This window comes from Podarcis bocagei, assembly GCF_964188305.1.
Source record: "Podarcis bocagei genome assembly, chromosome: 1".
Lineage (NCBI taxonomy): Eukaryota > Metazoa > Chordata > Lepidosauria > Squamata > Lacertidae > Podarcis > Podarcis bocagei.
Window position 1 is genome coordinate 49,544,028 of NC_138125.1, and position 106,076 is coordinate 49,650,103.

The 106,076-nt window shown below is 43.6% G+C and overlaps 1 protein-coding gene and 1 long non-coding RNA gene across 7 annotated transcripts; one reads left to right on the plus strand and one right to left on the minus strand.

Moving 5' to 3' along the window:
• Positions 1-7,457: 7,457 nt before the first annotated feature.
• ACTN1 (actinin alpha 1) lies at positions 7,458-102,115 on the plus strand. 5 transcript variants are annotated; one of them, XM_081186051.1, is made up of 22 exons: positions 7,460-7,733; positions 57,447-57,561; positions 59,611-59,730; positions 65,103-65,189; positions 66,378-66,465; positions 67,409-67,487; positions 69,171-69,252; positions 70,979-71,064; positions 78,950-79,042; positions 80,129-80,359; positions 81,881-82,028; positions 83,556-83,706; positions 84,362-84,470; positions 85,272-85,412; positions 86,934-87,116; positions 87,777-87,911; positions 89,376-89,555; positions 91,554-91,700; positions 95,362-95,442; positions 95,970-96,035; positions 98,372-98,530; positions 100,286-102,115. In XM_081186051.1, exons 1-22 carry the CDS (start codon positions 7,629-7,631, stop codon positions 100,442-100,444), a joined length of 2,745 nt encoding a protein of 914 aa, XP_081042177.1. In that variant the 5' UTR covers positions 7,460-7,628; the 3' UTR covers positions 100,445-102,115. The 5 variants fall into 5 exon arrangements, with proteins under 5 accessions (XP_081042176.1, XP_081042177.1, XP_081042175.1 ...); XM_081186050.1 differs by lacking the exons at positions 70,979-71,064; positions 95,362-95,442 and adding an exon at positions 72,899-72,984 and having other exon boundaries at positions 7,458-7,733; XM_081186049.1 differs by lacking the exon at positions 95,362-95,442.
• On the minus strand, positions 22,589-27,329 carry LOC308582969. Of its 2 annotated transcripts, none has more exons than XR_014005976.1 (3): positions 27,101-27,329; positions 24,833-25,401; positions 22,589-22,953 (listed from the first exon to the last, which is right to left on the minus strand). It is a non-coding gene; the product is annotated as an uncharacterized lncRNA (long non-coding RNA). The 2 variants fall into 2 exon arrangements; XR_014005977.1 differs by having other exon boundaries at positions 24,833-25,245; positions 27,097-27,329.
• Positions 102,116-106,076: the final 3,961 nt, after the last annotated feature.

The following is a 106,076-nucleotide window of genomic DNA, read 5'->3' on the forward strand; positions in this document are numbered from 1 at the left end:
GGGATGATCGCCATTCTCAGTAGTCCTCTGTCGCACTCTTCAGTGTCTTTGCCTCGCTGGGATGTCCCCTTAAAGTCTGATAATGCCTCCTTTGCCTGGATGGAGGACCCAAAGGCTGCATGTGTGGAAAGAAACTAGCCTATGGAACACCCACTTTTCCCTCTGGCCTTGCTCATACTAATATGTGGCCCCTGGGGGTTGTGGGCTGGGGAGAGGGTACAGCCTGGAGAGAGTCCTGAGGACTAGACAGAGATGCTTGGAGGGCCACATTTGGCCCCTGGGCCTGAGGAGCTCTGCCTGGTTTACACCTCTGGTTTAAAGCACTAAAAAGCTTGGATCCCTTTCCTGGCCAGGCCAGGTGGGACCTACTTGGAAATGCCAGGGATTGATTTTGGGACCTTCTGCATGCAAAGCAGATGCTCTCCAGTGAGCTATGGTCCTTCTCTAATTACTGGGAGCAGTGCCATCTTAAGCATATTCAACGCCGTGGCGGCAGACAGAGGCTCCGGGCACGGTGCTGCTTCATCACGGCATGGCAGAGGCGGGCAAGGGCGGCGAGCTGATGCCAGGAGGTGCAGTGTCCAGCCTCCGCCTCCTCCCTGGCACCCTCCAGAACTTGGCGCCCTGTGCCACTAGCCGCTATGGATAAGACATTGCTCTCTTGACCCCTTACATTGGGCATTCTGCTGGCCCAGCCCATGGGTGTACTTGCCTGGGTGTGGCTTTCCTTGTGCAGACAGCCCACAGCAATGCATAGATGTCAGGGTCAACTGCATTCCTGATTCCTGAAGGGGGCTTTTGTCTGTGTCCCTATTAACATGCAGAATGCTTTGCATTCCTTATCTAGTCTTCACGACACACATGCCTGCTGAATTGCTGGTATTTCCATTTTACAGAAGGGAAACTAAGGCTGAAAGAGAACTAGCCAGAGCTGGTGTATTGTACTAAAAAGATGAGGTGTGAACGGGGAAGTACACTGACCTGTTACCATAGGTAAGCAAGTAACTCCCCATTTGCGCAGGGGTTGCATTCCAAGGCACTGCATGCATCAGCAGGATGTGCATAGGCCCAACCTGCCCCATTCCACCCCTTGCGGTGCTGAAAATGATGTGCATGTGCCAGTCACATGCAAATTGGAGGCTGCCTGCCTTCCCTCAGATCGTTTCAAATCCCATATACAATATAATGACAATCATAAGGATTTATTTAGAGAACCATTGTAAGGATTAGTAAAAATAATTTATATTAAAATCTTTGTACACTAAATGTTATTATTACTCATTAAAAGTGAATGAGTTCATAGCAGAGTTGGGGATCTAAATTCAGTTTTCTCAAGTCTCTGCTGACTCCTGAGCTCAAATGTTCAAACACAGGAGAAAATTGCTTGTTTCCTCAAATATCAAAAACACACTTTTCACAAAGCATTTCATTTTTTAAAAAGTTATTTTACCTTGAGCTTTTGTGGAACACTGAGAGTAATTTACACTATTTTAAACACCTTTGGAATTGGCTTGTGATGTTTGTTATTACCGTAACTCCTCTCCAAACTCAACACATCATTGAGAGTAATAAGGAACAGTTCCCACATGTAATAACAGTTTTTGTCAGTTTCCTTCAAGCTTGAAATGATGAAGTGCATTGGTAATATCTGAAGTGCATTGGTAGCATTTGCTGCTTAGCTTTTACAGGTGGTTTGAATATATAGTTTGTTTACAAAATAAGTCCTTGAAATCTGATAGAAATTATCAAATTGAGATATAGTATGTTACTTTTTACTTGATATCTTATACTGCTGCCACTAATGCAGAAATATAGTTGCTGCAAATACACCTGATAGTGGTGGAGAACCCACAAGAACCAATACCGTCTCCAGGGAAATCAAGAGAACAGATATTCCCATTACTTTACCAGCCTACAGCTTTCTGTGTGCAGCAGCTGTAATTTACTTCCTCTTTTTTTTTCCTCCCAGAAGAGAGAAATTCCCGATCAGTAATAGTCGACATCATTCTATGCAAGTGGAATCATCTGGTAGCCAGAGAGCAGAAGAACTGGCCACTCTAGGAAACAGGCTGCAGATACAGAATTTCATGCCCTGGGCCACTTGATACAGTATGTAGCAATTTCGATCTTATCAGGATAAATGGCCTCAGCCTGCATTTGCTTGATCTCTGATGCCTTTCTGTAACAACTGAGGGGGACTGAGACCCCATGAGCACAGCTGAATGCAAAATTCCTGAGGCTGTTTCAACAGAAGAAATACCATGTTTTTCATCTCAAAGTTTAAAAACAAGACTGTCATCTCTACAGTATGTATTGCCTTACAGGAGTTGAGATGTATATGTTTTTGTATCTAACAAGTACTTCCTTAGTGAAATGTTCCTTTTTTATATGCAATTTAGCATGGTTCCCCCAGAGAGAGTGTGTGTTAAATTCTTCCCTACCTAATCCAGAACAAATTATCACTTTTGCCAACTAGTACAAACTCCAAGCAACTACTACACTCCTCACACATGCCTATGGTTGTGTTGTACTACTTCAATACAGTGGTACCTCTGGTTACGTACTTAATTCGTTCCGGAGGTCTATTCTTAACCTGAAACTGTTCTTAACCTGAAGCACCACTTTAGCTAATGGGACTGCCCACTGCTGCTGCGCCGCAGGAGCACAATTTCTGTTCTCATCCTGAAGCAAAGTTCTTAACCCGAGGTATTATTTCTGGGTTAGCGGAGTCTGTAACCTGAAGCATATGTAACCTAAAGCGTATGTAACCCGAAGTACCACTGTATATGGAGAAGAAAGTATTGCATAGGAAGGTAACAATGAGGTAGAACTGCACAAAATCCTAAACTGGGCCTGCTGTTTATGTGACCTCAGGGTGCTTCTATAGCTTTACTAGTGTTTCTATTTAAAGCCCCAAAAGATACTAGTGGAAACTAATGAAGACTTTGTCAGGTGAAATAATATCTACTGTGTAGAAATTAATTTGGGGCGAGGTGGGGGGGTGACGCTTGTTGGATTGGCTCAAGCCATATACCTCTCTTGTCAGCTGTCAGTGGCCATCTACCTGCTGCCTGAACGTCCTTCTTGGTTACATGTACATCTATCAGCTGCTGATGCACAGTTACTGGGACTTGATTCATCATTTAAACAATTTATGGTAGTGAAATATGAAGCTAAGACCACAAAGAGGAGGTTGCCACTCAACATCAAGAACAGAACACACAATGTAACGTTCAGGAAAATTACTACTCTGTTCCTGAGATGGATGCAGGATAAAACACTAAAATAAGTATACTGTCCAACACTTCAATGGATTTGTATCATTTTTGTAGCAGATGCATATAATTGCCACTTTCAGAATTTTCATGCTGGCCACATGACCCAGAAAAGCTGTCTGCAGACAAACTGGCTCCCTCGGCCTGAAAGCAGACATGAGCGCCGCACCCCACAGTTGACTTCAACAGGACTTAATTGTCCAGGGGTCTTTTACCTTACCTTACCTAGTTAGGGAACCTGCATCCATAAGCCATTATCCTTCAGTTTTACTTAATTTTCCATTATAAGTAGTGCAATTAGTCTAAGCTCCTGCTCTCAGGCACACTTACTAAAATCAAATTTAATTGAAATAAGCGCAAGCTCATATTCACGTACAAATATGCTTCTATTTCATAATACATGAATTATCCACACTCACTCGTAGTTTCCCCCCCAACAGCCTTAGGAAATAAATGCTAGGGGTCACTATTGAGGTATGTTTCACAAAGGCAACAAATATCCAATGCAGAAAGAACAACAATGTGATACTGTTGCTTTCAGACTCATTGTTAAGCTTCACCGTAGCACTCGGTTAAGCTCCTTCCAGCAAGTTCTAACAAGACGGTTGTGCCGAGGGACTGAATTCCCTGTTTATGGAGCATAAATCTGTCCTCCCCTTTGGTGTCCAAAGTAAGGGTGGGAAGTGAAGAAGCAGTGTTTCAAGACGATCAGTGTGGAAAACTCATCACATAGTCTCTCAAGCACAAACCCCAGCTTTACACCCACTCCTTTTCCCCCTCATGTTAGCCCCCGTTTGACTAGGAGCACCAAGGCTGCCATCTTATTTTAGTTTTCACCTTAAGCAGTTGCGACCCCAGGAATGTCTACTGCACTGCACTGCCAAATCTAGTTTAAAGGAATGCAGAGTTCTCTTGCAGAATTATGCACTCCCCCAGTGGTGTTGCCAGAGGGAAGCGGCCTGCAACCCACCAAGACAAAATAGGAGGCAAGGAAACTTCCTCCTCTGTGCTATACATGCAGCTGCTACATTGGAAGGGAGGGGACACAAACACACACACAGAAGGGCAGTCCATCCTATTTCACCGCCTGAGGCAAAACAGGAAGGTGCTGCTGCCCCGTGCATGTGCTGCCTGCCCACCAAAACATTGCTTACTGGGGTCACACAGCTTCCAGGTTCTGGTGAGATCATGTGAGATCTCACAGACACCTCTGCATGGTTTTGCTGAAATATTAGCACATAGAGATAGGTGAGCCAGCTGTATAGTGCAGCTGGATCACTTCCTGGAAATGTATTTTCAATTTATATCTTATGCAATTGTGGAAGGGACAGGTATTTATCCTCCAAGTTCACATTTCTCTTTCTGGAAGGCAGTGGTAGAGCTTCATGCTTATTCACTGGGGGGTGGGGGTGGAGAGCAGGCGGGAGCAGGGCTGGTGTGTGTCCTGGGGGCGTGGCGTGCCGCCTTCGGGGACGTGGTGCCCAGCGTAGGCGAGGGGGGCTGCGATGGCACCCCACTGGGATTGCACTGCCAAGGGCAGTGCACTCCCCCCGCACTCCTCTTCCTCCGCCAGTGCTGGAAGGATGACCTTGTTTAAGAGACGGGAGACTCAGGTTCAAATTGCCATGAAGTTCACTGAGTGACTTTGGATGAGTCATTAAATCTGAATCTGACATACCTCACAGGGCTGTGGGGGGGGGGGGTGAAGGCAGTAGGCCGAAAACCAGTTGTGATCTCTCAGCTCCTTTAAGGAAGGGTAGGATATATATATGTACTAATAAGTAAATTATAAAATCTGAAGTACATCTGCAGAAGTTGAAGTGCAGTCTTCCTGAGAGTAAGTACACAGGATCAATTGACTTGTATTTCACAGGCTTGGTTGTGCAAAGTAGATATGAACAAAACATGAAACTCTGTAATTTTTTATGTGATAAGTTCTCCTGATTATAAAGGTTTTGATTAAATTAATGTACCCAGTCTTAGTCATACTCAGAGTAGACAAACTGAAATTAATAGACATGACTTTGGTCCACTGATTTCAGTAATCCTGCTCTGAGTAAAACCTAGTTGGATATAATCCATCTTTTTAAGTTTCTACAATTTGTCAAGTTAAACAGCAGCAAAATAAAATATGCAATTTCCTATAGGGAATTCGTTACTTGCAGTAATTGATAATAAGCCATAGCATTGCATAAAATCAAAATATGACTAGGCATGTTTGGTGTAGAAAGCAACACTTCACCTCTTCATAGACTAGAACTAAATTGGGGTCACTCAGTGCAGTTGGTTAGCAGTGGATTCAGGAGAACAAACTCAAGGAAGTACATACGATATTGGCTGCCACACCATGTCATGATGGCACCTAGATGGCTTTTTAAAAGGAACTAGACAAATTCATGCCGGATATGTCTTTCTACTGCCACAAGGCATGAGAATGAGTAAGAACCTTCAGGGTTGGGTGCAGCAGATTTCACAGATCCAGATACTTGGGAACATACCACGAAGGAAGCCTCTAGCAATCCTCCTCATGCCTTGTTTGTGAGCTTCCAGAGTCATCTAAATTGGTTCCAGGGCATGGATAGGGAGCCTCTGGGCTCATAATTCCCACAGGACCACAACTCAAAAAGTTACTGCAGCTTCCATCACCTGGAGTTGTGGTCGGGTGCATGGGCATAGCCAGGATTTGGGGGGGCAGGGCTTTTGTTAGGGGAGGGGCAGAACCTACGTGATTGGTCAGTTAAGTATTTCTATTGTTTTGCTTGATCTAGGGGGGCAGCTGCCCCCCTGCCCCCATTGCTATGCCCGTGGGGGGCAGGGAGGAGCTGGGAGTCCTAGCAATATCTGCATGGCTGTAGGTTCCTCATCCCTGGCCTAGTCTTGATCCAACAATATTCAAAGTGTCTTGCCTTTTGGATTGAAAACTCTCACAAAGTATTTCTCACAAACCCTTTTACTATGTTGCTATCCTAAAATAAAGGGATGCGGGTGGTGCTGTGGGTTAAACCACAGAGCCCTAAGAATTGCCGATCAGAAGGTCAGCGGTTCGAATCCCCGTGGCGGGGTGAGCTCCCGTTCCTCGGTCCCTGCTCCTGCCAACCTAGCAGTTTGAAAGCACGTCAAAGTGCAAGCAGATAAATAGGTATCGTTCCGGCGGGAAGGTAAACGGTGTTTCCGTGCGCTGCTCTGGTTCGCCAGAAGCAGCTTAGTCATGCTGGCCACATGACCCAGAAGCTGTAAGCCGGCTCCCTCGGCCAATAAAGCGAGATGAGCGCCGCAACCCCAGAGTCAGTCACGACTGAACCTACTGGTCAGGGGTCACTTTACCTTTACCTATCCTAAAATAACAGTATTCTGAAAAGGATGAAATGCCCTTCAGAAATTCTGTCCTTGCAGAGATTGTGGTTTTCGTGGGTAAGCATTTAGTAAATTCAAATGTTCCGTGCGAAGTTTTGCTACTAGATTCAGTTCAAATCTGGCAATCTACTGTATATGCTGGGTTCCTTCCCCTCAAAAAATAAAACAAATTAATAAATATTAATAAATATTAATAAATATTTTTATTTTTTAAGAGCTGTAGGTCTGAAGTGTTTGTAGGCAACCAGACGCAAATCTCCTCTTAATCAAATTATGAGAGGGTGGGGAGAGCACTTAAAACAAAGGTGGAAACAAACCCCCACTTCATTTCAGCTTTGTTTCCCAGTGTCTTCTGCTGCAGGATCTTCTCATAGACACCGAACTTCTCCTAACGGTGACTAACTCTATGCTCCACTTAAGAGAAAGGAGGCGCTGAATCCTACCGAGTCCCCTCACATTCCTTGCATTGCTTTGCAACACATGACCACGGGCACCAGTAGGTTAAAACTGCATATTTGTCCTCTCAGCAGCTTCTGGGACTAGAACTGTAAAATCTCCCCCGAACTCAGGGGAGACGTCACCACGCCGCTCCCACGGAGCAGATGAAATTCAGACGTCACATGTGCAGAGGGAAGGAAACTGGAGCCGGGAGGGGGAGAGGAAAGCGCTCTTAAACCGACCTATAAGAGCTGCTGGAAGTTGCGATTGACACCGGAGAGACTCAATCGGGGTTAGGGTGGCCCTCGAAAATGAACTTTGGGCAACTCCGCTGAACCAATAAGGTCAATCGGGAGGCAGGGCCGCTTTGTCCCCCACCCCCCACCCCTTTCGGTGTGTGCGAAGATTAGGTTGCGATCTGGCAGGGGGAGCTGCCTTATTCTCTCGGCTCTCGCTGCAAGTGGAGCTGCGCCTTCAGCAGCAGCAGCAGGGAGCTGTCGAGCCCAGCAGCCCCGACGAGGCGAAGCAGCACCGAAGGACCCCCGGCAGCCTCTCGCAGGAATGGATCATTATGACTCTCAGCAAACCAACGACTACATGCAGCCCGAGGACGACTGGGACAGGGATCTACTTTTGGATCCGGCTTGGGAAAAGCAACAGAGGAAGGTAAACCTGGATCTCGCTCGCTCCCTCCGGCGGTGGGCGGTGGGGAGGGGAGCAGAAGCCCCATCAGTCTAGATGAGACCGAGGAGGAGGAGGCGGAATCCGGGAGCGTGGAGGGAGCGTGTGGGATCGGCATCCCGTGGGGCGCCGCCGAGGAGATTCGTGGGCGCCGCCAACCCGCACATGCTGCTGTGCAGTTTCCATTTGCCCCCTGATTTTTGCCCACGCTGTGTAGATCCGGAGCAGCTGCTGAGCCCAGGATACCAGGCGCTTCTGCTGCGCCCGTCTCCTGCGCCTCCGCCGCCCTCTCCTCGGGAACCTCGTGGAATAATTTCAGCGCCGCTCCATTCCTCTCTAGTGTCAGGGCGGGCGGCGGGGATGGGGTGGGCGCGACGCTCAGCCCAGCGCGGCTAAGGATTTGTATCCAAGGGAGATCTTCTCGCTTCCCTCCCTCACGCACGCTCGCTCACATCCTCCTCCGCCGTCCCCACCGTCGCCCATCTGACACGGAAATAATGTCTTGTGTGGACGGTGGCGTCTCGCTCACAGGGCGCAATAATTGGAGAGGGCTGATAATAACCAAGAACTCGCTTTAAAACACACGCGCAGTAGGGCGGGGGTTAAAGTTGTTCCATAGGCTTGGCTAGGGATCTATTTCGTTCGGAATAGACCAGCTTTGCCTGATCTTGCTTAGTCCGTATGTAGCCTTTTTTTCTAAAATAAAAAGCTTTTTTGTTTTTTTAAAAAAACACCGTCAGAGGCAAGCATGAGGTTGCTAGCGAAAGGCAGCGGAGGTGACGTGCAGAAGAGGGAGGTGGGTCGGGGTGAGGGGGAGACGCTGCTGAAATAAGGCGGTCGGCCGCGGAAAGTGTGGCGGAAGGTAAAGGGACGGAGCCGTTTGCGTTGCTCAATGCCTCGGCGCCGAAGTTGCCTGCCTTCCTCCACCTCCTCCTCCTCCAGCAACAGATGTTTTCCTCGCCTGCGGGCGGGAGACAGGCTGGCTCGGCTGGCCTCTCCGGCGTTTCGCAACGCCACCTTCCCGGAGGGGCTCTTCGAGCAGGGAAGTAAGTGGCTGGGCAGCACGCGCGCCTTGTTGCTGCCGCCGCCTTGCTAGGTGGAAGCTGGGCTCCCTCTCCTTCGCCCCGAGGGGAGGGCGGCGCGTAGGTAGCGCGTGTTCCCTGCCACACAGTGTCATTATGAACGGCAACACTTCCTCTCCCGAAGCAGTTACCCGCCAAGGAAAGTTGCTTTTAAGGAGGGGTCCCCGCCCTCGCCCCCCGCTTCCAGCCGCCAGAAATCTAAAGGTGGCTTTGGGAAGGTCGAGCAACCCGGGGGGAAATCCAGATCTCTTTGGCCAGCGGCCTGCAAATTCTTTCTTGTAGGGCGAGAATCCGGAGCGGGGAAGTGGGGGTCCAGGTTATCTTAAGCGGGGGCTATGTCAGGCCGATGGGTTGGCTTGGTTGGTGTTCCTGAACCGCCTGCGCGCAGAGCCACGCTCTCCCTCGCTCTCTGCCCTTCGCTAGCGGGATGGTGGCTCACTTCAAGTTTTGAATGGTGCGGTTTAGGGCTGGGCTTGTGCAAAACTCATGTCCAAAAATGGTAACATTCATCCCATTTTTAAATTTAGGGAGGCGGGGGAGGGAGGTTAGGAGGCGTTCTAGCTTCTTCATTCTCTCTCTCTGCCCCCCACCCCCCAATAACCAAAGGCATCCTGTATTAGCTCACTCTGGAATCCTAAGCCCTTAAACATTTCCCTTTAGTCATTTGTCAGACGGCAAAGCCCGATGAAGAGGAGGGGAAGCATTTGGCAAAGTTGCCTCCTAGCTATGTGACACACAGAAGAGGTCAGCAGAGGGAATGGCTTCTGCGTGTCTGGCTGGAGCTTTGTATGTATTTTGCCACATTAAAAGGACTTTGATGGAAGTCTGGTGGGTAAAAGAAGGATATTTTTAAAAACAGCAACAAGTGACTCCCCTCCCAAGGAGCTCTGAATAAAGGTGGGAATGTATCAGTCCGAGGGATTGTCTAATTGGAGAATACCCTGTTGTCGTTCCCCTTGCCTAGTTTATGAAAAGATGTATAGAGACTTTAAGATGATGTGCCTTCAATGGAGGCTAAGTTAATTAAAGAACTCCCGTCAGTGATATGCATCTTGGCTTGACAAGGCTTCGTAGAGAAAATAAAGACAAGAGAAACAAACCCAGAAAACAAGGATGCTAATTGAAGAATGGGGTGCATGACCTTGGCATGACAACAAAAGGGAGAGGAATGGTAATTTAATTCTCAGTCCATGCGGTGGGAATGTTAAATCGCTGGCCCATGGGATGCAGCAGAAGTTGCTACTGAGGGATTTAAATTACCACAGAAGAGTTATGGGCAGATGATTCTTCATTCTCACCCCCTTTTTTTCTTAGAACAACATGACGTTTTAATTAGTAAACTTTGTGCAGCAAAGGGAGAAATTCTGTATATAGTAGAACAAAGAGATTTGTCCCTCGTTTCTCATAGACAAATTATTTTATCTCTCTTTTTTGCAGTTAATGTCTACATGCCAAGCAGAATTTACATGAAATCAGCATATAAAGACAGTAAACAAAATTTTTTAATTCTTCATAAAAATCAAGTATCGTTAAAGCTCATAATTTCAAGACAAAATATCAAATACTGTTGAAACTGGGTAGAAGAGGAATTTCTAGTGTATGCATCTTTACATTACAACTGGAAGAACTTTAAAAGGCTTCATAGTATTAGTAGTTAATTCTAAAGTGCTGGGGGGCACTGATCAGACCCTGTTCTGCGCCCCTGTTATTCTAACCTTTTAACCATGGGGAAAATCCAAGCAGAGCTGAATCTGTCACTCTTAATGAGGAGACTGGCTCACCTGTGGCTCCTCAGATATTGTTGGGACTCCCTCTCACCAGTCCCAGCTGGTATGTCCTGTGGCTAAGTATGGTGGGAGTTTTAGTCCAGAAATATAGTCCCTAAGGCATAGTGAGCTCAAGCTTTGTAGGACTCCAGTCCTAAAGGCACTTGTTAGGGAATTAAGTTGAACTCTGGGACTTACTTTTGAACAGAAATGCATAGGATCACACTGTTTGGTTTTATAGTTTAAAAACCAGCAGCACCCTGAACTTTGTCAAGGAGCCAACTGGCAACTAATGCAACTTATGCAATCTTGCTGATGAATGGGTCATGTGGGCATTTCTTGTAGGCCATCCCCTGATTTGGGGATGCAAGGAGTATGTCTGACAAATTAGTCCTTATTTTAAATGAACCTAAACTTCAATTATTTTGTATTCCAAATATTTTCCAGTTACTCTGGAAAACTAACGTTAGGAAGTTCTTACATCCCTTCTTTGCACTAGCTAGATGACCCTCATGGGTCCCTTTCAACTCTACAAATCTGTGAGTCTGTGAACATTCAGGGTGTGTAACAACATTTCCTTATAGTATCCCTATAAGACACTCTTCCCTTGTATAGGAGCTATCTAATGAATCTGCAGGTAAGCTGGGATTTGGCTCAAAGTCTCATTATTAATGCTGTCCTATGGACCAAAGCAGCACTTGGAGTAGCAGATCTGCAACACCACTTGGCATTTCTCTGTAAACTAAGCATGAGGAACCTTCTGCCCTCCATATTGCTGAATTCTGACACCCATCAGTTCCAGCCAGAATGGCTAATGGATGATGGGAGTTGTAGTCCAACAGCATATGGGGGGCCGCAGGTTAGCCACATGTTTCTCAAACTGCAGAACATAAGATACTGGAGGGGAAAGGAATAATTCTGCATGTGCTCTTGGGAACGACAGATGATGAGCAGTGGGGGAGGAATAGCATCAGCAAGCTGGAGAAGGTAGGAAAGGAGGAGTATGGGGAATTATTGATTTAGGGAGGGACCCAAGGGCGATATACTAGTGGTTAGTGTGATTTCATAAAGTTTGAAAAGCAAAAGAAATATGCTTGGAGTTTGGCTGTGCTGTGGCTTGCAGTCTGGTACTTTCATGTAGGAAGTGTGACAAAGCAAGTATGTTTCTCATAGGCTAGAAAGTGTGGCTTCTGGTACGAAGGCTGGCATAACCACAGGGAGAAAAATGGGCTAAAGTCACCAGTGCCTGTGACAGCACATCTGTTTTCACACCAAAACTTCCATGTAGATTGGACCCTGAATTTTAATGTGTCTCTCCTTGGTGGTATTCCAGCATGCACATGAGATTTTCTCACCTTCCATTGAGTCTCTGCTGTCTACAGAGATATACAGAGAGAAGCTGCCTGAGTGTTTAAATCAATAGATAAATAAATAAGCCTTGACCTAGGCAGAGGGGAATTGTGAACAGGAATAATATCTGGTGTGTAGGAAGGACCATAGTTCAGTGCTTTGCTTGCAGAAGAGCCTGGGTTCAATTTGGGGCACCTCCAGGTAGAGTTCACCTTTCTGAAACCTTGCCAGTTAGTGTAGAGACTACGGAAATAGATGTGCTGTTCTGTTAGTCTGTTCAGTATTAGGCAGTTTCCTATGTTTTGCCTTCTCTCAAAAACCAGCCTTGGGACCTCACCAACCTGAAAAGGACTGTGCAGCTCTTCTGCTCAGGTGTGGTGTTGGCATAAGTGTGTGTGTGTCTTGCAGGCAGGTTTTCTATTTTAAAACTTTAAAAAAAATCTCATCATAGCATCAATCATTAAAAGAAAGAGGTTAGGTTATGTTTCTTGAATCTACAAATCACTTCCCACAACAAGTCCCAAAGCAATTTTCAAGAATAAAATATGACAATAAAAATTCATAAACATATTCAAAATATGATAAACATACGTCTACATTAAATACATTTTCATATAGGCTTTGCACTTTCCACATGAGGTTTGAATTACAGGATTAGTGTGCTTTTTTTCTTTTAATACAATTTTTTTGGGAAGTTCCTGTTGAATTGCTTGAATAGAACTTCCAACCTTGACCTTTCATTCCCCAGTAAAAATAACTTTCTATAGTAGCCCTGGCACAGCTTTTATAGGCTAACCACTGTTTCTTATTGATACTCAATGAAACTCAGGCTCATTCAATTGTAGGATGTTGCAGGCAGGTTAGAGTTTTCTGTTGTAAAGTTGGCAGAATCGAACATTTCCTGAAACCTCACGCAACTAACTGCTAATTTTGCAACCACTGAGATTCTTCTGGTTTCATAACCAAAGGAAGTCAGGTTGCTACATGGCCCTTGTTTGAAGAACTTGCTCACAATGCCCAGTGTTTCCAAACATGGCATCTCGGTGGACAATAGTATATGTCCTCTATTTGGGAAGCATTTCAGCTACTTCCATGGCAGTCGCCTTTATAAGTTGGCTTTAAAATGTGCTTCGTAATCTTTGCAAAAGTAAACAGCAAGCCTGACTCAGAAAATAATGCACTCAGCCACCCTATCAACCCCAAGCTGTTCTTTGCACTGACTAAACCTATTTTCTCATTAGGATCAAGAATACATTCTTGTGTTCTTTTATATTTAAAATTGTTACAGTAAACTAGTCCTAAAAAGGAAGGCAACTCACCAGGTTAAAGTAGCTAATTTTGTGTTCTCACAAGTCCTCTGGGTGTCAAATTATATCAGAATACATTGCCCACAAGGCTGTTACATTAACTTATGGGTTGACAAGAAGAATGTTTGGACTTAGCTAGCCCAGGTTGGAAAGCAAACCAGTTAAACAGAATAATAACCCAACCTTGACTTTAAAGGAGAGGCCTCTAAGAGCACATGGAAAGCGTAAGCAATCTGAAATCTAATTTGCAAAGGAATATGGGGTGTGTGTTTGTGTGTGTGTGTGTGTGTGAGAGAGAGAGAGAGAGAGAGAATAGCTAGGTGAATAATTAGTAGGAGGGTTATGTTTAGAGGTCTCACAAACAACTCTGCAGGAGTCACATATTATACAGGATGTTTTTAATGCATGGTGCCCTAGCTGTCACCTCACAAACACTATTTGCACTGTGTTGTGAATTCCCAGAAGGATCCCAACAAAAGAGGCAAATTGTTCTAGAGTAAAGGTAGCTGCTTGTGTTACAGATGTGGGAGGTTTTCCTGAGTTTGTAGACACGGACAAGTAGTGTCTCTTGTATTACTAATTCATACACCCCAGATATGTGCCCTGTGGAACTGTTTTCTTGAGTTTTATGTTTCACGGGGTGTGTCAGAGTCTGCTGAGTATGTTACTAATTCACACAAGAAATTGGGCGCAATTGAAAGCCAATTTTGAAAGCCATCCAACTTTCACAAACTGCTTTCCATTAGGCTTGGAGGAGGGTAAGGAGGGAGGGTGACGGCTGTGCCTTAAATCAAACAAAGGCTGGCTGTAAACCTTGCTTTGCCACATGCACTATTCTGGGTTGTAGTAGCTGTTCCGTGAATGCAAGCTGGCTGGGTTGTAGAAGGTGATACATGAAAAGCACTTGTGCCTCTGGTGGAATGCTCTTTTCTGGATGTGTATTGAGGCTTCAGTCAGCAATGAAGGCAAGCAGACAGAAAGGACAGGTGAAGGGACTGTTGGATTAGTGAGGACCGAAGGCCCACACCTGGACACCAGTGCCAGCTTGTGCCTGCAAAAGGTGGGGATGGCGCAAGTCCCACCCACCCTGCCAAGCTACTCGGACTGGCACTTTCTCTTGGCTCCACCCACCCAAAGCTCCTCCCCTCTGCTCCACCCCATGCAAGCCTGTCCTATCCAAGAAAATTGGCTCCAAACAGGAGGTTCAGTATACCTTTGGATACTAGCTCTTGGAGACAAAATAATGCAATTTCCTTCTTGCCTTGCTTTAGAAATGCAGGGGACTCATGCCCTCAGCATGGAAGCTTCTTGGAGGCATTTGTCTGGTCACTGTTAGGCATAGAACACTGGAACAGATGGAGATAATTTACTTGTCCAGTGCCACAAACTGAGTTCTGAGTCTGAACACCAAGGTCCCAACTACCACTCAACTACCTTGCTGCCATGTTCTAAATTTCTCCCTGCTTGGTTCCAACTCTTCTAGGGATTCCTGAATCAGTCTCTTTCTGCTCTGTCCCCTTTTGAATGTGTTTACCTACAAGTCTTTTACAATAATCAGAATTTTATTCCCCCCCCCCAAAAAAAATGTATTTAAATATGCACTCATATTTATTTTCTCTCTCAAAAAAAGTGTTTGTAAGCTATTCTTTATTCTCTTGAAGTATACATTCTAAAATTATTTTGATAATGCTTTTTGAGCTGATAACTGTGATGGTACATCTTGGAAGTCCAAAATCTGGTGGGTAATGAAGTTCTAATCTATACATTACATGCCTCCAGCATTTCTAACCCCAGCTTGTCTCAGCAGCCGTTGGCTCACCTCTGTTGGAAACAGAAAGCTGGACTAAACAGGCCTTGGTTTGTCTGGTCAAGTATTTTCTGCCTTGTTTGTGCACAATGGTTTATTACACCATAACTTGCTGTTATGTGGGAACCCTGCAGAGCGCTTTAACTATGATTTGACTGCAAAAAAACCACCTTGATATGAAACCCTGCTCAGTTGTTGGCTTATAAACTTTTTGCTTAAGCTATGACTTGTAATTTACATGTGAACCCAGCACCTTTCCTTAACCATGGTTTGTTTGACCCCCATCCCAGATGTTCATCTCAGTAAAAAGGCTTGAGACAACAGCCGTTGGGAAAGAAGCAGAACATGTGAAGAATAAGCTGTGATTTGTTCTGTAGTTCAGTCCCTACCTTTAACCTCCAAATCATTTCCCCTTATCAAAGGGTAAACATCCTGTGACAGTAGCTTTCAGTATCCAAATTATTGTCCTACCAATGGCCTCTTGCAAGAGAGTCACACGCTATAGTAACCCCAACCATCATCTGACTCTATTTCCCTTTTGAATGCCTTGATTACAGGGCTGGCGTGGCATTTATTGGGGTGGTTTATTGAGGGGAGGATGGAGAGAAGAAAGGACGGTTCTCCTGCCTCTCTCTCTCACACACACAGAGGGAAGAATCAAATTAGAACTAATTTGTTTTTCACAGTATAGAAAAATGGTTTATTTAGAGTAGAAAGCCTTAACATTTCCTTCACAAATTTTCTGTTATTACAACTGTTTGGTTATACGGAACACGTGATTAAGGCAGGAAATTCAGATAATATAAGCACAAGATCCGGTGCAATCTGTCTCCTTCATTGCAGAGGTTTGGACTAGATGACCCATGATTGTGTCCCTTCCAACTCTTATGCCATGAACTTACTAGCTCAATTCACACATAATGCCCAGTAAACATCAGCCATTTGTTCTAGGAAACTTCTGGACAATTCATCTGGGATCTAAAGTGCTACTTAGGGTCACCCAAGGGCCCATTTCCCCCCCCTTAAATTGCTGACCCCACCCTTAGAGTAAAAAAAAAAGGCTCATAACTCATACTCTATAAAATAACCTCTCTTGGTTGGTTTTTCTCGGCACATTTGTATTTCCACCTCGAGAAGCTTTCATGTGTTCCTTTTCAAAGCATGCCACAATGTTCTTAATTTCCTCCCCCACCCCTTCCTTTGAGACAAGCTGATGTATGGATAAACAAGCCACAGAAGAAACCATAAAGTCTGCATTAAGATGCTAGTGAATGTGGTTTTTACTCAAAGGAAAATGCCCGAACCACCTCTTAGATGCTACATGGTAAATAATAAAGCCCATCCTTTGCAACAGCAGTTATGATTCTCCCACTTTTCTTACTGCAGCTGGTAAGAATATTGGCTGTGATCGAAATTGTACAAAGTCCTGGTTACTTTGTTTTAACTGCCTGATTTAAGTACCTGTAGAATAAATAATTTTGTTGCTGCAATTATTAAGCACTTGGGAGTCAGAAATCTTTGCCGATCAACTGCAAATCTCCCAGAGCACCTACCAGTAGATGCTGATCTTCATTCTGCCCATTCTCAAAACTGATAGGGGCTGCAAGGCCATTAGGACCTGGACTGGTAAACTACACTTCTTTAGGCATGGCAAACACTTGCAAAGTCACAACAATATGTTGCTTATTATGGGCCGGATCTGCATGGAAAACTGCTCTTGAAACACCCTGCTTCTGTGGTTCCCAGAGGCACCTGGCTCACTGCTGTTAGAAACAGAATGCTAGGCAATATGAAGATTTGTCTGACCCAGCAGGGGTTTTCTGAAGTTGTTAAGCAACTACTCCTTAGCCTGCATGACCTGACTGAGATGTTTCTCTCTCTGCAGATTCATTTCCCATCCAGGTTTCCCCTACAGATTATTACTTCCCTCCCAGATGCCCACCAAATAATTCCCACTTGTTTGTGTGTGTGTGTTTGTTGCTTCCTTTCCACAACTGGGTCCCAGAGGTTAGCACAAGAGAGAAATACACCTACTATGATGTTGCTGCCTAACTTATCCTCCTCCCACATCATCAAGCTTGGCCCCTAATGATGCTTAGGGAGTGATCCCTAATATTTTGCCCTTTATCAGTATGGTGGTGCAGTGAGCTGTGCAATCCATGTATGAAGCTGCATTTGGGTAAATTGGTCAGTTGTGATGTTACAATTGGCTGAGTCCTAATTTGTGCATGTCTGCTTGAAGTTCTGATGACTAATTAGGGTTTTGAAACATGGTTCCTCTTCCCAGCCCCGCACAGTATCTGCTAGACTGCAGCAGCTACTGATACGAAGATGAAGTAATATCAACCGCAGTTTTGGGTGTGCAGATCTGTGCAATTTATTGAGAAAGATTTAACACTGGCTGTCATTGCATCTTTACTTGCACTAGAACAGTCTTCCCCAACCTGGTGCCCTCCAGTTATTTTGGACTGAAACACCCATCAGTGCCAACCAGCATGGCTAATGGTTGGGAATTATGGAAACACAAGTTCGGTAAATAACTGGAGGGCAGCAGGTTGAGGAAGGCTGCTCCGCAGCATGAAAGCAACTCTCTAATGCTCACTGATGCCTTAAATATATTTGCCATAAATCTGGCACCATGTAGCTGTCAGGGCTTCATAGTTGTAAGGCACATTTGTCAGGCCATAACATAATGCATAGATATGTACAGTGATACATTCAAAACCCAAAAGAGAGATTTAACATTAAAGTGTGGAATCCCCATTCCTATTACAGATTGAAAACCTTTTTGTTAGGGCCAGAAGGATTCTGAGATAATAGCTCTGGGATGCATCTAGCCTACAGGCCATACATTAGCCATCTCTGACTTCACTTGCTCTCACTCAACCCTTCTATGGAACACAGATTGTTGTTTGTGAGGGGGCAGAGTCCACAGTGGTTTTGCAACTTTACCTGTCAGTCAGATTTTACAAATTAATTACAGTAGCATGAGATGAATGTCAGGCCTGGAACAGATACTTGCCAGGCAGGGAAATCCCAAGGCTTAGTTTCCACCATGGGCTTAGGTCCAACAAGCCCATAAACAGCTGGCTTGTGAAATCTTCCGCACAGTGGCTAATTTACACAACACATTTCTCATCATGAAGCAGCTCTTTGCACTGCCACTGTGTAGAGAGTGGCTGTCTTTGAGCTTTACTGAGCACATCTCAGCAGAGTAGGTGGACATACGATGAGACTTTCCATGTGGATGTTTTCCAGTTTCCACTTGGATGTTTTCCACTATGAACAGACTGTAGGCATCCATCTGTCTCAAGAGACAATGGAGTGCTTCTCTGGGGGTGAAGTCAAACCACTGCTTAGCAGCACCAAAGTTGCTCCCAGTATGTTTTTGAGCACAATTCAGTGGCTTTAAATCCCTAAATGGCCTCGGCCCAGTATACCTGAAGGAGCGTCTCCGCCCCCATTGTTCTGCCTGGACACTGAGGTCCAGAGCCGAGGGCCTTCTGGTGGTTCCCTCACTGCGAGAAGTGAATTTACAGGGAACCAGGCAGAGGGCCTTCTCAGTAGTGGCACCCGCCCTGTGGAACTCCCTTCCATCAGATGTCAAATAAATAAACAACTATCTGACTTTTAGAAGACATCTGAAGGCAGCCCTGTTTAGGGAAGCTTTTAATATTTGATGAATTTTTGTATTTTAATCTTTTGTTGGAAGCCTCCCAGAGTGGCTGGGGAAACCCAGCCAGATGGGTGGGGTATAAATAATAAATTATTATTATTATTATTACCAAAGTGATCTCCCCAGGGAACAAGCTTGGGCAGTGTGTATGGAGCTCCTGGGCTGCCCAGATGACAAGACCCTCCTCTTGACCTCATTGATGTGGTCCAAAGGAAAGGAAAGCAATATGTTTGGCACCAGCTTGGCTGCTGCAGTTGCCAGAAGGTGGCATACAAGGTACCATCCAACCACCGCCTTTGGAACTCCAAAAGCAGTCCTGAGGGCTTGATAGAGAGCACCCAGGCCTGAGGAACCCCACCTCACCCCACTCCACTTGTGGGGATTGCTTTGTGACAGAACTCTTAATAGCTAGACATGACCTAATAAAGCAGCAACAGATTTTTTTTTCACCTAGTGAGTTAAGTCTTAACATACCTGTCTCAGAAACTCTGCGCCAAGCAACAGAACGTCGAGCTGATAAGATCAAGGCCTCAAAATGAAGTCTTGGGAAGGAATGAATACACGTAATAAGGGCAGTGGGTTGTTTGGCAATGGCTGCTGCAATAAAGGCTGGATGGGGGCAGGGAGAGGAAGGACAGAATGTTGAAGCAACCCAAAGGTTGCCAACAAATGGCCTTGCAACTAACTGGAAGTTTTAGTAAAATTAGGAAAGACTCATTTTCCTGTTTCTGATTCTTTTGTTGTATTTTAACAGTGAAGGGCAATAGCATGTTTGCGACAGGGTTTGGAGCCAAGGAGTTATCTCCCTATTGTGCTGTAAAGTTTTCCTCTTTGGTATCCATTTCCTACCATACTGCTGTACAGTGGTACCTCGGGTTAAGTATTTAATTCGTTCCGGAGGTCCGTTCTTAACCTGAAACTGTTCTTAACCTAAAGCACCACTTTAGCTAATGGGGCCTCCTGCTGCCGCCGTGCCGCTGAAGCACGATTTCTGTTCTCATCCTGAAGCAAAGTTCTTAACCTGAAGCACTATTTCTGGGTTAGTGGAGTATGTAACCTGAAGCGTATGTAACCTGAAGCGTATGTAACCCGAGGTACCACTGTACTGATATTCCTGACACCTAACACTTGGTGGCGGGGCTATTGCTCTGTTTCCCTATACGTATCTTATAAACCATACATTTAAAACACATGACTTTTCCTAAAGTTTTTCTGCTTCTCTAAACAGAAAAGTGTGTGGAGGGCACTCTTCAGTTTATATTTACAGTATTTATCACACCTTAGCAAGCAGAACTGCAGTCCCAACCTGGGAGCAAGCCCCCACAAAATTTTATAGGACTTATGTCTGAAGAATGACTGCGATCCATATGCAGGGAGCCAAATCTGAGTTCATTCCTGGCAGAAGTTCCAAATTTCAGGGCCTGTCAGACATTTCCTTGGCACAAGCTCTTAAGGCAGGTTCACTACTTCTAGATTTTCCTTTGCACCCTAATAGGGGATCCAATCTGCAGATTCGGCATGGCTGCTTGATTCCAGGGGCCAGGTGAAAAGTGGGGAGACTGCAATAATATATCTAACCAATAAGTGATTTTTGGGTGGTAGGGAAACAAGAGAACCTAATGAAGAGGCTTGTTATTATGGAGCTGAGAAACTATTGTGGGCTTGGTTCAGAGAAATAAAAGCAAACATTGCTTCCCTTTGCTTTCAGAGGTTTTTCACATCACGGTGGTGAGCAGTGGCAGGTCCAAGACAGTTTGCCAATATATTTCTGCTTTTCAGCAGAAAATCTCCTGGGCTGCACTTTGAAGATCACTTAATGTGCATTAATCACCCCTTAGCGTGCTTAAATTAATCTCATTTGTAAAAACAATTAAATTGATTAAAGAAATAGCAAAACTATTTATGTGTGAGTGCAATTACACCATGGTATAACCAAGAATTAAAGCATGTGACTTTGTTACCTGGGGGGAGAGATGCAGAGCAGCCTTTCCTGACCATGATTTACCTATCCCCGCCCCAACAAATGGCAAACTGGCAGGGTACAGAGAAGCCGCTCAAAATCAATCCAAGCTGTGTTACAGGCACAACCTAATTTACATTAGCAATGAGAGGCTGAAAGTGGAAAACCTGTGGCGCTTTACAAATGCCACACATTATCCACTCCCTCTGTCCTCTACTCTCTTTCTCTTCTGTTTCTCTCTCACACTTTTATTCCATTTTGATTTCTCCAAATTTCTCAGCTCCCCTCTCACATGCACCCAGTGCCCAACCATCTGCTTTCTGCCACCCCCAGCCCCTCACTTTTACCCTCCTTGCTTGGTGGGGAAAGGGCCCAGGCTGCTGCTCACAATGGAAGCTTGGACAGCTTCCTTGGGAGTAAATCTGCTAGTCAGGAATGTGCTCAAGTTGCTGCAAAGCAGCTGAATGCAAAAGGAAACTGGGCATTTTTTCCTCCCTCACTTGGATGCAGCCTATTATGAGGATGTGGCTGGGTTGGTTGTTTCCTGTTCTTGGAATGCTGAGGGATGGGATGAAGCGAATCATACTCAGCGTGGTATGAAACCAAGTGCTGATATCATAGTGTTGGCAAATGTGAGAGGGTTTGTTTTTTGCTATTTTATATGTGTGAGTGGGCATTTTCTGCCTCAAGGCCTTGGAAACCTGAGATGTGGTTTAATGTAAAGGCTGAGGTTTTGTTCAGTCCCTGATTCATGCTGCAATCCTACACTAAGTAGGCATATATAGTATTGTCCTGTCACGTTGCCTTCAGCCTTGGCTACTCCTTCTCTATGCTTGTCTGAACAGCCAAGTAGTTGGTAGTTGGGGGGATATTTAAATAGGTGCATAAAAGGCAACAGTTTAGGGAATTCTTATTTCTCAACATTTCCCCTGAAATATATGTACGGATGACCTTATAGTGACTATTTTGCAATGCTCATAGTTACACCCTTCTGTGGCACGTAACAATGTTTAAAGTATGATAGAATAAGGTTAACATATTAGCCCACCAACTGCCTTAATGTTTTAATAATGTAGATATTATTCTGTAAATACAGAGGGTAACCCTGTCAAACTGGTAACTCTTGATTTGTAAGCAATATACGTAGAAGCACCTATTCTGCTGCCTGAATTGATGTACCCATTCTCTGGCACATTACTAGTGAGGCCTTTGCAATTGCTTTTCAGGAATTCCTCTCACCCTCTTAATGAGTTTTCAGTTTTGTTGACTGCTTCTGCTCCTTGGTACTGATGTAGATATATGTGTTATTATTGCTATTGCTATTTCTGTTGTCTGGTCTTTTCTTTGACCGTAATAAAGATTGATTGATTGATTGATTGATTGATTGATTGATGGTTTTGCTGTTTACTGGCTATATTCTATTCATTACTGTGGTGCTGTATGAATGTTAAAACTGATACCGTCTTTGTAAACAGCTGGAAAAACCTCTGCCATAGACTTGTATGGAAAATCTGAAACTTGGCAGGAGGGAAAGGCTGACAGACAAGATACTGGACATCAAAACTAGAAGGCATTCGGGGCTAAATTACCTTATTTTTCCATCTATAGGACGCCCCATGTATAAGACTGTTTTGGGGGACTCAGTTTTAAGAAAATGGGGGGAGATGTATCAGTGTATAAGACGCCCCCTAATTTTTGACATTTTAAAGGGGGAAAACCTAGTCTTATACACGGAAAAATACGGTCCTTTAAGTGTGTGTTTCAAGTATTTGTGCTCCCAGTTTGTGTACGGTACTTCACAAGGACTACCAAGATCATTCCTTTTGAAATCCACATGTTGTTGCAGTGGGGACTTTTAAAAATCGTTTTAATATCTTTGACTGCCCGATAACTCTAATAGGTTTCAATTTTTTTACTGAATATTTTAAGCAGATTCTGTCCCAGAATAATGTGTCTTTATCTGAGACCTCTGGTGTTGATTGCTGTGTAGTATCCTGCCTTATGCTCGATGATGGCTTCCAAGCCGGATCCTTGAACTGGGATTTTGGGAGTCTTGCCTATTCATGGATGTACGGTCCACAAACAGATGTGCTGAGAGGGTGTTTCCATACCAGGTGTTTACTTGACAATTGCCACTCGCTTTTTACAGAGCATCTGGAAAATGTACTTGTGAATTTATTGTTCTGCTGCATTTTCTTCACAGTGCTTCCCTCTCTTTTGAGAGCTCACAATAGAATAGAATCGTGAGGCGATATGGCTAGAGGAGAATAAAGTGGAAATAATGCTTTAAAATTAAATACAGTATTTCTTTTCCTGCCTAGAGATTAAATATGCTTCCAAGCCCTGAAGCACAACTTTATTTTTCTAAATACGTCTCAGTGAGTCAATCTTCTGTCTCTGCTGATTCATTCATGGCTGGATCCTTACTTTCTCCTTTTGTCTCTTCCATTGTTGGGGCAAGTAGTGACAAACCTAAAATCTATTGCCCTTCTGTTACCCCTTCCTCTATCTGTCTGGCTACTTTAATAATCACTTCACATGCACCCACCTCCTCTAATCGTCATTGTACTGCTCTAGATTCATTGTCTTCTATTGCTAACTATCGCATTATGGACAACAGAGAGCAAAAACAACACAAAGCTTAAATTGATTCCTGTGTAGGAGAGGAAGCATCATGAAGAATATCGATTTCAAGCCTCTTCAAAAAGCCCACAGTATTGTGGCTTGAAGTAACTTGGGTTGTGGGTAGCAGAGGAAGGTAGCTTAGAGAGGAACAAAAAACGAAAGATGTGACAGTGTTGAAACAGTGGTGTGTCGTGCTGCCAAAGCTCTGTCAGTTTTCAGACTAGATGTGCTGTGAGATTGAAGTGCCTTGTTCTTGTGTATGTTTTGACCTATGTTGCGACTGGGGAAGCAACAGGAAAACCCAGCTGGGATTCATTAAAGGAGGAGAAGAAGAAACAATTATTGCTGTAGACTTTGTTATGGTCTTGGCATATTTTAGGAGTCAAAGCCGTTCATTCTTCCTTGGGGAGGAAACAAACAAACAAACAAAAGCATTGCCCACAAAATATGCCATTTTAGTTAATTTTGCATAAACACGCTTAATTTGCATGCTTGGTTACTCCTGTTTAATCTGCATGCTGTGCTTGCAGAGGCATAGGTGCTGTGCAGAGCGGGGATATTATGCCCAGAGATGAGAGAAGAAATGTGAGAGAACGGAGAGCCAAAAAGTTGTTTGTAGGAAGAGGATATGACATAGAAGCACATCATGCACCAAAAAACTGCAAAGGACACGGAAGCGCCGCTTAAATTCCCTGAACCCAGTGTTACTTAGTCATCTCTGTTTTATTTTGTTTTTAGTTAAAATTTCAGATTATCATGAATTCCAGTTTCATTCCAGAAATTAAATCCTGTACAAAGTGTCCCTATTAATGGAAGGTGAGCAGATATGATCTTAATTCACTGTGTTTACAGACTTGCATCTCCTATTGCATCAAATGCGCTTGCTGAAATGTTGAAGACAGACTGGAGAATATATATATATAAACCCATTTGTGGAAAAGATGCTATGCTGTTCTTCTCTACCCACACCTGAAACCCGGATTCTTGTTGGAGTTGTCTTGGAGAATTGAGGAGACAATTATTGATGATGGTTTATGACTTTCCCCTCCCCGGTAGGAAAGAAGGGTTGAGTGAAGATATTTGGAACAAGCTGGGAATAAAGATCTACAATGAGATATTCTGCCCCTGTGGATCCTGCTGCCTGAAGCAATTGCCTCCCCTTACCTCATGGGTGGGCTGTCCCTGCTACCCCTGTAGTACAACATTAAAGCTGAGCATTTTTGGAGAGCAGAGTTGTAAATATCCATGTGCCCTCCCATCCCTTTTCCTGAGAACTAATGCAGAGGTGGCTAACCTGTGGCTTTCTAGCTTACCTAGCCATTCACACACCTTGATATATGGCCTTCAGTTGATCTCTGCTGCTTAACAACAATTAGACAGTGAAACCATCACTACAAATTCATTTCCGGTTAGATTGGCTTATGCAGCCCCTTCCCACCCACTGTATTAGTTGCTGCTACCATTAAACGTTAAACACTTCTGCCACCATTCACCTTGGCTGTTGTACTCACTGTTTAATGTGTTGCTGTTCTCGGTGCTTTGGGGAGTTTACTTTCCCCTTTCAAGCTGCCACGGCTTCTGCTTTCCAATATATTCATGAATGGATATGGCCATGGAAGGGAAGTACTGGGAAGCAATGCTACTGTCGATAAATGATCGGCTGTTATCTCCAGTTTCTGCTTTTTATGTAGTGCCCCAATTGTGCCATTCTGGGAAGAAGAAAGAAAACTCACCTCCTCTCCCTGGTGGCTGACTAATACTTGCCACCCATGCCATTTGTTCATTTTCTTTCATGTATGGCATAACTGGATTATGGAAAGGTAGTTTAAAGAGTGCATTCAATCTCTTCTAGGGAATGCCACAGGCCTTTATCTAGAACTCTGTGTGCTGTATGGAGCCTAAAACAGGCTGTATGTAAACAGACCTAAATAGAAAGACGGGTGGTTCCTGAGCCTAAGACAACAAACAGGGATTCTGAAGCATTTGAAACTGTTGGTGGCTCAGCCATGCATTCCCATCATTGCAGCGAGCAAGGAGGTTGATGGTGGTAGCATACATGAGACATTTTGTTCCCCATACCCTTAAAAAAAAATCATCTACACCTTGTGACTTTACTGTGGAAACCTATGCATGTCTACTTGGAAGTGAATACAACTGAGTTCAATGGGCCTTAATCCCAGAATTTGCAGCCTGTCTCCTTGTTTTCAATTTCAGCGGCCTGGTTTGCACATCACTTTAAACTCTAGTTTAAATTTAAGCTATGGTTTAAAGTGTATGAGCAAAGCGTTTGGCATACTACTCAAAAGACCTACAGTGCTCCTCCCTGATCCTTTCTTTAGCACACCTGGAAGCAATATATTTTTATTGTCTCACAAACTTAAAAGAAATACAGCTTCTTGTGAGTGCTCGTAAGTTTTCCTGCAGTAGTACACTTTAGTTCCAGCTGATGAGGTTATGCTAACTGTTCGGGCTTCTGAAGTAATAAATCATGCCTAAAATATGTAGGATTTATCATGACAAATTTATTGTCCGGAATCCAGAATGCCCGACCCTGGTTTTTAAATCTTCCATCACTAGCTAGGATTAAGTATTGTAGTCTTAAAGCTATAACATTGGAAGGGATCAAAAGGCCACATGATTCAACCTCCTACCAGAAGGAAAGCCCTCATTGCAAAATATCAACCCTGTGAAATATACACTCATTTGTGTCATCTGAGTAAGGAAAAGTCTTCTCCAAATGACCAGGCAAGGAAGCTCTATTCAGGTGTTTGTGAATGGGTAGCTTCACCCCAGGTTTTGCCTCCTGTAACCAGTAATTATTAACATTTCTCAAACACTTAAAGCAATTAGATGCTGTTCAAAGAATTATTAAATTGTCTTTGCATCTACCCACAGATTTATAATCTAAGAACTATTTTTCTTGTTATTTCTAACCTCCTGAATTCTCTTCTCTTAGCTTCCTTTTGTCCTATAATATTCTATGTCTCTTTGCAGAAATGTAGAAGTGTACACAGTGGGTCATATCCCATTTAAAGAGAGGTTAATACAATCTTATTTATAACCACTAAGGGATGCTGCCTTTTGTTTTGTTTTTTTCTTACAATCTAAGGTAGACATAATGTATGAGAGAAGCAAGGGGTGAAATGTAACTGGAAACCAGAGAGGAGGCACCAAGCTGAAGAGGGGGGAAGGAGAAAGAGAATTGGTTAGAAAAATCATGGGAAAAGATGTGAGCTTTGAGCAGTTCTTTACAGTAGCTAAAGATGAAATAGCATGGGTACATAGAGCAAGGGGTTTCTGGTAATAAGGTGCTGCCCTAGAGTATGAATAGACAGAGGAAAGAACTGAGAGAGGCTGGAGTTATTAAGATTGGAATAAGGAGAATGAAAGGAACAGGAAGGAATATAGATGCAAAAAGCAGAGCACAAAGCGGCAAGAGTGGTGAACTTTTAAAGGCAGGACCTTATTAATATGAAATGGATATAATAAACCAATTAAAATGGACAGATATTATTGGAACCAGTGAAAATACAGGTGGTGGAGATTGAATTTTAGAGACATGGCATGGACTGGGGTAGCAGGTTTAGCAATGGATTGAATCTGAAATTAGATAGTCAGAAGTTAATCCCAGTTTATATGATCAGGTAAGGATGTATTGATGAAATTGTGATCTCAAAAGAAGCATTTGACAACTCTTTAAATAGACTAGGTCTCTCTAAAGCAGGGATTGGATAAAGCAGACAGGGTCCAGAGAGAAAAGAAAATGATAACTTACTTACTGATAACAAACTGAAGACAATCGGGGTGTAGCTTGAGGAGAAGTAAAAAGAGGTTTGCCTTATTTACAGGGCTCAGACATACATGGGGCAGAGAGACTCCTTCAGAGCTTCCATCAAGTCCTTCAAGTCTCAGCTCCCTTTCTCTGTCACTGATAGCTAACTCCCAACAGGCTACTAGCTCTGGCCATTCATAGTCTGCTGTCAGCCAGACCAGTGACATAATTTACCATTAATGATCCCTGCTCTTGTACAACACAAGGGGCCCCTGTATTCCCTCTGTGGGTGGGTGCCTGTGTAGGAGAACATTTACACATCATTGTGTCTTCCACTAGTTCTGGTACAACTTCTACCATCTCTGATCATTGGGTCTGCTGGCTGGGGCTGATGGGAGTTGGAGTACAACAAAATCTGGAGGGCCACAGATTCCGCCCCAATCTCTTCTAATGGGTCAGCCGTACACGGTATAGTCTGGATTGTCTTTTTGTTGTAGCTGCTCTTCTTCTTGCGAGGTAGAGTAGACTATTTGCAGATTCCCTTCTTCCTCATTTTCCTGTTCACTGCTACCCACACATCAGTTTTATTATTATTTTTGCACTCAACATTTGATTAACTGGCAAAGAGGAGACAGCCGAGAAGGAGGCCTGGAAAGTGAGCCAGATTTGACATGGAAACATTACACTTGGCTAATAATCTAAATTTGAGCCCAGCACCTTTTAGGATAGTAAACTCTAAATGTTTTGCTTAGCAACTGTTGCCAAGGATTAATCTGTATGATAGCAAGACAAACAGAGCTTGCTCCATTCTCATGTTAATATTAATTTACACTCGGAAGGTGCCATGCTTCAAATATATTACAAATGCTTTAACTTATTCACTCACTGAGTGAAAGACAGAAAATGGGCTGTGCAGGGGAAAATGTATTTTGGTTATGTATTAAATGACGTTTAATCAAACAGCATGCGTTTCTAGCTGCTGGTGTGGTATTTGACTCTTTGTTTTTTCTAAAAACCAAGTGTAGCCATACTGGTCTGTAAGAAATTTCACAGCAGAGAATATAAGGAACAAACATTGACTTAAAAGTGTTGGGGTCAAAGCTGTTCTAAACTCCTTTCTGGGAACCTGCTTGTTTGTGAACTCTTAGTAAGAAAGAATTTGGCTTCCTGTGTTGTGCAAACCAGGCCTAAGTAGCGTGGATAATCAGTTTTAATGTCAAGGTGTCATAGGCGCCGACTCCATGGGGCTTGAGGGGGCCCGAGCCCCCTCAAAAATTCGTTTGGGGGGGCTCAGCCCCCCCAATAATCTCGGGCGGCGGTGGGCGCGTCCGCGGCTTTTATAGGGCGCCCGGCGCGCACCAGCTCGATAACGGGCACCGGCGCGGCGGGGGGCGCCGGGCCGGGGGAGGGGGGCGGCCGGCCTGTCTCCTTGGCAACCCCATTGAGCAGCGCCGGCTCCCCCGGGAGGGCCATCCCCCCGCGCCGCCGATCGCCAACACCGCCGACGCTGTGGCTGCCCGAGCCCGAGCCTGAGCCTGAGCCCGACCCGAAGCCCGAGCCTGAGCCCGAGCACGAGCCCAAGCCCGTCAGTCAGTCAGTCAGTCAGTCAGGAAGGAAGGAAGGAAGGAGAAATGAGGAGGGAGACGAGGGAGGAAAATTGCGCGCAGGGTGAAGAAAGGAGAAGGGCGAACGAGACGAGCTTCCAACCCAAAAAAGGGCTGGAAGACTGGGAGGATGCAGGATCGGGAAAGAAAGCGACGCCTTCCCCGCCCGCGACGTCGCCCGCTTGTCATTGGCAGCGCAGCGGGCGCCCAGAGGGGCTGGGCACCAGCGCAGGGCCGCTCCGCAGCCGCGGAGGACAGCTGCGCGGCTAGCAAGGTGTGCCGCGTAGAGCGCGGCCCTTGTGTGGCCCGGTGGCCAGGCAAGCTCGGGCGGGGACCCCCATGCGAATCTAAGACGGGAGAAGAGGGCAGAGCAAAGGGGGTCCCTTCCCCAACCTCCGGCTTTGAGACTTCCCTGCGCCCCAGAAAAGCGAAAGGATTTTCTCTCTTTTTTATATATATAAATATTTTATTAAGTTTTCAAATACAAAGTTAGAAACATACACTGAAGAAAAAAGTAAAAGAACAAGAAAAAGAAAAAAAGAAAAAGAAGAAAAGAAAACCAACCATTCAACACATTTTTTATATAACTAACTGGACTTCCTCGCATCTCCCTTACCCTGCATTCTTTATAATAAAGATATCAGCAAATTATTACCTTGTTTCGTACCTTATTTTGTACTTTTCAAATACTATACCTCTAAATTTAACATACTTTTCATCAGTTACTTATATCTTAAATTAAACATAGTATTACCTTAGATTTTGACCTTTTCTTACTTAAAATATAATTTCCTGTTTCCCAAATCTAATTGCTGAAGCTATAGTTTCCGAATCGTGTAAATTTTTAACATACAACTTATATTGTTTTTGTAAATAGTCCTTAAATTTTTTCCAGTCCTCTTCCGTTGTTTCTTCTCCCAAATCTCGGATTCTGCCAGTCATTTCAGCCAGTTCCATGTAGTCCATCAATTGCGTCTGCCACTCTTCCAGTGTGGGCAAATCTTGTGTCTTCCAATATTTTGCGATAAGTATTCTTGCTGCTGTAGTTGCATACATAAAGAAAGTTCTATCCTTCTTTAACACTTTCTGGCCAACAATGCCCAAGAGGAAGGCCTCTGGTTTCTTGGGAAAGGTATACTTAAATACCTTTTTTAACTCATTATAGATCATTTCCCAGAAGGTCTTCACTTTTGGACAAGTCCACCAGAGGTGAAAGAATGTCCCTTCAGCCTCCTTACATTTCCAACATTTATTATCAGACAGGTGATATATTTTTGCAAGCTTGACTGGGGTCATGTACCACCTACAAATCATTTTCATAATATTTTCCTTCAAGGCATTACATGCCGTGAATTTCATTCCGGTGGTCCATAACCTTTCCCAGTCCTCAAACATGATGTTATATCCTGAGCCCATTTTATCATGGCTGATTTGACTGTCTCATCCTGAGCGATTTTCTCTTCAACCTGCCCTCCATCCTCTTGCAGAAAACTCTTTGCCTGCCCTGCCCGTATCTCGTTTTTGCTTTTTAATTCCACACACGCACCCTTCGGACTTCGTGGCAATCGGGCGCGCGGGTGCGTTTCCTAAGAGAGTGAGGACCCCCGCCTCCTCCCCACCTGCTCCCTCGCCAGCCAGCCAGCCGCGCGCCCTAGCCGGAGAGCCCCGGCCGTCCCTGTCGCGCAATCGGCTGGATCTCCCTTCAGCAGGCCGTGCTCACAACTCGGCCCAGGGACCCCCAGCAGCGGATCTCCGGCTCAGCTGAAGAATCCGGCAACAAGCCCCCTCCTCCCCAATCGCTCCGCCAAAATACGCTCCAAAACCCCCCAGATAGGCCGCCGGCCGCCAAGTCTAGTGGCGCCCTGAGCGAGGGTCTCTCCCCAACACCGCCACCTCGAACTGCGTTCTCCCGGCTACCCGAGCGAACCAGCGGCAGGACCCCGGTATGGGCCCCCCCAATATTTTTTATAAGTCGGCGCCCCTGCAAGGTGTATGCGCTAATGAGATTCTTCACCATTGACATGCATACATAAAGCAATACATTTTTAAAATGGCACTCTCTTCCTCTCTTTTATTATGTTTCAATGTATAAACTAGAATAGTTACAGTCCACAACTACTTATATTACAGTTGTCCTCAGTGATTATTATGAAACAATAGAACTAATATTTGTAAAAAGCGACTAACACACCTATACCCACATGTGTCTAACTAAAATTCATTTATCGTAAATGCATAATATTCCTACAGGCAAGAGATGATATTTAATGGGACACAGCTATTGGGGATTACACTTAGAAACATGCTGAAAATAGAGACTAAGTTTGTTCAAATGATGACATCTTTTCCTACTGCTTTTTCACAGCCATACTTTATAGACTTTCCTTGGGTTATCACATGTTGGGTGATAATATTAAGTGGGTGCCTCAGTTTTCGAAGAGAGGGGAAAATAACTTTGAATAACTCCTGTTTAAAATTATGGTTTTAAGCAGCTAAAGCTTAAAACATACTTCTTTGTTTTGTTTTGTTTTGTTTTGTTTTGTTTTAGCAAAATGGTTCTTTCTCATGATCTTGCAGCAGAGTACTTCCAGAATAGAAGTGGGGAGTCTGAGGCCCTGGGGGTGTATGTGGCCCTCCATGCCTCAATATCTGGCCCTCTGGACTTTCCCCAGCCACACTGCACTCTACACCTGAACCTGGAGTGGCACCAGGTGTCCCAAGTCATAACAGATCAGTGTCAATGTAGTTTTAACATACTTAAATACCCACCGTCATCTTCATCTTTGCGTGTGGCATATCCAGCCTTTTGTAATCTTAGCAATTTTTTTCTTTTTAAATGGATGTTACGTAGTTCTTAATGCAAACAGATTAGGCGTTATGTTTAAATTTGACTTGTTTCTCATCTGCAGCCACTTTCTCCTTTTCACCCTGCTCCAAATTGGGACAATCTAGATTAGTTACCATGTTACTTGGTTACCATGGCAGCTGATCTCAGCTTTATGTGTCTTAAGTTCTTCATATCTGTGACTCAATTCAGTTGGCTAGGTTTCTCTCTCTCTTTTTAAGTGGAGTACAGCATTGCTACTGCCTACTATATGTAGGGAGGTGAGGTGAGAGAGAAAGTATTTTGAATATGAGGATAGCTAATTCCTGCTTTGTTTGGAGAGCATCTTTAAAATCAGAAGTATTAATCACAATAGTATGCATACCTAGTTTGAGCTGCTAAGTAAGTATGGATTCTGCTTGAACTCATTGGATCAACAAGCGTGTCTGTCCTTGCTCCCTCTGCATCCTCTTTTTCTACCCCACTGTATCTTGACTATTTATAGCAGGAGATAGAAATTTTGAACCAGGAATACTGAGACAAAGTGCAGACTCTGAGGGCTGTAGCAAGATTCTGAGAAATCCAGCATTTGCATCTGGGAATAAGGACACAAGAAGAGCCTGTTGGACCAGATCAATTAAACATCTGGTCTGGAATCCTGTGCTCACTATGACCAACCAGATGCCCATAGGAAGCCTTCAAGCAGGACCTAAATGCAGAAGCACTCTCTCCCATCTGTGATTGCCAGCTACTGATATTCAGAGGCAAACTACTGCTGACTGGGAAGGTTGAACATAGCCAGTGTGGCAAGTAGTCACTGGTAGCCCATGGAATTGACTAATTCTCTATTAAAGCCATCTGAGTTAGTGGCCAGCACTGCCCTGTGTGGAAGCAGATTCCATAGTTCAACCAAGCACTGTGTGAAGATCTTTTTGTCTGCCCTGAATCTTCCAACATTCAGGTTCCTTGGATGTTCATGCATTCTAGTGTTATGGGAAAGGATGAAAAAAAAACTCTCCTCTACCCACTTTCTTCATACCGTGCATAATTTTATACACTTCTGACATCTTGTCTTCTACTCCCAAATACTGAAACCTTTCCTTGGATGATGGACTCAAGGGCATCCTTGGATGATGGACTCAAGGGCATCCTGATCAAATTTGCAGATGACACCAAACTGGGAGGGGTGGCTAACACCCCAGAGGACAGGATCACACTTCAAAACGACCTTGACAGATTAGAAAACTGGGCCAAAACAAACAAGATGAATTTTAACAGGGAGAAATGTAAAGTATTGCACTTGGGCAAAAAAAATGAGAGGCACAAATACAAGATGGGTGACACCTGGCTTGAGAGCAGTACATGTGAAAAGGATCTAGGAGTCTTGGTTGACCACAAACTTGACATGAGCCAACAGTGTGACGCGGCAGCTAAAAAAGCCAATGCAATTCTGGGCCTCATCAATAGGAGTATAGCATCTAGATCAAGGGAAGTAATAGTGCCGCTGTATTCTGCTCTGGTCAGACCTCACCTGGAGTACTGTGTCCAGTTCTGGGCACCACAATTCAAGAAGGACACTGACAAACTGGAATGTGTCCAGAGGAGGGCAACCAAAATGGTCAAAGGCCTGGAAATGATGCCTTATGAGGAACGGCTAAGGGAGCTGGGCATGTTTAGCCTAGAGAAGAGGAGGTTAAGGGGTGATATGATAGCCATGTTCAAATATATAAAAGGATGTCACATAGAGGAGGGAGAAAGGTTGTTTTCTGCTGCTCCAGAGAAGCGGACACGGAGCAATGGAGCCAAACTACAAGAAAGAAGATTCCACCTAAACATTAGGAAGAACTTCCTGACAGTAAGAGCTGTTCGACAGTGGAATTTGCTGCCAAGGAGTGTGGTGGAGTCTCCTTCTTTGGAGTTTGGAGGTCTTTAAGCAGAGGCTTGACAACCATATGTCAGGAGTGCTCTGATGGTGTTTCCTGCTTGGCAGGGGGTTGGACTCGATGGCCCTTGTGGTCTCTTCCAACTCTATGATTCTATGATTCCTCATAGGGGAGCTGTTCCATCACGTTGGTAATTTTGGTTGCCCTTTTCTGAGAAACCCGAGGTCCACTTCTGCAGGACTAGAGAGTGTTTTAAATGTTTCCTCAAATTAGCTGATTATTTGACTTCAGGTTGTTCAGTTACTGGAAGATAATATGAACAGTTGGTACTTGAGACAGGACTGCTTTATGTCCTTCTGGCGTTCACTGTGAAAGGACTTAGGCCCCAAATATCTGCAAGTCTACCTTATTCCCTTCAGACCCTCTGAAGTGTTAAGATCACACCACTCTCGAGACATTTGTGGGGGGTAGCAGCCACAAGCTGTGGAATTTCCTTCGCACGTGCATGGATGTCCATAGGTGTGGGCAGTTGTCCCCCCCTGGATAAACCACCTGAGATATGAGACAAAATGTATAGATACTGTACACACACTATATAGCCTGCTCCCTGCCTTTCTATATTTTACTCCCTCCTCCACACAAAAAAATAAAAATTCTGCAGATGCTCATGTCCACAGAGGTGCAACTACCACCTTCATTTATAGCTTTAATCATTTTAGCCCTGTATTACTGTGGTGTTGCAACCTGCCCATGGACCTTATGGTGAAGGGTGGGAAAGAAATCCATTCAACAACAACACTAACACATCCTTATCCTGCTCTGTATCGATGGTACCTGGGCTGGCCACTTGCACATACCAATTCTACATAGTTGTCTAGCTTGCTTGGCTTTCTTTAATGCCACTCCTCACCCCCTAAGCCAGTTTGTGCCAGCTCGATACTCCCTGCTGATATGCTTCTTAGCTGCTGCTCCCCATATATAGCCCATTGGATTCTTTGTTTGCCTTGCACTGCCTTGTACTGAAGCAAAACTTCCCTGAACCTTTTATGGTTCTCTGTAAGCGTTAAACTCCTATTCCTCTGGAGCAGCATAAGTACTTTCAGTCAAGGCACTGCTAAGGACAGGAGAATTCCTCCCATCTGTGGCTGCAGGAAAATAGTACAGATGCTGGCACAATAACTTTGCAGGGTGATGCCATGATTACTCCCACTTCGTTAGACCCAGCTCTAAGAAACATAAATCTTCCGTGCCCTTAATGTTCCTGCCCTCTTTTGAAGGCCATTCCTGTTCCTTGCGCTCAAATGGTATTGGCAGCAGAAGACAAAAGGTTGCTCACATTAGACATTTACTGAAAGGGTAATTCTTCTAGCTGTGAGAGCTTCTGCATATTTCAGTTGCCCTGGCATAATAATTGCCAGTTGTCTTTAGATGGAAGCCCTGCTGCAAATCAGGAAGGGCTTAGACTTCGTGTGACTTCTGTGGAATGCAGATATGCTGTGAATATGCCCAGTCCAGCTTACTAACCTGAATTTAAGATTTATACCTGCAAAAAAGCACTTAGTAATTAGGAGCGAATGGAGGCTCTCTGTGAAGTTCATCTGCGTGTTGATTAGACTGTCACACAGCTGCTATGGTGTCGGGTTGTCAAGGTGCTGGGAATGTTTACATGCTCAAGGTTACCTCTGTCTCTTGGATACAGGACTGACTGCGATGACTTTTTGCTTGCACTCATGCCTCCTCCATAGTACCATTTTAGCATTTTTAGTTTTGGGCCTATTCTGCTCTGCCCAAGTCACTTTTCTATCCAATGTGAAACAGAGAGTGTATCTCAGGCTGGCACACACCTGGTCACCCACCAGGTTTCTAATTCCTTGAAAGCAGGGATTGCATCATTGTTTGAAGGATATGCTGAAATAAGCATGGGTAAAATGGTAAAGGACCCCTGGATGGTTAAGTCCAGCCAAAGGCGACCACGGGGTGCTGTGCTCATCTCGCTACAGGCTGAGGGAGCCGGCGTTTGTCCACAGACAGCTTTCTGGGTCATGTGACCAGCATGACTAAACTGCTTCTGGCTGAAATAAGCATTTCACCTCTCGGATCCATATGGGGACTAGTTCTGCTCTCATACATTTGGGATATGGGAGATAGCATAATCTGGAAACTGGTTCAGAAACTTGTCTGCTGTTTGTGGCACCCCAGAGTTCAGTTGGGGGTCTTCCCCTCTCTACCAGTCACTTCACATCATTGAGCCCTCTGCTGCAGTTGATTTTAGGCACTCTCTTAGCACCTGACTCCAGTAAATCTGTTTAAACCTGTTGCCGGTAGCATCCCCCCCCCCCGCAACTTTATCCCCAAACTTCAGACTGATGAGCCAGTGTGGTGTAGTGGTTAAGAGCAGTGGACACGTAATCTGGTGAACCGGGTTCGCGTCTCCGCTCCTCCACATGCAGCTGCTGGGTGACCTTGGGCCAGTCACACTTCTCTGAAGTCTCTCAGCCGCACTCACCTCACAGAGTGTTTGTTGTGGGGGAGGAAGGGAAAGGAGAATGTTAGCCGCTTTGAGACTCCTTCGGGTAGTGATAAAGCGGGATATCAAATCCAAACTCTCTTCTTCTTCCTTCCACAATAATGTATCCCATCGCTCATTTCCTGGATTGGCCATCACATGTGCTTCTATGTTCCCCATGAGGGCATGAAGCTTCACAGCAGAACAAACCTGATCCATCTGGTAAACACTCCCCCTGTCTCGCACTGTTAACATTTGGATCAGCTTGCAAGGGGAGGCTATTTTGGCAGCATCTCTGGCTAGCAGTATGTGCTCAGGCCCTCCATGTTCTTTAGTTTCCATGGCAATCACAGCTAGCCAATAGCCTTACCCTTTCCCTGGGCTCTCTCTTAGTAGGTGTCTCTCCCACGAGGTTCACTACACTAAATCATCTTCATAGAGCAAGGCAGCTTCTCCACCTTACAAGGAACTTCAATTTCTTTCGTGCAATTTGGTGTTCTGTTTCTAAATTTGTATTGTTGCTGAAATACATCTCCAGCATGCTCACGAATTTGCCGCCTCCTACCCAAATTGGCAGCATCCACTCCTCAGTCTTCTGCCAGTCTTTTTGTATGAAAATCAGCATGAAGTACACATAGGCTTGATCCTCCTTCAGAGATGGGTTTCATGTATGTTGGCCTGATTAACCTCTCCAATTTTCAGTTTATTTAGTCAAACAAATGCCTCCTATCCAGAGGAGGGAAAGTTGTTGTGCCTTTTTTTAAGCTTTCTGTATTTTTTGTACAAATCTTCCTTTTTTTATTTCCAGCAAGTTGATGATACAAGATGCCAACAACCTGGCAAAAATGTTCTTTGCATGCTGGTTCCCCACCCACTTACCTCTCTGCGTGCAATGATATTAGGAGGAGGGAGGGGACCCACCTGCTCCCTTTTCCCTCCCCATGCTTCCCTGAATATATACTAGACAGGGATCTAGGGGAAGGGGATGGTCCTAAATGAAAGTTCCCCTGACAGAAGGTATTGAATAGCCTTATGCTGTATTATAGGGGCAAATATGCTTTTTTTGGGTTCATTTTAGGCTTCCATAAACCAACTTTCCATTGATATATGATGTGGCTTAAAAACATGAAAAATGGAGAAATAATGATAATGCCAGCAATAAATAAATAGAATAACAATTGATTGGGGGCATCAAATCCACCTTACTGCCTCTTTGAAAGTTTGAGTTGGCCACCCAATGAACCTGAAGAGAGGATTTGTTTAGAATAAGAGACAGCAGATTGTGAACTTTAAAGAGATTCTTCATCAGATATAAGCGGTCACATAAACATTGGTTAACCATGCCAATGGTATACCATTAGTGTCGTTAATCCCTTTTTTGCTTGGTGCCATGTGTTGGTCTGCTGATCAAAGTATAGAGTTATTTGCCCCTTCTCTTCCCACAGTTAGTGCAAAGATGGCTACATCAGACACAGTGTCTCGCTTGTCAGTTATCTTGCAGCATAAGATGATGTGCTGAGGAGGCTGTGTTGGAGATAGGTCTCTGTGTGTCCTCCTCCTGTTACGAAAGTGTCATGGATTTCACCAACACCATTCCCATACTCCACAGCACCAACTGTGAAGAGCTGCCCTGAGGAGTACAACTTTGAACACTTTGTTCCCATCTCTCTGAAGCAGGGGAGACACTGCTCCCTTCCAATGGCTAGGGTTATGCATAGAATATATATGCATGAATGGATAGATAGATAGATAGTTAGTCATGGTCACACTCTAAGGTGAGCAAGAAGGGTGGGAGACCAAGGTCAGCAGAAAAGAGAGGACAGGCTCCAGTGCTTGTTGTAATAGGCTGCTTATTTTGCTCAGCTATAATTTGAGGCTGACGTGTTTTGGAGATAAATGTCATTCATCAGGAGCAATAAGCAAAAACAGTGAAAATAAAGATAATATACAAGGACAATATTAATACTTAATACTGCAAAACCTTATAAATTTTTAAAACTAATACATTCAAAAATTACTTATCAAAAAGACAAGTTAAGATACATTATTACACTAAGGAAATACATAGCATGCATATCTGAAGGCAGCCCTGTTTAATGTTTGATGTTTTATCGTGTTTTTAATATTCTGTTGGGAGGCACTCAGAAGTGACTGGGGAAACCCAGCCAATAAACTGGAAATTTAACATCAAAAATCTATACAACTTCCATTCTGTGTTTATATCTCTTCTCTGGTGCAATGGTCGCACTCTAAACTGAGTGTTTACTAAACGCAGTATTTCACCTTTTCAATGATGGTTCAAATACAAGGCCATGTAGTTAATATTTATAATGAATTCCTATATCTCAACTATTAGTCCTTGAACGCGTGAGAACCGTTTCTTTGGAAAATGGCAAAGAATTGTGTTTTACTGCCTTTGTTGTTGTTGTTTTTAAACAAGGGGGGAAGAAAATAGTCTCCATGCTAAGCAGCTTAGGACATTGACCTTCATATAATCCAAACAGTATTGTTTGTGAGAACATAGAGATTTTCCTTAGCAGACAATGGGTTTGAGAAACAGTACCGACAGAATGAAATAAGACGTATTTTGGATATTCTGAAACTTAACAAATGAAGCTTAAGACCTACTAAGATGGCATAATGGGAACAGCCACGTCTGTAATTCATATATTTGCTTCATTCACTTTTAAAGTTGGATATGGGGGTGCTCTAATTTTTACAGCAGAAGTTGTGCAAGGGCAAGTGGAGCTGAAGCCTATTTTCTTACTGCTCTTGAGTCATTTTGGGTGTCCTCAGTCCTGTTCCATTACCAGAAATGAGCTGAACTAGGAAGAAAAATGTCTTACGTGACAGAGCACAGTTAAGTAAGTCAATGAACATAAGCAGCTGCCTTATACGGACACAAATTGTTGATCCATCTAGAAGTAATGTAAACACACCAGCAGGAGCGCCAGATTGTTTCTGCTGCTGTGTTTGCACCACATCCCTCTCCCCGCTGCCTCATCCCAACTCCTGGCACAGTCACTCAGACCCATTCCATAGTCTAGTACAAAGACCTCATGGTGTTACAACTTGCAGTTACAGTGGTACAGTGGTGCCCCGCAAGACGAATGCCTCGCAAGACGAAAAACTCGCTAGACGAAAGGGTTTTTCGGTTTTGCGTTGCTTCGCTAGACGAATTTCCCTATGGGCTTGCTTTGCAAGACGAAAACGTCTTGCGCTTTTTTTTTAAAGCCGCTTGAAGAGGCGCAGTTGCGACGGACCGTGCTTCGCAAGATGAAAAACATCACAAGACGAAAAGACTCGCGGAACGAATTCTTTTCGTCTTGCGAGGCACCACTGTACCTTGGTTCTCAAATGCCTTGGTTCTCAAACAACTTGGAACCCTAACACTGCAAACCCGGAAGTAAGTGATCCAGTTTGCGAACTTTTTACGGAAGTCAAACGTGCTCCCTTTGGAGTGCTACACTTCCAATTTGAGTGCCACACTTCCATTTGGAGTGTTATACTCTGACAATTTGAGTGCCACACTTCCATTTTGAGTGTTATGTCTGTCTGTTTTTGCTCTCTTTTTTTTGCATTTTTGTGGCTCTCTTTTTTGGTGTGTGACTGCGTGGAACCCAGTGCAGCTACTGATTGATTGTGTGACTGCAGTACATTGTTTATTGCTTTTATTTTATGGATCAATGATCTCGTTAGATAGGAAAATTCATACTAAATTGCTGTTTTGGGGGTTGTTTATAAAAGTCTGGAACGGATTAATCCATTTTGCATTACTTTCTGTGGGAAAGTGTGCCTTGGTTTTGGAATGCTTTGGTTTTGGAATGGACTTCCGGAATGGATTAAGTTTGAGAACCAAGGTACCACTGTATTCGTTTTGTACACTTGTACCCTGCTTTATGCCCAAGGAGCTTAAGGCAGTGTACTTGGTTCTTCCCTCCATTTTATCCTCACAACCACCCTGTGAGATAGGATAGGCTGTGGGATGGTGAGTGGCCTAACAGGTGGGTTTCATGGCTGAGTCGGGATTTGACCAGGGCCTTCCCAGTCCTGGGCCAACTCTGTAACCACTGTACCACATTAGCTCTACAGATCCTCGGCACACTAATAAAAAGTGTTAAAGCTGGCTGAAAAGGGCAGCTGATTGGACCAGTAGCCCACTTGATCCAGTATCCCTATTGAGGACCAAAGTAAGTTTAAAGGGTGACTTCATGTATATTTGTGAGGAATCTGGCCACAGTTGAAAGAGCTTCTCAAAAGCCAATCAGTAAAGGGTGGCTGAAGTACTGAAATGCTTCAGTTTGGCTGTGGATGTATTAACTATACTAATGTGTAATCCTTTAATCCCACTAAGCATTTTACTTCAGTGACAGACACTGCAGTTAGCAAGTTCCACTGGCTAAGAAAGCGCTGAATGTGAAAACCTTGTTTTCTGTCAGATCTCTTTCTTTTTTGCCTGATTCTTTCTCTGGTTGCAAGGGGAATAATTCCATTGTGCTCTCTTAAACTTGTCAGTGGTTAGAGTGTCAGACTAGGACCTGGGAGATCGGGGTTCAAATCCCTACTTGGTCATTAATCTTACTGGGTGACCTTAGGGCTAGTCACTTCCTCTCAGGGTTGTTGTGAGAATTAAGTAAGGAGGTGGAGAACCAAGTACACCACCTTGAGCAGGTGGGATATCAATGAAATGAATAAATAAACAATAAAAAAATTTTATGGATCTCCCTTTCAGACATTTTGGCACTCTCTGAACACATTACTCTGCTCACCCAACCCTTAAAAAACGAAGCCATTTAGCATCACTTTGCACCTTGGCACATTTCATTATTCAGTATTCACAAATGAGTTAGTCATTGCCTTAATTCTGTTTGTCTTTTTAAAACATTAAGGCATATGTGTCCTGTGGTAGCTGAGATATATATATATATATATATATATATATATATATATATATATATATATATCACAGTTTATAAAGAATGAAAGAGGACTGAATCCAGACTAAAGGTGAAAATATATGTATGAAAAGCAAAAGGTTTTCAAAATAGTAGGAAACTGAATTGAGAAAAGGTTGACTTCTCTCTTACAAGTGACACTATTTATTTGATGTGGAAGAGTAGGAGAGAACAGTGATCCGCAAAACTCTTTAAACTTTTTAATTTTTTTATATACCACTTGATTCTTATAAAACTTCTAAGCAGTTTACAAGAAATGTTGAGATTTTCAGTAAAAACATCATCCTACATTGAAAAGAGAATTAAATTGACAGTAGACCCAGGGATTTGTCAGTTTCCATTTTGGCAGTTTGGCCTAGACCTTTTCTCTCATTGCCACTATTTGCCTCAGTCCCTCGGAAGTTAGTTTTGGCACTGAGATCTGACTTACATCTTCAGCTGTGGAGGCAATTCATTCAGCTTCTCGGAAATCTCCTTTTCTTTCTTTAGCTTACCTTTGACTCCCTTCCTAAGGTCTCTTGCTACTAAAATATCTAAATTAATTTTTGTTGCCTGCCTTTATATTTTTAGCAATGTGCTCAAATTATTTTTTTTTAGCATTCCTTCTTGTCTGCCTTCATCCCCCCCACCCAGCCAAGGTTTGTGTTCGTTTTTTTGTTCTGCTCATTTGGAAAGACTTCCGTTTTTCAAAGGAAGCCTTCTTGCCTCTAGTAACTTCTTTGACTCTGCTCCTTAACCACGCTGGCATCCTCTTGGTCCTTGTGGTACCTTTCCTGATCTGTGGTATACACTCCAGTTGAGCTTCTAATAATGTGTTTTAGACAACTCCCAATAATTTTGAAGTGATGTGGAGCCTTTCAACTTCCCTTTTACAAGAATTCACGATTTGATGTTTTAATGTAGGTTGTAAACCACCTTGAGATTTTTCTTCTTAAAAATATAAAATGGTATAGATGTGAAATGAATTAATAACAACCACAGTAATAATAGTTAATGGAATTTGTAACCCTTGATATATGGAGATAGCTGTTGATTGTTTGTTTTAAAACAAATTAAATGAATGGAGAATTTATCAATGAACAGTAGGTATATTGAGCCAAATGGAGCCCCCGTGGTTAAAGGCGCAATGTTCCTTAATTGAGTGTCAGGGGCAAACATTTTTGTGGCTACATCAGCAAGGCTTTTGCTCTCAGCCAGCAAGTCAGTTCTTAAGAACATGAGTGCAGCCACATACTGTACTCGTTGCAAACTGTATGTTCTTGTAGATTCATAGTTATGCTTGAGGAGGCTAGAACAGTTGTTTTCTTGACCCCAGGACAACCCACTATGGCACAGTGTGAAAACTTTTCCTCTACAGTTGTGCCAATCTCTGATTTATGACAGATGTCACATGCTCCATTCTTCAGGTTTCATAGCAGGGGAACAATAAGATTTTCTCCTTAGCCTGCCCTTTTTAGCTAAGTAGAGCTATCACTTATGATCACCATCAGGGAGGGATTTTTGCACCCTGGTTTATATTTCTGGCAGCTGCGTGACAAAAGTGGCAGAGTTGGTAAAGTTGTTGAGCAAATAACTAGAAGAATTTAGACCCCAAAAAAATGAGCGGATAAGTGTTTGAACTATGGAAAATTCCTCTGCTTTCAGAATGTTGAAAGACTAGTGTCTGGTTTATGAGCCCTTCTGAAATTGAAGTTTGAAACCCAAAGTTGGCAAAAGTGCTCCCATGTTTTAAAAACAGAGTGCAGAATAGAGGTGAAAAAAATCCATCAGCATCTGATTTCATTTAGAAATGTCTGTTTCAGTGATGGGTGTGTTTATGCTGAAGAGTCTAGCACACAGTGAAAAGAAATCCTAATGCTCTCAGCATCTGAAAGCACCTTGGAATTAATCCTGTCTTTTTTTCTTTTTCTTTTTCTTTTTTTTGTAAAAAAGCAAAATTAAAACTAGCTTGGCTGCTGCCTCTTATCTGGGATGGTCACATCCTATTCTAGTTGAGACCTGGGTACCCTGTAAGGCAGGGTGGCCCAATTTTTCATACCAAGTGGGCCACAAGAGTACTTCAACACGGAACCCATGGACCACACACTGTCTGCCTTGTTGGGGGGTGAGGGGAGAGAGAGAAAAATTAAATGCCCCCCTCAGCTCTTGCACTGCCTTTTTTGGGAAGGGGAGGGGTCCTAGAGCCCTCACACCTTCTTCCCAAAGCTGGGAAACCACTAACTAGTGTTTGCGAATGAGACATGGATGGGGATGCTCATTGGTCATGTGGCTGAGGCCAATGAGAGTTTAAGTCCAACAGCCACAGGTCCTCCAGCCCTGTTTTAAGTTAACTCCCTGCTTCATTGCACTGCTGTAGCTTTCCATCTGCTTCCTATATCATCCCCCGCATCTAATATACTGTAGCACAGACTTTCCCAACCTGGCTACAGCCGGTGGCAGTTGTCCAAAACTTCTGGACGGCACCAAGTTGGGGAAGACGGCAGGATGTAGATATGGAATAGTTTTTGTCTCCATTTTTGTAGCATCCTAACAACTCTGTGAAAGGGGGGTCAGATTGGCACCCATCTAACTTTTCCCTGCCACAAGGCCTTGAAGATACTAGGCTGCTGTCCAAAACTCAAGGCATCACCCATTCCCAAAGGCAGGAGGGGGCACCATGTGTCATTTGCCGTAGTGCTTCATGATCAGCATGAAACTGGGATGCTGACATGGTAAGCAGATCATGTGCAAAATTTAATTGGAGTTCAAAAGTTAGTCCAAAGGCTTCTCCCCAGCCTTGCCTTCTAAGACTTTTTTAACTGTGTAAAACTGGGGAGGGAACCCAAGATTGTTAATATATAGGAAAGCACAGGCTTTGTTCCCGACGTGTGCTACACTCCCTTTTCTTTTGTTCCTGTATTCACACTTTTCTTCACTTCTGCTTTGTTTTTCAAACGGTGTCTGTCTGGTCATGTTTAGAATCCAGAAGAACTGTGGAATTTAACACCTAGCTTTCTGCAGGTTTGCCTTCTGCATTTCTATTCTGTCTTCTTTGGTCTTGTAAATCTTGTGGCTGTAATTTTAGCCACTGCTGCTCAAACTCCTTCCTTTCTAGTATTTGTAATCTTTCCCTGCTGTGCCATATGTTAAATTATTCTTTTAGCCGGATACAGTAGCACAATATTGGTAACCTAGTCAAAGGGTTATATGTCTGTCAGATCTGAAGGGAGGAATGATTGGAAACTTCAGAAAAGTGGGACTTGGGCTAAAAAACAAAAAAAAAAACTTTGAGTAAATGGAACTATTTCATGGATCCAGCACAAATTTCTTTTTTTAATTAAATGAATTTTGTTCTTGGAAAACTTAGACTTTTTTCTTCTTGAAGCACACTGGGATGAAAATGTTTTCTGAAGAGCTGGATTTGGCCACTTAATACTTTGGATTTGTTTTTGTTTGCTTGCTTTCATTTATTTTCCCAATGACCCCTGGCAAATTTGTTTAAGATGAAACAGCATCAGTTCAGTGTTGATGTTGGACTTTTCTTGAGTCATTTTCGCCAGTAACTCTACTTAGTCCATTCCAAGCACTGGCAGGAGCCTGGAGATCTTTGGGCAGACCATTGATGCTTTTAGCCCTCATGTGTTCAGGCAAACACTTGAACACAACCTGAAGGACAGAGAGAACACAGGGACAGAACACCCTCAATATATTGTGCCTGGTAATGCCCACTCCCATTTTGTGGTTGAACCTGCAACACTTTAAATTCTCCAAATGTACTCATCAACCCGCAAAGGTTGGGGGAACCCTGCTTTAACCATATGCTTAACCATTTGAATTTTCTCCATTCCTGGAGTGTTGGACAAGCACACAGTATGGACAAAAGTTTCCAGGTGACCAGTTGGCCATGCTACTGAAATTAAGAGTACTATAAAGCAGTTGAATATCCTGTCAGCTAAGATACTATTTTCTCTTTGTATTTCTGGTCCACTTTCCACAATGTTCCCTCCCCTATTTCATTGGTCTTGGTCTTGGTACAGCCTTTCACCTTTTCCAACTCAGCTTTCAGTAACTGGAACCAGTGCCTCTCCTTCTCTAAACTGAAAACTGTCACCTTAAGAAGATTTATGCATGGGTGAGGGGAAGGAGGTCTGCTTAAAATGCTGTTAAAATTGGTGCTGCTCACTATTAAAGACCTGGGCATTATATGTCTAGCTAACCCCCATCTTTTAAAGCTGCAGGTTAGTCTGCGGTCATTTCGAAGTTAGTCATTTCAGAACTCAGTGCAAGCAATTTCTCTAGTGTGCATTTTTTCTGGAATGAAAGCTGAATCACTGGCAACTTATGACAAATCTTCCTAACTGGGCAAAACTGTTCTGCCTGTCTCTGCCATACATTAGGTATGCCTGGTGAGCATGTTGACCCAAGAAAGGTTTTTGAAACTGAAAAGGTGTAAAAAATCAAGTTAACTGTCAAAACAGCTTTGCTTTGCAAAGAAGAGACCTAATTGCAGTTTTGGCTCCCAACAAGTCAGGTGTGACTGGAGCATTACAAATATTTTGCATTGCCAAAACAGTTCTATATTGAAAAATACATGGGTTGCATGTGGAAATAAATTAGGGCATTTGTTATCTAGATTACTTTCTTTGGCAGTTTTGTAAGATATTGCCCCTTACTGGTGGTAGGTTTGCTAGTTACCCTGAGGCTGTGATCAATTAATTCTGCTTCCTTTTCCTCTTCCTCCAGTCCATGCCCAATTCTGACAGGGCCATGGGGCTCATGACAGCATAGCATTAGAGGAAGAAAAACTCAGTTTAAAATCTTACTGCTTTCTCTCATGCCCCAGCTTGAGGAACCCTCTTCAGCGGATGATCTGGCGCTCCCAGATCGAAACATAGCCTGTGTCAAGGGACTGTGAGGTAGACCGGGGGTGGGGTCCAGACCCTCGGCGATCCATCCTTTCATTCACAACCCAGGTAACCCCTTCTCAGCTTCAGATGCCAGGTAGGCACCAAGCCCTAGGGAACAGAGGTGCCTAAAGGTGTCCAAAGACACTTTAGGAGTAAAGGAATATTTGTGAGTAAGCTACTGTATGTGAATACACCAAATCTGCAAGCAGTAAAGATGGCTTGCAGCTGTGTCGTGAGTGGGGACTCAAATTAAAAGCTCTTAGTTCCAGACCGAGTGCTAGAGCAGCATCTTTGCTCCAGTTCCCTGACTTCTGTTTATCTAGGCTTAGCTGGTCACTAGATATCCCCCACACCCTGTGTTTGGATTTTGGACTGTTCCTGTGTTGCCTGCATTTTGGCTCTGACCTTGCTTCTCATGCTAGTCTTATATTTGGACTTTTTAAGATTGGGATGGCCCTCCTGTGAGCTCCCAGCTGTTCTTCCTGTGTGGCACCTGGAACAGGACATTTGCTGATAACTCTTTCAGACTCCACATTATTTGATCAAGTTTAATGAGATCATCCAGCTTCTCTGCTGTATCAGGTGATGTGTGTATGTGTACATACTGTACATACAGGAAGCATAAACATAGGATGCACATTTTATAAGCACATTTACTAGCAGCACTTCTGTGGAACATCCAAAATATCCTGAATGAAGCGCATTTAAAACACACAAAATATGTCAACGAGTGAAAGACATTTATGTGGCGGGAGCTCACTTGGTCCCCAGAGCTCCCGTGTAAACAGCAGCTGTGTTGAGATCAGTCCAAAGTTGACTGTTCCAGGTTTTGGCTCACAACTGAAAGAGAATTCGGAGGTGTAAACATTTAAAGGGCCGTGATACACTGCCCTTCCTCTGTCTTGAATCACTTACACAAACAATAAACTAATAGTACTGTCATGGGGCAGGAGCAGACAACACATGGGGAGGCAAAATTCCAAGGCTCTAAGATCCTCAGAAAACTTATTCAAAGAGATCATGATTTCATCAGCTTCCTCAGGAATTTATGCCTTTCACTCCTGCCAGGTTTTCCTGATTACCAATCTTCTTTCCTCACCCCATAGAAATGAATGAAGCAAAAGTATTAATTCATTTCTATGGAGCAGAGGAAAGGGGTTGCAAATACAATCAGGAAAACCCTCACACAGGAAACACGATTTCCATCTTACAACGTGAATAAAAGAAGATATACCTGGAGGGGGACTTATTTTTGTTTACGGCAGCAAGATAACTTAGCCCTTCTGGGTTAGAAGCTTTTGACTGTTTCAGGTGGTTGTTGTTTTTGATATGGAGTGCCCTTTTGAATTGCCCAGTGAGAAGACTGTAGAATGCTTAGCTCTCATACTGATTCTATGATTCTACAGAAATACACAGTTTCTACTTTGCCCAGTGATTGCACCAGGTTCATTCTAGTTGAACTGGCTTAGGGATTATTATTTGATCATCTCGCCATGTGCTCTGGTGTTTGTAACTCCAAAGTATTGCTACCGGACACTCCAATCTCTGCCGAGCAGTTCAAGATTTCAGCAGTCTTGGTGCTCAACCAGGGCTGGTGTTTCCTTCGGGGGAAATGTGGCATGGCAGAAGCTGTAGTGTCTTTATGAAATATGGTTTACTTCTACATATTTAGCCCCGAGTCTGGATGGAGCGAGGGATCAGAGCATCACATCTCATGAAGGGCTTCCTCCCTGTAACAGCGCAGCATTGGATTCAAAAGCAGCCCAAACGCCATCTCTCTGTCTCCTCCTCACAGCTTATCTGTCCCTCAGCCCGCATGGCCTCTGGCTCCACCCTTCTTCGTCCCCAAAACCCTTGCTAAAATGCAACCCATGCCTCAAGTAAAAATGACATTTCCCTCCCCATGGTAACATCACACCCCCTGTAACCCTGGCAACCTCCCCCTCCCAACTCTATACTCTATAACTCCCAACTCTGCTATACTCTTTCGCTAACTAACACACAGCTGGGGGAGGGACTCCACCCCCCCTTATTGTTTTCCTGTGTGCAAGGACACCTAGCTAGCCCTAGCATGACTGAACAGCTGCTTTACAAATATGGTGGCCTCTTGTAAGTGACAGGAAGCTTAGGCCAAAAGGTGAAAGGAGGGGCAGACAAAATATTAAGGAGGTAAAGAGAAAGAGCAGATGTAAAGGTCAGTTAAAACTGGAATGTCACATTGAAAGCTGTCAGGAGACCAAACTGCCTGTTTGTCTTTTTAAATAACTGGCATTTGTATGATTGCGACATCGACATTTAGATTGCAAAAACTGTTAAAGGACTCAAGTGAATTATGACTTCAGTATTTTTTCCCCCTGCAGTGGTGAGCTCCTCAGTGTTATTACAACTGTTGGATGGTCTGCTACTTAGTGATGAATTAATGCAGCTTTTACAAAGCAACATAATGGCGGGATTTACATAATACAGGAATTTACTGTACCTTTTTTATTTCTTCAGAATGGTGCCGAGAAGTGAGTTGTAATAAAAATGTAGGAATAAGGGCAGAACAGCCAAAGCAGCTACGTTATGCTGAGGTTGTCCTGCCCTCTCTGTAATGTGCAGTACAACTTACTCCTACGTTCCTGTTATTGTTGCCCAGAGCATTTGCCCTCTCCTGCTAGTGACAGCCAGTGATGTGGGGGCTGGGAAAACCCAGAGGCAGGGATTTTGCCCTGAGTGAGGTGCCAAGAATGTCTTCAGCAGGTAGGAGTTGCAGGCTCTCATTCAGAGGTAGGATACTTTGGCCATGATGCTGACCTTAGTCAAGCCATGCTAGTGGACCAATAGAGCCTGAGGAAGACTGTTGAATTTATAACATCCCTTTGAGATGGTTGTTTTTTACCTTCCGATATGTCTACTGAGTGGGTAATTTTGCCTTCAGCAGTATCAAGGGTGCATGGCATATTTGTTATCTTTAGTCTTGTCTTTGTTTCATTACTGGGCATTTATGAAAGTTGTGACACTATGACTTTCTTTTGCATGTGGAACACTCAAACGTTTTGTTGCTTGGCTCTGACGTACCTGTTAATACAATGGCATTTGCTTTGTGAGAGTGGGAAGGCTTGCTTGTCAGTTGGCTGGACTGCAATATTGCCCAAGGCAGAAACGGCTACATCTTCTGTGATGGTTCTAAATGTGAGTTGTATTGCCTGGAAGTTCATGTTTTATATTTGTGGTTCTGACTGAACTTGTTACCAGTAGTTGGAATGAAACAGAGTTGGGTGCCCATTGTACAATTGCAAAACATTTCCCTTGTTCTAAAGCCCTATGGAGATAAGTGTTTGCATCAAAGACACAATGTTCTAAGGCAGGATGCAAAGAAGTCAGATGAATGCAATGTCAGGGACACTTGACAGCAGTCTTGTTCCCATAGAGAGGGCAACTCCTTTCAACAGCTGTGGGGTTCAGCCAACCTGACGGAACAACTTCTGTCTCCATTCAAATTGATATGCTCAAAGCTGATGTTTCTGCCTGTATGGGACTTATATTCCCATGCACCCCTCCATCAGGTTGATGGCAAGTCTGGAGGGGCATGATCTAGCTTCGGAAATGGCATAGAGTGAAAGGATTAAGCACCACTTCTTTCAGTGCTGCTGCTAAGATCAAAACTGGAAACTTCAGTGGCAACTTTATTTTATAAAAAGTCAACAAGAGCTGACCTTTACATTGTGTTTGTTTGGTTTGGTTGTATGTTGTTTACCACTGCTCCGTTCCATTGTTGCAAGCAGTTATATCCAGAGTGGCTGGGGAAGCCCAGCCAGATGGGCGGGGTACAAATAATAAATTGTTGTTGTTGTTGTTGTTGTTGTTTTGCAAGACCATGGAGCCTGCCACCAATTCTCTGTTCCAGAATTGATCTCCTAAGACAAATTTCTCCTGAGAGTTTTCACATACATGGTTACTCTTGTAAAAGATCTTTGGAACCCTGCATGGGGAAAATGTGATTTGATGTGAGCGGGGTGGGGGGGACTAGAAGCAGCTTTTTCCAAAATAAAAGAGTATCATGTTTTATTTATTTGTCAGTTTATTTATTTATTGGAAATACTCCTATCTCCAAAAGAAGCCCAGGGCAATATACAACAAAAGATAAAACAATAAAATACATAAATAAAGAAAATGCATGGGAAAGCCTAAAATATCTGTAAATGAACAAAATAATTCAAACACAGAATAGTCCACTGTGGTTAGGCATTATAGAGCAAATTGTAAAGGCTGGAGCTAAATGAAATTGCCTTCAACTAATGTCTAAATGCAAACAAGTAGGACAACAGTGGACACTGGAGTTAGGGTGGCATTGCGGAGAAGGCCCTGCTGCATGTTCCCAAATCACAAATCCTAGGGAGGACTGCAAATAGACACACCCACCCTGGTAGATTTAAAAAATTGAGTCAGCTGGTATTGGAGGAGCTTCCGAAGATGCTTGTGTGTAACAGTTATTTAGGACATCCGGTTCATCCGCTGGTTCAGCGATGGCATAGGAGCAAGATAGGAAGCTGACTTATCCAGAGCCAGACCTTTCGTCCATTTAGCTCACTGACTGGTTGTGAGTCTCCAGGGTCATCCAGCCCTGCCTGGATGATGCCTTGTTGAGAGGAGGTTAGGATACAAACAAGCAAACAAATCAAAAGTAGCTATTGCAACATCCTCTGTAGCATAACCAAAACAAAATTTACTGAGGCTCAGCAAACGACAAAAATACATTAGTCTACTTTTCATTCATGCCATGGCAATAAGGTGTGCACACAAATGTACACATCAAAAGAGTGGTTGCCATGGCCAAACTCTGTTATCTGCCACCTTCCCTATCCTTTAGTTTGAAAGACTTGAATATCAGCAAGTCCAGCCCTGATTTGGGCTTAATTCTTTCTTTGCCGCCATGCTTCATGTAGGCTGTCTGTCTTTTTATTTATTCATTTTTAAACAACAAAGCACCGCTGTTAAACCATCAAAGACTGTAAAATACCTATGTGGATGGTGGTGGAGGGGAGATGGGATCACGTCACCACAGCTGCCAGCCAATCAACACTGTGTGTGGTTTAAGTCTGTCGCAAACCTACAGAATCCCAGTGGCAATGAGCGTGCTTCACTCCTACCCTGCCCTCCAGTGGGAGCCTCTGCTGGATCTGGGTTCCTTCTACGAAGAACATGTCAGGATCCAACCCATTATTTATGATTACACTTTAGTGTCATTCCTTCAAGGACGGTGTACATGGGGCACCTGTTTCCTCCCCCTACTTTTATTCATGTAGCAGTTCTTCAAGGTAAATCCATGTGAGAGATGGTGGCTGGCCCTAAGGTCAACTTCATGACTGAGCTGAGTTTGGTAGCCAAATAATTATTATTGTTCCTGGAGAACCTGCACAGCTGCTCGCAAGAATCTCAGGAAACACAGGTGCTAGTATTCCGCTTATCACCTCTTCTTGTCCCTGTCCGTGTTTGTAAAGGAAGTGAGTTTGGCATCTTTCAGCAAACTTGCCTTCTTCAAAAGATTTCCCCTCCCACACAAGCACAACACCCCTTCCCATAGGAAGTGTGGCAGCACTTACTGGTTTCCTGCTGCTGACTGGCTTCTGCTAGGTGTAATTTAGTGTTGTACAGGGGAAAACAATATTGTTGTCAAGAGGGATGTTATGGTCGGGTTCTGTAATTCCATGTGCAGCCGGACTTTGAAATGTCTCAGCCAAGCGAAATCTACGGTTAGAGGCAGTGTTGGACATGTTCGGCACGTACAAGTGAGGCACCAAACCGAATCAAGCTGCTTTGGTTTTCAGTGAAGAAAACGTGGGTTTCTGCTTCAGTTTGTAAAGTAAGGCCTTGTTTCATAGTCTGCATGCCCGTATTGTTTGAGGTGCACAGAAGAGTCCGTGGTTTGCAGAACTTAGCAGAAGAACCTCTCACATACAGCTGCCAACTCCTTTGGGCAGTGAGGGAAATGGAAAGCAAGTTGCCAGAGTGCAGGAGGGAGGAGAGAAGGGGCAGCACCTGCTGCTGAGTGAGCTGCATAGTGAGCACTGGCTGAGGAACAGGGGCGGATGGGGGAGTGTACTGCCCCCAGCACCATCGGGGAGGGGGTACCATCACGGCCGCCCCCCAACACGCGCCGTGCACCATGCGCCTGGGACGCGCGCCACCCCCACCCCCACCTGCTCTCCACCCCTGGTGCCAAAGCATGCAGCTTCGCCACTGATTGTGAGTCCACAGATATAGAAACAAGTGCACACTCACATGGAAAAGGCAATGGCTCCTGCCCTTTCTGACACATGGCAACATGAACTAAATGAGGAGACAAAGCTACTGTTCAAAATCAAGTAGAATTGTGAGCATGTACTATTGGATTGCTGTGATATATTTGACATTATTGACTGAAGTCAATTGAATGTTAAACGGTGTCGATCGACCACTTTGTCTTAGAAACCATAAGTTCTAATGCAGTTGGCCTCCAATCAACCATTTGGCTGCTTGCTTGCTTGCTTATTTATTTATTTATTACATCTATAGACCCACTTTTCTGCCAAAGAGCTCAGAGTGGTTCACATGGTTCGCCAGTCTCCATGTTATCCTTACAACAACCCTGTGAGGTAGATCACTCGGGTCTATGGTGGCCCAGGATTATTCAGTGAGGTTAATGGGTGGGTTGGAATTTGGACCTTGGTCTTCCAGTTCCTGGCCCAACACTCTCCTATACCATACTGGCCTTTGTGGATGACACAAAATAAGCTAAGATGGTAGAAATGGAAGGTTTCTGCCAGGAGCTTCAAAAGGAACTCTCCAAACCAGGTGAATGGGCAACAAAATGCCAAATGTAGTTCAAGGTAAGTAAAGTGCTGTTCATAGGGGGGCCAAAAACCCAAATCCTGGCTTTACTGTATAAATTGACTGGGTCTTAACTGGCAGTTACTGATCAGGAAAATTATGTTGGAGTCATGGTTGATAGCTTAGTGAAAAATCTGGTTTAGTCTAAAATAGCTAGAAGTTACTAGGAAAGGGATTTTTTTAAAAAATTGCCAGTATTGTAATGCTCTATATACAAATCTATTGTGGAGTCAAATTTGAGATACTGTGCAATTTTGGGTCACCATGTCTCCAGAAGAACAGCTAGAAAAGTGTAGGAAAGGGCAATAGAAATTATTGGGGGGGGGGCACTTTCCCTACAAGGAAAGGCTACAACGATTGGGGCTTTCTTGTTGGGGGGGGGAGACGAATAAGGGGAGACATTACTGAGATTGTTCACTTTCTTCATTCTATGTATAATTTTAGCAAATATACCCCCCTTTCTCTCAAAGTACTAGAACCAGGGGTCATCTGATGAAACTGAGTGGCAGCAGAGATAAGGTGGAAGGCACTTCTTCATACAATGCACAAATAATGCATGGTTTGGCTTCCTGGGTCATGCAAACCAGGGCATAGGGGATCGTACTACAAACATTAGGAGCACACACTGGTGGCTTCTGGAACATGCAGAGTTTTTGCCTTGGGGCAGGACATTACCTATGCTGTCAACTCCATCAACCTTGTCTGTAGTTTTTCTGCAGTAACCACCATTGGCCTCTCTGCTCTTAAGGAAGCGAACAGTACAAAGGCTATCCCAGCACTCACATTGCTCATGGAACGAAGAGCACAATAGCACGTTCCTGTTTGCAACCTGCACTTCAGTTTTTTATTGGAGCTTTTCCTATTTTTGACCACAATGTGGCTAAACCATCATCCTTGCATTGTGTGTTAGACTGCAGAATGTAGCTGTAACTTCATAAAAACATCTTGCTATCAGCATGTATATTGCCATTCTTCTCTTAGCCTTTGAAAAGAAAGTTTGTCTCTTCTTTATTTTGTTTTTAAAGAGTAGCTTGAAGAACAGTGATCCATAAAACATGTTGAGATTTGTTGTTGTTGTTTAGTCGTTTAGTTGTGTCCGACTCTTTGTGACCCCATGGACCAGAGCACGCCAGGCACTTCTGTCTTCCACTGCCTCCCACAGTTTAGTCAAACTCATGCTGGTAGCTTCGAGAACACTAGCCAACCATCTCTGTCGTCCCCTTCTCCTTGTGCCTCAATCTTTCCCAACATCAGGGTCTTTTCCAGGGAGCCTTCTCTTCTCATGAGGTGGCCAAAGTATTGGAGTCTCAGCTTCATGATCTGTCCTTCTAGTGAGCACTCAGGGCTGATTTCCTTCAGAATGGATAGGTTTGATCTTCTTGCAGTCCATGGGACTCTCAAGAGTCTCCTCCAGCACCATAATTCAAAAGCATCAATTCTTCGGTGATCAGCCTTCTTTATGGTCCAGCTCTCGCTTCCATACATCACTACTGGGAAAACCATAGCTTTAACTATACGGACCTTTGTTATGTTGAGATTATTGTACTGCATTTCTTAGGTAGGAGTATTGTATCTCATTCCATATTTTCCTTAAACATTTTTGGTTTAAGATTATTAAAATACTAATTCTGCACCTGGGTGGTTGCCCACAATTTCATCTTTTTTCTTGATTGGGATGCAGCCCTCTTTTCTTTTTTCTTACCTTGTATCAGCAGGTGAAGCAAATGTGTTTTCCTTTTTTCTAAGGGAAAATCCTAGGTTTCAGTTACATGGTCCTGTTTCAGATCTCATATCACGCGCTCAAATTAATGCTAGTCAGAGGCACAAAACTCTAATTTTAGTCCATTCATCATTCTCCTAATTAAGAGCCAGCTAATGAGTTGCCAGCTCAAATGCTTTACTTTCATTTCATGGTGCTTTCCTCTCCTTAAAGCTGCATAGGCTGAGACAGGCTTACGCCTGCTTCCTATGGAGCAATAATACGTCTCTTACTGTTTCCCCAACCATTCTCTGTATGGAACCTTTACTTGATGATTAGCTTCAGATTGATGGCTTTTCTCCAGTGCAGCATAACTGTCTTATTTCTAGCTACTACGTGGCATAATTCCTCTCCACCCACTTGGTTAGAAATCACTGGCTCTGCCATTGAAACAACAGTTTTGCTTGCTCACAGGATGGTAAATTGTAGCCAGTGGCTTGCACCACTGTGAATAAGAGATAAGGTAGATGGAGCACACAATAATTCCTAGCCTTGTGTGTTATGTGTGTGTGACACTGTCCTTCAGTAGCCATCTCAGAGCTTAGTATACAGAAGAGTCAACATGATTGTTGAACAATAGAGTGGTACCTCGGGTTAAGTACTTCATTCGTTCCGGAGGTCTGTTCTTAACCTGAAACTGTTCTTAACATGAAGCACCACTTTAGCTAATGGGGCCTCCTGCTGCCGCCGCACTGCCAGAGCACAATTTCTGTTCTCATCCTGAAGCAAAGTTCTTAACCTGAAGCACTATTTCTGGGTTAGCGGAGTCTATAACCTGAAACGTATGTAACCTGAGGTACCACTGTAGTACAGTTGAACCTGATAGGTGATGTCTTTGTGGCTCAGAAGAAAATGAAATACATCTTGTTGCTTTGTAACTTTTATAGAGATCTCCAGAGCTGATTGCCCCAACAATAGGCATTTTGGATCCCAGGATATGGCTTGCATATTACACTTCTCATTTCTTCTCTGTTACAAACAGAAACCGTAGCTAAAATTATGTTGAGTGCAAGTAGGACACTGGCTGAAATCTTTTCCCAAGCCGATGTAACCAGGGTCCCTACCTGTCAATAGAGCCATTTGATATTGTATCTCATTTTTGTATGTTAACAGATGTCTGAGTCCTAGTGCAAAGTCTGTTGACTGGTTCAATAAATTGATTGAGCTGTACAACCGAAGCTATCCGTTAAGGGTGTCCTTTTGTTTTCAGGCAGCTTTTAAGTTTTTGCGAGGTTTTACTATTGATTTTGTTGGGGCTGTATTTCTGTATTGCTTTCCTCTTTGTTCTTTTATTGTGAGTAGCATTGTTCTTCTTGGAATTTTGAATTTTTGCTTTTTGATTGTGAGGCATCCTATTGGCACTGAAGGTATGGGATATTTAAAAAAATAGAAATAAATAAATATGTAAAGCCAGCTGCCCTGTTCAAAATGTGGCTCTTAAAGCAACTCTTACCTGCTTTCCTGCCCTGGCAGAAGCACACCTGATTTATTTTTTAAAATCAAGGTTGTTGTTTTTTAAGTGAATGGATTGCCCAACATTGCACCTGTAAGGAAAAGAAAACTTCCCAAATTCACATGTGTGAGAGAGACATTCTCAAATGCATGCCCTCTGTTACTTTGAAACCATGACTGCTAAATGCTGCTGACTTCATTAGAAAGCCTGGCCATCTGTGAAGAGGGTGGGTTGTGCATCCTAACACAGTGGCCCATGCAGCTGTCTGGAGAACAGCATTGCCCTGAGGTTTGCCTTCACAGATAAAGAGGGACAACTGGGAATAGGTAAATTCCTTCTCTTGCAAATAAGCCAGCCGAAATGACTGAGACAACACTTAAAGTCAACCTGCCTGTCCTCTTCAAAGGACAAGAAGTTTGCCACGATTCTAGCTTCTGCTTTTTTGGAAAACAGCAGCTATTCCCCATCCCTCTGACCCTGTCCTTCCCTCCTACATGTCCGCTTTCTAAGTTTTCCATCCATCCCAGCACCAGCTGTCTGTTCCATAGCAGAACATGCATAGATTCTTGCATGCATTCATGCACATGCACTCTGTGGTTTGGGGAACTAATCCAACTCTGGCATTAGAAAGGGGAATGGAGTAATATTACCCTAACCCCACACCCCACACACATCCCAAAACCACACAGGAATTCCCCATACAAACCAAGCAGTTGTTATGCTGTAACAAAGTTGAGGTGACTGGGTAAGTGGGGCAGTAGTCCTTGCCCCCAGTCCAGTGTGAATCAATAATATCTGTTGCTAAAAAGCACTCAGGCCAAACGTGACTTGCTTGGTAAGGGGAGAGGTTCCACTGTGTCAGGATCGTATTCCCCCTTCTAGGTGATCCACACAGTCCAAGACGGCTTGCCCTATACTCCGAGAACAACTGCTGTAGAATACAATGGATAGCATGCAAGAGTTGGAGAGAAGGACCTACCTGCTTCCTAGCTTTGATAAAGAGACAAGCTTGCAAACCTCTGGCCTGGAAGGGAGCTTCTGAACCCTTGAAAGCAAAACACCATGGAGAAGATTTGTCATTTCTACAGAAGCAGTATGGTGGCAAAAGCTACACTTGCTAGCCTTCATCCTGCCATTCAGCCACTTAAGATATTGGCGGTTTTCTTGCAATCTTGTTGTTGTTGGCATCCGTCTGTCTCAGTAGACAATGAAGGAAGTGCGCCTTTGAGGGTGAAGTCAAACCGCTGGAGGGTTACAGCGTCTGCTGTTGCTTGGAAATTATAGCCTTGTTCGGGGAAAATTAGTCTGCTCTCTGTTTTTGATCAGAAGCCTATTGGAAAACAGTAAATGAAGGAAACCTGTTGGAAGGGTATCCTTGCATTCAGATCTGTAGAGTACATTCAGGCTGCATGGGCCAAATTGCCTTGAATTTTTCTTCTTGCCAGCACTCATTCTCACTCATGGCCTTTTTATCTCCAGGACGTTTCTGCCCTGCAGAACTTTGATATAATTATTCCCTGACACTCACCAAGTAAATCACAGCACCAGTGCTGTTGAAATATGGGTTTCTTTTCAGCAGCCCAGTATGTTCTCTTTGGAGATTAATTATTCCCTTTTCTTCTCTCTTCCAGACATTTACAGCCTGGTGTAACTCTCACCTCCGCAAGGCTGGCACGCAGATTGAGAACATAGAAGAAGATTTCAGGGATGGCCTTAAACTTATGTTACTCCTGGAAGTCATATCCGGTAAGACAGCCATTGTGCAAAGTTTAAATGCTTTGGGGGAAAACTCCAATCTAGTGAGTCTGCTAAAGTACAGGGGCTAATAGTTCAAGCTTGCACAAAGGTAAGGAAGAAAAAGCAAGTGTGGCCATCTTGTGTACTAGCATCATGGACTTAGGACATGGTTTGAAATTTCAGCTGGAAGGGGGAAAATAACCTCAAAGATACAAAAGATGGGGATCCAGTGGCATGCAGTGCCATTAATTAGCAAAGTAACTTTCATTTCCCCACATTGCACCACCGTAGCAGTTCCCGTAAGGAACCCGTTCTCAGACTTTGTTATATAGTCCTGTAGGGCTTCCCAGGTGTGCTTGTTTCTGTCCTTGTTTCTGTCCTTGGGGAAATGCAGAATGTTCCTCCTTCCCATGCCTGATACAAATGGGTCAGGGTTCGAAAGGCTGCAGAACGCTGAAGCGAGGTACTGAGAAGGGAATCCATGAGCCGTGGCTTCTTTTGATGCTTGCCAGAAACCAGCTGAGTCGAGTCCCTCGCATTATTTATTTTTGTCTTGTTTATCTTGTTAGTGAAATGCTCACTCATGCATAGGGAAGGCGGTGAAAGCTGAGAGGAAGCAGTGCAGAGAGCATGATAGGAGGGACACAAATGACTGAAGGGAGAATGTCTGGGTGCTTTTCTGTTCAGAAGCGGCATGTGCCTGCCCAGAACACATCTCTTGTCTCCTGACATTCATTTCTCTTTCTGTGCTTTTTTATTTTTTAAACATGCAATCTTTTTGAACCCAGCCAACATACTTTAGGAAAGTCCCTTGCTGCATGCCTGGCACTGTGGCATATTCAGTCTTGTAGCTGGGACCAGGCATTCTTGATCTCTTCAAGGCCACAATGACTCCTCTTTTCCTGTAGGAAAAAAACCCAGCTTGGAAACCCCTTTTTTTCCATTTAGCAAAAGAGGATCACACATAGACCCTTGTCAAGTGTCGGTGATCCCCTTTGATAGTGTAGGACAAGTGCCCACTTTGTTGTGGCATCGTGTGGTAAAAAATGCCATGGCCACAGAAGAAGTCAATAGGGTCTTGTCAGAAGAAAATGGGGCTGTTGTTCTGTCTCTCTCAGCTTCAGTTTTCATTGCTCTTGGCTGCAGTTCAAAGTAAACACTAAGTATAAAGGCTGGGCACGCAGTAATTTAAAACGAAAGGGTAAGTAACAGCAGAAAAGCAAGGATGGTGGTGCCCTGAATCCTTTGCTGTGCAGGTGGGTTCATACCCTTCTACGAGATTTTCTACTGATGGCCATTTGTCCTGGGACATATTTAAAAGTGGTCTTGGTGAAAATATGCGCATACACTTCATACAAAAAATGATGAGGAGCCAAGCCTCCATATACGAGTGTTAACCTTGCATTTAGTTAGAAGTGTGCTCTGCATGAAGGCAACTGAGTGCAATATTTAAAGCACTTGGTTTTCATTTGGCTGGGTTCCTATAACTGTCCAACATGAGAGAATTGCTCTTTAATTTTACTGGAAAATAAAACATTGCCACTTCTGAGGCATATTTAGGATTATTAGAGCTGTGATAGCTAACCTGTGGTCTTCCAGATATTGGCATAGCCAATGAAGGGATTCACAGTCCATCAAAATACAGAGGGCGACAGATTAGCCACCTTGCATTGGGGAAAAAGATGTGATATTGTCCTCCTGGAACAATGCCACCTGAGGGTACATGTGTGCTGACTGCATATTTAAATCTTTCTTTGCTGAAAAGCTCCCTCCTACTATGAATGAAGATTTTAGCTTAGCGTTTCTTATGAGCTGGGTGTTAATGTGGAGAAGTGTTCAGACGTATGATTCCTTTGATTGCTTTCTGAAATGATATGGTCTTTGTGAGTGCATAACATCTCAACTGTGAACACAGCTCTGTAGATTGCAGTTGTGGTATTGCAATAAAAGACAAACGGAAAGTTTCCCAAGGTAGACTGTGTTCTTTTGGTTGTATATGAGTTGTTTACTGAAGTGGAATGAAGAAGTGGAACATAACTCTTTTCTCTTTCTGACTAGGTGAACGTTTGGCTAAGCCAGAAAGAGGCAAAATGCGAGTGCACAAAATCTCGAATGTCAACAAAGCCCTGGATTTCATTGCTAGCAAAGGAGTCAAGTTGGTATCCATTGGAGCAGAAGGTAAGTCAGAACCCAACCAGTGGGAGCATATAAGTGGGTCACAAGGCTACTAAAATGATTACAGGAACGGGCCAATTTTTCCACTAAAAGGTGATGGTTGTACTACTGTGGTGGTGATTGTTATGGACTCCCCTAAGTTCAACATATGTGTTTAGCAAGCAAAGACTCTTGAGTCCTGGGGGGGACTGCAGATAACCATATTACACACACCAATTGCAAGTCTGGTTTCTACCAGGCTCCCCAACAAGTAATGTCTACCAAAGTCCAGAAAGTGTGTGGAATAAAACTGCACTGGATTTGATGCAGTGCACTACAGATAGATCATCTATTTTGAATCCCTTTGTGATTTATGTTGGCTAGAAACTTGCAGAACACAGGGTGAGATTGCTTGGAAATTATCCCTGTAAAGCTTCAGAAAGAGTTGTGTTCTCCATGCTCCTTCTGACATTTTCATACACTTCCTGGATAATTATTCTGCCTGATTGTACTTGAGGTTGTGGGCTAGGAAGCCAGATAGGGGGACGTGTTTCTGTCCAATTCTAAAGAGAATTTTTTTACATTATGCCATAATCCACTAATTCACAATCATGGTGAACGAAACCTACATTTTGCATCTGGACGTTGGCTTACTGATCATGCAGCTTTTCAAAACTAAAACTCCAGTGAAAGCATTAATGATATATGTTATTACAAACTCATTTGCTTATGTAGCCTGAAGTGGCATGGCTCTCATCTCTATGGAATGCTCTAGGGTCTAAGAATGGGGGAATATAAGGAGGGTGTGTTAAGAGGGTGTGTTAAGGTTAAGGGGTACTTTAAGGTTAAAATATGTTGCCATCCGTCTGTTTCTGGAGACAATGGAGGAGTGCACCTTTGGGGGTGAGGTCAAGCTGTTAGATGGTTGCAGTAGCTGCTGTGACTGTAGAGACTGATGCAGGAGATACATGTTTTGTTGCAGTTGGGGCAGATAAAGGCATCTGGTTGTGCTGCTCCGGATGCACCATGGTGTTTCTTCTCTCTGAGTATGAGGAGTTCATACGTTAGTCCTTAACTTCAGCATGAGGTATTGCAAGAGTGTGGGCTTTACCCTGGTCAATGTGTTTCATGAATCTGCTTGGTTTCCTCTGACTTCTGCCTATCAATCCACGTGTCAGAATAAATGCATGCCTGGTGTGTGGATTCCACCCTACTGTAGGCATTTTGTTTTGCATGAAGATGTTATCATAGCAGTTCAGTGGGCATCTGGGGTTGACTGACAGCTTTCTGGGGCGAGGACTGCCCAATGAAAAGTTTTCCAGACTATGAATTTTAAAAGGACTCAAATTAAGGCTTTAAATAGCTGTCACTGTTGTAAACTAGAAAGTAAAAATTAATGAGGCAGGCAGAATGTATTTAATGTGGCTCAGGCAGGAAATGCCACATCAGGCAGGTAGTACTTAATGAGAAAATCATCTTGAGTTAGTACCAAGTTCAGGGTTGTTGTTGTTTTAAATCACCCTTAGCCATAATTTTTTTGGTCCAAAGCTCTCCAGTGTCATTCAGCCTACTGAAAGGTTTCAGCACCAGGCTGCTGTAGATCATATAACCAGCAGCAGCATCACAAGTTTGAGAAAACAGGAATGCAGAATTGATCCAGTAATGGCAACATCAAAATGGCTTTCTGTGTGGTGAACAAGGAAATGGCTATTGAAAATTAGAAAGGAATATGAAAATAATTATTTACACAGCCAAGACCCCTGTGCAAATTGGTTTAAAAGAAGCTTTTTGCTGGTGTAGTTCACAAACTATTTTCTACCAGGCAATGAGCTTTTCATCCTTCCTGGATCCTGATTAGCTGCACACTAAAAGCTCACATTTGATTGCAACATACAGTTAGAGTTAGATACTACTGGGATAATAGATAAGCATTTTTATTCTCCCATTCATGCATTTCCAACATATCAAATAGCTATCAGCTTTTTAGACTCCTGAGCCCTGCTTCCATGGTATAACATTGATCTGAAATCCAACTATGTCAGCAAGGAGAAAACTTAAGCTTTTAGCTTGTAATAATGAAACGGTGTTGGTTGATCACAAACTCTTACCAGCATAGAGAGCTATGCAAATATGCAGGGCTGGCTGTTATTGGGCAGAAGACACGTATTGCTTGCAGCATTAAAAACAGGCAGCTGTTTGTTTCTGTCTTCTTCCCACTCATAACTGGTGAAGTGCGGAAGTGACTGACAGGGCTATGGTCTGTTTTACCTCAATTCTATACATCAGCCAAACCTATTAAAATTGAAGCCATAACAAACACATGTTCCAGCTTACATAAGCTTATATATAATGTTTTTTAAGCTCTCTCTCTCATGTTTCATTTAGTTCTCAGGCTAGAAGGATGCTCTTTATTTCAGCTGCAGTCCATGAACCGTTTAAAGCAGCCACTGGATAGTTAACATCCCAATGCAGTGGGATGTTGCAATGTGCAAGGCAAGGAGTGGGATAAGACTAGGTACAAAGGCCTTATGCTAATGCACACTTCGGTATCCTGTTGGTCCTCCAAATGCTTTTGGACTACAGCTCCTATTATAGCCCCACATCAGGGCTGTTGGGAGTTGTGGTTCAAAACATCTGGAAGGCATCAGGTTAGTGAAGGCTTTGCTCGTGCAGGATTGAGAGTCATCATGTTGCAACAGCAAACAGGGATTGCACAACAGTGCTGAGATGAGAAAGTCCCTGCACAGGTTTTGAGACGAATGAAGGGGGACATGGCAGAGACTGGACAGGTGAATGGTGGTGCTACCCATAAGAATGAGAAGAAGGAGCTTGTACTAGTTTACATGCTAGTGCAGCAGCCCTATAGGCTGGGTTCCTGGAAGTCCTTGTCCCATTGACACCAGTGGAATGAAGCTACCAGTTATTTTGTCTTAATGATCTTGTGGTTTTCGCTGCCCTTAGGTTTTGGAAACCCAGCCAGATGGGCAGGGTATAAATAATAAATATTATTATTATTATTTCTGGGTGGTATATGCATTAATGTTTGCCTTCCTTTGGAATTGAAAGTGTGGTTAATACACAGCAGTTTAAATGTGCTAAGGATGTTGAATGAATATTGAACACATATTCAGTTGTGAGCAAAATTCTCCTTTCTTGCCCACCATTTAGTCCTCCTGACACCTGTTTTCATAGAATCAACCTCCTTTCTCCACTTCTGCATGGCTTGTGGTTGGGCTGCCTCTCAAAGTACATTCAAACAGCCAAGAAATCATATAGATCCTAACAGTGAATTTTCAGCTTGTCATTTAAGACTAGAATAGAGGAAGGAGACTATTTTACACTCCAGAAGGTTAGGATTACTAGATTGTGAATGTGATGGCATTTCAGAACCCTGTTCTTTCCAGCCACCAGGTTTAATTCTGAAATATTCAATATTTATTGCTCCTCCAGCTGCTCGCCAAAGACATGAAAATGCTGTCTTTATTTGCATAGCCTGTTAGCAGAGAATAGTTGTAATAAAAGCAATGGGATGGAAACAAATTCACTTGAGCAAAGCATTTTTTTGTTTCCTGTGTGTCTGTTCTGTTCTGGTTCTTTAAACAACTCTCCCTCCTTCACTGAATGTGCATTTCACTAAGAATCTCTGCTTGCTAGTAATGCTGCAAAAACAGCCTTGTGTTATTAGTGAAGAAGGGATTCTTCAAGTATATATGAATATTTGTTTCTGAGGCAAGACTAAAATATATTTTCCTGCAAACAGGGGTCTTGAACCTTCTGAAGGATGGGGAATGCTTTTGTTTTAGACCCCACCCCTTCTAATATCACTTAAATTGGAAAGGGGTTGCACTCTAGCAAATGTTTGTTAGGAGAAACAAACTCCTTCCCCTTTCCCCCAACACTCTAGACCCTCTTTTCTTAAGGGGTTGCAGTGTGGGTCTATATATACTGCTCTCCCAACAATTTGCATGGTGGTGTGATTCTGATTGGCTGGCTTTGGCAACAGGTACACCAGAAGCATTTAGGGATCATCATGAACCCTGCCCCCCCCCCCCCCGCTGCACTGGCACAGAATTGCTTGCTAAGTTTTATCATGCTGCTAATGCGGCTTATATCTGCTGCCACTGGTAATTTGAAGACCACAGGCAGTGTCTTGAGCTTATTCAAGGGGGCAGGAACTAGTGGGAATCCCTGAGTAGCAGATTGGGAAAGACAGTGCACACAACCTTCTTTGGCCTCCACTTCTCCCAATATCCTCAGAATGCTTTCCACAAGCAATAATGAGCTCATTAATAGTATCTGCTGAACTGCTTATTAAGTGCAGTTTTGTAGAGGGGCTTGGGATGGCATCAATTAGCAAGCAGAAAGTACAAATATATGATGCTAATCCACATTTCAAGAATAATGACCATAGAAGGTCTTTCTAGCAGTTAATGCTCTGAGAAGAGGAAACAGTCATTAAGGCTGTCCCAAAGAGGGAGAAAATTCAAATGGACAAAGGAACCACATTGCAACAGAACTAGTAATATACAGCTGAGCCCTTTGATGTTTTCCTTCCCAACTTAATGATTGCAGATCTTGATCTCAATGAGGGTATTTGCTATTGTTTGTAACTCAGTGCAACAGCATTATCTATTTGCGGTTTAATTTGCATCACGTACCTGGCACTTGTTCTCTTGTGAATGTGAAGGCAATTTTTGAATGGCTGTTGCCCAGCTACGCTTGCCCAAAATAATCACTGTGTTTGATTGTTATCCTCAACCAATAGTAATCTTCAATTCTCCCAGTGCCAATCCAAATAGCAACCAAAATAGTCTAGCCTAAAAGCACAAGGAAGTTATAAGCGGACCCTGGGGAACCCTGAGGTTTTCAGAAGTTTATATGGAGTGGATTGGCTGGATCTCTATAAATAGAAGAACTCCACATTGCAGCATTTTGTTGCAGGTTCCACCTGGATATACTGATAGCCATCTCAATGTGCCTAGCGCTGGTCCTCATGCAACTAAAACAGCACCAACCACACATAAGAGAGAGTTATCAGCAGACTTGGGGAAATCCCAAGAACTGGAGAAGTACCCCCCCACACACACACACACAAAATTCTGTTGGGGAAAAAACCTTTCAAGAGCCTGGGGGCAACTTCCCAAAACAATCTAATGAGAAGTGGGCATGGATTTTTTTTTTTATTTTGGTGTGTGAGGGGATAGAAACTTAATGGGAAGTGGGATTATAATGGAATCCCAGAAAAGGAGCAGTCCACTCTGCAACATTTTGTTTGCAAGCCCCACTTGTTTCCCTAATTCTGAAACATGTTCACTTGTGACTCTTGTCTACCAAAGTTCCAAAGATGTTTTGAGCACCGGTAGCAGCTGCTGAGAGGGTGTTTTTCTCTTTTGCAGAAATTGTGGATGGGAATGCGAAAATGACCCTTGGAATGATCTGGACCATCATCCTCCGCTTTGCTATTCAGGATATCTCAGTGGAAGGTACATCCCAACGGGCCACCATCTCTCACAGAAGCACTTGTGGAATATTTTGTGTGTTGTGTATTTCCAAAATAGATAGCATACGAAGCTCCTGTACAGATTGTCATAGCTGGCTATCGTCTACGGGAAGGGAAATACTGCCCCCAGAGCATGATCCAGGAAATAGCAGGTGGTACTACTGCTTGCTTGTTGGTGTTACTACGATGCCGACCATATTTACAGTGACAAAATCCAAGGCTCCGACACCTCCATTTTATTGAATTCAATTCACTGTAGACCATTTCCCTGATCTGGAAGGCCATATTGACTAGTGTCCTGAAGGCAGAAATGTGAGGTCATGAATTGAGCTCAAGGGGTTCCTGAGAACAACTGAGATAATTATGTTCCTGCTAGCCTACAAACCTCTCCTTTTCTTTTGCATTGATACATCCCTCCCTCACACATAATGCAGAATTAGATGGGCAAAATTACTTACTTTGTGGAAGGAGCTATTTTGACTGATTAAACTACTAGGAAAAAACATCCTTTGAAAAGCAATAGTTCTAGCATAGGGATTTTAGGGAACTGTTTACCCTTTCCAAGTGTAATGTTTGGGCTAAATAACATGTTCTGCCAGCGCATCACTTAAGTCCTTTGTGGACTTTCTGTGCAGCCTGCTTAGCTCACGGTGCTGAAGATGCCAAGGTTGCAGGTTCGATCCCTGTATGGGGCAGCTGCATATTCCTGCATTGCAGGGGATTGGACTAGACGATCCTCAGGGTCCCTTCCAACTCTACAGTTCTATGATTTGGAGCCTGTGTAATTCTAAATATTGTTGGGGGTTTTTTAACTCAGTACAGCACTTGATCATTAACAACTGGAAGAAAAGGTCCCCCCAGACCTTTTGAGTTGCACAGCCTGCACTACAGTGTAAATCAGGCATAGGCAATCTCCAGCCCTCCAGATGTTTGGGACTACAATTCCCATCATCCCTAGCTAACAGGACCAGTGGTCAGGGATGATGGGAATTGTAGTCCCAAACATCTGGAGGGCCGGAGTTTGCCTATGCCTGGTGTAAATGGAAAGAGCTGCTCAAATTCTCCTCAGTGGCTTCTGACGTATTAATGGTCAGGATGAAGAGGCAGCTTTAAAACCCTAGTGAAAGAGCCTCACAGAGATTGGCTAATACTTGTATCTTTTGTTCCCTAGAGACATCTGCTAAAGAAGGGCTTTTGTTGTGGTGTCAGAGAAAGACAGCCCCATACAAAAATGTGAACATCCAAAACTTCCATATTAGGTAATGTAAAGGTGCTGGGGAGCAGCCTGTGACTTGTAGTCTTTGCATGGCCTAGAGGATTTGGATGCTGCCTGGTCCTTACCTCAACTGTTTTAGCAGCAATGTTAAGACCATTTGCAGTGGACTTGCCATCACAGTCCATTAAAGGCTGTGTGTGTGTGTGTGTGTGTGTGTGTGGCAATTGTACTCTGAAAGCTGCCCTACCAGCTCAGGGGAAAAGGCTGAGGCCACGAAAGGCTTCTTCCCACACTATACTCGGCACACAAGAATGCCTTTATTATCCTCATATCTTATGTAAATTAAAGTGCTTGTGCTGTTTACTTTTGCACTTCCAAGTTTGTGGATACATAGCCCAGTTCAAACAAAACTGCATTCCTGGCTTCTTAAACCATAGTTTAATAAGCCAAGAATGAGTGTCGTTCCCCCCCATATACCTCCCCTGCATATCACCTCATTCCTATAATTGATGCACCAAACATCGATGTCTGTAACAAGGAATGGTGCCTTAATGCTGATTTACTAACCAGGATTTTAGACCATGTTCAGATGAGGAACCTTCATTTAAGCTAACTGTAGTTTCAGCTAAATGATGGTTTAGCAAGCTGGGGATGTATTGTGGCTGTATAAATATGTAATGGCATGTAATCCTGTTCTTGTAGACATAATCTCCTTTGGCCTGTCATTAGCAGAGGATGATTTATTGAGCCAATCCAATAGCGATCAGTAAAAGAATATATATTATTTATTTTTATTATTCACTTGGCACTAGAAACCTCAGAACTTTTTTTTACATACTGCAAAGTTTTGTAGTTGGCATTGTGGAAAGGCTTCAACTGAAGCAGAGGTGAAACTTACTCGTGCACTGATTCTTACTGAGTATTGGACAAAAAACAAACCCCATTCCTGAATGAGTCTAGTTAATGGTGTCCTATCTCTCTCACAGCTGGAAGGATGGCCTTGGTTTCTGTGCCTTGATTCACAGACATCGTCCAGAACTCATTGACTATGGAAAACTAAGAAAGGTACCTGCTTATGTTTTGGGATGTTCCAAGTTCAGATGTCGTGGGAGGATGGAAACCTGTGCTGGCAACTTGGATAACTAACTTGCCCATAAGATGAGAGAAAAGGATGAGAGAAAGGAGGTCTCTGAAGAGCTCAGATGTTTTGGTTTACTTGATTTCTGTCTGTTAGTTCCTGGTGGAGATTTAGACTAGCAGCAGGTAAGGAAGTCTTTGGACTTTGGAAGCACAATTCAGGTAATTCCCAAAGTTAGACTGGTACATTCAGCCAAGACACATTAGAGACTAATATTTTCTTAGGCTGACTGAGGTTATCATCCAGGTGAAAATTGGACTTGACATCCTTGGAGAAAGCACGTGGGTGACCAAGCCCAGCAATGAATTTTGGGAAGCTGTAGTGGAAAGCATGGCTCCAACTCCATAGTGGAATGCATAGTTAGCGGAGTCATCTGTTGCTTGTACAAAACTGCATGGTAGTCCACATTACTTCTTCTTTAAGCTACAATTGTAAGCCCCTTGGGTTTATAACTTTCAGAAATACTGTTGCAAGCTGCTCTGAGTCATGCAATAAGGTAGGGCATAGCTCAGACATAGCTAACAGTGGTTGCTCGTTCCTCCTATGCAGTAAGAGACTAGCATTTATTTCTTATGTCAGCAAAATCAGCATGCTTGTGATAATATTGTTAGCAACCAAAAGTGAAATGATCCTTATAGTAACTATGGTTCCACACACAGAGACCCCTCTCGTGACTATACCTGAGCGCAGCCTGGCTCTGTGTTCATGGGTCTATATATACCTAAACTTCCTAATAACAATAGTTTATGCTGTATGGTACTCTGAGAAAGATACCTCAACAAGTATACTTGTCTCAGACAGACAATCCCAAGCTGTCCTCCCTTTTGGTGCAATTATTTGCACCCTTATCTTGGTGTAGGCCTCATTTAGATCAGTTCTACAGGCTGCAAGTCATGAAAAAATTGTTTTTGTATCCTCAAATTTTAACAAAACAAAGGTAGACATTTCAACTAACATATCTAACAATTTTGGATAGGAGAAGACAAAACAAAGGAAAACTGGGGTGGGCCTCATCTTCTCTAACCTGTTTAACATACAGCGCAAGAGAACCCGCTGAAACAAAAACCCTATATAGTGTAGTGGAGATTCTATATGTGTAGAGGGCGGCTTCTCATACTGCACCTTACCAAGACAGGGCATTAAAAAGATTTGCACCTTCTCTATTTGCAACTTACACAAATCAGGGACAAACGTCTTAAGCTGACAGCTCTCCTGCTTAGTACTGGTCCAGGAAGTAAGCAGACTAGTGGAAAGGGGAGATGACAGAATCTGTGATGTCCTTTCAAAGTCCTTAAAGAAGATGTTACAGAGAGGCCTTTTGGAAAATGCACATAGCCCTCATAGTTGCCCTTTACTGCATTTGTGGTGGTGGGAAGTGGAGGTCCTGTCAACACTCCACCTCCTAGTTCTCTAGTAGAAACAATCTGACCTGGGGGGGGGGGTTAAGTGCATATTTTTGTGGTATGTGCAACTCGTATTAATGTTGTAATTATCAGTTAGTCTAGAATATGACTCTAATGATCTCACTTATCAAAGCCTTAGTATGGTATATAAATTGTTTCTTATGCCATGTTTTTACATATTGCTAACTTCAATTATTTATTTCCTAGGATGATCCTCTCACTAACCTGAACACAGCTTTTGATGTGGCTGAAAGGTACCTAGATATCCCCAAGATGTTGGATGCAGAAGGTAAAGTAGAATCAAATTTTGATTTATTTCCCCCTTCCCCTGCGCACACCCAAGAAGTTCCACAAACTTTCTACCTCTACTTAACTAGTTCTTCCAAAAGTTCCCCACCCTTCTTATCAGGTACCTAGACTAGAATAACTGCAATTTTTTTTCCCTATTGGCTGGATCCTATCCTGATAACATTTGAATAACAGCACAAGAAGTGTGGATAATGGAAGGTTCTATGTCAGGGCCCCTAGGGAGCAGCAGCACGGATAATGGAACCTTCTAACATGATCTGCCACATAATTCTGACGTGAGATCTGACCTTGATGAAGTAGTCTCCATGCATCACCAGAAATGTATAAGCCAGGCCTAAGATGAATAACAGCATGGTTGCATTTATACTTTCTCTCAAATTTCCCTAGTATTCTCTGTACTTCCCAAAACCGCTCCGTAGCTTGTTATTGTGGAGCTCATTTGTAAATTCAGTAGTAACAGGACACCTGTTTCTGACTGGGCTGGGACTCCACCATGAACAAACAAGCTGAATTCTGAACAAACAGCAAATGACATGGTATCTCTACAGTACATGAGGAGAGGTGGAAACAAAGGCAGATTTGTCTCTCACATACTAGTTACATACTAGTTACATTTCTCTGGGCATTTTATATCCTGAGCCACCACACTTGTTAATCAAGGGACCATTATAACCTTCAGTTCTCAGTAGCTAGATTCCTGGAAACATGTGTTAAATTTCCCCTTTTGCCATGTTGTTGCTTTTGCATTTTGAAAATCTACACTGGCTCTGAAATCCACAGTTTTCAAGTTGCCTTTGTTGCTCTGTTCCCTTTTGTGACATTTTCTTTTTTCCCCCTTAAAATTTGGGAGAACATTTTGTACTGGCCATGCTCTGTCCATTCCTCATTACCTCTATCCAGGGAGCTTTTGTGAACTAAAGAGAACAGTGTATTCGACTAGATTTTTTTATTTTAAAAAATCATCTTTATCAGGACTTCTTTCATATGCATAGTATGGTGTTAGATGCAGCTAGGTAGTGAGACCGAATTCATCCCAGCAGGTAGCCTCAGATGGACTCCCAAAGTTGCTGGCTCTGAATTTTACAAAGGGCATTTCTTATCCTTTGGGATTTGCCACCAAACTGAACTATCACAGGTTACTGAGACAAATGTAGGTCCCATGAAAGCTCACAGAAGAAGCAGATGGTTAGTTGCATGGCAATATGGTTCTCTTTTTGTGCTCTGGCAACTATTGTTCTCCACCGCCATTATCATCCTCAAAGCAGCAAGGAAACACTATGAAAACATTACATGGCCTGAGCTTGCGAGGTGATAAGCACCTGCTTTCCTTAGATGTTTGGAAAACTCAGACTAACAGCCTATTGAGAATGGTGGCCATTTGCTATCATTCACTGAAACAGCAGCTTAAGATTGTCTTTCATCTTCTCAATTTAGCACACACAATTCTTCTATGTCCTACTGGGCACTTGCATCAAGAATATGTATTTTTTGTGGTAAGGAGAAGAGGACAGGGACAATTGCCCTAACCAAGAGGGGAAATCGTCTTCCAAGAAAGTATCTAAAAGACCTATATGTAGAGAATATGTAGGTTCTAATAGTCACTCCCACCCCTCACCTGGCGTCCCCATAACCTTTTGGTGATCCATCTCGCTTTGCTCACGTCCCATGAGTTGATATGCTCTTTAACTTCAGGTTTTCTTTGACAGACATTGTTGGAACAGCCCGTCCTGACGAGAAGGCCATCATGACCTATGTTTCTAGCTTCTACCACGCCTTCTCAGGAGCCCAGAAGGTATCGCAGGATTCCAAGCTCCCTCCACACAGAGCACCTGGTCCTCTTGCTAATGTCCAAACCTTTTTTTCTTTCTCTCTCTCTCCTATCTAGCTACGGGCATCTTTATTATTATTTTTGGCAGAGTTGGCTTCTTGGCTCCGAATGGCTTTCTGTGTATGTATCATTTTGGGGGTGCAGATGGGGTCAAACACAATCTCACAGTCAGTGATGTAGTGCAGATCTGTACTTTGGTTCAAGTCAGCGGGTCACTCTCATGGCATTGGGAGCACTGCTTTTATCCACAGGACACAAAGATCTGAATCTCGGTGGGGGGGGAGTATTTTGCATAGTAATTTGTCATGCATAGTGATCCAGCATCATAACATTCTACATGCCAGCTAATCCATGCTGAATTGCTTTGCTGATCAGCAACACTGCTGTGCGACTTAGCCTCCTTATTTTGCGAAACAGCATAATTTTAAGAAATAAGACCTGGATGCCGCAGAACAGAAAATGTGCATTCTGTTTGCCAAATTCTCTGAAAACATTACTGACAGGATGTCCCAAACAGGAAGTTTCCACAGAGCATTGCAGTTTGATGAATCAACTGTTCTTTGGTATCTGAGAACTCATCGTAGAGCAAATGGGTTGTGCAGTACAAGTCTCTGCTTGTTCACTCAGAAGTTAAGTCACTCTCAGTTCAGTAAGGTGTTCTCCCAAGTAAGTGTGTAAGTAGGCCGAAGCTTGAAAGTGGATCCAGAAGTCATGTCATTTCCCTCAAAAGTAGACTAAATGCTAACCTTTCACTAGCTACAGCTTAAGATGGTGGTGGATAGAAGTTGTGGAGCACCTACTTTTTTCTGGGATACTTGCAGAAAATGCTGAACCTGTTGGTTCTAGTTAGGGTACTCCTCATGTTCTTAAGCAATTGTGCATTATCAGATTATGCCTTAATTTTTAAGAGATCCTGAGCATTCACTCTTGCTTTGTGGGCCAGAAGGGTTCCGATAGAAAGTAGACTAATCAATACTGAAGCCATGCCTAAATGGACAGATATGCATGTCTGTGTCTTCTAAAGTGAAACAGGGAGCAGTATGGTAATACTTCAGATGTAAACTGCATTTCTAGAACTCCCCTGTGACATTCCTTTGGCGTTCTGTCATTTTACTGCAACTGCACGATGCAGTTACCTTAAAATCCACTGTACCAGGCAAGGGGTTACTCTACATCTTTTTCCAATGCACACAGCTGAAGTTTTAAAAAGACATCCATTTTTAATCTGCAGTTTTATAGATGGAATATCTGCTAGCTGTGCCCACAGCACAAGGGGAAGAGCTGTATGCTCAGAAAACACACATGGGACAGCCCTAGTAAGATGTCAAGCACTGGCACTGCAAGAACAGATCTTCTCTGCCTTGCATCTGGGTTTTGTCATGCCTTTTAACTTCTATATAGTGTCTTCATCGAAATTTAGCTACTTTATTCCTGTGTGTAGAACAGGCACATGGCACTGGCTGTTTACTCCCCCAGATAAAGCTAGATTTGCCCATCTGCAAGTGGGCTGAGGCTACTGACTGTGGAGTTGTGTCAAAGCAATGTGGACTAGGCTGGTTGCTTGGAAACCAAAGCTGAAATGGGGAGGTGGGAACGAGTGCCACAGGACTCCACAAAGCCAACCCTGCCGGTCACGTTCTGATCCGAATTCCCAGCTCTCCGCATGGAAATCTGTTTGGCCTGTCCTGCAATGCATGATGGGAAGTTTTCCCCTCTCTTACCACCCATGACTGTTTTATTTTATTCTGTGTGCTGCTTCTTACTTTATCCTTTCAACCTCTTCTCCTTCTTTGCACAGATATTATAGGCACGCTAAGGCCGGATGAGAAGGCCATTATGACCTATGTTTCATGTTACTACCACGCCTTCTCAGGTGCGCAGAAGGTGAGACTTTACTCCTAACAAACCCCCTCCTCTTCCTTCTGTTTCCCGCCCACCAAATTTAGAGGCAGATACCCTAAACCGTTAGAGGTATGGAATCCAGTGCTGGCTGTCATATTGAGCTACCTAATATTGACACAACTTCCTTAGCATCTTGGGTGATTAAAAAAACACTCTCTAGCTTTGTTGAGAACTCAGTGGATATTTTTTTTCAATGTAGTGGGTCTCTCTGCTTTTCCCCAGACAATATTTCTGGCCTAGAACACCCAAGTTGCAGCCTACTGGTTCAAATTAATATTGCAGAATATATTCAATACTTTGCTGACAGATCAGATGACTTCCTATTGGAAAGTGCATTGCTAGTTTCAGCTGGGTGCTGGTTTCCTTAGAGCGCTCTGTTCTCAGTCATTTTTGGTGGCTGATACCACACTGGTCCACCATTGGCAATGCTAAGCCTGTTGGGAGTGTTTTAAAGACCCAGCTCTAGAGTTGCTTTTAGCCATCAGTAATAATTACTATAGGGCTAAACAACTGAGGTCAAAACTCCAAATGATGCTCAGTTGCAGAAGTTCTCTGATATTTTCCTCCGTACTAATCTTTTGCTCCAGACTGTAATTTCTGCAGCTGGATTTAGTTAAGAACATGTTCAAAAAAAGCTATGCATGATTGAGCATCATGCATAGATTGCTCCCCATTCATGCAACCTAAAACCAATTGTTCAGCAGGGTTTATTTTATAAGCAAGAGGTCTCCGTTATTATTGGCAGTATACCAACGGTGGTCGTTAATTTCTGAGCAGCTACTTTTCCAAGTGAAGTCAGAAAATTGCCATTCAGCCTTTATGTGGCCATAAAAACAAAATCCCTCTGCTGCTGCTGCTGCTGCTTTACCATCAGTGGAATCTGGTCATGTCTACGTGGATATATATAAATGGCCACTTCTGCTTTGACAGGTGTTCTCTCAATGGGAGACCTCAGAATGTCTTGCTCTGTAGATGCCAAGCTCATGGAATTCCTGCTCAGTTTACTTATTGTTTCATGGCCAAACTCTAGTGATTTGTGTAAGTTGGGATGGCTGTTCTCTTACATCTTTTTCACACAGCCAGCCTTTGATGCCACAATTGATTATCACAGTCTCTGCATACACCTTTTAACTTTTTCTCTGCCCCACATTGCTTCTCTTTCCTCCCATCCATCTGTGTCCTTCCTCTGCCGGTAGTTCTGTTGCTTTCCCTCCTCGTACCATTTACGGTGTCCCCTTACCCTTACGGCTTTTTTATCTATGTAATCATCTCTCAGTGGATTTATCCTCCCTTGACATTTTGTACTCGTCTGCAAAAATATTTGGCTTCTGTTGGTTCTTATCACGTCTTAGATGCATTTTGAGGGAAAGCTTTGATTCAAACACACGTGTGTCATTAGCGTTGGCACTGACATCGTGCCTCTATACCTGAGTAAAAGATGCCAAGGGGAAAACAGACCTTAGTCCAGGCTCCTTGGGCACACATTGGGCAATTAAACTCTGAAAAGGATAGCTGGTAATGTAACAAGACTCTCCTTTACTGAACCAGATAACCATTCCACAAAGTTTTCTTTCGTGGACCCTATTCTCCATTCTGCAGTCACATTGCATTCCTAACTTTTTCCTATCCCATATTTGTTGGTAGATTCACAGGGGTTTTCAGGCACAGGTGTAACTCTAAGCTGAACTGAAATATTGCAAACTAAGTTGAAAATGTTCGTTCTGGGGCCTAATTCAAATGTTACTGACATGCCATGTTAGCTGCTGAAAAACTGACTTCACTGTGGCCTGCTCCCTTGGGCCTAACTCTCCATACTGAATGAGATGCAACATAGTGTGAAAGGATATCCACCATTGCTATGGGGCTTCTCTTTCCTCTCTTCTCCACAAGCAAATTTCTGTTGCTTAAGCAGGCAGACAACATCAGATGTCACCAATATTTACAAGCATCTTCTCTGAAAGTACTAAAGGACATATTTTGTAGTTTTTAAAATAGGTAGTGACAGCAGACCTTCTAAATATGTATTTTTTTTAAGAATACATTTAATTCACTAATTACCCTTTCAGCACAAGCTTATAGAAAATCTGGGACATGAGGGTTTCTGCAGGGAGCCTTCAAACTTAGCTCAAAGGCCATGTTTCCAAGTTTTTTTGCCCTGAAATTGTGTAACACTGCTCTGGATTTAATATATATCTATCAGACAGCATAGACTATGGATCTCAGTGTTGTAGTGTTTTAGAATGGGGCCCAAGAGCTTTGTTCAGTGGTGGGGCCTAGTGCCTGATGCCTTGAAACGGCTGATAAGATACAAATGAGAACATCAGTTGCACAACATCTGGATAGTTGTCGGAAGATGAATATATAATCTCAAGTTTAGCAGAATCCAAAGTTTTATAATATATATATATATTTAATTGAATGCACTGTCAGCTAGCTAGCCAGTGAGCCCAGCAATGAATTCATGACCTGGAGGAAAGAGTTAGGGTCCCTTTCCCTTTGTAGCAGTCCAAATCTGGGGCTATTGTAGAGTGATTAGCAAGCATGCATTTCGGCCTTGCCCAGGAGCACAGAGTGTCTTTTCAAGCTCTGCCCTCTTACTTGACAAGGTGACTTACTGTGATGTCGCTCCATTTCTCATTCAGATTTCTCATTACTGCTACCAGCCCTGAAGGGGAGGTCACATGATCAACTTTCTGCTTCTTTCATTCTCTTATACTGAGTCTTTAAAGGTACAGGGGCCCCAGCCTGCCATGACGTGTATGTGACTGGCTGCTTTTCCTTCATATGATTTTGTGTGTGTGCGTGTGTGTCTATGTATTTCTACACATATACTTGCTTTGGTCCATTTGCTTTCTTCCCCCCGCCCTAACTGCTTCCAACTTTAATAACACTAAACTGCATGAGTGTTTTTATTACTAGATGGTTTTAAATAATGTGTTTTTAATACACTGTTGAAGGAGATTCCTGGAAATAATTATAGGCAAGTATTTTGATTAAGCTTCCGTTTGATAGGTAGCATTTCAGGATTCCATCATTAATCTGTGATGAAAAGACAAATGTCCACATTGTTTTATATACCTATTATATTAAGCCTTTCACTCATTCATTTAGACACCAGGGGAGATAGGGAGCCATATCTATGCTGTTCTTTCTTAATGTTGAGACAAAGAGGTGAGGCATTATTAGCACTATCTAGCCTTACCTGTTCTGTGGGTAGCATCTGGGATTAACAGTCTAGTCGCCTATAGGAAAATACTGTGGGCATGTATTTGCTTAAGATACATTTTGGACCCATTAATGAAAGTATACCCCTTTTGTTACTGGACAGTGGAACAAATTACCCAAATAAGTTATAAGTCTCTGTACTTGCAAGTTTTTAGGGGAAATAGCAAGATTCTTAGTAGAGTGAACTTACCAGTACTTTAATATCAGTACTTTAGGGATGTCAGATAGTGGTGGCATAATACAACCTTTTCCCTCTGCAATTCACATGTATAATATAATACATTTAATTACAGCACCAGAAGAGAACAATTTATATTGTGAATGTTCAAGTGCTGCCAACTTGAAGTGGCTAAAAGTGTCCCATTTGTTAAAAGAGGCCTGTTCAGTTTGAAAGCTTGCATAGTCCTTTCAGTGGTGGATAAAAGCAGGTTGTTTCTGCTCCAGAATTCTGTGCAAGCCCAAAATCTTAGGATTTCTAGAGACCAGCGAATGGTGCTTCAGTGCCCTTTCTAGTTCTGTGATTTGTCGATACAATAAAATATGCAAAATGAGAAAGTAAAGTTAATGCACATTCAGTTAATTTTCATAATGTTTTAGAATTCAGCTTACCTTGGCATAAAAATAATTGATTATTATTACTTTAAACACCACACATCCCTAAACAAAAAAAAAAAGGTAAATGTTGTCATTTTGGTTTATCTTCTCTGGAGCCACAAGCTTAGTGTTGAATGTGAGCATCAGCATTGTAGGAAACTGCTTCGGTGTCCTCGCACTTTTGATATGGAAGTTCCCTGTCTTCCAATGGGATAGCCTGACAGGGGTTTTTAAAAGCTATTTACTTATTTATTGTAAATATTTTTATTCTGCTTCATCCCTAAATCTGCCCAAGATAGCTATATCAAGATGCTCAGAATGCTCAACTCTGCCAAAGTAAAGGAATTCTTAGAATGGTTTTGAAATATACTAAGACTTTCACTACAAGAACTCAGCAAGGAAGCTGTTGGAAAAAAATGTCTCCATGCTGTAGATGTCCTGGGTTGGCAGGTAGATGGTTTCATCCATCTTGGGGGATTGTGATGAGGCACGTAGAACGAGATGGCTTCTCAGATATGTTGGGCCAGAGCAGCCTTCTCTAACCAGCTGCTCTCAAAATGCTTTAGACTGCAGCTCCCATAAGCCCAGAGCCAGCATTGTCCAGGGACAAGGAACTTCAGGCCTTGGGGTGAAATACAGGATTCTCCTGAAGGCACACACCCCTCTTTCCCAAGGCCAGACCACTTCTCTGGTCTTACTTCACGACCTCCTTGAGAGTTTTTGCTTGACTGGGAAATGGTGTTGGATTCTGAAAATGACTTGTTGGCGTGGCTGGAAGACAGAGAGGAGGGTGTTAAGTGGATGTAGAAACTAAGCCTCCTGTACAAAGGTAAAATTGTTCTACCTAGTTTTGACTGTCCCTGCCCACTGCTGGCATGTTGCCTACAGAAGGAAACACAGCCCTTGAGATGAAAACAGTTTCCCTCCCCTGTTTTTTGTCCAAATCAAACTGGAGGACACCACTAGAGGCTGCACTAGAGGGTTGGTTTTGTTTTTGTTTTTGCTAGTTCCAGTGAAGTCTAAAAGGAAAATAGAAAAAGGGTTTCAAAGTTTTAACAAGCAATGGCTCAGCTTTTTTAAAAAATGAAATTATGTTGCTACCCTCTGGAGATCTGAAAAATAATTTAGTGGATATTGTTGCAGTTCAAGTGAAAGATACAAGGGACAGTTTTGTAGCCTCTTAGGACTGTTGAGCAGTACAACTTTGGACTTCAGGCTTTATTTCTCTTCCTGCTGCCCCCAGTCTGCTCTTTCATTTAGGCCCTCTGCCCTCATGTAACTTTGAGGCTGAATTGGCAGGTTGGGATGAGTCTGTAGACTACTCAAACCCAATCCTACCTTTGGCGTTAATTCCTAAAAGTATACATCAGTTATTCTATTTTTAAAAATCTAGTACAATATATGTAATAATGAGAACTCTTGTAAGATTAAGGGAAGTTCATGTTTCTTCCAAAACCTAAGAGTGTGAGACGATCACAGCAGAGCTACAGTTTCATATGAGAGCACTTTGATAGCTTTGAACATTTGGATATGTATGGAATAGATGTCAACAGTAGACCTGTGGCTTCACACTTTCTTCAGGGGCAAGTTAGTTTTCGTGAGAAGTGATTCCTTGTAGCACCTCAAAACAGAGGTGGAAGAATAACTACAACCAAAATGGAAAACATTGATCGTTTGAGGTGGAAGAACGTTATTCTACAAGCAAAATGGAAACCATTGATCCATTGAGACAAATGGGGTTAGATTTTTACCTCATTTAGTTTTATAGGATGGTCTTGGAGAAGGTTTGGATAGGCACTTACTTGTTCCAAGAATAATTTTCCACTTTATGCATTCTATCTCATACCAGACACTGATGTGCATAGATATGGATGTGCACGTAAATGGATATGGGCAAGTGTAGAGGGTAAAAAACCTCTTAGGCATTGCAAGTGTACATTCACATCAAAACTCCCAGAAGAGAAATGATAGCAAGAGCACTTCAAAATCTTCATAATGTGGAGATAAATTTGGACCAGTAACATTCTCTTAGACACAGAGTGGACTGTGCCTTTCCTAAAAGCATCAAGAAGCTGAAGGAAACATCTTTGTTAACAATGTATTTTTCTTTCTTTCTAAATTTCGGTAGGCGGAAACAGCAGCCAATCGTATCTGCAAGGTGCTGGCAGTTAATCAAGAGAATGAACAGTTAATGGAAGACTATGAGAAGTTGGCCAGTGATGTAGGTATTCCTGATTTCAATTTCTTGGCAGAACTATGTGGAAATGGAAAGATAGATATTCCATAGAACATCCTTCTGCAACCTGGTTGTCAAAATGCTTTGGATTATAAACTCCCATCAACCCCAGTCAGGGATGATGGGCACTATGGTCTAAAACATCTGGAGGGCACCAGATTAGGGATGACGGCTATGGGACCTATATATTTCTCAGTTTTGGATCCCAGATATCAAAGCAACATATATTTTTAAGTATGCAGTTGCAGGAGTCTATAGTCATGTTAAATTCACTCTGGTGTGACCTTCAGGCTCATGTAAGTAATGTTCCTTTAGTGATCTGTTTGTTTATTTATTTATTATTGGTTTTTTTAAAAAAAAACCAAATAGCATTGCATAATACTGGGGCTAAGAAACTAAACACTAATAGGGGAAAGAAACAGATGACTTAGGCTATAGGAAAGAGTGCATTAACTGATAGTTAGAAGTTGCTCCTGACATGTGAGTGGAATAGTGGCCTGCAGGTGGTGGCAGCAGGCATGGGCAAAACAAAAATGTTAAATTAACTCCAATGCTACTGCAGAAATTGTCAAAGGAAACCTATAATCAACCAAATTGTAGTAGTAGTAATACCACCACAAAATGAACTTAACTCAAAAGCCACAAGGGCTAGGAATATATGCAGCCCTGGGAAGACTATCCTCAGAATTGGTCCATCACCAAAAATCAGCGGAAATAAACTCAGAAGCATGATGTAGAAATACTCATTAGCCCCGTTGAAAATTAAAAGCTGGATTGTGTGCTTATCTTACTTGAGGTTTCATGTCCATAAATATGCTTGTTAGTGTAAAGTCTAGAGATGCAAAGTGTGAAAACACATACGAACATACAAGTCTATTAAATTAGATTCCTGCCAGTTGCTGAACCTTGCTGTCAAATAAAATTACAATCATGAAAGGCAAGATAATCGTAGGACTAAAACCACAAATAACAAAAAATCAAACCCTTGTCCCTGTTAAATGTCAGCACTGATGGGTTTCTAATCTTAGCCCAGTTCCCGCTTTCTTGTTTGACTTGCTTCCTTTTTTTCAGTTGCTTGAGTGGATCCGCCGCACCATACCTTGGCTGGAGAATCGGGCTCCAGAGAACACCATGCAGGCCATGCAGCAGAAACTGGAGGATTTCCGAGATTACCGCCGCCTTCACAAGCCTCCCAAAGTCCAAGAGAAGTGCCAACTGGAAATCAACTTCAATACGTTGCAGACTAAGCTGCGGCTTAGCAACAGGCCAGCCTTCATGCCTTCTGAAGGGAAAATGGTATCGGTGAGTGTGTTTGGCCGAGTTCTGAGCAAAAGACAAGTTTTCTAGGTACATGCTGTACGGCTGCTGACACTTTCAAGTGGCCCATGTATCCCATCCTGGTATTTAATGGACTTTCTCATCACAGCCTGTGGTGCACAGAAATAATTCATGAATGGTATAGCTCTTGCAAGTTGACAGCATGTTCTTGTCATCCAACCGCTATAGAACATGGATGCAAAATGATTATTATGGGTGTCCCAGGTTGCTGTTGCTCAGGAGCCACTCACCCCTGCATCAACACAGAAACTTTGGGGCATCAAGGACCCTGAAGGCAGTGGAAATCCTTCCACTTGATCATCTTAGGAAGGGGCCACTCCTTGCATTGATATGTGTCAATAGAGGCAGAAAAGGCCCAGTAGGCTGTGCTTTCTTTCTGCTGTTCCTGATCTCGTTTCCTTTCTGATATTCTCAGATCCCGAAACTTCTTCAACTCCATACCTCTTTCACCACTGGTCCCAGAGGCAGTAGGAAGTACACTACTTTTCCAGGATTGCACATCTTCATATCATATTGCACATCTTCATATCAGAGAGCTGGCTTTTTTAGCTGGGGACAGGGAGGTAGCGACTAGAAAACAGACCTCTTGCATCATCATCATCATCATCATTTTTTATTTGTATGCCGCCTTTCCACAGTTAAAAAACAATGCTCAAGGCAGCTTACAGCACAACAAGATTTACATAATTGCAAAAGTCATAAACAATAAATAAACCACATCAAAAAAATACACAACCAAATGGGAAAACAATTTCCACATAAATCTAAAACTAAGAATACAGCATTAATATCAGTTTAAAATGACATAGGTAAAAAATAGCAGCAATTTAAACAAAAACAAAACGGAGCCCTCTCTGCCCAGCAGCGGCAGCAGTCCTTTATAAAGCCCATCAGGCCCCGCCCTGGGCCAGGTGGTGAGTGGCAGGACTGGGGCCCTCAGGCGCTGAGTAGGGAGTATTGCTGCCATTGGTAGGTGGCAGATCAGTGCAGCAGCAACTGTCCAGGTCAACTGCTCTCCCCAGATGTTGCTTGCTTAGCTTAAGCCTTGCATCTAGTTCCTACTGTCCCTGGTTCTGGTGCTGTCTGCCCAGCAGTTTGCCATGCTCTGCAGCCCATCCATGCCCAGGACTGCTGGTGCTCCAGAGCCTTAGCCCTCCTCAATGGATTAGCAGCAGGCTTCTGCAGACACTTGTTTTCTAAATTGCTTGTGGACCTTCCAGTGGTTTGCATGCTTTTCCTGTTAAAATGTCATTGTGCTCTAGTGTAATGATGCTGGCAAGCAGATGCCATTCTGTCAAAATTATTTGCCCACTTGAAACTTCCTTTTCACATCTCTTTCTGGCGTGATGCTGACCTTCAGTTAGCACAGGCCATTCGCCAGCCAGCTTGGGGAAACTATCTGAGGACGTTTCAGAATATTTCCCTTCTTCTGAACTTGCTCATCCTTCCTTGACTGTGTTTGTGCTTCTGCTTTGATCACTGCAGGATATAAATAATGCATGGGGGTGCCTAGAACAGGCTGAGAAGGGCTACGAGGAGTGGCTTTTGAACGAAATCCGAAGATTGGAACGGCTGGATCACCTGGCTGAGAAGTTCCGGCAAAAAGCTTGCATTCATGAATCCTGGACAGACGGTAAAACAGATCCTAAATGTGTCCTATTGCAGGGCTTTGTGTGCACTGTGTAACAATAAATCCATGCATCATTAGTATTACGAATTATGATGATGAGCTGTGCCAAGGTAGCCTAAATTCTCATCTTTATTAGTAAATTAGCATGCTCTTCATACTTTATTTTTGGGGTAGGTAGAAGGGAGAATTGATGATGAATAGATCTCTGGGTAGCTCTGAATTTTAGTTGTTTCTCAATAGCAATGAATAAAGCTTAGAAGAGAAACCAGAAATGCGAGAGAGGTAGAACCTGCAAGCTGGAAATCTGCTTAGTTAACACCAAAGAGCAATACTTCTCACCAGAAGCAGCTTGCTGAGTGGGGGCACAGCCACTATGTAAGCTTCCCTGCAGGAGAATCATTATCGCTTACCAGGAGGAGGGACAGGGAAAGGACTGAGGCAGCCGGAAGTAGGTGTGGTGCAGATGCATCAGCAGCGCTAACCTGGTGTTTCTGTCAGTGAGTTTGCACTGCATCAACCTTCCTGCCACCTTGGCCCTCTCCTTCCTGGTAGACAATAGCAACCCATCTGCCAGGAAGCTAGTATAGCACCTCTGACCCACCTGGCAAACCACTTCTTCTCCCCTTGTGGGTTACTGATATTGGGACTCCTGGAGATCTTGTTTGGCTGATCTCTAGGCTTCTAAGATCCACTTGGCGTTTCAAGCCTGTCTTTCTAGTCATTAGGGAATTGTTTTAATTTTAAAGAATCAAAGCTAAGATTTTCAGAGAGCTGTATTTTGTGTCCACTAGCACATACGGTGTTTCTGTTCTGTGCATGTGTTAAATTGTAGAGTGCAATCAATGCCCAAATGCCTAAAACAGCACCCAATTGCAGACAGATTTTTTTTTAAAATGAACATCCTTGCAAAAATATGGAAGCTTACAATTCTCAGATAATTTATGCAGTCCCAAAATTGCCTGTTCTTAATCCAAGGCTTTCCCCATGGGTCAAAATAAAGGCAGCCTGCAACAAATCACTGTTAATGGTAAAATTTATTCACGTTAACTTAAGGATTGAGCTTGATTAAATTGTTATTAATTATTATTACTTTCTATTTATTAAATTTCCTTGGGAGAGCATTGCAAAAGTGGGGAGCTACCACAAAAAATGCCCGTTCTCATGTTGCCACCCTCTAGACCTCTCATGGAGGAGGAACACAAAGATTACATGCATTGACTAATATAAATGATGTAGATGATTTTATTGAAATATGGCATTCTTTTATAAAATACTTTGCCGAGAACCCTGAAGAATGATAATTACCAAAATCACAGATTGGATTTGGGCAAATTTAACTAGATTAATCCTTCCTCAAGTGAGGAGGAGGGCAAGTTGGAACCCCCCCCCCTTTTGTAATTGTTATATATTTGAAGTTAATGAAACTATTTTAGAAGGAAGGAAGGATATGCTACTCTATCAAAACGTCCTCGAAACTCCTTACCTGTTGGTCTTTTGCTCATTTTTCCTGTGTTTTGGCACCCCCTTCAGGTAAAGAGGCAATGTTGCAGCAGAAGGATTATGAAACTGCCACCCTCTCAGAGATCAAGGCCCTGTTAAAGAAGCACGAGGCATTTGAAAGTGATCTTGCTGCTCATCAGGACCGTGTGGAACAGATTGCTGCTATTGCACAAGAACTCAAGTACGACTTTCGCCTAGCAAATGGGCTTCACCTTTTGACACATAACCAAACAGTGGCCTTTTCAACAGTCAGCAGGCCTGGGACACCCTTTGAGCTCAAAGGCAAATCTAGTTCTTTTTAGACACAAGACTATAGGGAAGCACCCTTATTTGAAAGAAAACATTGACAAGGATTAAAGCACAAAAAGAGGGGTCTAGGCTAGTGAGGGGAGAAAGGGACCTCTTGACTATGACGCCTAACAAAATGCAATAGGGGCTTAAACCACTGATGTGCATAGATGTCATTGATCCATATTTGAATACCTGCATCTATATCTTCATTTTGCCTTCAAGCTCAAGGCTTACCTAAGCCCGTAAGAGCTGTCATCTGTGTGCAGAGGCTGTATGCCTCTGAAGATGAGTTGCTAGGTCAAGGTAGAACGGGGGGGGGGGGGGACGGGACAGAGAAACAAGTGTGGGAGTCCACTTTTAGTATCAGGATACTGAACTAGATGGATCTTTGATCCGATCCAGCCAGGGCTCTATTCTTCATCTTTTAACAGCATTAGCAGGTTATTCAGTTTCAACGTGTTTGGTGTGTTTTTTTTTAAAAAAAGAATAGATTGCAACTTTTACCAGTGTGTTTGGTAAACCACTTTTTCAACTTTTTTTGCTAGTGAGCTGGATTATTACGATTCCCCAAGTGTCAATGCCAGGTGCCAGAAAATATGTGACCAGTGGGATAACCTTGGGGCCCTGACCCAGAAACGACGAGAAGCCCTGGAGGTAAAAGGTTCTTCATATGTTTCATATACAACTTGTTTCTCCCTCTGTGTCGTATGAGGGCAGAGTGGGGTGGCAGTTTCACTCAGTGAAGCCGACATCGTGGTCTGCTGCTCATACCAGTCCTGGGCGATATATTGATATACCGCCCAGGCCTACTCCCTGCCCATGTTTTGACATTAGCAGAGGGGGTCCTTCTTCTTGTTCCCATGGTGAATGTTGCTTTCTGCATGAGGATGCAAGATACGGCCTTCTTGGTAGTGGTGCCAGGCTTATGATGGACCTGCTTTGTTTTATGCCTGGCACCACTACCAAGAAGGCCTAGTTTTAGTTTTTATGATGTTTTACGGTTTTATGTTGTTTATGATGTTTTATGGTTTATCCATTGCTTTTAAATACTGTATCATAAATCAAATGATTTTTTAAAAATTGATTTTCCTGTTATTTTGATGGTTGGGAACTGCTTTGCGATCAATTCTTTGATTATTTTTTTTAAAAAAGCTTGGAAAAAAATCTGTAACTTGAAACTGCTTCCTAACTGTGGTTCTGTGGACTGTGGGAAAAGGGAAGGTGTACTGTTTTAGACACCAATAATGTCAAGCCTTTTGCTTGGATTGCTTTGGGAAGAAGGGTGGCATATAAATTAAGTAAATACATACATAAATTACAGCTTCTTTTTTTTTAAAAAAAGAAAACTAGGAGAAAGGACTGCGATGAGTAACAAAAGAGGAAATGTCATCAGGACAGGGGGAGTGTGGGAGAAATTCAAGGTGCCTAACTTCTTTATCTGGGTGGGTTTCCTAGAGAACAGAAAAATTGCTGGAGACAATTGACCAGCTGTATCTAGAATATGCCAAACGAGCTGCCCCTTTCAATAACTGGATGGAGGGGGCCATGGAAGATCTTCAGGACACCTTCATAGTCCATACCATTGAGGAGATCCAGGTATGTACCCTCTCTCACTGGATAAGCCATATTCATCTTTGGCTCTTGTTCATAGGGTGCAAAATATCAGCTGATACTAATGTTTCCTGCCAAACTCTAGCAATGGAAATAAATCACCTTCTCTCAACAGCTCAGGCAGGTAACAGCAGCTGCCTGTAAACTGGTGGAAAAGATTGGATGGTTCTCTCTGCCTGTTAGATATACAAACTGAAGCAAATGAAGTGAGGAGAAGAGAAAAGGAAACGCAAAAATCAAAAGTAGCAAAGAGTCTTATGGCATCTTAAAGACTAACAAATGTATTATGGCAATAAGCTTTCAAGGACCATAATATACTGTATGTGTTAGTTTTTAAGGTGCCACACGATTCTTTGATATTTTTGCTGGAATAGCACGACTACACCTCTGGAAATGGTTACAAAAACAAACAAAAAAATCCCATACATTCCCATTTCTCATGCCTATATCTATTATGTGTCTTGTTCCGAAAATAAACACTTTGTTCTCACCTAACCCTTTTGATTCAGTGATCAGGGCTACATTAATTCCAGGTCTCAACAACTTAATCTGTTTTCTGCAGCATGGCAAAAAAAAACCTGGCGTATGTTTAGTAATGTGCATGGAAAAGTGCCTCCTGAACACATAAAAAGTACTTTTCTCACCTCTGGTTAGTCATAGCCATTCCCTGTGCTAAGGATTGAGGAACTGCCCTGTCGTCCTTCAACAACTTTAATAAATAATAAAATAAAAGTAATAAAATAACAGGCTTTGAAGATCAGCTGATATACTGCAGGAGTGGGGAGCCTTTGCCCTCCAGGTGTTGTGAGACTCCAGCTCCCATCAGCCCCAGCCAACATGGCCAGAGGTCAGGCTTGATGGGAGTTGTAGTCCAACAACATCTTGAGAGCCAGAGTTTGCCATCCCTTTGGGCTTAGGCATCTTTCTCTTTAGAAAACAAGTATTCGGAACAGTTAAGTAAGTAATGCCTACAGTAAGTAAGCCAGCAGTCTCACACCAACATATGGAACAAGAAGCCATGTTGAAGTCAGCAGGGCTTGCTTCTGAATAGACAGGTATAGATTTGGGCTCTGACTCAGTTTTCCTTTACCTTCTCCTATGCTAAACCATCTACTACCAAAGGGGAGCTTTCGCCATCCCTGCCTGCAACCCAGAAATGCTAGAGCCCAACCCCTAACTGACGTAAGAAAATGGCCTCCAAGAATTCTAAAAAGGAAATGTGCTTTTGGCACTCTTGCCTTAAAATCTTTCCAGCGTGTCCTTCAGTGGTCATGCAGTAGGAAGTTTTAATTGCTGCACAATTTAATTTTCCACTGCTCCAGTGCAGTTCCCTGCCTTAATAATTCTCATTTGTAGAAAAGAGAGTCTTTCCCTGACACTGTTTAAATTATTCCAATGTCCTGTTCCACACACAGATTCTTCCATCCTGGTGTTTTATAACGCAGTATTATGGGGAATGGGCTTGTTCTTTTTAAAAATTGTTTTTGTGTTTTCTGTTTCCTTCAGGGATTGACCACAGCCCATGAACAGTTCAAAGCTACCTTGCCAGATGCAGACAAGGAGCGACAGGCCATTCTAGGAATCCACAATGAAGTGTCAAAAATCGTTCAGACCTACCATGTCAACATGGCAGGAACCAACCCCTACACCACCATCACCCCACAGGAAATCAATGGCAAATGGGACCACGTGAGTTGCTTTCTAGGCTTGGCAATTATTCTTCTAGGTTGGAAACCTGCTTTTGGAATTCTGGCAAGCGGCTCAATCTCAGACGTTTTTACTTGGGCGTAAATCCCACTGAATTCAGTGAAGCTCCTCCCAAGTAAGGGTGCATAGGATTGCAGCCTTAGTTGAAATTCTCATAGATCTGCAATGTAATATCTCGACTCTTGGTTTGCATGCAAGTAATCCACAGGGCAGATTATAAAAGGTAATTCTGAACTCAGTTTTATTCTTGTGCTGTAGGAAATAATTTCCGCCTGCGAAATATATATTTATTGAGCGGCCTGGTGACTTAAGTCACCAACGCTCCCACGAAGTAGAATTAATTTATTTGGAGCACTTACAGAAATATTGGCATTCCATCTTGACTTTTGGATGATCTGCTGACATTTCCGATGTTGCGTCTCACCTATAATAGATATGGAGGTGTTAATTTTCTTTGTGGACATTAATCCACTTAAATGGAAATTTTTATTTTAATACCTACTTGTTCAGAAGAGGGCTGGATTTATCCTTTTGATTAACAGTGCACAGAACTTGGCTTCTCTGACTTCAGAACGCTTTGTGTTTATTAAGGCTTAACAGCAGTAAGCTCGATTTTTCTAAGCTTTTTCATATTTGCTGAAGGTGAGACAACTAGTTCCCAGGCGGGACCAAGCTTTGATGGAAGAACATGCACGCCAGCAGCATAATGAGAGACTTCGCAAGCAGTTTGGGGCTCAGGCCAATGTCATTGGGCCCTGGATCCAAACCAAGATGGAGGTAAAAACTTGCTAATACTTAAAACTGCCATTTTTTCCTGTTGAAGAGCCTCCTAGTTGGGCATTGTCTTTTCATCCTTTCAGTGAAAAGGATTTGTGCTGAGAGAAGTCACCACTCTCTTTGGCCTGGTTTGCACAGCATGAAAACCCAAACCATGGCTTACTTACTGGGACTTTGCAAACATGCTAGCTTCCAGAACAAACCTTGGCTACAGACGGTGGCTAAGAAGGAGAGAGCTTAACCATGATCTTGGCTTAGCTGCAACACTGGGCTGAGCTAAAGGACTGGGGAAGAACAAAGCGGCTGCAATCTCCCCTCCCCTGAGCCAGTATATCTGCGCTAAGCTTTACTTGCAAAGTGGCCCTTCTTCCTCTCTCCTTACTAATCTTCACAAATACACATGTTCTTTGTTTAAGATACTCAATGGCCAGTGGTTACTTCTTATTTAAAAACCATTCTTAGACAAGAAATTATTGAGGGTGGCTTTCTATAATAGAATGCTAAATTAAGTAGGTACTAAATTAACTGAGATGTGCCTTAGGAATAGTTTGTGCTTTGCATTTTTTGTCTGCATGTGCAAGTTCCAGACTTGCTCCATCTGAATTAGCTTCAGATTGGTTTTAAAACACATACACCACAACTGACTGTAGCTTCAGACCATATTGTACGTGCAGCTGTGCATATTTGTTTGGCTGTTGTTTTTTAAATTTGCCTACAGTCTGAGTACATGCAGGGGCATCTGGTCACAATCATAATACACATGGTTTTAAAACAATGTGTAGCTCCAGATCTCCTAGGTTCAGGTATAACTGATCTGTAATACGTACCCAATAAATGAACTTACTAACTTAGGGCTCCTCCTGACTTCCTTTTGAGCTACGTTTCTAGGCACAGTGGATGGCTTTGAGGTTTTCTTCCTGGGCCAGATCATCTCCCCTCTTTGAAATGGATCCAGTGGATCTATCACTGCCTACCCCCCCCCCCTCGGCTCTGCCTCCATCCCACACCTGTAATGCCTCATTTCAGAGCCCTATACTAGTTACCACTGGTGGGAACACCACCAATGATAGCTTCCCAACAGCCTGTGCTTTAGCCATATTGGCCCCAGTCAGCGGAGGGACACCTCCACCTAAGCCCACCAGCAGCACTGAGCAAGGGATTAGGATAGTTTTGTAACTGTGCTAAAAAGGAAACAAATTTATCTTCTGAAAGCCCTTAACACAGCTGGGCAGGTCTTCAGTTGGTGTTAAATATTTAACTCAGTAGAGCTGCAGTGAATTATTCCAGCGACTCGGTTTTGTTTACCTGTTCTCTGAAAAACCTGCAAGCAAAGCTCTTTTCCCCTTGAGATGACAAGGCCTGTGGTTAAAGCATGTTTTAGTCCATTTAGGGAACAGTTGCAGACAAATGCTTTACATGTTGAAACTTGTCACTCATCTGCTCATTTCCTTTGGGCTCGTGCAGGAGATTGGCCGCATCTCCATTGAGATGCATGGGACTCTGGAGGACCAACTCAATCACCTGCGGCAATACGAGAAGAGCATTGTGAATTACAAACCAAAGATTGATCAGCTGGAGGGAGATCACCAACAGATTCAAGAGGCGCTCATCTTTGACAACAAGCACACCAACTACACTATGGAGGTAAAGGCCAGGGGAGGTCTGTGCTGGTATAGCCCAGGCATACAAGGAGTAATACCCTGAGCCAACCAATCCTGCTCTTGATTAAACTGATGTTGGGGAGAAGGGTGCTAAAGTAGTAGCACTGACTAGCCATGCAGATGTGTACAGATATTGACATACAACACTTTTGGCTAAAGCCTTTACTTGTGCAAATGACAGAGAGGGTGACTGATTTAACGTTCAGTAGCACAGTCTGGAACCTCACCGGATTCACCTTTGCTTAAGGCCCATAGTTTGCAGCCAAGATAGACTATTTTGACTGTGAGGAATAAGGCCCTCACATAATGGGGACTGGCTGGCACATAAGGGGTTACAGGTTTGAGGCAACAACCTTAAAAGTCTAGGAACAACACTGCAGACAAATCTGAGGAGTCCATGCAAATGTGAGTGGGCAGTCGCTGGAGCTTGCCAGCTGTTTAATTGGTAAGAATTACCAATTAAAGTAGATAGCATGACAATATATTTTTTATATTGTGATTGCCCTGTGAACTGCCCTGAGACCTCCGGGTATAGGGCAGTATATAAATTCAATCAATTAATAAGGAATTCTGTGTTAGAAGCAGTTTCTTATCAGCATTGTCTAAATCAGTGTTTCCCAACCTTTTTTGGGCAACGGCACACCTGTTTAATGAAAAAAATCTCGCGGCACACCACCATTACAGCCCCGTGACGTCAGCGCGCAGCGTCACGCCGGGAGGGACGCACGAAAGTGAAAGTTTTTAATTTTTTTCCCCTCCCCCTTGCCGGGGAACCTCCAAGCTTTGGGGGTGGGGGGGGAGGAGGCAGCAGAGCGAGGGACTGAGGGACGGCGGCAGCTGAGGCGGCGGCGGCTGTTGTGGTGGTGGCGGCGATAGCGGGCGGAGGAGGGGGCGGCGGCGGGAGTTGCTGCTGCTGTTGTTGCTGCTGCTGCCCGGACATGCCGGCCTCCTCCTCCTCCGCTGTCTCGCGCTCCTCCCTTTTGCACGCGCTGCCCCGCCGCTCGGCACCACCACCGCGGAGCCGCCCCCGGCTCGACGCGGATCCTCGCCGCCGCCGCCTATCACCGCCCGACTCGCCCGCCTCCCTCCCACGGCACACCAGCCGATGTCTCACGGCACACTAGTGTGCCGCGGAACACCGGTTGGGAAACACTGGTCTAAATGTGGGGTGGGAACCTGGGCTTGGGGCTGCATTGCTCCAGTGGAAAGCTCACCCCGCCCCCAGTTCCTCAAGTGATCAATGCAGATCAGCTAGGAAGGAGGACATTTCTGTACCTACTGCAGTGCCAGGATGGGAATGCGAATCATTCTTTTTTCATTTCTCAGCTGATTGGCACAGACCATCTGAGGAGCATGGAGGGTCCGATTTCATCCCCATTGCAGCCGGCTGGGTGGGGAGATTTAAACCTCCAGTGCATGACAATAGGGATGAAAACTGCCTACCACTCCTTGGCTGGTCCACACATCAGCTGTGGGTGATGGTGGTTTTCTTCTCCATCACAGGGTGCCAGGCAGTTTAAACCTCTCTACCCAGGATACCTTGATCAGGAAGAACAGCTGATTGGAGTGCTGAGGAGCAATAGGCAATTTTCATTCCCATGTAGAGGAAAAACCTTCCACCCAAAGTACCATTCGGTGGATGAAAATTATGCCCTCCCTACTTCTCTGATGGTCCACACCAATGTGCACACACCTGGGGAAGCCACGGGAGTGCTGTGGATTGCATAGGAAGGTCTAGTGGGCTGGATTAGGCCTACCCTTGTTTTAAATGAAAACCTAGGTCAGCTTTCCCCAACCTGGAGCCCTCCAGATGTTTTGGACTACAACTCCCATTATCTGCAACCAGCATCGCCATGTGCGTCCTCTCCCTACTGGGCAGCACATTTTCCAAGTCTACAATCACTTTACTGCATTTTGACTAGTCTCCAGGTGCTACTTCTCAACTTAAAATGTAGGTGGGAAATTGTTTTTTCTCCTCCAGCACATCAGAGTGGGCTGGGAGCAGCTCCTCACAACCATTGCTAGGACTACCAATGAAGTGGAAAACCAGATTCTGACTCGGGATGCCAAAGGAATCAGCCAGGAGCAGATGAATGAATTCCGTGCCTCCTTCAACCACTTTGACAGGGTAAGTGGCATGGGTGGTTGGGATGGTGGAGATTAGTAGTGCCTGTAACTTCAGAGAGTTTCTCCATAGAAGCGAATGGAAACCAAGGCTCAGATTCTCCTTGTGAAACCACAGCTCAAGTAAAACTTTTTAAAAATGTGGCAGAGTCCATTAACATTAAAGCGTTTGGGGACTCAAAGGAAATGCTAACACAAACGTTTAAAAACCTTCTCTCTTTGATTTTCAAACCCTTCTCAGATTTAATAGAAATGGCCACATTAACCTAATGAGCCTCCGTGAGAGTAGCTAATGGTTGTGGGGTTGTTTGTTTGTTGAACTTGATTACATGCCACTTCCTAGCAAAGCTCTTGTATGTTATCCATCCTTTAGAAAATGTACAATGATAACTCATTGCAGTACAAATATTCTACATGTGTAAGCTCACAGGTCAGGTATCGCTGTCAGTAAGCCTCTTGTTCAGGCCACACTGTCTGTGCTTCACGTTCTTCCTTCTGGATTGTTCTTAAGGTTTTTGCCTCAAAAAGACCAAGGCTAACCTTGCATGGAACAATCTTCAGCTCAAGCCACTGAATCCAGGCAAAATACTGTTATGTCAGCAACAGCACAAAGGAAGACATCTGGCTGCACGGAATGGCTGTAAAAAATGTAGTCACCTCATGCGCTAATAGTGTGTAGCTTTTAGGCGTGCTCTGTCAAGTCCTCTATCTCACTCGCATTTTAATGTAGCTTATATTCACTATGGGAGTTGTTTTTGTTTGTTTTTTACAATTTAGAAAATACAAAGGCAAGTTAATGTTGCGTCATATCTCTGGGTAAACGTCTAAGTGAAAGACAAAGGTCTAGTTTTCAGTGCAGGGAGCATCAAGCAGGAGACTTGGTCCAAGTTCTGTTGCAAGGATAAACTTTTGGACTAAAAATGGCTGCAGAGTTGGGGCCACTCTAAACTACCGTATTTTTCGCTCTATTGGACGCACCGGACCACAGGACGCACCTAGTTTTTAGAGGGGGAAATCAAGGAAAAAAATATTATCCCCCCCCCAGCCCCAAAGAGCAACGGACAGGCTGCATGCAGCCTGTCCACTTCTCCCAGAGCTTCTCGGGGCTGCAGGGTAAGCCCGGGTTTTCCCCCCCCCCAGCCCCAAAGAGCAAAGAAGCCAAGACAGTGCACGGGATCCATAGCCGCGCAACCTCTCCAGCCAGGAGCTAAACCTCTCCAGTGCAGCTAAAGAAGACAAGGCAGCAAGCGCGATCCATCCCGCTCACTGCCTTGGCTTCTTCTTTAGCCTTGCACAGCATCTTTAGTCTTGTGCAACGGGATGGATTGCGCCTGCTGTCCACCGGGGCTGGACTAGATGACTCCTGGGGTTCCCTTCCAACCCTGCAATTCTATGACCTCGGAAGGTGTTTGGGGTCTCCACCACTGGAGGCTTTTAAGCAGCGGTTGGGGGACCATCTGCCTGGCGTTCTTTAGCTGTGATTCCTACATTGTGAGGGGGCTGGGCTAGATGACCCTTGGGTGGCCCTCCCAACTCTATACAGTCCTACAGTTCTGCGGCAGGAGATCCACAGCCACTTCACACAAAGCCCACTCCCAATTTTCACCTGAGAGACATGTGTCTCTCAGTACCCCCCCTACCTGCCACACTTCCCCCACCCCACTTAAGCTGAGGGAATTTCTGCCCAGAGAAACTCCCAGCAATCAAGGAGGAGGAATCCGCTGCAGCCGTGAGCAGCGGAGGATCCATGGTCCCCTTCCTTCTCTCCTCCGTAGTTGCTTTGAAGCAGGAAAGTGGGAGAGGAGCTGCTTACACGAGTGTAAGCTGCTCCCCTCCCACATTGCCGCTTCAAAGCAATCACGGAGGAGGGAATCTGCTGAAGCCTAGAGCAGCGGAGGATCCATGGTCCCCTTCCTTCCCTCCTCCGTGGTTGCTTTGAAGGAGGAAAGTGGGAGAGGAGCTGCTTACACAAGTGTAAGCTGCTCCCCTCCCACTTTGCTGCTTCAAAGGGAGCCCGGGAGGAGGGAATCTGCTGCAGCCTCGAGCAGCGAAGAGGATCCATGGGTCCCCTCTTTCCCTCCTCCGTAGTTGCTTTGAAGGAGGAAAGTGGGAGAGGAGCTGCTTACACGAGTGTAAGCTGCTCCCCTCCCACTTTGCTGCTTCAAAGGGAGCCCGGGAGGAGGGAATCTGCTGCAGCCTCGAGCAGCGAAGAGGATCCATGGGTCCCCTCTTTCCCTCCTCCGTGGTTGCTTTGAAGGAGGAAAGTGGGAGAGGAGCTGCTTACACAAGTGTAAGCTGCTCCCCTCCCACTTTGCTGCTTCAAAGGGAGCCCGGGAGGAGGGAATCTGCTGCAGCCTCGAGCAGCGAAGAGGATCCATGGGTCCCCTCTTTCCCTCCTCCGTGGTTGCTTTGAAGGAGGAAAGTGGGAGAGGAGCTGCTTACACGAGTGTAAACTGCCCCCCTCCCACATTGCTGCTTCAAAGCAATCACGGAGGAGGGAATCCGCTGAAGCCTCCAACAGCGGGGGATCCATGGTCCCCTTCCTTCCCTCCTCCGTGGTTGCTTTGAAGGAGGAAAGTGGGAGAGGAGCTGCTTACACGAGTGTAAACTGCCCCCCTCCCACATTGCTGCTTCAAAGCAATCACGGAGGAGGGAATCCGCTGAAGCCTCCAGCAGCGGAGAATCCATGGTCCCCTTCCTTCCCTCCTCCGTGGTTGCTTTGAAGGAGGAAAGTGGGAGAGGAGCTGCTTACACGAGTGTAAGCTGCTCCCCTCCCACTTTGCTGCTTCAAAGGGAGCCCGGGAGGAGGGAATCTGCTGCAGCTTCCCCCAACTCCCGCAGAAGCCGCGCGCTCTTTAAAGGGGCTGCGCGGCTTCTCCTGGCTTTTCTGGGAGGTGGGGGGATTCCCCCACCTCGTAGAAAAGCCCGCAGGAGCCGCGCAGCCTTTAAAGAGGGCGCCGCTCTTGGGGGCTTTTCCCCCAGGAGGGAGAAGGGACTGCTGCAGCCAGTCAGTCCCTTCTCCCTCCTAGAGAAAAGCCCGCAAGAGCGCACGAAGCTTGCGTGCGGCTCTTGAGGGCTTTTCCCGCCTGCCTCCCCCCTGCATTCGCTCCATAGGACGCACACACATCTTCCCTTGCTTTTTAGGAGGGAAAAAGTGTGTCCTATGGTGCGAAAAATACGGTACATGAACTCGCATGTTCTTCTAAATCCAAGGCTCCTCTAAGCGCAAAGATGCTTCAGCAACAGGATATTCCAAATGTGTCCAATGCTTCTCTGCAGTCCAGGTGGCTCACTAAATGTTTTGCTTCTAAACTTGTTGAAGAAAATGTAATTGTTTCTAATGAAAAGCAGTCTTCAAAGCAAACATTTGTCCCTGGCATGGTCATGTTTTGTGAGAAAGAAGTGCAAAAAGAAAAAAAGAAAAGGCAGCATTAGCACAATACGAAATGTGAACACAGTATCTAACCTTGTGCACTTTTTATTTCTTCCCCTGTTTTATTTCCTGCATGCCATTCTCCCCCCCAATCTCTCTCCACCTGCTGCATGGTGCACCTCCTCCTCCTCCTTCTCTCCTTGCCCCGTTCTTGTTCTCCTTCTCTTCTTTGTCTTATACCACCACCCCACTGGCACTGCATGCCCTGCTGGCTGGCGCACTGCCTAACCAGGACCACTCCGGCACACTTGGCCCCGAGGAATTCAAAGCCTGCCTCATCAGCTTGGGTTACGATATTGGAAACGATGCACAGGTACTGAATGCTAGCAAGGAACTCAGGCAAATATCAAACCCTAAGGGAATAACATATTTCTCCCTTCTCTTCTTTTTTGTTTTAATCCGTCTTGTCAATGTTCTTATATTTTATTGTGCATATTTCTGCATTCTGTTGTATGTTCTGTCATAATTCCATTCTTGTCTTTATGCATTGTCAAATCAATTTTTCTCTTCTCGGTTACACATTCCATTTGCTTGATTCCCTAAAACTCTTCTTGCCTTCCTTTCTCTTCTCCATTTTTAAAAAAATTATCTTCCTATCGGTACCTTTTTCTTCTTCTTGTTGATCCTTAAACTTTCATCTGCTCCTTCATTTTCAATGGAATGAATCCATCTCTTTGTTTTCTTCAAATTATTTTCTTATTTTCTTTTGTTGTTCAATATATCTCATCTTCCATTTTTCCTTCATGCAAATCCATTCTTTTAACACCTTCCGTGAGTTCATCTCTACTTTCTATTCCTCTCTTTTCCCTTTCATTCTTCCATCCCTTTATGACTGTGTAGAAGAAGACTGGCATGATGGATGCTGAAGATTTCCGCACCTGCCTTATCTCCATTGGTTACAATATGGTAATGTAGAAGCACCTGCCACTTATATTCACAATGGTATATTTGACCCTTAAACGAGAAAAGGGCATACTGCTAGTGAACCCAGGTAAAGCTTTGTCAGTCCCATGACTTGTGAATAAAATCTATGGCATCAGTGGCATATTTATTTACAAACTGGATTGACTTCATACTTTATTTTTGGAAGAAGAATCAGAATATAATCCAAACTGATTCCTGGTTGACCTCTGAATAAGTAGAACAAAACAATGTCCAAGCCTTGTTCTCCCATGGCCATTTTGCTTTGTTTTTGCATTATAATTATGCATTTGTTGCTAATTCATTGTGAGCAGCCCACACAACAACCCTTCACACTTGTCCTTCTGCTGTAAAAATAGTCAATTTCCCCACATTTAAACTGCGAGAGTTGGTTTATCAAAAAATGTTTTTTTCTTCTTCATTATGTACATCCATTGGTATGGAAGAAATTCAGTGATCAGGGCTAGCATTTTGGCTTGCCAGACAGAAGGGTCCCCCCCCACCCTCCTCTCCCTGCCTGCAATTGCAGAGGTTCTCTCTACCCCTGCCCCCAGAGCCAATTTGGGGCGGGGGGAGAAAAGGCAGGGAAAGCCCTATGACACATGTGAAAGTCCTTGCTCAGGGCTGCTACTTGACAGGATTCATTAGTTGAATCCTGTTTTAAGGGGATTTTTTATTCAAACATTTTCGAAGCTCCCCTTTGGCCAAAAATGGTATTTTGTGTCGGTCTCACAAATCCATAAAAACAACTGGATTTATTCGCAATAAAAACAAACGGCAAAACCAGCAATATATCAACCAGCAGATGAAAACCATTTAACTGTGCAGTGTGGGATGCAGCTGCACAAGAGTCTTGGGCACCTTTTCTGTTAAATACTCTGTGCATATTTTCTGTGACTTCATTGTCGATGAGCAACACAGTTCTCTCTAGGCATGTCATTGCCATTTTGTGAACAGTTCATATTTTCACAGTGAAAGGCACACCATCTTTACTCAGAAGAAACTCCTACGGTAGTTAGCGGTGTTTATTCCAAGGAAAGTGTACACAGAACTGCAGTCCCACAGGGCAACTGTATACTCACATTTTTCTGGAACTGGAGCTATGCTGGTAGAAGTCGTTGGAAGGGAAATTAGTTATAGCCATCAATTGAAGGGGTGTAGGATATGGTGACGGTCTGTGCCTTCCCATACTGCCTATATTCCACCCATAAGTCCCAGTGGCCCTGTGGCAGCTAAAATTAGTAGTACTAAAATGCAATGCTATTTTCCAAAGAAGTGTATTTTTCAAAGTTATCCATTCTTTAGATCAACAGAGACAGGATGCCTCATAATATAATCTCATATCTGGCAGTACTACTAATTTTAGCTGTCACAGGGCCACTGAGTTTATCTTCATCAGACTCTGTGATCTCAAATCTTTGGTCTGGAGCTTGCCCCATCCATGTAAGTTGCTGCAACTGAATTCCATGAATTTTGCTACCCCACATGTTACACTGCTCATGTGCATAGCCCATTTGCATGGGCTAGAAAAGAGGAGGGGAAATTCAGCAATAACATGCAAATTGGCCCCTAGGCTTATTCTTGCCTCAAAATTTATAAAGAGGAAAAGGAAGTTGCTACTGAACATGTTACAGTTCTCAAGCACCCAGTTCTAAGATGTGAAATGTGGTGAATCTTAATCTCCAGTGAGATCAGCTTTTGTTAACCATGTTTCCTAGCCATGAAACTGTCAAGGGTACTTTTATTGTGTTTCCCTTCCTATAAAGAGAGTGTTTCTACACAGCAGCTTCTTGTGGACTTGGTGCCATGCATTGCCCACACTCAACAGCAGCAGCATCACAATAATATGGCATTTGGGCGGTGTTTGGTTGGAGCTTGAGGAATGTCTCTACCTGAAGCAGTTACGCCATTGGCTTCCATTGGTTGCTGTCTTATCAGACCTGTGATAAGGGATAGCAACCCCATTCTTTGGGTGTCAGTGCTGAGAATACTACTTGGTGCCAAACATTTATGAGCTTGTCTTCCTTATAACTTCAAATGCAGTCAAACTACTTCAATTAATTCTTCATGTGCTACATCCTCGATGCCTCTGGAACAGCCTTCCCGAACTTAGTGCCCTCCAGATGGATTGGACTACAACTCCCATCAGGCCCAACCAGAGCAGCAATTGTTAAAGAAAATGGGGGTTGTAGTCCAAAACATCACTGGGGGGGGTGGCCAGTTTGCAAAAGGCTATGGTGTGTTTCCATAACAAATGCCTATTTCATCCTTTCCTGTCACCAGTAGATTGAGTTGTTTCTAACTCTTGTATCTTTGTCCAGGGTGAAGCGGAGTTTGCTCGAATTATGAGCATTGTAGATCCCAACCGCATCGGAGTAGTGACGTTCCAAGCCTTCATTGATTTCATGTCCCGGGAAACTGCAGATACCGACACAGCTGACCAAGTTATGGCTTCTTTCAAGATCCTGGCTGGAGATAAAGTGAGTTCAGACTTTTGTGTGCTACATGGTTTTAGGATTGGTGATGTCAGGGACTGGCTAGATGAGGAGTGGTGGAAACAGCCTGACCAAGATGCCCCCCAGGGAGAGTGCAGTGGAAGACAATTTAGAGCCGGTGTTGGTGTCTTGGTGTTGGATGACCAAACACCCCCTAGAGGAGGAGAGCTGGGAGATACTGGAGTTGAAAAGTTGCCAACTCCTTCTCCCACTCCCAAAACAAGGCACTTGCTTTATATAATAGAGCAGAAAACTAAGCAGACACAGAGAAGGTCCCTTGGAACTCACTGTAGGCAGAGGGAAGGATATGATACACAGAAAATAGACTAGCTGGGGAGGAGGAAGACACCCTAAGCAACAGCTTATGCTGAGGGAGCATATGTCATGAGTCTCCATGAGTCTGATTCTTAATAAAACTGCTAGCTGCAAGTTTCCTGTCTGGCCTTGTCTCTCTCTGATCTTCGCGGAACTGTGCTACATGTCAGCGCTTCCCCGTGAGAGCTGAAATATAAAAATATAACCTGGGTTTTTCAAATAAAGATTTTAGGAATGTGTTGTAATTTATTTCAGGTTGGCTGAAACATTAATATAACCTGTTTTTGCTTATGGTAATTTGGCCCAATTTGGCCTGCAAGGCCATTTCCCTCCAACCCACACAACCACTGGTCACGAGTGTCGTCAGCTGATGGGTCAGAAGACAGGGTTTAATCCTGCATTTGGCCGTACACCCTGTTCCCAGTAGGGAACAGGATCATACAGCCAAGGGAGCAGGCTTTAATCCCTACTCATTAGCTGATGGGTGGAGTTTAAAGCTCTTTCCAGAAATGCTGTTTGAAGGAGGTCACACTTCTTCTTTTTTTACTCCACTGGGGTCTTGGCAGCAGGATGAGGGAGAGGAGTCTCCCCCTCCACCCCACTGAGACAGCCTGCCCACAAGCTAAAAGGAGGAGCATTGCAAACACCGCTTTCCCAAAGTGTTGTAAGGCAGCCTCCAGTAATAAGCAGTACTTCATATGCACGTTGGCTGATGGCAGGGTGATCCTGACTGGTCGGGATGCATGTGAGAACTCTCTGCAGGGAACTCTCACACACACACCTGAACCTGCTCAGGTAGGTTTTCTGCATGGCAGACAGCAAGGTCCTGCTAACAGGAAGATTTTTTCCTTTAAAATGAAGCGGGGGGGGAGGGGACTTTCCGTTAGCTACACCTTGCTACCTGCTGCTTTCAGGACTTCAAAACACCAGATCCCCTGATGTAATTTGTGACATTAGTTGATGGATAAGGATCTGGCCTGTGGAGCCAAAAAGGTTCCTCATCCATGTCCTAATATTACAAATTATAAAAGATGCTGCACCCCAATTGGAAAGCAACAGAAACACAGAAAATGCATATCAAATAAAGCCACTAGTCATACCTTGGATCCCGAATGCCCTGGAACTCGGACGTTTTGGCTCCCAAACACCACAAACCCAGAAGTGATTGTTCCGATTTGCAAATGTTCTTTTGGAACCCGAATGTCCGATGGGGCTTCCGGGGCTTCTGAAGCTGCCTGCAGCCAATTTGGTTTTCGATTTGGTTTTCGAATGTTTTGGAAGTCGAATGGACTTCCGAAACGGATTCTGTTCAACTTCCAAGATATGACTGTATTTAATATGGAAATAATTACAATTTACATTAATAAAATTGTGCCTGCCTCATCTAGTTAAAATAAAAAAGGACACCCCTCTGTTCTCTTACAGAATTATATCACTGTGGATGAATTGCGACGGGAACTGCCTCCTGATCAAGCTGAATATTGCATTGCTAGAATGGCACCTTATACCGGGCTGGATTCTGTACCTGGTGCCCTGGACTACATGTCTTTCTCTACAGCTCTCTATGGCGAAAGTGACCTTTAACTATTACCTATCTATCCACCACACATCCTTACCCTCTCCCATCCAGGAGCACTTTTCTTTCTGTTTGCAAAGCGGGCTCTGCTCTGCCTTTTCTCTCCCCTACCCCCTGTCCTTCCTGTTTCCACTTAAGATCCCAGATCCCATTTGGGGTGGGGGCAGCAGAGGGGGAAATGTTGAAATGAAACAGTTTATCATGCCCCTAAAAGATGACGGTTTACAAAATTATTTTCTGCAGAAAAAGAAGTTACATATCAGCAAACGTATTTTATTACAGAAAAAAGTATTTTTCTCCAAGATTGACGCATAAATAGAAAATGTTAAAAGTATTACACAAAATGTATACGGTTTGTTTTTCTTCTTGCCATTCAGACATAGGAAATGGAGTTCCGTGTTGCGTTCCATCCTAAGATTCCCAAGCCCAGCGCCACTCCCCCCCCCACCTGTCTCTATTTCCTTATCACATTTATTTTAAGAGGCAGAGGCACACAAGTGCATGTATTGCTGGTTCACTTCTTTCATGAAAATATTTTACAATAAAACTTTTTGAAATTGCTGTGTTTTTTAGGGAAAAATAATGTACACAGCTCATGTTTTCATATTTAATTAAAATTGCAATATGCCTACTTTGTGTTGTTGCTGAAAGTTGTCTGGTTTCCAAACATGGCGCTTGAGAGTTGGCATCTTTGATATTGCTTGTCACAGACCATATTAAAAAGAAAACTTATTGTGATAACAAATCTAGACTTCATTCTTTTGTCTAGTTAACTTGTTTCTCTATAACCAGAAAGGCTTTCCAACACTATTCAGAATGCATTGGTCGCTTGGAGGGTTTTCTGTATATTATTCTGATGTTCATGTTTTTACCTGTTTTCTTAAATGCAAGACACCAAAGTGCTTTCCCCTCCTCCACTCTGCTTTGGAATTGTATTGATGTTTACGTGGCTGGTATTACTTCTTCAAATGGAGATAATCTTAAGATAACGAAAGATAAACTTGGACCAAACATGAAGTATGCAAATTGCTGGAACTTGCAGCTTTTTTCCAGCAAAGAAATAATTAGCAGTCAATTTTCCTGTTTTAAAGAAGGTTTTTAAGTGACTGACAACAGTCTTATACATGTCTTACTCAGAAGTCCATGGAGTTCAATGGGACTGCCAGCTAAGTGGGTATAGGACTGCAGTCTTACAGCATGTTCCTACGCAAGTTTACTCAACGTTAAGCCACACTGTACAGTCATACCTTGGGTTGCGAACGCTACTGTGCGTTTTCAGTTTGTGGACCGCTCCAAACCCAGAAGTACCGGAACGGGTTACTTCCGGGTTTCGGTGCTCGCGCATGTGCAGAAGCACCGAATCGCGTCATACGTGTGCGCATACGTGGCGCTGCAGGTTGCGAACGTGCCTCCCGCGTGAATCACAACCCGAGGCATGACTGTATTCACAACCTGAGGTATGAATGTATTTAGTGTGTCTTGCTCTTAGGTAAATGTGCATAGGATTGCAGCCTTAATTTTATAAATACACTCATCTTATTTGATGAGCCACTGCATTATTTCCAATCCTAGGCATTGGAAGATATGAAATCCACATCTTCCCCCACCCCCAATGTACAATTGGCTTTAAAGCAATTGTTTTCGAAACCAATAAATTTTGTGTGTTTAGTTTGTCTTGGGATGTTCTTCCAGCTTTTGTGTATGTTTTTGTTCTCGTATCCACATCTCTGTAGGTGTATCAACATATTCTTAAACACAGGGGTGAGGGGGAAAGTGAAGCTTTGAAGGACGATGAATAGAAACCTGAAGATTTTACAAGCGGAAGTACCACAGGCGGCTACTGTGAAAAGCTGGCAGCACTGTGCTGAAGTGTCTGTTTAAAGACACACACTCTCTCTCATCTTTGTTAGGAACAAATGTTTTTCTCTATTGCCAGTTTTTCCCCAAAGGTATCTGAGCCTGTGTAAATGATCGGGATTCTTGCTGCAGTACTGTAATTTAATTGTTGTTCCAAGAACAAGATCCCTATTGAGCAATAATCTGCAAATTCACACGGGACACCTATATTTGTCTGTGGTTATCCAAGTAGCACGAAGGCTGGTTAATAAGAACTTTGCTTCAGAGTACCCTCACTTTTAAATTTTGCTGTGATGGTATCAGTTTATTATTTAACTGGAAGGTCATTACAATATTGTATACAAATACAGCAGCAGCAATAAAATTAAAATATTTTGCTTCTAGCAGGACTTTTATGCATGTTTTAAAACATCTTTGAGAAATTAGCTTCTTGACAATTCACTACCTTTCTGCACATACCCACTTCAGCTGCTTTACTTTCATACTATATGTATCTCAGGTGAACAAAATGATTTCTACTCCGTTCTCTCATTGGCATTTGGTCTGCAGCCTTTAAGGTCGAATATAAATTTCCCCTAAGGCACAACACACATCTTTAGTAGTACTGGAGAATCTCTTATTCTCTGTAATCCTGAACCTTGCTGAAATTCCCTTTTCCACCCAGGTATGTATATGTGTATACAGTATACACCCACAGGTCTCAGGGCAGTTAAAGATGCAGAAACACTCCTCTTTTTCACCTGTCCATTATGAAATCTAAGCATCCCAAAGGCCCTTTGGAGGGAAATATATATTCAGTGCTGCAGCTCCAGTGGCACAATAGATGTGCGCAAAACAAAGCTTCCTCTTCCTCTCCTGCCCGCCACCCCGTGTTCATCTGGAGCAGATTGGGGATGGGGGAATGAGAGGGTACGGCAGTCCCTAAGGCTGAGGAAACTGGGAGTATCATCTGATAAACCTCAGCTGCAGAGAAAGGCTGGTGGATAAAAGGAGGAGTAGCCAGAACTGGTTTGAGGCCTATTAATGTGGGAGGGGCAGAAGCTGAGATGTTGCTGATAGGGCATTCTAGGAGCTATGGGACAGGATGGGAGGTAGCAGCAGCTTGTGGTCCTGCTGGGTGACCAGGTAGCTGAATAGTACAGACCTGTCTGCTAGAACTAACAGTGGAAGAGCCAGAAGGATGTTAGCTGAGCTGTTTCTACTGAGCATGGGGGTGGGCACTGTGGCATGCCATATGCTGCCATGCATTTTTACCCATCTTCTGAGAAGATGAGCGCAGGGATGCTAACATCCCACTACTATTTGAAAGGTGAGTTTGGTGAGACTCCATAGTTGTTGTTGTTATTAATTATCAGTCATAAAATTTATATGTCATCCTCCACCCAAAGATCACAGGGATGTTTACAGTATAAAAATACAAAATACATATCATAATAACAAAAAATACATACACACACACACACGTTCTCCAAGCAGACAAACTTGCAGGCCCAGAGCAGAGCCTAAGCTCTTCTCTACTCCCACCATCTTGCCCCTCAGGAGGCAGAGGACCCTGTTGCACCTTTGCTGACAGGTTGAACGGGAGGCTGAGGATACAATATTTCCCACCATGTACAGGTAATCTTACTGGATTAGGCAGTATCAGTCAAAGGGGTCTCTTGGACGGAAGGGCAGCAGTAGCCACTATTAAACAGTGTCCCCAAGTATGTTGGTGTTACCAGTTGGGCAGAATTTTGCTAACCTCACTGGTGGTGCTGTGGTCTAAACCACTGAGCCTAGGGCTTGCTGATCGGAAGGTTGGCGGTTCAAATCCCCACGACAGGGTGAGCTCCTGTTTGCTCGGTCCCTGCTCCTGCCAACCTAGCAGTTCGAAAGCACGTCAAAGTGCAAGTAGATAAATAGGTACCCCTCCGGCAGGAAGGTAAACAGCATTTCCGTGCGCTGCTCTGGTTTCGCCAGAAGTGGCTTAGTCATCCTGGCCACATGACCAGGAAAAACTGCAGACAAATGTCAGCTCCCTCAGCCACTAAAGAAAGATGAGCGCCACAACCCCCGAGTCATTCGCGACTGGACTTAACTGTCAGGGGTCTTTTACCTTTTTATAAAACAATCAGTAAAGTTGGGGTGAAAATTTGGTAAACGGGGGGGGGGGGACGGGGGACGGACACACACACTGTCAGCTCCAGGTGCCTGGCTCTGCTTATGTAAACCAGCAATTTCTTTCCTCATTCCACACTATCCTGATCCACCAGATTCTATCTTTACAACCCATGATTTACCAGGAACCAATCATAGACCGGTATTTTGTAATTTAAATCCTGGCAGTGCTATAATGCCAGCATTTACATTTCTGAGTATAGATAGATGACTGCCAGTTACCCCAATGGGGCATAAATAAAGTGCTTGTCTGTCTGTCTGTCTGTATCTCTGAGGCCAGAGAACCGCACACATCCTCTCTTAAGATCCCAGCACATTGGTGCTCTCTGCTCACCTGTAGCCTGTCATTTGGTGGCATGGATGTAAAGAAGCAAGCTTCCCAGTAAGCCCTCAATATTATGACTAGGTGAAAATGTGTAACAGATTTCTGTGGTATTTGTCATGTACACCGAGAAATGTTTGGAGTCCACCCAGTTCCACACCGGCTACTCTATCAGGGCAACAGCTCCCCAGGGTTTCAGACAGGCACCTTCCCAGACCTGCCTGGAGATTGGGAACTTCGGCATAGCAAGCAGCACTGTGGTCATTCCCCAATGCCTACAAAAACAAGGCCACCTTTGTCAGTCACGGAGTACTTGGCTGCACACGTTGGTGAAAAGAAAAGGAGCCATTTGTATGCAGGGAATCAACAAGAGATTCTTATCATAGCCAATTCATATAAACTTTGGCAAAGAAGAAGCCACTTAATTGTGGTTGTGCTATCACATGCTGCATTAGTACAGTCTGTGACTGGCAGGACCTATGTGGGCCAAGTGAATGTTACACCACACACCAGTTATTACATTTATTGTCCATTTGGCACAGTAGTGATATGAAAAGTCTCTGCCCATCCTCAGCTTACGCAATGGTTTGCAATGGGTTGGGGAAAAACAATATGGTGGGATCCTTTTATGGAGCAACCTGCTATGTATGTGGCAACCAGTTATGTTTTGGAAAGCCAAGGTTTAGGTTTATTTAATTTGTATATTGCTCCCCACTAAAAAAAATCCCAAAGTGATTTACAGTAAAAAAAAATGCAATGAAGAAATTTTTAAAATGGTATTTAAAAACTGATGTAACAATATCATACAATATCACTGACGTTGCCGAAATGCCTGGGAAAACAAAACTGTCTTTGCCTCGTGCCAAAACTGGGGAAACCATTCCTCAGAGGCCACGTACTTCAGAAAGATCTGAAGTAGTCTTGTTAAAACAAAGCAAAAAAATCTTCTGACCTATTTTGATAAGGAAATGCTGTGTTGCATATTTAGCTTTTAGTGATGTGGAAATGTTGAAAAGCTTGTGTGCCAACTGTGTTCATTAATATGTAATGAGGCACCCCACCCTGTAAACTTTCTTGCACAACATTTAGCTCAGATCAAAATATCAGACAGGTGACAATTCTCGTGCATTTGCCTTCCTGCGCCACCCTCAAAGCATTAATGCAAAATAGAGAGAAAGGCATTTTATAATCATTTGAATGAAATTGCTTTGTTTTGATTTAGGCTCTTGGTCTGTGAGCATCTGCAAGGGGGGCAGTCACTCCCTCTTCTCTGGGATGAACCACAATCACTAGATTCCCAGCTT

Excerpts from the sequence above, each read along its gene's own strand:
- ACTN1 (XM_081186051.1), top strand. The coding sequence starts at position 7,629 with ATGGATCATTATGACTCTCAGCAAACCAACGACTACATGCAGCCCGAG. Across the intron at positions 66,466-67,408 it reads ATCCAAAACTTCCATATTAG|CTGGAAGGATGGCCTTGGTT; the intron begins GTAATGTAAAGG and ends TCTCTCTCACAG. Across the intron at positions 87,117-87,776 it reads TCAATGGCAAATGGGACCAC|GTGAGACAACTAGTTCCCAG; the intron begins GTGAGTTGCTTT and ends TATTTGCTGAAG.